The 131,017-nt window shown below is 37.9% G+C and overlaps 2 protein-coding genes across 7 annotated transcripts; both read right to left on the minus strand.

Moving 5' to 3' along the window:
* Positions 1–8,386: 8,386 nt before the first annotated feature.
* On the minus strand, positions 8,387–72,444 carry CPLANE1 (ciliogenesis and planar polarity effector 1). Of its 6 annotated transcripts, none has more exons than XM_040542231.1 (52): positions 72,099–72,444; positions 71,397–71,543; positions 69,796–69,931; positions 69,484–69,603; positions 68,398–68,621; positions 67,971–68,077; positions 67,269–67,425; positions 66,372–66,475; positions 66,028–66,210; positions 64,193–64,442; positions 62,941–63,093; positions 61,506–62,266; positions 60,094–60,275; positions 59,349–59,429; positions 58,535–58,699; positions 57,628–57,801; positions 53,789–54,017; positions 53,415–53,554; positions 50,582–50,799; positions 50,089–50,253; positions 44,690–44,828; positions 44,233–44,342; positions 42,128–42,289; positions 41,862–41,970; positions 41,193–41,499; positions 39,812–40,745; positions 38,536–38,699; positions 36,956–37,092; positions 36,348–36,415; positions 35,284–35,366; positions 33,741–33,809; positions 31,979–32,171; positions 31,118–31,405; positions 30,167–30,919; positions 29,437–29,603; positions 28,314–28,440; positions 27,305–27,359; positions 25,798–25,902; positions 25,340–25,432; positions 24,313–24,425; positions 23,906–24,104; positions 23,404–23,645; positions 21,683–21,776; positions 20,539–20,697; positions 18,657–18,690; positions 15,437–15,602; positions 13,790–13,851; positions 13,064–13,228; positions 11,381–11,493; positions 10,953–11,036; positions 9,372–9,541; positions 8,387–8,951 (listed from the first exon to the last, which is right to left on the minus strand). In XM_040542231.1, exons 2-52 carry the CDS (start codon positions 71,475–71,477, stop codon positions 8,811–8,813), a joined length of 9,435 nt encoding a protein of 3,144 aa, XP_040398165.1. In that variant the 5' UTR covers positions 71,478–71,543; positions 72,099–72,444; the 3' UTR covers positions 8,387–8,810. The 6 variants fall into 6 exon arrangements, 5 of the variants coding, with proteins under 5 accessions (XP_040398165.1, XP_040398167.1, XP_040398166.1 ...); XM_040542233.1 differs by having other exon boundaries at positions 71,751–72,112; XM_040542232.1 differs by lacking the exon at positions 72,099–72,444 and adding an exon at positions 71,672–72,092.
* A 2,366-nt stretch (positions 72,445–74,810) lies between these two features.
* NUP155 (nucleoporin 155) lies at positions 74,811–114,355 on the minus strand. Its single transcript, XM_040540402.1, has 39 exons — positions 114,329–114,355; positions 108,967–109,081; positions 105,422–105,504; positions 105,134–105,197; positions 104,665–105,048; positions 103,732–103,869; positions 103,304–103,400; positions 102,114–102,184; positions 101,429–101,521; positions 100,376–100,542; positions 100,126–100,231; positions 99,788–99,861; positions 99,385–99,476; positions 99,154–99,251; positions 98,001–98,153; positions 97,407–97,507; positions 96,073–96,243; positions 94,933–95,043; positions 93,896–93,990; positions 92,807–92,895; positions 90,551–90,613; positions 90,293–90,443; positions 89,389–89,455; positions 88,405–88,523; positions 88,108–88,211; positions 86,924–87,057; positions 84,449–84,640; positions 83,906–84,044; positions 83,095–83,230; positions 82,519–82,672; positions 82,131–82,235; positions 81,841–81,995; positions 81,254–81,383; positions 80,899–81,012; positions 80,290–80,410; positions 79,399–79,509; positions 78,008–78,144; positions 77,085–77,185; positions 74,811–75,755 (listed from the first exon to the last, which is right to left on the minus strand). Exons 3-39 carry the CDS (start codon positions 105,452–105,454, stop codon positions 75,617–75,619), a joined length of 4,509 nt encoding a protein of 1,502 aa, XP_040396336.1. The 5' UTR covers positions 105,455–105,504; positions 108,967–109,081; positions 114,329–114,355; the 3' UTR covers positions 74,811–75,616.
* Positions 114,356–131,017: the final 16,662 nt, after the last annotated feature.

Consider the following 131,017-nt stretch of genomic DNA (forward strand, 5'->3'; position numbering starts at 1 on the left):
AATCTTCCATACCTGGGAGTCAAATGCAAATGATTCAATACTAGATCAGTAAAATACATTTAGGTTTCTTTGAGTGGAACTCAAGAAAAATGTTACTATGCTTTAGAAAAATGAAAACTGCTGTAGCTTATGTCACTTAAGCATCTCTAGAATCAACCCACTTGAACCTCAACTGTTCTTTTTATGATACTTTTCTTCCATTTCTCATTTTTCTATCAGATTCTTCTTAGTATGCAAGAAATTACATGCATTCTACTTCTTAATTTTTGCTCCTCTGTATTTATTTTGCTATGTATTTTCTTAATTAATTGATACTTTCATCTTGCTGCATCTGATCTGTTTCAAAACATACTCTACGTGGCTTATGTGCGAAGTCTTTTGGTTAACAAACTGATGAATGAGAAATTCTCTCATGAACACAAGACTGTGTGCTACCAATAATCTTTGCTCTTCCCTTCTTTCTCTGCATCTCTCTCCAGCAGACACTCGGAGCTGATCTCTTACCGTAGATGCCACTTTCAAAGAACATAGTAGAATTCAGAGCTACCCCTTCCAGTCCAAGCACCAGCTGAATGCAAGGTGCCACGTGGGTATCCATCTGCTCTTCTATTCACAGATGTACAATATCTCTGTTAATTTTTCTAGTAGGACCAACAGGATGCTTGTTCTCACAGCAATGCTGTTGCTGCTGGTGGCTTTGTCAGAAGTGTTCCAGTTTTGCTCTCTTTTTGTAGCCAGAGGCAGTATAATACCTCTGCAAAGCCTTTTAGGTGTCTTTCAAAACTTAGTTTCTAGTTTTCCTGCTACGTGTCAGAAGAGAAAGAAGTGTTCCTGTTCATCTAAGCATTGTGTTATGCTCCTGCTAAGTCTGTACCTCCCTTTGTTCACGGGATACCAGAGAGAAATCCAATTACATCAGCATTTCTCAGGGAAAAAAAAAAAAGAAGAATTGCTTCAACTGGCTCTCAAGAGAATTCATTTACAATAAGGATTTTTAACGGCGAGGAGCACTCTTTGCCGCAGAGACACTACAATCTTCCTCTTGAAGAGAATTTTTCTTGCCCCTCACTCATCAGGAAGACCAGTGTAAACACCTTCCCCACATTAAGGATTTTAAGATAATCCTAAACTTCCTGTCAGGAGAACATTGCAGATGTGGCTGCATCTTGTATTTCTAAGTAAGAGTAGCCCATCTCCACCACAAAAGCATCTGCAAACATCTAAGTGTTGCTGATAGAGCTCTTGAGGCACAGAATGGTCTTCACCAAATGTCTGGAAATTGGGAATGCCAGACTTGTTAGAGTGAATACCTGTTTCCTTACACCAGGAGCCACATTTATATGTGTTAAAACACATAACGTGTTTTAAAACAACGAACCTTTTCTGTCAACGGCCTGGACAATGGAAGGAAGCCTCCTGCACCATTCAAGATTCTGACTGTAGGGACCTGCTCTACTCTGATTAGAGAATAACAGATGGTGACTTGCATCCCTCTCTGTCCACTTACCACTGGGTCATATTCTTCTTCTCTCGATGACTTTTAAAAACTCATGGTTGGGGAAGAGTTTGTCAGCTGCATTTTGCAAAAAGAGCTTCTGTTCACAGCATCACAACTCTGAATTGGTTTGCATCCAATAAAATAGAAATGACAAGTTACTACTATGAAAACAAAACAACAAAAACAAGGCTTAAGTCCTAAGATCTTTCTTAAGAAATGTGCCTCTCTTGTGCACAAGAGAGAAATTTGTGTATATTTTTTCCTCAAGTCTCAGTCACAAAAAACTTCTTTTGGTGTCCTTGCTGAAGAAAGCAAAGCACTAGGCAGTTTTCTCCCTCCGCTGGTCTTCACTCCTAGTGTCCTGGCCATTTACCATTAAGGATATAAGTTTGGGAGGCTAACAAATCTTTGAAGTCTTTCATCTACACTTTTCTCAGGTCTGGGCTATCAACCAACACATTGCTATCTGGAGAACTGCTGCGTGTGAGAGAGCTATTTCATAGGCATTGAAAGCTTTTCTTTTTATCTTCAGAGAGGGAAGGGGAATTATATCTTTGTATTCCTTAAAGAAACAAGCAACCAATATCAGAATCTATTGAAAGTTTCCCATGGTAAAAACACTTCCAAGAAAGCAAAAATAACAGAAACAACAATCCCAAACCCAAGCTGTATGAAATTCCCTTACCTTGGAAATTACATGAAAGAGAGCATGTGTCAGGCTGTACTTCTCCCATGCCTAAATGGAATCATTGATGTTTGTGTAAAGCTTGTTAGGCATGGGATACTAAATGTACTATTTCTGTGCAAGCATTTCCAGATACAGGCCCAGTTACTCCTGTTCAGGATCATTACATTTAATATTTAACCTGGGGAAAATGAGAAATGTGTGCTTTCTGCTTCCCAGGAACACTAGCAAATGAGGAAATTGCTGTTACAAGGAAACTTACTTTTATCTTGATCCTCTGCCTGTCCTTCCTCTGTTGAAAGAACATTTCCATGTTTGACGTGCAACAGAGACACATCTGTAAACAAAAGTGTGAAACAACTTCTAAATTTTAGTAGAGTTGCCTGTAGTGCTGTTGCCAAGTTTTAGGGAATAATCTGGAGGGAGGTGGGGAAGAATGTAGGGGCAGGCACTGAGCTCTGCTCTCTGGGGACAGCGACAGGACCCGAGGGAACGGCATGGAGCTGCGACAGGGGAGGGTCAGGCTGGGTGTTAGGGAAAGGTTCTGCTCCCAGAGGGTGGTCAGGCACTGGGACAGGCTCCCCAGGGCAGTGGTCACGTCACCAAGCTGCCAAAGTTCAAGTGTTTGGACAATGCTCTCAGACACATGGTTGGATTTTTGGGTGGTCCTGTGTGGAGTCAGGAGTGGGACACAATGATTCTTGTGGGTCCCTTCAAACTTGGGATATTCTGTGATTCTGTGATATTATTTATTGGAAATGCTTGTCAACTGCTCTGTTTTCCTCTAATGTATTTGACTTGGTTTTGATCTACTTTTGTTCTTTCCTACTTCCTGTCCTCAGGACATAGTTGTGCTGGTATTGTTATGGGCCCAGACAGACTCCCCAGAGAATCATTACATTTCTTGGAAAACTGCCCTGTGGAAGTCACATCTGCAGGAGAATCTGATGATCAATAAGAAAGAAAATCGCTGTTTTCTTGGCTGGCAGGAGGAGAGAGAGGCCTTTTGTGAGTCAGAATGTGCAATTATAGAACTCATGGGACGTCAGTAGCAGAGAATTATATAGGAAAACTGAGCCTAGAGGAACTCTCACAAAGGAATATCAGACTGCAAATGAAGAGGAGGACATATCTAAACAGGTAAGAGTCTGACAGAAAAAGAAAAAAAAAATGCATGGTAAATATGAGGCATTCAAAACAAAACTAGCGGAAAAGGAGCAAGCTGAATAATGAAGGAAAAAGATATTTGCCAACTGCCTTGTTATATTCCACAGTTTCAGCTTCTGGAGTTTGGGGTTTGTTGAGAATCTTAACCCTTTGCATTTGACTGTAAATATTAACTTCCATTTCAACCGTGCAAGAGAGATTTACAAAGCTTTGATCCTAAAAATTTCAGATAATAGTAAGGCAACTAAAACAAAGAACAGGTGGGATTTGTATGTATACTTACAGTTGCATTTCATCTAGAAACCTTTACAGAGACATCAGAGAAAAAATATTTTAAAATTTGTTTCTAAAACAATGCAATGATTTTAGGAGATGCTGTAAAGGGTTTTGATTTATTTGATCCATATAGCTTTTATGAACAGACAACTACTGGAGTTATTTCTTAAAGTGTATTTTAAAATTTCATTTAGAGTGTCATTGCAGGGGGAAAAAAGAGTATCTATCTGCTCTGCTCTGAAAAAGACCTACTAAAATTTTCCTCTTGGGCTGTAAGAAAAAGAAAGTCATCATACAAAAAGAGAATGTACAAGAAAACTTCTCTTGAGTCTGTGAGAGCAGCAGGGTGTCCTGGTTTCAGTTAGGACAGAGTTAATTTTCCTCCTAGTAGCTGGCAGGGTGCTATGTTTTGGATTAGAATGAGAAGAGCGCTGATAACATGCTGATGTTTTAATTGTTGTAGAGCAGTGCTTACACCAAGCCAAGGACTTTTCAGCCTCTCTCTGTCCTGCTAGCGAGCAGGCTAGGGATGCAGCAGAAGCTGGGAGGGGACAGACCCAGGACAGCTGACCCAAACTGGCCAAAGGGGTATTCCATACCATCTGACGTCATGCTGAACAATATATAGGGGTGGCTAGCCGGGGTGGAGGGGTGGCCGGCTGCTCGGGGATAGGCTGGGCATCGGTCAACGGGTGGTGAGCAATTGCATTGTGCATCACTTATTTCGTACACATTATTACTATTAATACTATTATTATTATTATTATTGTTGTTATTCTTTTCCCTGTCTTAATAAACTGTCTTTATCTCAACTCACAGGCTTCACTTTCCCGTTTCTCTCCCCCATCCCGGAGAGGGAGGGGGGAGGGTGAGCGAACGGCTGTGTGGTGTTTGACTGCCAGCCGGGCTAAACCACAACACAGGGTTAAGAGATAGATGAGTCTCCATGATCCTAGTCCTGTGCGTAGGTGTGCTTTTTCATACTGCCGTGACTTTGCAGGTTCAGCTTTGCCCAGGCACTGTTTTCCATTGTGTCTCAGAGAAAGGAGAAGTTTAGAGGTAAAGCTGCTGTTGCTAAGAGGTCTTTGAACTGTCACCCTGCACTTGTTTTAGTGATTTGGGATGCCATGTATCAGGAGTTAAAGGATTTCCTTCCCAATGTTAAAATGTTTGCATTTTTCTTTCTTTAGCACCTGAAGATGTATCCCTTGAAGAAGGTAGATGAACCATCTTACTCCTGCAAAGCCTCAGTAAGGAATGATACTTGCTTTCACTTCTATCTGAGAGTGCTGCACCACCCCAAACAGTGAAGTATGTGTTTGTGGTGGTTTTACCCTGATACACAGCTGAGCTCTACCACAGCCGCTCTCTCACTCCCCCTCCTCAAAGGGAAAGGGGGAGAAAATACAATGGAAAGGGCTCAAGGGTTGAGATAAGGACAGGAAGAGAACTCACCAATTATTGTCACAGGCAAAATGGACTCCACATAGGGAGATTAATGTAATTTATTACCTATCACTAGCAGACTAGAACAGTAAGAAACTAAAAGCAGACTTACTTAAACCACCTTCCTCCCATCCACACTCTTCCACCTCCTCCCCCCGAGCAGTGCAGGGGAACAGGGAATGGGGGCTGCGGTCAGTCCCTGAGGCTTCATCTCCCCTGCTCCCTCACGGTCACTCTGCCCCTGCTCCAGGCGGGGTCCCTCCCACGGGATGCCGTCCTTCCCGAACTGAGCCTGCGGGGGCTGCCCACAGGCAGCAGCTCTTCAAGAACTGCTCCCACACGGCTCAGTACCACGGGGTCCATCCCCCAGGAGCAAACTGCTCCAGCATGGGTCCCCCACAAGCAGCAGCTCCCCCCAGACCCCCTGCTCCTGCGTGGGCTCCTCTCCACGGGCTGCAGCTCCGGCCCGGGGCCTGCTCCTGCGGGGGCTCTCCATGGGCCGCAGCCTCCTCCAGGCCGCATCCACCTGCTCCACCGGGGGCTCCTCCACGGGCTGCAGCGTGGAGATCTGCTCCATGTGGGACCCATGGGGTGCAGGGGGACAGCCTGCTCCAGCAGGGGCCTCTCCACAGGCCGCAGGGGAACTGCTGCTGCGTGCCTGGAGCACCTCCTGCCCTCCTGCTGCACTCACCTCAGTGGCTGCAGGGCTGGTTCTCACTCCTCTCTCCCAGCTGCTGGGAATAGAATCTCCCGAGTTGGAAGGAACCCATAAGGCTCATCTAGTCCCACTCCTTGCACTGCACAGGGCCACCCAAAAGTTTAGACCATGTGACTAAGTGCACAGTCCAATCGCTTCTTAAATTCAGACAGGCTCAGTGCAGTGACTACTTCACTGGGGAGCCTGTTCCAGTGTGCGACCACCCTCTCGGTGAAGAACCTCTTCCTGATGTCCAGCCTAAACTTCCCCTGCCTCAGCTTAACACCATTCCCGCAGGTCCTATCACTTCCCGGACAATCACCTCCCTCGACCAACTAGCAATGCCGTGCTTGATGCATCCCAGGATACGGTTGGCCCTCCTGGCTGCCAGGGCACCCTGCTGGCTCGTATTCAACACGCTGTCAACCACAACCCCCAGCTCCCTCTCTGCGGGGCTGCTCTCCAGCATCTCGTCGCCCAGTCTGTACATATAGCCAGGGTTGCCCCGTCCCAGGTGCATGACCTGGCACTTGCTTTTGTTAAACTTCATGTAGCTGGTGATCGCCCAGCTCTCCAATCTGTCCAGATCTCTCTGCGAGGCCTTTCCACCCTCATCCAAGTCCACAACTCCTCCAAGTTTGGTGTCATCGGCAAATTTGCTCAAAACACCTTCTAGTCCTACATCCAAATCATTTATAAAAAACATTGAAGAGGACTGGCCCTAAAATGGAGCCTTGAGGGACCCCACTAGTGACCATCCGCCAGCCAGATGTGGGCCCATTTACCACAACCCTTTGAGCCCTGCCCGTCAGCCAATTGCTCACCCATCGTATGATGTTTTTCTTTAGCTGTATGCTGGACATTTTGTCCAGTAGGATCCTATGGGAAACTGTGTCAAAAGCTTTGCTGAAGTCCAAAAAGATCACATCAGCTGGTTTCCATTGATCGACTAGATGGGTGATCTTATCATAAAAGGAAATCAAATTTGTTGGGCAGGACCTACCCCCTCATGAACCCATGTTGGCTGGGACCAATGACTGCATTGTCCCCCAGGTGCACTTCAATAACTTCAAGGATCAAGTTTTTTCCCCTTTATTCAATCCATTCTCCCAGAGGCCCAACCAGTGTCACTGACTGGCTCAGCTCTGGCCAGCTCCGGGTCCCTTTTGGAGCTGGCTCTGATCTGACATGGGGCAGCTGCTGGGCTGTGCTCACATAGGCCACTCCCTGCAGTCCCCCTCTGCTACCATGCCCTTGCTACATCAACCCAATACAGTATTAAGGTAAATGCAAAGAGACTGTAAAGTTCCTTTGAACATTTTCAATAGCCTGCTTATAAAATGAATTCTTATGGCTTGTTTCTGCACTCTCTCCCCACTCCATTCCCCCATCTTAACGTTTTGATCTTCACTGATCTACTGTCAAACAAGTAAAGCCCTTTTAGGGGTTAGCAGGTGCACTGTCTTGGTAACCTGTATAACTCAGCTGCTAGCAAACCATTCCATTTGTTGATTATCCATTTCTGTGAGGAGAGTGATTTTTTTTATCGTTGCTTTTAATACATTTGTACATTGCAGCCTATGCACTAGCATTTAACAGATGTGGTGCTGTAACTAGCATCTGAAAAATGGCCAAGTCTGCTACAGTTTTCAAAAGCCTTCTAGGACACAATTTATGAGGGACTGTCTTGTCCCTGACTGCATTCTCTTCCTTCTCACAGGTGGCTGTGACCATACTGAGACTTTCATACTTGGCTAAAATAGGTTTTTGAAAATTTTTTTTCCACTGATAATGTACTTAATGCCACCTTGGGGAAAGACAACTTGAGACTTTGTATAAAGCCACAGTTTCATACTTTGGACTGGCTCCTTGAAAGTACTTGCCCTTTTAATTTGGAGATGGTCACTACCTGCACTGTGTCTTGCACTCTGGGCGCCCCTTGGAACAAGCTGATGCAGATTCTGGGGACTCCTAGAGTACACAGCCAATTTTGATCTCTGAGAATACAGAAACCGGCATTCTATCCTGTTATGTCTGTAATCCTGTAACAGGCTTTCATTGAAGCACATTTCTTGATGTTTGCCAAGAGGCAACTGTACTCTGAAACAGGCAATAATTATGCATTTTTTAAACAATTATAGCATTGGGTGAGGGTTAATTAACAACTGGAAGTTAGCACACTGTTAACTTCCATGAAAAAATCAAAAATTTTCACTACAGAAATAAAAACTGCTGCTGTTGTGAAAGAGTCAACACAACTACATCTCTTTGGGCTACTACAAATAGTTTATGGGCACTGAACATAGGGCAATTTTTTCTACAAATACCTGGTAACTGCTAAAGGAGCTCTAACAGTACATCCATACTATACAAGGCTATTTTTTTCTTTACCTTTCTTTACTTTTCTTTCTTTTAACTTGTCCTTTGTAGTGTCTTATAAAGATGTCTATATTACTTTATTGCTGCCTATTTATATGTCTATCATTCAAATTGTTTTAAGATTTCTCCAATCTATTATATGAGTAAGCTGGGTTTAAAATATTAGAGTAGTGCATATGGAGTCAGTGGTACACAGTAGTAACAGTGCTCTGTGTGTAAATTACTTTACAGCAGAAACTAATAAACTGACTTTTATTAAATCAGCTAATCACAATTGTTGAGTTACAAAATTCACTTCATCAATAGTAATGTTAAATATTAAAATACAAATGTAAAACAGTTGTGCAGTGTTCTAGAATAGAATAAAACTTTTTATGTGTTTGAGAGGGACAAAATATCTGACCCAGATTTTTTTTTATTAAGACCACAGGTCTGCGTTTACCAACTATATCTAGTTGTTGTTGAGTTGAAGACATTAGAAAGCAAACTACAAATTAAGGAATTGAATTTCATCCAGGCAAGACTGCAAGCAGTGAGTTTCTGTGCTGCTTAGAAGATAATCAGTAAAAGCCTTAATCCATTTTAAGTAGAACAGTGACTATTAAAAAAAAAAAAAACACCAGCAACTGTTTTGAAATTGTGCAATGGCTGAGAAATTTTGTTCATGTGTCTTCCACATCTGCTACCATAGCCTCAATTGCATTCCAGTCCAGTTTGCTGAGGATACTCTCTGTGCTTTCAGAAACATCATCGGTGTCGTTAACACCAACAGGAGAGAAACTAACAGTATGAAGTGCAGAGTCCTGTTGGAGGAAAAGAAGATGAGCTGAAACACTGTGTATCATTCCTGGACAGGTCCCCTGTGCAGCCAGTAGAAATGTTTCTGCTCTTTTCAAACATGACCTAATCAAGTTATGTACCCGATCATTCTGCAACAAACACCAGTTACACCAGTTATGATCCTGTTTACATGCTCTCCCTAGTGTCTGCAGCCTGGACAGACAACCTGCCTTACAGTTGTTATAAAGAACGTTCATTTGGAAGGCCCACGATAATTACTTGCTCGTAGAGACACAACTGTTGAATCACTGTCAGCCCCCTCTGCTTCTATCCCACCCATACACTTTGAACAGAGAACCACGTTTTAAATAGAGCAGAAGTAACAAAGGACAAGTGCTACACAGCAGGTATCACAACATTCCTAGAATAAGTAGACCTCTTACCTGAAACAAGGTGTCATGAGTATCTTGAAGTATTCTTTGGATGTCATCAGGCACAGTCCAAGGGCTTTCTATATCTCGATCAGACTCATGATCAAGACCTTCTGTCTGAACTGCTGTGGCAACATGTGGAGGCTTTTGTTTTGGTGTTCTGCTGACTCTGTACTCAGCAGCTGAGGAGAAAACAAGCCAACAATAATACTGTAACATTTCTTCCTATTTTCTTCTGCATGTCTTTAAACTTCCCCAAGAACTGAAGCTCCAAGTTCTAAGAAGTGAAATAGTGTGTGAACACACATAACAACAGTATGCCGTTTTATCTTGAACTGATGTGGTGGCTAGAACCCCTCCCGGTGGCTGCTGAACCCTCCGAGGCTCACCGTGTCTTTCCAGTGCAGAACATGAAGCTGAATAAGACTATAGCAGTAGCATTCAGATTCTGTAGTGCAATCCCTCAAAAGGGACATTGCTACCTTATTTAGCAGAGGACTAAAACTACATAAAACTCAGATTTTAAATTTAAAAAAAAATGCATCTTAGTAGATAGAGTTTTAGTGAAACCCTTAGCGGTGATGAGATGTATCAGAGAAACACAGTCAAGAAGGTGACATGAAATCAGAGACAGATCAACTTGTACTTTTTAGAATGAGCTTAAAAAGAGAATGTCTGAAAAGAGAATGATTTTCCACAGATGAGCGAACGATTTAGGAAAAATGCCTAGCTGCTTTGCCACTGCTTCTCTCCCTTTCCTGCACTGACAACAAATAAACTGACATTTGGCTAGCCTAATAGGCTTTCTATTATGCCACTATCCTAACTTCGGTGTAGGCAAGAATGACATCTACCCACAGTATTTCCTAAGTTTCAGACTTAATAAACTCTTTCCTTAATCTTTTTCTGTCTTTTCAGAAATTCTGCTTGTGTAATCAAGTCTTGAGTCATTTAAAGAACGTGATTAGGAGGAAACATTTATGTGAAGAAACTCTTCTGTGGATACAGACCTATGCAGATAGACATAAAGGAAAAAGGATCACTAAAATTTTAAAATTTTAAGTTTTTAAAGCAAGTTCAATCCAATTCTTCCATTAACATTATGTCAACAAAACCCCCAAACCAAACCTCAAATAGATAAGCTACAGAGGGACAGCAAAGAGAATTCTTAGTTTACAGAGCTCAGAAAATAAGCAGGATAGAAAGGTAAGGAAGTAGCACAATCCTGTGTACTGTACTGCTAATGCTCTGTGGATTTTACTTGGAAAAAAGAGCCGAGTCTCATGTTTTCCTAATGACTGTTTCAGGGAATCACTGAAATCCATCACATATGCTTTAGGAATCTTGAAACCGCCATCTGCCTAAAACCTTTCAGTAGATTAACAGGGGCAATTCAAATATTTCATAAACCCCAACTAAAAACTGTTTGTATGTGGCAAAAAAACAACAAAAAAAGAATTTTTATTCTTCTAAAACTAATGCTGTATCTGAGGCCTCTGTTGCGTAAATCCTATCCCAGTATACACATGTATCTTATTTCTCCACTGCATTATGTAGCTGAACAGCACTATGTCATTGCTCTTTGTAACTTACAGCGTCTGGAATTAACAGGACAGTTTGCAGCATTTCCCATTCTTCCTCTGACTGTACTTCTCTGTAAAAGTAGAGAGCCATGTCCTGGAAATACAAAGAAACATTTCTGGTATTAGATGCAATAGGTCAAATCTACCCAAAGATGCTTCAAAATTTTCATTTATGAAATTCCTTCCTGGATTACACAGTACTCTTGCTATAGCAAAATAGCTTAATTTTGGATTTAGAAAGAGATGACAAGGAAAGGTAACGCCTATCATTTGACACATCAATGAGAGCACAGCTTCAAAATACTAAGGACAAGAAACTGCCAGCACTTTGAGTATGATTTTCTACACAGGTATTAAAACTCCTCCGTCCCAAAATCCACTAGTAACTTCTAAAAAGATCTGCAGTATGTGCCTTCATTAAGGCAGCTCTGTTCTTACCCTTAAGCTGTGTTAAACCAAGAGTTGGGGTAAAATGATGATCTTTTTGGCCAAAGCTGGGTTTGGCAGCAGCTCTGCTCCTTTCTGAAAGAACATGACTCTCTGGATGCCCTCTACAGCAAGAAAAAAAAATACAACACACACAAATATGTACCGTTTATCATTCATCCACACAAACCGCAACTCAGAGAACATATTCAGACAAGGCAGAAAGGACACACAAATCACAGCCCAGTTAGCTGAGCATCAACATCACATAGTGCAGAGTCCAAAGTGCAGTGAAGACAACCAAATTAGCTTTACAAAGAACCAGTTTAGGTCTAACAAAAAACTTTAATTTATTAGAAGTTACTGCTATTCCTAAGGTGGCTTTCTGTATGACTTCCCATAGCGCTTCTGATTTTGGTAGGGCTGGTACCATTAAACCATTACACACCAGGAGGCTCTGTACAACACTGACTACATTCAGTTGAATGATCTATCCTGGAACTTTACCTATTTAAAAAGAATGCAGAAATATTTAAGTCTGGAATTTACAGGATTATCTGAACTGTACCCAGTTCCTCCTATTACTCTGGAAAACAAAGCAATAGAGGAAGAAAAAGGATACTGCAATATACACCTGTATGATGTACCAAGTCCAGAGGAGAAACACAAAGATGCTTAGAGAACTGGAGCACCTCTCCTATGTAGACAGGCTGAGGGAGTTGGGGTTATTCAGCCCAGAGAAGAGAAGGCGTCAGGGAGACCTTATAGCAGCCTTCCGGTACCTAAAAGGGGGTCTATCTACAGGAAAGCTGGGGAGGGACTCTTTGTCAGGGAGTGTACTAATAGGACAAGGGGGAATGGCTTTAAACTAAAGGGTAGATTTAGATTAGATATAAGGAAGAATCTTTACTCAGAGGGTGCTGAGGCACTGGAACAGGTTGCCCAGAGAAGCTGTCATGCCCCATCCCTGGAAGTGCTCAAGGCCATGCTGGATGGGGCTTTGGGCAACCTGGTCTGGTGGGAGGTGTCCCTGCCCATGGCAGGGGGTTGGAGCTAGATGGTCTTTAAGGTCCCTTCCAACCCAAACCATTCTGTGATTCTATGTATATGTGATGTTAAAGCCATCAAGAAGAATACATTTTCCAATTTGTAATACTCAAATACCACCATATCTTCAGAAGGTAATAAGCACCTGTGTTCAAAAGAAAGAATAGCTAAAACTCTAGACAAATTGATTTCCTAAATTAAAAAGGAAGCCAGTAAATCTAGAGTTTTCCAAACACTAATTTATTTAGTCTGTGTGTGCGCACAGTAGTATTTTTATTTCCTTCTTCCTTGTTACTGGATGCTACTGAGATCAATAGCTATGTTATTAGGTATATTCCAGGTACCTGATTGCTGCTGAGTGGAACGGGTTAGGACAGTGATTATAGCTCTGACTCTAGAGCTGGCTCATACTATGCTCCAAAAGGCATTTTTAAGGCTCCCTCCAGGATTTGCTCTGGCGCTTTAAAGAAGATTGGTACAGGAAGCCAAGACTCCTCTGATCCAGCCAAAGTGTATCTTTGATTCTGCCAGAACATAAAGTTTCTCTCATGCTAATCCCTGTAACAAGCACTACAAGTTGCGGACAAATGTGAAGTGTTGTAGAGAAGCTAAAACATTAGTATATGGTTAATGCTTAAAATTCATTACCCTCTAGCAGACATCATGTGCCTTTTTTTACACTCTTGAGGTGATCTTGTCCTGGACAATGGTCTGTGTTCACTTGCAGGTAACACCACTGTTTCAGATAACATTTCATTCATCAGAGAAAGCGCTTGTGATACTCTCATACTGTGATGTTCAGATAACAGCACTCTATGGAAAAATGGAACCACGATATTATGTATTAACTCATTACCACTCATTGTCCCCTCCCATGGCAGGGAGGTTGGAACTAGATGATCTTTAAAGTCCTTTCCAACCCAAAGCATTTTATGTTTCTATGATTTAATTGCAGCTGGCTTGTGAGGCTTGTAAGCCTACTTGATAACCAAAAAAAAGTAATATTTTTACAGTTTCAGAGAACATATACTAACCCTTTCAAGATAATTTGCAAAAAGCTAAAGCATTTATTAATAATAGTTTTGACAGAAAGTCAGTGTTGCAAAAATCATATGTGTGTGTACATATATATATATGTGCATATACATATATATAAATAAATAAATATATATATTTGGAAAGTTAAAAATACAGGCAAGGATGAAAAGTGTTCAGACTTGTCCTAAATGGTAATGCAAACATGAATTGTTTACGCTTTTTGTTGAAATGCCATTTGTACCTGAAATTTCACACAGACAAGGTAGTTAAAACTACCTCTTCTTAAGACTGTAAAATTGGTAATAAGAATTCCTAAAGTTACCTATAGAAACTTACTTGTCTTTTTCTTCCTTCATCTTCTTGAATAATTTAATATCCTTGGAAGTAAGACTACAATGCTGTGGAAGAAAGTACAACAATCATTAACTTATTTTGTATTGTCTCATTCCATTCCATCAACCTCAAAATTTAGATCTACCTGACCTGAAAGTTACTGTTTAAAACACTCTCCAAAATGAAAAACAACGTGAAAGCATATGGCCCTAACCACAGGATTCAGTTAAGATTGCCCCTATAAACTTCCAAGCTCTAAAAATACATTGAAAGCCTGCAGTCCCACATTCCATAGCTCATACCTGAATCCTAAGATGTCATCACTGTCAGGCGCAAAATTTGTCCTTGCACTCAGCTTCCTAAAAATCAGTTATTTTCTTGAAAGTACTTAATTTAAAAAATCAGGACAGGGTTGCAATTTGTTCTGTTTGCTGGAGTACAATTTAAGAAAAAATAAACAAAGCTGAGACTTTCTCCATCTAATGAATTCAAGGGAAAAGTCTGTAATGGATGCATCAAGTATATATTTATGGGTTGACTACACAGGAGAGGGAGAGAAGTACAGGTAAGCCAATGCACATTTTCTTTGTATCACTTCTTTTTATACAGGTACAAAAGAGAAGTCTGGGACAACTCTGATGAGATCTGCTATTGTTTCTAACAGTCAGTAGAAAACCATGTACTAAGGGGAAACCTTTGCATGTTATCTATTTGCTCCTCAGGAGTTAAACCTAGTATAGCTTCACCCGGAAAGAATTTACATCAAGTTTATCAGTAAAAAGTATGGGATACAATTGTTATTGCTAGGTCTCATCTTCTATAAACCTGGAGATTCCCCCTACTCAGTTGTGTCTTTTCAGGTCCTGAACGTATCTAGGTGACAAATGCTTATTTTATGACTTAATACAGATTGGGAAATTATTTCTGAACTACTTTTAACCTTTGTTTTCTTCAGTTATTGCCAGCACAGTGCAGCTCAGAAGAGATGCATCAGGCCATAAATGTGATTTTATTAATTAAAAAAAATAAAATATCTGGAAGGGAAGGAGTTCTTTTCTGAGCCTGTATTGAAAACAGTCTTTGACAAAGAAAATTCATTAAGTACTTAAGATATTCTGACATTTCTGCTGACCCTCCATAATTGCACAAACATCTGTGTGTGTTAAGGACAAAGATGGCTGACCTCAATATTTTATCACTGTCTCACTGTCGTAACAGATGTTACCTTCTGAACTCTGCTTTTTAAACTCATTGTGTTTTGTTTGTTTGTTTGTTTTTGTGGAGTGGTGGTGTATGAAACAAGACCTAAACATGTCTTTGTAACTCCTGTAGCTCCCAGTCCCTAACAAAATACATCTTTTATCAGTGAATGTTACAGCTGTCTCCATTACAGTCAGGGGTCAACAAATCCTGAAGCTTGACCTTGGGGTCAGGTCATAATTGCCACCATCATTACTGACGACAATGAGGAACACTGGTGAATTTGCTCACTGATCACTTCTAACATGCATACAGCCAGTTGCAATAAAATAAAACATATACAAAAAGCAAAATTAAAATGGGAAAAAATACTGACAGCCTTTATCTAACCTAATCTGAACAACTGTGCAATATATAACAGTTACTCTTCAAGATACCCGTTGTTCCTACCATATTCTTTCTTAAATTGAATGGATTATGCTCTTTCTGTCTTTGTTCATCAAGTTTCTTCACATATTCTCTCATTCTTTCCTTTTGCTTTCTTCTCATCCATGCTTGTATCTCTTTCTTCTCCTTTTCTGTTTTTTTAGAACGTCCAGAAGCAGAATCATGAATCCTGAAAGCACATGTAAATGAGAAATGATTTAGCATTTTCTTTAAATTGCAAACAATGACAGACACACATGACAAAAAAATACTGCAATCCATTCAAAATTCTGACTCAATTCTGAAATTTCCCAGATGGGAAACTTTTCTGTAAAATTCTACTTCATATAAATACTGGTACGCAAGAAATTTCCAAGATGTTTCCTAAAACTTTTATTCTCTTTGTTAGTTGCATTCAGGTAATAGTGCTGAAACTGTTGAGGAGATGTTGACTACATCAAGGGTAGAGAGGCCTTGCAGAGAGATCTTGACAAATTAGAGAGCTGAGCAATCCCCAACAATAAGGATGTTCAACAAGAGCAAGTGCCAGATTCTGTACCTGGGACAGGGCAACAACCCTGGATGCATGTACAGACTGTGGGACAAAAGGCTGGAGAGCAGCCCCGCAGAAAGGGATCTGGGGGTTCTCATCAACATCAAGTTGCACATGAGCCAGCAGTGTGCCCTGGCAGCCAAAAGGACGAAACATATCCAGGGGTGCATCAGGCACGGCACTGCTAGCCAGTCGAGGGAAGGGATTGTCCTGCTCTGCTCTGTGCTGGTGCGGCCTCACCTCCAGTACTGTGCAAGTTTGGGTGCCACAATATAGGAAGGACATAAAACTGTTAGAGAGCGTCCAAAGGAGGGCTACAGAAATTGTGAAGGGTCTAGAGAGCAAGACGTACAGGAAAAGCTGAGGTCCCTGGGTTTGTTCAGCCCAGAGCAGAGCAGGCTGAGGGGAGGCCTCATGGCGGCCTGCAGCTCCCCCATGAGGAGGGGGACTGTCTGGGGACAGCGACAGGACCCGAGGGAACGGCATGGAGCTGGGACAGGGGAGGGTCAGGCTGGGTGTTAGGGAAAGGTTCTGCACCCAGAGGGTGGTCGGGCACTGGGACAGGCTCCCCAGGGCAGTGGTCCCAGCACCAACTGCCAGAGTTCAAGAAATGTTTGGACATGTTGTCATCCTCAACAGCTGTAATTTTGCCTTGTAAGCAACTAATATTATAAACAGGAGTAGGAAAGAGCTGCAATTTCAATCTATATCAGGAAAGAACACAGCTGATTTTATAACTAATAGCTAGAAAGGCAGAGAAATCTCCAGCATGGAGGCAAGAATGACCAGCTCAAGTTCTGAAACTGCTCTGCCACTGTCAGGAAATTTTTGTTTTGTCTATCAGAACTGCTTTAGGAGGCTCCTGTCATTGGCTGAGCTGATTCTGATGTCTGTAGAGACCTATGCTCCGGTTTATCACTTGCAGAAGGAACAAGTGAGTAGGAAGGAAATAATTTTAAAACCAAGAATTTTAAAAAATATATAAAAACTGGCACTTTTGACAATAATGGAGAGTAAAACAGTGGTCATTAAACAGTTCTATTACGAGTCCCATTGACACCAACTCAACTCACATGCTTGCTTCCATTGTAAGAAGAGAAGAATAACTGGGGTTAAAATTATTTGACCAACAGATAATGAAAAACAGACGTTATTACCTAGAGATTTTCTTAGCTGCCATTTTTGTAAAGCCCCGCTCCACTGGAGAGATGTCACCTTCTACTACAACACCACTAACAATGTCAGTAACACCATTCAAATCAGTAATTTGCAAGGGATCTTCTAAAGAACTTAAACTTAGGCAGCAGAAAATATGTTACTGATTTGAAATAGAATATGCATGTAAGAAAAGCTAAAATCCTTCCTATTACGCTCAAAATGAGAATACTCAGGTTGTTTTACCAGAATCCTTTAGACAATTTTCTTTCTCCTACATCTCACTGTGTTAGTGCAAACAAGGAATACATTGATAATGTGTATAGATGTGCTATTTTTAAAAAGTTACCAGCTATCACCTTAGCTTCACTGCCAGCATGTGCACTTTGCCAACTTTCTCCCTAAGGTGAATGGGGCAGAATGAGTGAGACCTGACTAACATCAGCAAAGACAGGTCTGAATAAACCATCAAGAAACATGATGGATCAAGAGACAGATTGCCTGACCTCCACATGGCTAGTCCAGAGGAGGCTAAAACTGGCAACTCAGAAATCCAGGAGCATGCAGAGATGAAGCTGTGGGATGCTATCTGTTTCAGGAACCCCAACTCTCAACTTCCAAACCCAACTCTCTAAGCAAGAATCACTGTGAGTGGGAGAATGGTTTTACCTAAATTCTGCTCATTTCTATCCTCTCTTTTAATCAGTTGCTTTCAATAAAAACTATATCATACGTAGTTTACCATTACATGCTACACTAAATTCAAAAGACTCCTTTGGGTAAAATCACCATCTACTAAAATTTATTGCCTCATATGCATCCTCCAGGTTATGCAATCACTCCCTAATCTGCATTCACAACACAAAACAAGCATTTTGACTTTAAATATTTATATAATAAACTAAGGCATTCGTTCTACTGCTATGCTTGAAGAAAAATTTGATAAAGGTAGGTAGGTAACTGAGCAAAATGACCAGGAAGAAAGGGAAGCCAGCTACTGTAAAAGCTGCAAAAGCTGAATCTAGAAGATTCCTACTGCAAAGCTGAATCTAGAAGATTAAAGCAGTTAGCAACAAAAAATATGTATGTCAGCCCATTTTACCTAATGCATAAGATCAACCCAGTTTTGAAATCTTCAGTATGATGCTTCACATTTTTGATACAGTAACTCTCCAAAAACTTTCTAGTGAGAGCTTGCCTCAGTAGATGACTATTATCAGCAGTTACATGCACTCATTCAAAACCAGTATTTTGCAGATAGGAGGAATAATAAACGTGCATAGACATTAGCAGCATCTACATTAACAGCTCTGTTACTTGCAACTAGAAAGCAACTTTCAATGCTTCTGCAGATTTCGTGTTAAACAAATGTAACAGGCACTGTTGACGTCAGAACAAATGCCTCAAACTAATTAACAGAAAAGTTTTCATCCATTTTCAAATAAATGCCTAGATTTTTATGAGACAGTTCCACCTGGACAATTCCCTTATTGGTAGTAAACAAATTTTCAACAAAACCGGTGTCAAAATACATACCTATCATCACGTAGTTCTTCACTTAAAATAAAGCCTGAAACAGAAACATCCTTTGTTAATAAAAACCTTGCACTTGTACACAGGCTAATAACATATGTTAAACAGCCTGTGGGATAATATATATCAACCTGAATGTGCTGACATTAAAAATAAACTAATTACATACTTAGGCCTAATAACCTGTGTGAGAGCATGTCATCTACTACCAGATTAACAGACAGTTGTCAGAGAACATTTATTAATTTATTAACCTGATTAACAGAGGTAGTTTTGCTAGGAAGACAAGGTCACTATAGTAAGTTTTCAGCCCTGCCCCAATGAGGCTAATGAGTTCCAACTAATTGGAACTGATCTGTTCCAACTAATTGTACAACTTTTTATGGAAAATGAATGATTTCCACTTACTTTAAAAAGCCAGGGTAAGAACTGCTGGAATTCAAGAAATGTGGCTAAATAACAGCATGGATGTCTTGGAAGCAAGAACACTATCGCCTTCCTAAATTAATCTGTAATCTCTCAAAAAATTCCAATTGCAACTCAGAATCACCTAGAGTTTTCTTAGCTTGCAAGTAACAAGTTTATACTTAAAGAGGAAAACTAAAAATGTATTATTTTTTATAAAATGTGTGTGCCTGTGCACATCATTTGATATTTAATTCTGCTATATGCAGATATAGGAACCATGTTTAACTCTTTATTAAGAAAGATTGCTGCAAATATGACAGTCAAATGCATGTTTGTCTGTAAAAATATATATATAAATTTTAGAAGCTTGAAAACAAACAATACAGGCAACATAGAGATAAATATAACATCTTATACTTTTAAACATCAAGAATAGGGAGTACTGATTTTTACTCCTCCTCTAATGCTACTGTAGTCTTCAGACTTGCAAAAATCAACATACTGTCAGTTTGCAAAATGAAATGGGACCTCATAAGATAACGCTTTAGGACATAAACAGTAGTTACCATATAGTGATAAAAAAAAATCTCAGAATCACAGGATCATCTAGGTTGGAAGAGACCTCCAAGATCACCAAGTCCAACCTCTGACCTAATACTAACAAGTCCTCCACTAAACCATATCACTAAGTTCAACATCTAAACGTCTTTTAAAGACCTCCAGGGATAGTGACTCAACCACTTCCCTGGGCAGCCCATTCCAATGCCTAACAACCCTTTCCGTAAAGAATTTCTTCCTAATATCCAACCTAAACCTCCCCTGGCGCAACTTTAGCCCATTCCCCCTCGTCCTGTCACCAGGCATGTGGGAGAATAGGCCAACCCCCACCTCGCTACAGCCTCCTTTAAGGTACCTGTACAGTGCGATAAGGTCGCCCCTAAAACATTTATTTTTCTGATGTGGGCTGGGTTTAATTGAAATTTCATCTCTCTCAAACACAGGAAGATGCCAGAGGTGATAAAGACAGCTTTGGGAGGAAAGTATGGGTGTTCTTTGGCACTGTGCCTATTTAGACTCAGGATAACACTTAAGTAAATAACTACAAATCATCACAGTGAAGGGTTTCTGAAACAGACCCAAAGTTATTCATTTTCTTTCAGTAACAGGGTGAAATCAAGTGCAAGTGTAGTGTACTGGCAAACTATCTTCATAAGTGGGGGATAATGCATTGCCAGGTGACATATAAACTCATTATCAATGAACATCCATGAAGCCTATTCTAAATACTGCAATTTAGAAAGGCTGGAAAATATGCTGACCAGAATAATAAATATCCACAAGAATAAACATCCATGAACTGACATTTATGAGCTCACTGGCGTTACATAACAGCAACAAGGAAGTACGACAACAGGAAGAAAGGGATTGCTTATTTTTAAATGAAGGAAAAGGGAAAAGTAAACTTTAAAGATTATACCAGAAGATGACTTTATGCCACTGGGAAAGTTAGAAGCAGAGGCTGTAGAAGCAGAAGAGCACAATTCCAATGCAGTATAATTGGGTATAGGATGTTCAGGTCTTAAGCTCTCCTTTTCATCACCCCCATCTTCAGAAATCATGGCCCTCACATAATGTTCTGATCCAATGAAAAAAAAAAGTAATTAATACAGGCCAATGGAAAAAAAAAAACACAATACAATCACTCTTATATGTTAGTGGCATATTTATTTATGTGTCCAGCCTAAAACAATTTTAAGTTATAATTTTCAACAGCTTAATACACTTACTGAGAGATCAGTCATACCTTCCTATGAAAGTGCTCTATGAGAACTGCAATATATGTACCAGACCTGCACATATGAACAAAAAGGCTGAACTATGAGTTACTTTGTGTGAGGCTAATGGACATCTTAAATATAATCTTATGTATAAATACAGATATAGCCACAATTTAGTTCTACCACTTGGCTTTGCATTAAGTTCTTAGATAGATTAGACTGTTTTGGTATGAATGTAAAATGGACCTGAAGCATGTACCCCTAATGCATTCCTCCTTGGCACAGTATAGTAGCTATAAGTAAATATGTAACATATAGTCAATTATTATATATATATATATATAAAAATATTCAGTGAATCAATCCTAGCAGCCAGTTGAGCTGATATAGGCTTTAAACTTAATCAGAAGATGTTATAACTAAATATCCACCAGAGAGTTATGTAAAAAGTATTTGCCTTATATACATAGGGAAAACTGAACAAATTTCATATCCTTTTATATCAGCAAACAAAGCCCTCAAAAGCACGATATTTGATTTTATGATACAACAGAAATATATATTATCTTTAAAATCCTATGCTTAGGTCCTGCATTATGGTTTTGGAAAAGACCAAAGTACACAAATGCTTTCAAATGTATTTACATTGAAGCAGTATCCATAACGTTACTCAAATTCTCTACCTTTGTTGTTTTTTTTCCTCTCTCTTGTATTTTTCTTTTTTTTTTTTTTTTTTGATATTTAGGTAACACTTTTCAGAATTGCATTAAACTTCACGGTTGAAAAAATTAAGTTTAATATACAATCCAAAATTTACTCTCCTTCTGTTAACTGTACACATACCATCACCAATGATGCTAGCATCTTCAGAGAATGAAGGATAAGCATTAATGTCTGAATTGGCGGCCATTTCAAAATCTTCTATTATTTTCACTAGCTATAAATGCAACACAAAAACTAAGTAACAATATCAACTCCAAAGCATTTATGAGACTTACATAGCAGATATTCATGCAAAGTTTGCTTTAAATATATTTTTTTTCCTCAGAATCTTATAAACATCAGGACTATAGTATCTCAAGTAGATTTATTTTGTCTAAAGAGTTTGATCTTCTGGAACATTGCTTTGAGAAAAAGATATGAACTGTATTATACTTGTGAATTTTTAATCCTGTTAATCACATTCTGTTTTATAAATAGGTGAAGTTTCCTAACATATCTTATCTGAAAAACATAGAAATAAAAATATTTCCACATTCTTCCTAAGTCAGAAGTTTCCTGAAGTTGAAAAATAGAAAGTGAAAAATAAAACTGACTAACCTATGTTGAGACATTCTACTGATCATTTTTACAAAGAACAAGTGTCAAAACTTATTTATAATATGTGAGAAATTGTTATAAAAGGAATCACTAATTGCCATGTACATGAGGCAAACAGGAAAAATCGCTGCATTTTCAGGGATCAGGATTTGGCTAAACATTCAGAAAAAGTTTAAAAAACAAAATGCAATAAAATGCTGAAATAGAGAAGACAAGCAAAGATGTTTTTCACCACACACTTAAAAATCAGCTTAGATGATCCCGTGGAGGAAGGATAGAAGTGATTAAATAATCCAACTTAATGTAATAACTGTGTGTAGGTGACACAATGAGGTCCTATATTTCTGTGACTATTTGGAAGAGCAAGCAATGGAGAGTATTTGTTTGAATTACTATACAAAAAAAAAAAGATGCTGTGGAATTACAGAGTGATACTGAATTCATTCTGTATTAAGCCAGATCTGATGTGCAAATAATTTTTTTTTTTTTTACACAATACATAAAATCAGAACCTACTGGCTCATGCTTAGAACAGTTACTCCCACTTTGCTTTAAATTTGATTAAGAAGTTGAAGTAATGTGAAGAAATAATTGCCAATATTCGCCACTTAGTATACACTTAAAGTCAGCCCCATCTGAAGTTTTAGTCAAATTAAAAACTAGATGTAGAATTAATAAGCCAGAGTCTGTTGAGAAGTTTTAACATCAGACTTTTGTCATGACCTAACAAACTTGTAATACTTGAATTACGTAAGATGATCTGAACACGTTATGTCCAAAATGCATTTAATTTACATATCTATTTAGATTTATAAAGATGCAAATGCATCTTTATGCATTTATTTGCATATATTATGCATTTATGCAAATATTTGATTAAATCAATGGAAACATTTTCCAGAATTAGTCACATAATATTCTGCAGAGGCAAAACTTTGCCAAACCTTTGCCAAGGTGATCTCCAACTGAGCCCATAGTCTTGTGCTATTTCGCTTTCCCACTTATAGGGAAATTAAATATATTCAGCCTATAATATCACAATTCTGGCCAGCATTTGGATCACTGTAAGCAATCGTGTCTACCAACAAATACAGCACTAAATGGAAAAGAACAGTACTTGATTCTCACTCAATATATACTACGCAATTTTGAAATACATTATTTGAAAATTTAGATTTTGTCTTTAGTTAAATGAAATAAAAAGTAAACCATTTCAGACACAACAGTTAGCAGTCTGAACTCACCATTTTGGTATTTCTGAAATCCTCTTCCATATTTTCTGTTATATTCTGCAGCATCTGTAATTGCATATCCATTTCTTGCTGCTTTGTGGAAAAGTGTTCTTTGTTAACTACTTTAGACAGCAGCCCTGAAGAAGGAAAAGTTCTGGCATCCTCATGTACTATGTTCCAAGTTACACTGTCTCTAGAAGAAAACGGTTTATCTTCCTTTTGCACTTGGCTTGACATATCTTTGGGATGATTGTCTAGAAGGAAAAGAGTGGACGAACATCATCAAGTGAAATGCAAACATTTAAGTACTGCAAATAATTAGGCATAGCTGTGCTATACATAGTACATTATAGCAGACAGGAATCAGCACAAAAGTCAAATTTATAAATGTTTTGATGTATAAGAAAACAAGCAGGAGGTGATTTGGGAAAGGCTGAGTATTTTCTGTAGGGAGGCAAGATATTATAATAAAAATGCGTAGCTTTTTTTCTGATTTAAAAATACAATGGTTTACCTTTCTTCTGTAGCGGCTCAGGTGGAATTGCATTAGTAACAGAAGCTGCCCTGTGGTGAAGTTCTGCAGTAGATGGAATTTCAAACTTCTCAATTTGCTCTGTAGTACCTATATCTTCTGCTGACTCAGGTATCATGGGTAAATCATTAAGGATGTCACTGTCTTTAATGTCAATCACACTGATATATTCATGTTCACTCTAAATAAGAGCAAGATAATGAAGAATTATACAGCATGTGTTTTGAGCAGTACATTTTAATCATTCCCTGTGTTTACTCTTCCCACTTTGAGTTGAGACTTCCTGTTTCAGAGACAAAATTACTACAATCTTCCCCACAGTATTACACAACTGAGATAAGACAAATGGTATACTTATAATTAAACCTTGTATAAATTGGGCCACTAACCAAGTCAGGTGCATCAGGCAGAAAGGATGGTAAAGGTTTCTCCTTCACTTCACCAGGGAACCTCAGGTTTATATACATGTCTGGTGGTAGTAACTCAGGGACACTAGATGATTCTATGGGAAAAGAATAATAGTATTATATTTGCAGTAAAAGCCATGAAACTCTGGAAAACTATTTGGAAATAGGTCTGAATTCTCTAAATGACAAGATAAGCTTTGATTAGCTTTTTTCTTAAATGAAAATAAAAAACATAAATCAATAGATTTCTTTAATGTTTGCTTCTAACAAAATTGATCACTACTTATTTTTCATTTTGGTGATAAATTAGCAGAGAAATATTCAAAAGATTAAAATCAGAGTAACATGCTGCAGTATAAATTGCAATTCATTTCCAATTCTACCTTAAATGGTTAGAAAAAATCACTGTATCTTGACTTGATCCAAATAAATGACACTACTTAGCTAGAAAGACATCTAATTAGCTATTTGCAAAGTATGCTATGTAGTAAAATAATCTTCCAAATGGAACAATGCTGTTGAATTTTAAAAGAAATGAAAAATGTATATGTTTATATGCTAGCATGAGGAAAATATTTAGGTAATTAATCTTATTTAGCACAATTTATCATGGATTTATGATTTTTGTGTGGGCAAAACACAAAACAAAATACATTATTTAGCCCAAAATAAAAATTACCTTCTACTTTGTATTCTACAAACTGAACCGAAATTTGACTGGAGTAAAATTTTGCAAGATTGAGCAGCACTAAAACCAATCTAAAACCTATAAATATACCTCCTAATAAACAAATACAAAAGCATAGGTACATTGTACTAAAGAAGACACAGCCAAATGTTTCATAAACAGGATTATAATTATTTAATGTTTGGTTGAAAGAAATAGGTTAAATTAGAATCTTATCAATACCCTGCATTAAGCTAACTCCTATAAAAAACATGTTAAGATGGCAATATTTTTATAGACTTCCATAACAACAAATGAAATAGACAAAGCCTGAAGCCACACCTGGCATGGGAACAGATGTGGTTGACTCATTTTTTCGAACTTCAGAAACCTCAATTCCAGCACTGATTCCAACATCCTTATATGTTTTGAGCACTTGATAGGGAAAGAAAACAAAATGCATGAATCTAAGGAAGGACACTTATGGCATCATTTGAACTTATGTTTCTGATTTACCAGCTTATGATGAAAGGAAAGCTGGGGGGAAGAGGTAGAGAAGCTATTTCAGTCAAATGTGAAACATTGTCTAACTATATTTAGATAAAGGCAATTAAAAAAGGAGCTCTCAGAAAAAGTCACAGCAGAAGTGACTTACAGAAAGCATGTGGAGTCTCTTACACAATTGCATTAGTAACATTTTTAACTCTTTTAGCTAATATTGTTATTTATATTCCAATATCTTCTAGTTTAATACATTTTTTTGGTAACAAAATGTTAAAGCCCACACAGGTAGCACTTACCTGGATGAGTATTTGTACTTGCATCTTGAGTTTCTGCTGGCTTTTTTTTTGTAGAAGCCATGTAATGTAGATCTATTGGAGTAGTAATTGCTTCCTCCAGTTTGTCTAAAATGCAGTATAACACACAATAGCTGCCTATTAGTGCATTAATTAGAAATCTATAAAAGCAATGATTTTAGCTCAGAACTAGGGGACCCAATAGATTTTTCTTTGCACTTCTGATAGATAGTCTTAACATATCTCTACTTTATGAATGGTGTTCAGAAAAGTTTGTACTATCTGTCTTCTGTGAATATGTAACTGTTCCAAAACTTACAATGCTACACTGAATTAAAATCAAGGCTCAGTTTGGATGTGTAGTCTTTAAATATTTTAATATGCTGTGCAACAACCATTCGTTTCGTATTTCAAAAAGATGGGAATATTTATGACATGTATACCTTTATTTCTGATATTTTTAGAGCTTTGCAGGGCAGCATTTCTCTAAGGCCAAATTTCAGAGAATGGATTGCATTTTTTTCCCCTGGTCGGACTAAATATTGTGCTGAATTAATGTATTACGAAGCAAATCTTCTTTCTATAGCCATAATCTTCTTTTTGCAATCTAGAAATACTGTATACATTGAGTTTCCTTTAAATATAGGAGTGTTAAGTTTCATGTAATTAGAATATGCTGCCAAATAAAACTGGAAGAACCTTCTAAAACAAATGAAACAGATTTAGAACATTAAATCACTGTTTACAACATTCTGCTGATTAATCACATGAACAGAAATCACTGTGAGCAATAGTTACTAATATTCATACAGCATACTTTTACTCTTTCCTGCAGTCCATTGTTTATAGGCATAAATAAAACATTACCACTTATTTTCAAGAAAACTTAAAATACTTCTAGAATCTTCAGGAGAATTATTCTGAGATTACACGTAGTCAGGAAGTACAGTGATAGGACAAGGGAGAATGGTTTTGAAATAAAGAGGGTAGATTTAGATTAGACATTAGGAAGAAATTCTTCACTCAGAGGGTGCTGAGGCACTGGCACAGGCTGCCCAGAGAAGCTGTGAATGCCCCATCCCTGGAAGTGTTCGAGGCCAGGCTGGCTGTGGCTTTGGGCAACCTGGTCTGGTGGGAGGTGTCCGTGTCCATTTTGGGGTGTGTGTGTTAAACTAAATGATCTTTTATGTCCCTTCCAACCAAAGCCATTCTGTGATTCTGTACTTGGTATTAATCTTAAATTTGCCCTCTTTTCTCTCTACACCAATTCCCTAAAATTGACTAACCCAAAAGACGACTGAGTATTTATTGTGTACCTTGAAAGGATTTCCTAATTTTCTGGGGAAAGAACCCATAAATACACAATGTAGCTTGTATTTCTAAAGACTACAATGTTTGACTTATTAACATTTTAATATTGACTTAATATAGAAATTTTCTTTGAAATCTAACAAACTTCTGTTCCTTGATTTTTGTAAGCACTCAAAGCATTACAAGTATTTATACTTGCCTACTGAAATGAAAACATTATCTTGAAGCTGAGAGGTAGATTTTGCTTCTTGATCCTAATAAAAGGAGAAAAAGAATTAACCTAAAAGATAGTTCCTGTCCCAATTAAAGGTTTTTTTGATGCTGTTAATTTTCCAATATACCTCCCCTGAGTTATGATTTTAACAAAATCACTGTAGCATACTTTTCTTACCCTCTTTTTTTTTTTTTTTCTTCTGATCCGTTCCTTTTTAGTGGAATTAAAGAGTATGCAAAATTCATTACCATATATACCTTTGGGGTGATCTGCAGTAATTGTGAGGTGACAGTAATATAAATTCCTCATTCTTCCTTGAGCATATGCTATCTCTGCTGTATCATAATTAACATCTCCTAGCCCTGGGGATGCTCTCCAGTTGCTGTGCTAAACAGAGAAGTCTTAAAGAAGGAATGCTATAGATGAGAAATAAAGCTTACTGTTCTGGATACTGAAAAGGCTGCCTTTAAATCTGGTACTGGCAAGGATAACCCTCAAAGATATTAAAACATATTAAAAAAAGCTAGGTAAACAAACAGAAATGCATAAATCAAAACCCAGCTTGAGGAAGGGTTTTCTCTTCTCAGCGGCTTGGCTAAGACAGAAATGAGAATTCTGCTCCCGATCTTGACTCTTCTATTGTCATCATTTAGCCTCAAGTGAAAACAGTGGTGCCTGGGATAGCTCTCCTGGAAGTACTGCTATGATTTTTTTTTTTTTTGGAATTAGAGTTTGTGTGTATATTTAATTTTAAATGTCAAAATAACCTATTCTAAATAGGAAAGGTCATGTCCCAGGAAAAACAAAAACAACCTTGGAATACTTTTTCCATCATAAATTTGTTATTTACAGGAAATACAAATGAAAAATGTATACTGTTTCTAGGGGAGAGCCTGGAAGAAATATACATGATTGTTTTAGTTTAGTTTGCTTCGTCTTTATTTTCTGTTAATATTTGAATGGAAAAAGGCAAAGAAAAAACATTTTTCTATACCCCAGTCTCTGATTCAACAACCATCACTGTATCATTAATACTGATAATGGAGTCATCTGGATGGAAGGACACAGTTGGTTTCTTCTTTTCCTCCTCTTTCATTTGTTTTTCATCACGCCTCTTTTGTCTGCCAACATATTAATGACAAATAAAAATAAGAACCACACTGTAATAATAGGAATATCTGTAATTTTCTAAGAAATATTACTATTTAGAAATACACACTGAAATAAAGGTGGAGAAGATAAATACTACTGGTGCACAGAGTTCAAAGTATGACTTTCCCTACCAGAAATCTACCTGAAATCATTGCAAGAACTCAAAAACATTCAACAGTTAGACCAAAATCTGTTAAAAGGTGTTATAAGCTAGTCATACCAAATATTACACACTGGATGATATTAAGTACCCACATTTTGTGTATAATAATAGTAAAAAATCATTACAAAACAAAATGTCTGTAAAGAAACTAAGAAATATTCCAGCAAGAAACAAACCTCTGTTATCACTCAAACTATCTAATGAACTATTTTACTTAAAAAGTTGCAATTCTCTTTGGTATCTGATGAGTAGATTATAAGACAACTGTAGCCTTAAGAATTTCAACTGATAATATCAAAACTACTAAAATTCTAAACTGCAGCTGCGTATTGGTTGTTTTTCACCTTAGTGTGAAACATTCACCTTAGAGTCTGTTTCCAGCTACCAGAGTTAAAAGCATCATAATCAGAAGCAACCATTCTGTTCTAGATGCAATGATGCCATTAACTCTTTCAGGGAAGGCACAGATCTGTGAAATGTGTGGTACCTATTGACATTATAAAAGAAGTGAACGGTAAGTTACATGCAACTTAAACTAACTGTTTTAACTGCTTGTGAAGCCAACTAACAAAGTATAAATCAAATTTCAAAATTCATGAATAACACAGCTTGTAAAACAAAATAAAATATCCCTTCAGCTGGAATTTTCCTGGCCACTGTCTGGAGTCATAATCAGAGCCTGTATCTTAATTTTTATTAAAACAGTATAACCCTTTCCTTCTTGAAGATTATAACTAACAATAATGATACCCAATACAGACAGTCTTTCAAAATTAAGACCCACTTTAAAAGTTTGGCTTGCCTTTTTCTACTGTTCTGCACATCTCTTGGTTCAAATGGTTCAATATCAGTTTTTAGTAACTGGATAGGTTCGGTTTGGCCCTGTCCATAGAATGTACTGGTCAAAGTATGATGGTGGTGGCGTTGCTCAAATGCAATGACATCTTGAAGTGGAATGAGTTTTGGCACCTGGAAGTGTTCAGAGATAAGCAAAAATGAAACAATGATAAAGGAATCAGGGAGAAACCCAGTTATCCTGAATGAACTGAACAGGTCCTGTTTGGGGTTTCAGTTATATAAACACAACTCAATTTATGGAGTGAAAATGTGATGTTAATAGAACCAGAGGTAACATGTACATGTGTAAACTATTTCCAGAAAGTAACCTAAAAGACACAAATTTTCTCCACAGCATCTATTTCACTAATATTTTCACTGCTAATGTCTCTGGTTGAGGATGAAGGTAGGAAGTGTGCAATGAGGACAAAGACTGAAGAAGCAGATTTCAAGGAAAAGCATTTACGTTCAGATGGAATGGTGAGCATATGAGATTCTGTCAGAAGATTTTTTAAAATATCAGGTTCTCAATATCTGTAAGGCAAGGTTTTCTTCCCAAGCCTTTTAGCACTATGTTTCTGCCCGTACAAAAGAACTGCCGTAATCTGGAAACATTAATTTATTTTTGATTAATTAGAAACCATGAAACTGCGAAAGACCCGCAACTTAGAAAAATCTATTATTAAATCCAGTACCTTCTTTTTTTGAAGTAAATCGGCGTGAAGCAGTGATATTCCTGTGTGCTGGAACGTTTCTCTGCACTCAGTCTCCTTTGTTACAGGTTTAACAGGTATTAAAGCAGTTGTGATTGGCTGTCCTATAACTGGCAGAAGTCTAGGTACTGGGTCAAGCTGCAAGTGCAATAGTGGAATACCAGCCAGGTTCTGGGTGATCAGTGTATTATTGCCCACTTTTACATTACCAGAGAACTGCTGCTGACATGATACTTCTTGCTGTTCTTCATAATGATTTGTATTTAGGTGTTTGGGAGGTGGCTCATGCACAGTTTCTGCCCACCTTTTCTCTTCCTCATGTATTTGCCTTGGGATCTCAGGATCAGATCTACTCATACTTAAATGTGCTGTTGACTTGTTCTTTCTTGATGTGCATGATGACTGATGGTTCCATAAAGAATCTGATGAATTCCAGGCTTCTCGTGGTGTTCGGGGTGGTCTACCAAAAGCTGATGACATCTCTAGTGGATATAAAAATGCTGGTTTGGAATGATAACCTGATTCAAGTTTAAGCAAAGGAAATTCGTTTGAGTAATTCAGGGTTTTTGCAATAGGGATAAGCCTGGGTGTTTTCTGAACATCTGAGGAAGGAGCTAGGAGATGAACTTGTTTAACAGGGGCTGAAGAATGCAAATCTTGAGATGGTGGCATAAATCCTCTCTCTCTGCTGTGGCTTTCTAGTCGGCTTAAAGAAACATACATATCCAGATGATTCTAAAAGCAAAGAAAAAAGCATTTAAAAGTACCCCGAAATAGCAGCCATGCATTAAATATGGACAGAAATGGTATATATATATATATATGTTTTTTTGTCTACTGCAATCACTACAAAAAGATTTAGTAATTTAACAGGACAGATAACATATCAGATATACAGAACTGTCTTCATAAATGACGCACAGATGTACTTACTCTTATGTTGCCATTGTTGCTTTCATCTCTTAAACTATTCCTTGGTTGAAAATCTGAGTTCTTTTGATCAGATTTTCCTTTATCTTCTTGAGTGGGCAGTTCAGTTTTTAGAAAAGCTTTAGGAGAACATGAAGATCTTCCAGAGCCATTTCCTTTTGGCCTGTGTACAGTCTGGCTTCCTTCCAGGTGAACAGATTGATGCTGTTGTAAAATTTGTTGCAAATTTGGCAAGTTGGCACAGGATGACTGGACTATTTGCATTAAACTCATGAAGTTGATTTGCTGTAGCTGGATAGACACACACACACAAAATTAATGCTAAAAAAAAACTTTAACAGGGATCTTGGCAAAAATAACACCTTTATAACTGTTCACTATCTTGTTAATATAGGTGTCAAAATAAACAATATCCGTAAGTTTCAATGATGATTCATTCGTATGATAGTTTTTTGAACAGGACTATACCTGCCACAGAAAGGTTATGCTAAACCCAGACAAATTCCTTCACTTCTTTTCTGAAGTTTAGGTTAATATAAGTTTACATGGAATTCTTTGAATGTGCTAACAAAAATTTCTAGCACAGCCACAAAGTTATTGCAGTTTCAGAATCTTTCCTAACCTATGCAATTATGTGAACTAGAACGCACTCTGAGCTTTATTATATTACTCATTTTCTTGAGTCAAAAACAAACAAAAAAAATAAGTCTCAAATAAGTTTTCACAGTACCAACCTGGAACTGGAAATCTTTCCTTTTTTTTTTTTTTTTTTTAAAGGGAACAAATACCTTAAAACAGTAACTATTCCTATTGTTTGATAAAATTTTATACTGTGAAAACCATTTCCAGTATTCAGATGCTCACCTGAACTAACTTAAACATTTCATCTTGAAGCATCTGCCTGACAGTTTCTGATGTGTTTTGTTTCTCTTCTGTAGGGAGTTCTTTCTTGATGTCTTGCTTTTTTGCACATATGGAAGTATTGGAGACAACGCTTGATGTACTTGACATACCAGCCAGAGAAGGCTGACTATGACTTACAGAAACCTCTACATTACTAAACAACAGAACAAAAAGAACAAAACTGTTAGGAACATTCATAGTTCAGAACCTATGCTAGGTTTTCTTAAATCAATCCAGAACATTTTAAAGAAATCATTATTTTTCTAAAGCATAATTAATTTATAGTAAAGAATTTAACAATTAATACTGCCCAATCTTCATTAGAGAGCACATAAAACTTTTTTTTCCTAATGCTTCCTAATATAATGAGTGAAAAACTGTAGTAAAGACGTAAGATTTACCTGATTCTTAGTCACAGGGTTATCTGAAACATTAACTTTGCTAGAGATACATGCAGAAAATAATACTGTGACAGAAAATGGGTTTGTTAATCATAAAACCAAAAAGGTGAGAGAAAATGGAGAAGGACATTATTAACCAAAATGTGAGAGATGGCAGATCTACTTTCATTTAAATGATTAAATGTGCTTTTATCTATCTGGAATTAAAGCCAACAACAAAATTGCAGATAAGAAAACAATTAAAATAGCATGCACCAAATGATACAATATAGTTAGTTTTCCAATTACTCACAGAGATAATTAGATCTTATAGAAGGTAAAGACTTAAGTAGATTAAGTACTTAAATGAAGTAGAGAGGGTTAGGATTTACATGACATTAAAAAGAAACTGAGGGGCTTCATCTATATCATCAGAATTTAACCCACAACATAACTCTCTCTTTCTCAACTATCTCAACTGCTGTCTTTGATAGGGGTACTCTGGAGGACTTCTCACAACTGAACAGGATGGCATCCAAGAATATCAAGAAATAAAACCGAAGTGTAAAGCTCGTGTTAAGAAGTAATATTGAAAAGGTTTTGGATATGTAATAGGTGTGAAAAGGCACAGGAAATGTCTTCTTTTGGAAGACAATTGGAATGTATAACCATAGTATGAAATCCTGAAGTTGGAGAAAGCTTTTTAATTAAAAAAAAAAAGTCATGAAAAACATAAAATGGAAATGAGACTAGAGACAGAAAACAGAATACAAAGGGATGTGTACATCTGATCTTTCTGTAAGCTGAAATAATTCATACAGGACTATTCTAGAAACAAAAGCTGACTATTGATGCCTTTTCCCACTTCCAACATTCTCCATGTTTACACGCATAAGCATAAACCTAATACTTCTATTTAGCAGTTGACAAAGGACGTGCATGTTTTCATCACTTAACAGAAATATATATTTATAATACTATTGTTCATTTTTATGTAATAATATATCTATAGTAGTTTTATAGAATCACTATAATATAATAACAATAATAATAATAAAATATTCTGTCCATAACCAAAAGAAAAAGAGTATCACTTCTTGTGAAATCTGGTATCTCTGAACTGCTACTTTAGTATGTTTGATTTATGTGATATTCTGGAAAAAAATGTAAGAGTATGTGATCCTCAAGGATTATGGCATAAAACATTTCAGGAAAGGCTACTCAGTACTACAGTTTGCAGGAATAAATATTTTGTAATCAAATCTACACACGTTACTTGAGGCTGAAAATTTAATAGGCGTAGTCTATTATTTACTGTATAAAAAATTATAGGTTTTTCTTACCCAGGAACTTCTGAATCTTGTTCTAAAGAGAATGATTTAGAAATGGTGCTAGTAGCTACCTCAGTTGTGCTAAAAGAAATTTTAAAAGAAAGTATTGTAAATACTACAATAATGTGCTGCTTATTTTCATTTCATATACACACACTTTTGTATATATGCATATATATATATAAAATTATATATATATATATATATAAAAAATTATACCTGTAAGCCATGATCAGAGCTATACTGAACTGCATTGCTTCAAATACTGCATTATGCTGCAATTTGAGCTGGCAAATATTGACATTCATGCTTTGTCTCCCTAGCAATCAGAAACTGACTCAAACAAAAGCACTGAAAAAGTTCTGGCTGTTCACACAAACAGCAGGCAAAAAATAGGTTGATCTGAATTGACAAAAGAAGAGAAAATCCTATTTAAGCAATATTGTTAATATGATTACAACCTGTATTCCTAAAAAAGAAAAGCCAGCATCACAAGGAACCTTTGAGAAGCATCTTATGTGCAGTTATTTTTGAAATTGTATTCTCAGATTTTCTAAAGTTAGGCCATTTTATAGTTCTTAACAAACATTACAAACAGAGTAGTATTGATTTATATGATTTATATTTATATATAATTAAGATTTAAAAAATATTAAGACATTTAGGCACTGTGTATCAGAGACAAAGGTTTCATTATTATAAACAAATTTGGTGGATTTATAAAGAAAGATACTCAAAATAATAAAAACAGGTAGATAATTTTCCCTCATTAAATGAAAAAATCCCAAAACACCAATATTTCTCATGATTAACAAAAAAATGTTGTGCTTATAGAAGGCTTCTTCCCTTCAGAGAAATCAAACTAGGTAGTAAACAACTCAAACTGATGACGTGACAGTCAAATTTATGAACTGTTTCCATAATTTTATGTACATTATATTTTAAATGTAGATATATTTTAAAATTTACATGTAGCTTACATGAAATTTTAAAAATGCCAAAACGATGCAAATTTCCTGAGTTTTTAAGTTGTGCAAAATGTCTCCCTCCCTCTCTCAAGAGCCAATGTGCTTATCATCCACAACCATTTTTATCTCACCTTCTCCCTCCTAGATACCAATCTCTCTTTCTTCTAAATTGTGTAACAATTTAGCTGTTAAATTTCTTAGAATAAACAGCAGTGTTTAATCCAAAGCCACTGCCCCTAGTTTGGAGATGGAAAAAAAACTGAAGGCTTTTCCAGCTATTATTTCCAGCTATTCTCCAGTTATGTACTTTGTCCAGAAATAAAATACTACTCCTTCCCACAAATCATGCCTCTATTACTTGTTCATTACTAAACTAACCACTCATCCACCCAGCACTTTGTTTATGTGAAATGCCTGTGTATGTGGAATAGAACATAACTGAATGTTTTTTTCAGGTTATGACTTTGTTTCTATAAGGAACAAGAACCCATTAAGACTTGACTGAATTCGACAATTAACAAAACTACTTTAAATTTTTGAACAAAGTTAAAAGGGAAATAAAAACAAAACAAAACAAAATCTCTCACGCATTATGTTCAGCCTTTCCTTCCTTTGCTTTTTCCACCTTTTGATCGTCCTGTAGACTATCTACATCTGAAATGGAGACGTGCTGGAATATAAAAAGATGCATCTGAACATGTCAATTTTTATATTCCCCTTCTGAGTCAATGAATTCTTATTTTATTAGCCTAAGGCAAATACACTTTTGATTACTCAGCCACTACAGCTCAGAAATATGGAGATATCTTAATGATTCATGCAAATTTTTTTTTCCAAGTCAGTATTATGAGTTTTTATTTTCAAATTCACATCCACATATAGCACTGTGGAAATGAAGTCTGATAATCTTGCATCTCCTAGGTAAGAATGAAAATGGGTAAACAACCCTTATATATGCAAACTATTCATAAACTAGGAAATTGAAATCTAGCGTACTTCCAGAGACTACGCTTATGCTGTTGCAATTCACATTTCAACATAGTAGTCTTTAGCCTATTTCAAAGGCTAGAGAATTATGACTGAAGATGATGCATGAGAACAAGGCTTATTTACAGATCTAAACCAAGTTTTCAGACATCAACAAAGAAAACACACACCTTTATACATTTAATTTAAAAGCAGGCAGGCAAGCAAACAAGTCACAGAGTTTTCAGTTAGTCACCCTGTGACAGCTTCAAAGTCAGTACACATTTTTAAAGAAAAAAGTTGCTAATACATCTAGCTATTGTAAAGAAAATACACGTAAAATTCTATAAACCAGAAGACTTTTTTTTTAGTTTTGTATGTATGTGTACATGAAAAATCGTATATATTTATATATAGTGTTACACGTATATAATTATATATCTGTTTATGTAGGCATACACGCATTTAGCATTACAAGCATGTTTTAAAAAGTGCTTACAGCAGATATTGTTTTACTACTGTTTAATTACTTGTGACTTTCATTATTGATTTAGTTAAGGAAATTTTTCACTGATTCCAAATCCTTTAGGCCTATGATTTTTTAAGTATATCAAGGAATTCAGGGTATTTTGAGAAGAATATTCATATTAATTTGGTTCCTCCTATATGCAAGATGGTAACTTGCCTTTCCAGGTTTGATCCTGACAGAGCTATTGGAGCTCTTTGGAGTTTCATATGGCTCCTCAAAGAACTCTATAAAATAAATAAAATTATTCTAAATTAGAAAACTACATGACATAGAGCACTGTTTTGTCATTTCTGTCAGCTGGTTACATTACTCCACTCGAGAGACCTCTCAGCAAATTCAAAAGTTGTGCTATGACTACTGATCATATGTGTCAGAAAAAAAAAAAGAAAAAAAAAAGCTTAGTTCCAAGGTAGGAATATGATAAATTTAACCTCTGCTTCTTTTATGATTTTCAAATCATATTTTATGTATGTTGTCATGGATATTTTGGAATGAAAGTAAATGAGAGAATTAAATAATATATCCAATTTCTGCAGTAAAAATAAGTTACATAGTGCAAAACTGATCAGAAAAAGTATTGAGAAAAAAATCATATAAAATTTAGTTATAATATAGAACTGATACAATAATAATTTCAATAGAACAATGAAAATGTATTTCCATTTCTGTTTAAATAAACTGAAGGATATATAATCATACTTGGGAAAAACTCTAACTGTTTTATATGTCAGACTACAGTAAAAAGATATAGCATAAAAACAAACCTTCACTTTCTGATGTTACATGTAACTCCTCCTGAACAAATGGTTCCACTTCATTAAGATCTTCAGTCAAATAATATAGAGAATAATTCCCACAATTAATTTCCTTCTTATCAAAATGTTTTGATTTTGTAGACATTCTGGTAATTGGAATCAAAAAAGGTATTTAACAATAAAAATAAATTCAGTATTCGTCTTAGTTTAAGTATACCGTCCATCTCAGATTGCAGCCTAGGCTGTAAAATAAACGCTGTTGTCATATTATGACTTTTCATATGAACTTTCTCTGGGAATTTCACTTAAACCAAGATTAATATTACTTTTTGGAATACCTAAAATATTTTACTGACATTAACGCCACAATCTTTCAGATAGGCTTCAGAAAAATGTAAACAACACATATGACCTACCAAAAAGAAAATGGAAATTATAAACTGCATCATGACTTCAAAATCATCTGGCTAACAATACATTTATCTCCCTCACAGGAACTTCCTTTATTAAAAAATTGTCATAGGAGACACACAACAATGTCTATAAATACTAGTGACAAAGATCTTTAAATTTCTTTAGTGCAGCAGAAGATGAAGATACATGTCAGAAAGGCCTTCAGGTTATGGCATCTCCATCTTCAGAAGTATTCAAGATATTAACGAATAAAATATTTAGTGCCTTTTCCATCTATTTTCCTGACAAATGTATATATGAACACAGCTAGGTTACAGATCCCAGATCCAAGGGGTAAGAAAACCAAAACAACAACAAAAAAACAACCTCCTCCCCCTGCAAAGAAAAACAAACAACTAACATTTTGAACTATTGTCTCAGCATAAGAACGGAGGTTTGAATTTTTTGAGAAAGCCATGGTATCAATTATATGAGAAGTGTAGATCCCATTTCTACATCACTAAGTGTATAAACAATTCAATCCATATTCAAGAGCCACTTCATTTGCTATGTAGAGGTATGTCTAGTCACGGAGGTTATTTTTCTGTATCTCAGGAGTAAAGTTGCATTCATAATGTAATCTTCATTACAGAAGTCCTATAAAAAGTGAAGTCTTATAACAGCTATGTGACAATATTAAAGACAGTACTGGTAATCCTAGTAGTGTTTAAAGAGAAAACTTAAGATTTTCTGATGATTATGAAAAGTAAGAGGAACACGGAATAGAATCACCAAAATCTTTAAGATCTCATGAATATTTTGCATTACAAATTTGGTCATTTTTCTGAGAACTGACACAAACACGTGATATTATGAAGCCTAAAAATTTGGATTCTCTTTTACAAAATTGATAACATGTCACAGTATAGAAGACAACTCCTTAACGTTTCCAGTTGAACTAGTAACTTATACCCACATGGAATATATAAAATAATTAATGATAATACTCTAGGAATAACTTTTAGCAATATAATAGACTACCTGCAGCTGTTAAATGATATTCATGTAAGTTTGAGTTTATGCTCAATATTTAAAAAACATATAACATGTAATAACAGTACAACTTTTCATATTGATATGTTGATTAGCTGGGGAATTACATCCAACTAGATTTCTTAGGTTAAAAATAAAATTACCCCAAACTGGTTTCACAAAGGTCATCATAGGCTTGTACATTCTGGACATCAAGTGGAGGATTGGCCAGTACAGAAGAGCCTTCATCCACACTACTTTCCTTCTCTGTACTAGGTTCGGCTTCTGATAGAGATGCAAGTTCTTCCAGACATTGCTTAGTTGGACTCTATCGATAACAATAAAAATTCACTAGTTTTAGAAAAGAAAGATACTTGATACTTTAAACAAACAAACAAACAAAAATGTATGTGATATAGTATACTTCTGCTTAACTTCATGTTGTTTTCACTATTACATAGCTAAGAAATTCTTGATTTACAGCTACCTGTAGAACCCAAGTTTTGCCCCTTTTTGCATTAAGTAAAGCAATTGTCCTCTGAACTATCTAAAGGAATCATAAAATAACATATGTTTCATGATTCCTTTGTTACTGATGCTATGGGACAATTAAATATACACTATATAAAGATATACAATATTTGGCCTTTAGCACCAGTAATACTAACCTACTTTAAATTCTTATCACTGTAAAGCAGTATAATCATGCATAGATAGAAGCACACACAAAATTTTGGTAGTAAGATGTAAGTAAAATACAGGTGATACTTGTAAGAAAACAGAAAATAGAAACCAAACACAAAGCAAAATGTTTTTCAATGTGTGAGAAGAGCCTTCTCAAAGAAACCTCACAGCTCTCTCCCCACTTTCATGTAGCTTTAATTAAAGAAGATAAATGATCCAGTACGAAATAAAGCAACATTGTATCTAGTTCTTCTGGCAAATCAATTATGTATTAATGCACATTCTCTAACTCTATATAACAGTGCTAGCTGGAAATTCAAAATTCACTATTCACCAATCCACAGCTAGCTTCAGTCAAACTGCATCTGTACTGTCCTCTGAAGACAAATAAATCCACATTCACATTTTCTCTTAGAAACTCTATTACTTATCTTGTTTTTCTAATACTCTATCTCCAATTCTGGCTTTCTTTAAAGATAATGTCAAAAACTAGACATAGTGATTTAACTTTTAAACATTTGCTCAAATACTGTGATAACTAGATAACTGATTTTAAACAGGACTTCCAAAGAGGACTTTCATTTCCAACCGGAGTCTTCCTAAAGAATTCCCTTTCTGTAGCAAGTCCTAAAGGAAAGGCTATTGATCAGCATTCTATGTTTTACTGAAAATCAAACAATGACATAAAAGAAGTGTAAGATTTTGTTTGTGATGATTTACACATTACATTGACAGTAATTCCATTTCCTGTCTTACCTTATATGTCGTACTCCTTGCTTGTGATCCATCTCCATACAACTGTTCGACCAGCCATAAAGAAGAAAGGACGGCAGCTGCTGATGTTTTCACATGTATCATTGGGAAACTCTCCTCTGTGGAATCTTGTTTATTGGAACCACAGGGCAGCTTCTTATCAGACCATCTGATCAACCACTCAAGCAGTTTTGCAATATTGTTAAATTTACCCAACAATTCTATAGCTAGTTCTTCTCCTGGAACAGTATCAAGTACATCAGTAGTTTTGTAAATGTATTTAGAAGTTGCTGAAGTTTGTAAGCTAGAGAAAGTATGCTTAGGGATGGTCTGGCTTGCTGATGCAACAGTTACTCCTTGATTGTCACCCTGAGCTCTGTAAATTGATTTGTGTTTTAAACCAAATAATCCTTCTTTAAGCCCTTTGATTAGGTTATGCACACAAGGTTCTCTTGTCTGTGCAATGGACTGTACAATGGTTGGGTTTTTCAAAACATTTTTGTTTATATTATGGACAGAAGCTGTTCCAGGACTGCAAGATGCCAGGGTGACAGTATAGCAAGAACCTGCTCTAAACACACTTTGGCTTCTAGTTTTGACTTGTCGACGTTTTAATGTTGTATGAACATCAAAAAAGAGAGAGTTTAATTCATGCTCTCGAAGAAGTCCAGAAAAGCTAGTAAGAAATGGAATTCCAAGGTCACTATACTTTATAAGGTCTCTCTCAAGAATATAACTCAAAAAAAGCTCTAAGAAAATAACATATTCATCATCATCACGTTCAAACTCCCATGCACCAACTATAGGTAAATTACACTGATTATGTGTGCCCTTTCCATGTACTTTTTCCTTATGTTTTGTTTTCCAGTTAAGAGCTTTTGTCTTGCAGGTAGTATTTTTGCTCCCTATTTCTCCTGGTCCCTGACGTTCATTATCCCTGTTAGACAAGAAACAAACAGAATTAACATCAAAATCAATGCAAAGAAGATTTAAATGGAAAAATAAGTGAATGCAACATTACTTCCTCTTCTTCCTCTGTTGTTAAAAATGCATAGCTAACAAAAAAAATCTTATATTAATACAATTTTAAGGTGGCAAATTAATCATCAGAGGTTAAATCCATAGTTCTTACAGAGACAGTAACTCAGAAGTATCATATCTGAATCTGGTCATGGCTAATAATAATTGACATTTCAATAACAGTATTAGTTACTTAGTACCTGACATAACATTGACAGTTATAAGATTTGATACATTTGTAATTTCTCATTTGATATATTATTCAAGGTGACAATTATCATATTTGGTGAAAATACTATTTTCCCAATAAGACAACTAATTTTCTTTCTTAATGGAAAGGTTTCTGCTGCCATTTTTTTCATACCTTTGAGGTGGAGGTGTTTGAGTTCTCATTTCTTCAGTAACCAAAGCATCAGAAAGTGTATCTGCTGTTTCAGCATCACTGTGTAACTGAGGACTGCCAAGATCAGTAAGTGTGCTTCTGCTTAGACTAGTGCCTAATGAGAATTGGTCGTAACAGTGTTCCACCTCCTCATTAGCTCCCTCTTCTGTTGGCTCCCAAATATTAACTTCTATGGGGCCTATATTCCTTATTACACATCTCAAAGCCTTCATTCTAGATTTTTCCGCAGCCTGTATAACAAGAGACATCATTTCTTCACTTTCAGGACCTGCCCAAAGAAAGAAAACCAAGAAATTTTAAATGCAAACGACTCAGTTTTGACTTATTGTCTCAAATTGTGACAAGAACAACCCTTAAATCATCATTAATTATAGCCATTTAGAAATCCAGACAGCAAATATTATAGAGAAGAAAACCATCAACTTGGAAGACATGATATCCTGTTATTGGTATAAACACATCAAAAATAAAATACAGGCTTTGCCACAAAACCCTCTTAAAGTTGTCTAACTAAAAACTATAGTAACTGTTTTGCGGGAGGTGTGAAAGAAGGGATTGTCACAACTTATTAACTAAGCAGGGTAAAAAAGAATGCTCATTTAATATTTCCTGAAGAAGGATAGACATTACCTTTAACAGTACAGTGTCTGAGTCGCTGCTGGAGACCATGATATTTATCTCTTAGTGGAACCCTTATATCTTCAGGATTAGGAAATGCTTTTACAAAAATTTCTGCCACCTGCAAAATATAGTTTCTTCTTCAGTAGCTAACAGACAAGTCAGGTGTAATTTCAAACAGAAGTTACATCAGCAAAAAGTCTAACTAGTAGCATTTACAAGAAAAAAACATTCGTTATACTCTCTATTGCTTTTATTCTATTTTTAATTTCTTCTACCTTTTTGACTGGTGGCAGTTCTCCAAGTAGGCTCAAAATGACATCTTGAACTATTTCTTCAACATTCATGAACCTGCAGAAGGGAAGCATTCGGCAAGCCCATTCTGCGGCATTCAGACAATGATCAACTGTGGAGGTACCATATTCATTCTTCTTTAGATCCTAAAAAACACTTGCTATATCAACATTAATTGACACGAACAATATATTTCAGCTAGACTATTCAAACATTGCAAACTACAATGATTCCTTCCCAGCTAACATGAAATAAAAACAGCTAACAGCTTTCAGAGTGAGAAATATACAACGGTAGGAGGCAGATCACAGTTGTAATGGGGAAAGGAAAGGAAGGGGGAGGGGTATTTTGAATCTGTCAGTGGTTTCTATTTCATTTGTCACTGCTGCAAAACACATAGAAAAATCAAAAGAGCCATCCTGTTTATTTGAAGCTTGATTTTTCTAGTGAAGAGAATTTTGGACTCATTTTAAAAAGAAAGCAAACTTTGCTGAGGACAGAATCACAGAATCGTCTAGGTTGGAAGAGACCTCCAAGATCACCAAGTCCAACCTCTGACCTAACACTAACAAGTCCTCCACTAAACCATATCACTAAGCTCTACATCTAAATGTCTCTTAAAGACCTCTAGGGATGGTGACTCAACCACTTCCCTGGGCAGCCCATTCCAATGCCTAACAACCCTTTCCGTAAAGAAGTTCTTCCTAATATCCAACCTAAACCTCCCCTGGTGCAACTTTAGCCCATTCCCCCTCGTCCTGTCACCAGGCATGTGGGAGAATAGACCAACCCCCACCTCGCTACAGCCTCCTTTAAGGTACCTGTACAGTGCGATAAGGTTGCCCCTGAGCCTCCTCTTCTCCAGACCGAACAACCCCAGCTCCGTCAACCTCTCCTCGTAAGACTTGTTCTCCAGACCCCTCACCAGCTTCATTGCCCTTCTCTGGACTTGCTCGAGCACCTCGATGTCCTTCTTGTAGTGAGGGGCCCAAAACTGAACACAGTACTCGAGGTGCGGCCTCACCAGAGCCGAGTACAGGGGCACAATCACTTCCCTAGACCTGCTGGCCACACTGCTTCTTATGCAAGCCAGGATGCTGTTGGCCTTCTTGGCCACCTGAGCACACTGCTGGCTCATATTCAGCCAACTATCAACCAATACTCTCAGGTCCTTCTTTGTCAGGCAGCTTTCTAACCACTCATCTCCCAGCCTGTAGCGCTGCTTGGGGTTGTTACACCCCAGGTGCAGGACCCGGCACTTGGCCTTGTTGAACTTCATACAGTTGGCCTCAGCCCATCCATCCAGCCTATCCAGATCCTCCTGCAGAGCCTTCCTACCCTCGAGCAGATCGACACACACACCTAACTTGGTGTCGTCTGCAAACTTACTGAGGATGCACTCAATCCCCTCATCCAGATCTTCGATAAAGATACTAAAGAGAACTGGCCCTAGTACTGTGCCCTGGGGGACTCCACTAGTGACCGCCCTCCAACTGGATTTGACTCCATTCACCACAACTCTTTGGGCCTGGCTACCCAGCCAGTTTTTAACCCAACGAAGCATACGCCAGTCCAAGCCATGAGTAGCCAGTTTCTTGAGGAGAATGTTGTGGGAAACAGTATCAAAAGCCTTACAGCTTAGTTAGTAAACTAGATACAACAAAAATCTACATCTGTATTGTTATGGTATATAAGACAAATGTTATAATGCCAGCAGTTTCTTTTTCTTCTTTAACCTTTTACATAAATGAGGGTGTAACAGAGAAAACATATTAAAATTTAAATATTTTTCATTATGCTTTTGAAAACCAAGGCCCAACCTTCATCATAAAACATGCTGCATGCAAAGAAAAATAGTACATTAAATAAACATTGATCAGAATCAAAGCGCATCAGAAATACTTTTAGGAAGCTGCCGTTCACAAACAACAGCACTATTCTGTAGCATCAAGTCCTTACTGCACATTTTATCATTTTGTCCTACTATGCAAATAAGAGTCCTCAGAGAAACATGCATCAGATCTTTAGGATTCTTCTTACAGCTTTATACAATTAAAATGTCTCTTTACTATATTAGTAATATAATTACCTTATGCATGTTTGTATTTTCCCTTGCAGTTTGGTACCGCCTACAGCTTTCAGATAATTTTTCACGAACATGTAACATCCAACACAGTGCACACAGCTCTCTGAACCAACCTATGAGATAAACATGCAATGTGATGAGACTGGCTAAATAAATGAATAGCTTGAGATTTTCAGCTAGAAGAAATTAATTATTTTTTTTAACAGTAATCCAATAAAAATGTCATTTATTCTTTTCAGTTTCCAATAGTGCCCCTATAACACATATCTATAACACATTCTAGCACAGGAACTTTTGGATTAAGAGATTTGATAACTAACGTAATTAAAAGCTAGGAAAAAAAAGTGTTCCTGCATACACTGCAGTATTAATCATGCTGATTAGAGTTTCTTTACACCTGTGGATCATCTCTTGTGCTCTTTTTTCAGCTCTAAATTACTCTATATAATTGCATACAGACCTAAAATTTTACAGGAAATATCATCAAGTTGATGGTCTCTAGAAGATGCAGAGCTACAGAAAACAGTACGGAAATTGCAGTAATGAAGCAGAGTCTCTGGGAACGGATTCATTGAAGGAAGAGATCCTTTCATTCGAATCTATAGATAGCAAAAATAAGTAAATAAACAATGGTCTTAATTATTTAGATATGATTAGGAAATGTATATATGTATCAACAATTTTTCTTGTTTATCAAAATGGAAATAAAAATCAGTTAAAATTTTTTATACACCATTGCTAGATGTGCTAGCCTCTCAGTTATTAGCAGAATACTGTCAAGATCAGTAAAATTTCCTTAAGCCTGCTTTCTGTTTTCTTCAAATCAGTATTCTGAAAATTCATTTAAAAGAACATGTTCCGTATGAGCTATGGCAAATAAAACATTTTTGTTTGCATGGTAATTCATGAGTATGGTGAAATAAATACAGGAGCAACAATGTATAACTCCTGTTTCAGCTGCTACTTCTGGCCACTTTCCTGTGCATTAAGCATTAAACCTCTGTGTAATCATGCAATGAACTATAAGGTGGCAGTATTTATTCAAAAGACAATTTCCTGATCTGTTTCTCTGCCAGATGCAGGTGCAGAGGGGTTGAGGGAAGAAAGCTTCTATAGGTATGTCAGTGATAAAAGGAAGACTAGGAAAAATGTGGGTCCTCTCCAGAAGGAAATGGGAGACCTGGTTACCCAAGATATGGAGAAGGCTGAGGAATTCAGTGAATCCTTTGCCTCATTCTTCACCAGCAAGTGCTCTAGCCACACTGCCAAAGTCACAGAAGACAAAGGTGAGGACTGGGAGAATGAAAAACCACCCACTATAGAAGAAGATTGAGTTTGAGACCACCTAAGGAACCTGAAGGTACACTTGTCCATGGGACCTGATGAGATGCACGTGCAGGTCCAGAAGGAACAGGCAGATGAAGTTTCTGAGTAACTATCCATCATATCTGAGAAGTCCATTTGAGGCCATCCAGTGAAGTTCCCTCTGACGGGAAGAGGGGAAACATAGTCCCCTTTTTTAAAATGGCAAAGGAGACGACACAGGGAACTACAGGCGAGTCAGTCTCACCTCTGTGCATGGCAAGATCATGGAGCAGATCACAGAATCACAGAATCAGAGAATTGTAGGGGTTGGAAGGGACCTCGAGAGATCATCAGGTCCAACCCCCCTGCCAAAGCAGGTTCCCTAGAGCAGGCTGCCCAGGTAGGTGTCCAGACGGGCCTTGAATATCTCCAGAGAAGGAGACTCCACAACCTCCCTGGGCAGCCTGTTCCAGTGCTCCGTCACCCTCACTGTGAAGAAGTTCTTTCGCATGTTGGTGCGGAACTTCCTGTGATCCATCTTGTGGCCATTGCCCCTTGTCCTGTCCCCACAAAACACTGAAAAGAGGTTGGCCAAATCCCTCCTTCTCCCACACCTCAGGTATTTATACACATTGATGAGATCCCCTCTCACTCTTCTTTTCTCAAGGCTGAACAGACCCAGGTCTCTCAGCCTTTCCTCACAGGGAAGATGCTCCAGGCCCCGTATCATCTTTGTGACCCTCCAATGGACTCTTTCCAGGAGATCCCTGTCTTTCTTGTACCGGGGAGCCAAGAACTGGACACAGTACTCCAGGTGAGGCCTGACCACGGCAGAGTAGAGGGGGAAGATCTTGACCTGCTGGCCATGCTCCTTTTAATGCACACCAGGATCCCATTGGCCCTCTTGGCCACCAGGGCACACTGCTGGCTCATGGTCAACCTGTTGTCCACCAGAACCCCCAGGTCCTTCTCCTCAGAGTTCCTCTCCAGCAGGTCATCCCCCAGCCTGTACTGATACGTGCGGTTGTTCCTTCCCAGGTGCAGGACTCTACACTTGCTCTTGTTAAATCTCATTTGGTTTCTTCCTGCCCAGCTCTCCAGCCGGTCCAGGTCTTGCTGAATGGCAGCACAGCCTTCTGGCGTGTCAGCCACTCCTCCCAGCTTTGTATCATGAGCGTACTTGCTGAGAGCAGACACTGTTCCCTCGTCAAGGTCGTCGATGAAGACGTTGAACAGGACCGGACCCAGCACCAACCCCTGGGGAACACCACTAGTCACAGGTCTCCAGCTGGACTCTGCGCTGCCGATCACCACCCTCTGAGCTCGGCCAGTCAGCCAGTTCTCAACCCACCTTACCATCCACTCCTCTATCCCACACTTTCGCAGCTTTGCTATCAGGATGTCGTGTGAGACAGTATCAAAAGCCTTGCTAAAATCAAGGTAGATGACATCCACTACTCTGCCCTCATCTACGCAGCTGGTGATGCCATCATAGAAGGCAACGAGGTTGGTCGAGCACGACGTCCCCTTGGTGAATCCATGCTGACTACTCCTCATAACCTTCTTCTCTTCCAATTGCTTGGAGATGGCATCCAGAACAAGCTGTTCCAACACCTTTCCAGGGACAGTGGTGAGACTGACTGGCCTGTAGTTTCCCAGATCCTCTTTCTTGTCCTTCTTGAAATCTGGAGTGACATTGGCTATCCTCCAGTCTTCAGGCACCTCTCCTGTTCTCCAGGACCTTTCAAAGATGATAGAGAGCAGTTCGGCGATCACCTCTGCCAACTCCCTTAGCACACGTGGATGCATCCCGTCGGGGCCCATGGATTTGTGTGCATTGATCCCACGCAGATGCTCCCGAACCACTCCCTCGTCAAACAGGGGGGAACTCTCCATTTCCCAGACCCTTTCTCCTCCCTTCAGGGTCCAGGAGTCCTGGGGGGGACTCCTTGAAGCAAAGACTGAAGCAAAGAAAGCATTCAGCATCTCTGCCTTCTCGGCGTCCCCCGTTACCAGGACACCCCCCTGGGACCCCAAGGGACCCACATTATCCCTAGTCTTCCTTTTACCGTTTACACACTTAAAAAGACCCTTCTTATTATCCTTTATCTCTTTTGCAAGCCTCATCTCTAGGTGGGCTTTAGCCTTCCTCATCGCGTCCCTGCAGGCCGTGACAACACTTCTATACTCCTCCCAAAAGGACAGGCCCTTTTTCCACATTTCATAGACTTTCCTCTTCCTTTTGATCCTGTCAATAAGCTCCTTGCTCATCCATGCAGGTCTCCTGACCCCCTTCCCTGATTTCCTACTCTTAGGAATGTACCAATCGGGGTTGCTTCCTGGGTTCCAACTACTGTCCAGACCCTCAACCTTTTCCTTTTCCTGCCCGGGAGCCTCGAATCTATTACCCAGGGACACCGTGGGAGTTGGTGGCACTGTGGGTTTCGGGGACAGACGCCTCTTTCTGCTTCAAGCTGAGACGAGGGTCCAGCCCCTTTCCTCTTGCAGGTGGGCAGCTGGGCCAGCTACTACCCCACGTAGGGACTTAGGAGGAGGCTGCTGGGCATCAGCAGGGGCAGGTTGACACCTCCTATCCGTCTCCCTCAGAGACTCCCAGGAGCCCCTCAGGCTGCCGATTTCTTGCTGCAGCCCAGCCACCTGCTCTAGGAGTTCCTTGAGCAGGGCACATCTGCACCTATGACAGCCCTCTCTTCCCTCAGGACCCAGGGGGGCCTCCAGATTCCAGAGCTCCCCGCAGTCTCCAGTCTGGACTGCCACTTCACCCCTCAGGGGATCCACCTGAGTGCCCACATGAGCCCAGAGAGGCTGTATCTCCTCAGTTTGGGTTGCCGCATCGGACCGGCCGCTGCGACAGGTGCCCATCATGGTGAATTCTAGGTTCTAAGAGGCAGAATTCCCTGAGGAGAGGAGAGGAGACTCGAGGAGAGGAGAGGAGAGGAGACTCGAGGAGAGGAGAGGAGACTCGAGGAGAGGAGAGGAGACTCGAGGAGAGGAGACTCGAGGAGACTCGAGGAGACTCGAGGAGAGGAGACTCGAGGAGACTCGAGGAGAGGAGACTCGAGGAGACTCGAGGAGAGGAGACTCGAGGAGACTCGAGGAGAGGAGACTCGAGGAGACTCGAGGAGAGGAGACTCGAGGAGACTCGAGGAGAGGAGACTCGAGGAGACTCGAGGAGAGGAGACTCGAGGAGAGGAGACTCGAGGAGAGGAGACTCGAGGAGAGGAGACTCGAGGAGAGGAGACTCGAGGAGAGGAGACTCGAGGAGAGGAGAGGAGAGGAGAGGAGAGGAGAGGAGAGGAGAGGAGAGGAGAGGAGAGGAGAGGAGAGGAGAGGAGAGGAGAGGAGAGGAGAGGAGAGGAGAGGAGAGGAGAGGAGAGGAGAGGAGAGGAGAGGAGAGGAGAGGAGAGGAGAGGAGAGGAGAGGAGAGGAGAGGAGAGGAGAGGAGAGGAGAGGAGAGGAGAGGAGAGGAGAGGATCCTCCTCACGCTCCTCCCTGCCCTGCCTGAACTGCCCCACGTGAACTGCCTGCGCTAACTGCCAAGCCGGTCCTGTTTGCTTTTATAGCACCAGGACTGCTTTTACAGTGCCAGGGGACTGGCTGCTATCACCCCTGGCTCCTCCCTCAGCACGTCAACAGCTCCTGCCTGCTCGGGGTGGGGGGGCCGGGGCCGCGGCTCTGACCCGCGTTATTGGGGGGCGATTTAGGGGTTGACTCCATCCGTCTCCCTGCCCTCACTGCAACTGATCCACGCGAGGTCCTCGTTAAAATGGATCCTCCATGGATCCTCCTGGAAACTCTGCTAAGGCACATGGAAAATAGGGAGGTGGCTGGTGACAGCCAACAGGGCTTCAGTGAGGACAGACTGTGCCTGACAAATTTAGTGGCCTTCTACAAAGGGGTTACAGCACTGGTGGATAGGGGAAGAGCAACTGACACCATCTACCTGGACTTGTGCAAAGCATTTCACAACTGTGCCTGGATGACTGCACTCAAAGGGCTGCAGTCAACGGCTCAATATCCAAGTGGAGACTAATGATGAGTGGTGTTCCTCAGGGGTCAATACTGGGACATCTTTGTCAATATATTATGAGTTTGGTTCTGTGCAAACAAAATATTGAACAAGATCTTATAAGCCCTGTGTCCTAAGACCAACACTTTATCTGAAGGGAGCATTGTGTTCTCTGGTACGTATTCAACCCTAGCGTGATCTGGAATTTGCTTTCATTTAGCAGCTGCAATTTCCAATTAAAATTAGCTTGTTTCTTTCCAATAGAGAAAAAAAGTGCTTGTTCTTTTTCAAGTAGGTACAGAAAGGAGCCAACTCTATGAAGTTGATACCTTAGAAGTTTACATTCTAGTTTTCTGAAACAATTAAACACAAGAGTGTAAAATTATGAGAAGATATGTTAAAAACTTGAGTCAGCAAAGTCCAGATGAGACTGAATGCTCCCACAATGCAATTTCAAGCCTGTCAGTAATATTTACTACTGATAATTAAGTTACAGAGGAAAACCCTACAAGTTAAATGCTTACTTTTTGCATAATTTTTCTTGCCCATTTCAGTTGTGAAATATACCACTGTGCTGCAGGGCAGGAACAACGAGCAGCTTGGAAGAGCAAGATAATTCGCTGAAGAACTCCTGATACATTCTCACGACTTTCTCTCTCAGTTTTTAAAATAATGTCATTGCAGTCTTCCTGAAAAATAAAAAAATCCAAGCCAAGAACAAACAAATTAGAAAGAACATATATCAGAAAGGAAAATAAGGAAACATCCTTTCTGTTCCTAAGAGAATATCCCCTCTTTCTCTTTAAAGCACAGCTTCTTTATGGAAAAAAACAGAGAGTCTTTCTTATCACCATGTAGATACTCAAAGGAATGAATGGACATGGAAAAACATTAGAATGACAAGCTGAAAGGAATCAAAATACAGATCATGATTATTTTATAAATACATTAATACTATTATTATTTTATAAATACATCCAAACAAGGACCAAAAAAACTTCTATTGGGCACACTTACTTCACTGAGAGAAGCTGGCTGAGGACAGTATAATGGTGGTGCTGGAAGATAAAGCCCATCTGGAACTAAACCATATAATTTTCTGCTAAGATCCCTGGCAGAATCCATCAAAAGCTTAAACATCTCTGAGAGAATATCAGCATCTGCCATAACAGCAGCTTTCAGTAGGTCCTGTACTGAACTACAAAGAACATTCACATCTTCCTCTTCAATGGGATCTATAAAATATTAAACACAGAAATCAGTAAATTAATTGACTCAACACACGGCCTTCATTCTGAAATCAAGTAGCTCTGTTCTCAGGATTCTCATTCACCTGTTACAATGCATACATCTCAACTACTTGCATAAGATAAGATTTTCTGCATTTGAAAATAGGACTCCATTGCTAATTCTAGTTTTTCCACATTAAGGGGGAAGCTACTGCCTTTCTAGAGATCAGAAATTTTCAGCCATGCATTTGCTTGGGATAAACTTCTGGCAAATCATTCTCATCAAGCAGGCATAAATTGCCCATCTTATTAAAAATGACCATAACAATTCTCTTATCTGCGAGCATAACATTCAAGGACAAGGAAATACATTTGTTTGCTGTATTTTACATATTACTCCATTTTCTTCACATCTTGTAAAAGTAGCAGGAACTTCAACATACATCATTAACTGGTCCCTGAAATTTGCATAATACTATACTGCTCTACTTCCATTTCTATTCCTCCTGCTTGTCCTGAAATATATGCTGCCAAATCTCTCTGCCACCTATCATGCTTATGGATCACTATATACATGTGTATGTGTCTTTAAGACAAAATTCTTGGAAATAAGTATAAAAGAAGAATCTGCACAGTGTTTAGGATAGTGCTCACGTAAAGATTAATTAACATCCATCTGCTGACAGGAATCTGAAATGTGGTTTCCAAAAATACAAATATAAAAAGAGTAAAGAATAGAGACTGCTCCAGTAAACTTTCTATAAAACTTAACACAAACAGGTTGATCTAGCTAAATGGAAGAATTTTAGCAGTAAAGCATTAAGTTAGGTCATGTGATAAAAAGCTCATGTGCATTTGTACAAAGGAGCAGAGAGACAACAGTAGGTGAGGGAACCTGAATAATACTGAGATCAGTCTACTCAAAGGACCATCACAGGAATAAAAAAAATACTAAAAATTAATAAAAAGCTACACACTCTGGGAAATGGAAAAATCATCTGTGCTCTTCCTGTGATTGTCCCAGGAGAACCATCAGCACCGGTGTTCAGGTGTGAAACCCATCAAGATGAGTAAATGGGAGTAACTCTCTTAAGTACCCTTTGGACAGAGAGGGGTCACTGTCAAGAGGGATATGCCACACTGCAGGATGTAGGGGAAGAACGTCTTGGGACTTCACAGGGCTCATTATAGGACCTTTATAAAAGGAAATGAAGGCATGGCATGGAGTTATGCCAGCCTCACCCCTGTTGGACCCTGTCAACGCATAAATATTTTCCTGTGTGAAGGGTACTATTCTGTGTGTCAGTGTACAGGAGTTCAAGTGTCAGCAAATGGGGTAGGACTGCAGGTCAAACAGCCTGTATCTGTGATGCCAGTACCTCCAGGGATGGAAGTATGTCAAAACATGTGCTAGCAGCCACAGGACCACGGCACAGCTGGCAGATACTAGAGGGACCAGCGAAGTCCTGGCCAACTGCTGGAGAGAGCATTGGGTCTGTGTGTCAACTGGGAGAGTTGGTTGACTGTGTCAGTAAGGGCAAGAAAAGGTTATTTGGATACTGGAGGAACCAAGGAAGTCCTGACCAACTGCTACAGAGGCTGTATGTGTGCCAGCGCACGTGTGTGTCTCTACTGGTAATACCAAAGGAGGAGATGCCTACTGTAGGGATCATACAAACAATGGTTTGGGTTGGAAAGGACCTTAAAGGTCATCTAATTCCCAACCCCCTCCATAGGCAGGAACACCTCACACCAGCTCACACCTCACACCAGCTAGCTCTGGATGGACTCTAAGTCCAAGGCTGGCTACAAGGGTACACATAGACCGCTTGCGGGTGGACAGCAATATCTGTGAATGAGTGGGTCTGTACCAGAAACCAGAATGAAGATGGGGTTTTGGGGACTCATCTATGCAGACTCCAGCAAGAGAGGGAAGCAGGATGAGGTTGGTGGCGCTGTTCACGAGTGCTAAGCATGGCTGTAGGTGGTTATGAGTGTGGCAAACCACAGACAAGTGTTGTAAATGTGTGTTTGTGTATGTGTCTCATAGACACAAACCCTCATCCTTGCTAGCTGTTGGACCTGATGGACCGATGGGAGCCTCACCAATGTCACGTGATATGCTTTATTCCCCCTCCTCCCTTGACATACAGGAATGGTAAACATAAAACATCATTTTGATCTAAGTATGATGATACTTTCCACACTATTAATATATTTGCACTTGCTTCATGGTAGTTAGTTTTAATAAGGTGTTAGTTTTCTTTGAACCTGAAATTAAGCTAAGATATAGTCAAATAAGGTATTGGCTAGCATATATGAAGAAGGATCTTATATATGGCCTTACAAAGATAGCAAAGGATGGCATATAAAAAAAAGTTGTGTGTGCAAGCCATGAATGAAACTGTCATGTCTTCCTCAAACTCGAGTCAAGAGATGATAGGGTCCATTTTTAGAACGATAAAAAATGAAACTCCCATAGAATTAAAATATTTGTATGCCTTAAAAGTAACATACACAGTGAAGATGAGGTAATTTTTTCTTTTTAAGACAGCATATAACAGAATATGTAGTGAAGTAACACAAAAAAAAAACCCACACTTATTCATAATTTTATGTACCTGTAAACTGCTTGTATTTAACATCTCCTTCAGTTGATGTTTCAGAAGTTACTGGTTGTCCTAACAAAGACTGTAACTTTTCCTTAAAAGTCTGCACTGGTGATATGCTTAATGGCAGATGATGCTCGGTGTTTTTCAGTCTGAAAGTATACCAAGCAACTGTTCATTAACAATAAAAATTGTATATAATCTAATGAAACTCTGTTAAATGAATATCTAACAAAAAGTAGCTAATTGTAACATGTTAGATCTTACAACTGCAAGGAATCTGAGAATACATATTTTAACAACATATCCTTTGTCTCAAAAATTAAGTCCATGCAAATACTGTTCAGTAACAAAACATACTGTATTAATTTCAAGCTCAGATTTACCTTGAGAATTCATTAGAATTCTGACAATACAGATGGTAGGCAACACCAATTGAAACAGACAGTTTCCAGTTGCCCAGTCTGTGTGTCAACCACACAGCCTCTGGAATGAGTCCACCAACAAAGAACAAGTCAAGAGCATATTCAGCTGTCCATACAGATGAAAGGTTCTGGTCCCTGACAGCTCTGGCAACCAGACAGTGTTGCAGTGGAATAATACGGGGGGATATATCTGAGACACAAAAATAGATGTAAAGTTTAAATAGATCTGCATGCTGTAAAATCAATAATATCGAATTCATATGTTCACATTGGTTTTGGATTCATATTTCATTGTACAATTACTATTTACTCTATTAAAGACATATTTCAGGGTTCATTTGCAGCAGATGGATGCAGCTTCTGCTGTGATGTACTACTGAGGTCAGAACAAGCTATTTTCCTGCTTAGCAATGTTGGGTATGAAACCATATGCAAAATTAGTGTGTTATTCTAACTTAAAGATTTAATCACATTGATGGTACATTTGTGAGCATGCTACATGTGTGTCTAATCTTCCAGAGGGCACACCTGAGCTAGATGGAAATTCTGAGAGTTTTCCTACCGTACCCATATTGTGCATAGAATTATAAAGGTTGGAAAAGACCTTCAAGATCATCTGGTCCAACCATCACCTTACTACCAATATCACCCAATAAACCATGTCCCTAAACACCACATCCAACCTTTCCCTAAACACCCCCAGGGATGGTGATTCCACCACTTCCCTGGGCAACCCGTTCCAATGCCTGAATGTTCCTTCTGAGAAGAAATGTCTCCTAATTTCCAACCTGAACCTCCTCTAGCGCTACTCGAGGCCATTTCTTCATGTCCTATCACTGTCATGTCAGTTACCTGTGAGAAGAAGCTGACCCCCAGCTCCCCACAACTTCCTTTCAGGTAGTTGTAGAGAGCAATAAGGTCTCCCCTGAGCCTCCCCTTCTTCTGACTAAACAACCCCAGTTCCCTCAGCCGCTCCTCACAGGACTTGTGTTCCAGGCCCTTCACCAGCTTTGTAGCCCTTCTCTGGACACGCTCCAGGGCCTCAATGTCCTACTCACCACAGCTTTTACTGCAGAGGTTAAAAAAATACAATTCATTTTTAGGAAAAAACAGCAAATTATTTTAAGAGAGTTTACTGAGAAAAAAAAATGAAAACAAGTTTAGAACCATTTTGTTTCCTGAGGATTAAACTTGTTTTCCAAGGCTTTATTTACTGGTTTGCTCGGTAAGATGCCAATCAACATTAACTCTAAGGACTAAGTTGCTTCTACCACCGGTTTACTGTTGAGGCAGTAACATTATCTAGGTAAATAATAATGGGAAGAGTGGCTGACACTCCAGAGGACTGCGCTGCCATTCAGAGGGACCTTGACAGCCTGGAGAGATGGGCTGAGAGGAACGCATGAAGTTCAACACAGGCAAGTGTGGGGTACAGGGCACCAGTATAGGCTGGGGGCTGACCTGCTGGAGAGCAGCTCTGCAGAGAGAGACCTGGGAGCCCTGGTGGACAGCAGGCTGACCATGAGCCAGCAATGTGCCCATGTGGCCAAGAAGGCCAACGGTATCCGGGGCTGTATTCGGAAGAGTGTTGCCAGCAGGTCAAGGGAGGTGATCCTCCCCCTCTGCTCAGCCCTGGTGAGGCCATATCTGGAGTACTGTGTCCAGTTCTGGGCTCCCCAGTACAAGAGGGACATGGAGCTCCTGGATTGAGTCCAGAGGAGGGCTATGAAGATGATGAGAGGACTGGAGCACCTGTCGTATGAGGACAGGCTGAGAGAGCTGGGCCTGTTTAGCCTGGAAAAGAGAAGACTGAGGGGAGACCTCATCAATGTGTATAAATATCTGAGGGGAGGGTGTTGAGAGGATGGAACCAGTCCCTTTCCAGTTGTGCCCAGCAACAGGACAAGCGGCAACAGGCACAAAATGAAGCAAAGGAAGTTTTGGCTGAATATGAGAGGGCACTTCTTTACTGTGAGGGTGACAGAGCACTGGAACAGGTTGCCCAGAGAGGTTGTGAAGTCTCCTTCTCTGGAGATACTCAAAACCCGCCTGGATGCCATCCTGTGCAATGTGCTCTAGGTGATCCTGCTCGGCAGGGGGGTTGGACTGGATGGTCTTCAGAGGCCCTTCCAACCTCAGCCATTCTGTGACTCTGTGAAGAGTAAGAGCAGACTCAGAACTTATCTACTTCTATAAATACGTGAAAGAAGGGGGCAAAGAACAGTCACTGGTGCCCAGTGATAGGACAAGAGACAAATGGTAAAAACTGGAACACAAAAGGTTCCATGTGAATATCAGGAAACACCTTTTAACTGCAACTGTGACAGAGCACTGGCACAGGTTGCCCAGGGCAGTACTTGGCTCTGGTGAGGCCGCACCTCGAGTACTGTGTTCAGTTTTGGGCCCCTCACTACAAGAAGGACATTGAGGTGCTCGAGCAAGTCCAGAGAAGGGCAACAAAGCTGGTGAGGGGTCTGGAGAACAAGTCTTACGAGGAGCAGCTGAGGGAGCTGGGATTGTTCAGCCTGGAGAAGAGGAGGCTCAGGGGCAACCTTATCGCACTCTACGGGTACCTTAAAGGAGGCTGTAGAGAGGCGGGGGTTGGTCTATTCTCCCACATGCCTGGTGACAGGACAAGGGGGAACGGGCTAAAGTTGTGCCAGGGGAGGTTTAGGTTGGATATTAGGAAGAACTTCTTTACTGAAAGGGTTGTTAGGCATTGGAATGGGCTGCCCAGGGAAGTGGTTGAGTCACCATCCCTGGAGGTCTTTAAAAGACGTTTAGATGTAGAGCTTAGTGATATGGTTTAGTGGAGGACTTGTTAGTGTTAGGTCAGAGGTTGGACTTGGTGATCTTGGAGGTCTCTTCCAACCTAGACGATTCTGTGATCTCTCCCTCCTTGGAGATCTTCAAAAGCCATCTGGATATGGTCCTGAGCAAACAGTTCTAGGTGGACCAGCTTGAGGAGGGGGGTTGGACAGGCTGACCTTCAGATATCTTCCAACCTCAAACATTCTGTGATCCTATGAAAAATTTCCTAATAACCCAAGTCTTTAAACAGAATCTTTTGCAGTAAAAAAATAAGCCACTGACTTTGATGAATAGTCATTCTCAGAAAAATACTGAAAGCAGGACTTAAACTAACAACTACTACTAGGGTTCAGTGACATACTTGCTTGGCATTACAACTTGTCCTGGTGTCTGAAGCATTCTGACTTCCAAGAGATTGCTGAATAAGCAAAAAACGTGGTTTTTTTTTTTTTGGTGGCTTTTTAGTTCGAGCCACACCATACCACAGATCCAATTTGAGTATTTTAAGTGCTGCTCTTCTCCCGTTTTTGTGAGTATCAAAGTCAGTCAGAGCCACAGGTCTAGGCAAAAGTAGTATTAAGAACCATGAAATTCTAATGTTGCTTAATTTGGGTGAGAAAAAAACAACTCATCCCATCATCCTTTTGCCTAATCTAGTATCACACTTTGATAATTAGCTTCAAAGCATAGAAAAAAAAGATATAAAAAGCCAAACAACCAAAAACCTATGGTTTACATAAATCAGTTGCCCACAAACTATTAACTTTAAATAGCAAATTATCAATAATCAAGAAATGAAAAATTAATCTCACACAGAGACACACACTTTCCTTGACAAAAAAATATCTGGAAAAATAATTTTATCTTTACAATTAATAATGTTGAAACCATCAATCACCAAGTTGAAACACAATAGACAACACTGACATAAACATGAAAAAATGATAAGAGTTAAACACAGAAAATTAAACTGCTTTTAAGAAAAATACCTGTTTCGATGTGGAGTGGATGTAGGATGTCAACGTTGTGGGGTGGAAAGATATAGAGCAGCTGATTTGTGAAATAAGCAGCCATGAATCGTGCCATGGATCGAATCACAGCCATAGCAGTTTCAGTATGAACACTGGTTATCATCCACAGTTCATGCTGAGAATACCTGGTGTCTAAAAAAAACAGATGTCAAATTAGAACATTTGAGGAAAATTATTTTAAATTTGAACACTAAAATTGCTTAATCGACTTATAAGTTATATATTTTTTACTACTAAAAATATGATATTAAATTTATTTACAATTTTTTAGGACATAGCTAAATCTTCTTCACTAATTACACATTATATTAGAAGACTTTTATATTAGGGTTCTAATGATGAGAAATGGACCTCTAATATCTAAATTTAGACCAGAACTGAGTCAAAAAACTGTTTACATTTGGAAATTTAGATGCCGTTATGACTTTGGAGAAAAAGAACACAACTTTTCAAAAAAAAATCCCCTGTCAACTGTTCCCCAATCTTAAATCAACTACTTCACCATACTGTATCATAAAAGTACAGAATCAATATCACATCATTTCCCTGTTACCTTTCTTATCCAAAGACTTTCCTTAAGCAGATTTGAATCTAGAGATATTTAAACAGGACAAGTTCTCACTATCAATTATACAGTGAAAGCTGCCTGAATGCTTACTCCAACACATACAGATGAAAGGGCATCTGAGAATCAGAAAAAGACCTCTAAGGTCACTTAAAACAGAAATCAGTCTGACATCAGCTTCAGTCCAGTGTAAAGAGAAAAGCATGATGTCAAGTGTGTGTGTGATGGCATATAAATCAGATACTAGGTTACTCAAACAGTATCAACATACACATTCAGTTTTATGCAATACAAACATACCAGAAAATTTTTCCATCTCCTTCGCTGAGACCTGTGATCGCCTCAGAATCTCTTGTACTAGATGATCACAGAGTCCCTGAGCCTCACACAAGTTATAGTGATACAGATGGCAGAACAGTATAGCAAGGTAGTATCTAGTCTGAAGAAAACATGCTCTTTTTCCTCCTGCATTAAAAGAGAAGGAAAGTCATTAGACAAGGAAAAAATAAACACAGAAAACAGAGAGAGCAAATCTGAAAGTACAAGTTCCTCCTACTCCAGAAAGATATCTACGCAAATACCTACTCTGAGAAGCTGAGTAGAAGAAACCAGGAGCAGCTGTTTTAGGAGATACAATCCTCTGTGAACCTCTAAGTTACCAGTGGGTTAACTGTAATCCATAATGGTTTCACTTAAAGAGATATGGCAGTTTTCAAAATACTATAGTGTGTAACTTAAGACAGACAAACAGGACAGCTCAAGGTAGTCTAGCCTTTACAGAAGAGATGCCTGAAGTACAAAGAAATTGCTTTGAGATCCATTAGTCTTCCAGTATCCTGAGTTCTTTCTGCACAACGTATCCTTCCTGTACCAAGTACTTTACAGTCACAAGAGAACTCTGATATCAATGTAGAAATGTATAGGCTTTTCTCAAGGAACCATCAAACATAAGTTTTGGCTGGTGTCTATTCAATCTCCAGCTTAATTTCAAACATGCATCCTTCATCTTTTTTGCCTTCTTTTTTGACAAGGCAACAGAGAATCACAAATAACTACACAAAGTAATCACACACACTCTCCCCTTCCCCCGTCAAGAAAATATTTTATCCCTTACCCTTTGCCTTGATTTCACAAAGAGATCTTTTCCACACATCCACAGATTCTCTGTATGAGCCTAAAAGGAACTTCTCCTCACCTTTAAAAAAAAAATCACATATCAATACACTAAAAGCTCTACATAGTTACAGTTCTACATGTGTAAACACACACTTACTGCAGTATGATTTACAAAAAAAAATATATACACACACACACACACACACAGTGGAAGATAGAGCACCAGACACAAGTGCGTAGGAAATTAAGCTACAGCCATATACTTTTTGCAAAATAAATGTTAGATTAAGTCCATTATGCTACATTAATGATGCTTAGTTGAGGCTGACTGCATTTATGTACACGATGTGTTCATGCCCACAGTGTTCACACAGACTGAGCACGATTTCTAAATAGAAATCCAGTCAAGATAAGCATTGTGATGCCAATCTACCTCAGAAGAAATAAAACAGCGCAGGATTCAGATCTTTCTTTCATATTCTCTAGCTCATGATTCAAAGCAAAACTAACAGTTTTTTTTATTTAGCTCATCAAGCTGTATAGGATAATACAAGTATAGTATGTACAAGGGTAGACACGAAGTATTTAGAAGAGTTCTAACCAAATTTTAAGAGAAGCCCAACGCTAACTTATTTTTTAATTTGGTGGACAGTTACTGACTCTCATTAAGCTGGACCTAATTTTCTAGTGTTCAGTTAACTGTGCAACTATCTAACAGTTGTAGTTCTTTACAAAGTACTAACCAGCTACAGAATTAATCTTCAAATGTCGTTCTAAGGCCACTCCTGAAGACTGGAGAGTTGCTTGTATATGACTTAAGAGTAATGAGACAACAGACTCTTCTGCATTCTTGTATGCTTTGCTGTTCAGCTGCATCTGATACCAAACCACTTTCTTATACAATAGTCGCCATAGTACCATCAACCTGTAGTTCAATAAGTAAAATATGAAAAGAAGACAAAGCAGTTCAATTTTTTTTTGTTTTGCATTATGAATTTAAAAACATAATTATGTTTTATGTTAACAACTATTTTCCTCACTGCAACAATGGGAAAAATAAACACATTTTGCCCTGGGTTTTGGTTTTTGATCAATAAACATTGCTATGTTTATGAAAATTCAGAAGAATTAGGATCCTTCAAGTACCCAAACACCACCTTCAAAGTGAATCCCTGGCTATCCAAACAATAGGGAAATGAAATAACCCAGATGAATTTCAAAACAGATTATCAGTGACTCTGTAAAGCAGATTGATGAAATATATACGATGTAAGTAAGCATAACAGAAAAATGAAGTCGGGGAAAGCTGACTGCAGAGAATGAACCTAGGGCTAACAAGTCCCTGCAGCCTAGCACAGTACTATTAAGTGTACCAGCTCAGATAGGTAATAAACTTGCCAATAACAACCAAATACGCACTGCCACAGTCCTGAGAAAGCTTACACAAAACCGTAATACACCTGCATCTTGTTCTCTAGCACTTCTGCTTCCAATACTAATATGTGCATAGCCAGTCATATTAGTAAATGCACCACTCAATACCTGGAGCACCACTAACCCAGAATGTGGATCATCATGTAAGAGACAATTGCCTATCAAATTTACAATGAACCTAACATTGTATTTTCAGCTTATTGAAGAAATATATTCCACTGTAGTAAGAGGAAAGTTTCTTTCAAGCCTATGTGTACAACTTCAAAGAAGAAATGCTGATAGTTCAATGTTTCCACATACTGCAGTTTTGCTTCTTGCTCCAGGCCACCATATATATTTAATCACACGCAAAGTTTGCTGACTAAACCCATGTTATAGATATACTGAATATGAGCCACCTTTTGGCTCCATGGAATTCAGAACTTCTGCTTGGAAGGGGAGGGAATGGACATAATGCAGTAAAAACAACATAAATTGTAAAATTTGGTGCAAGCTGTTACCCCACCATTTATCTCTGAACCAACTGAAAGTTACTAGTTAAGTTAGTGTAACTGAACTATATTAAACTACAGGTTTGAGCCTCCATCTGCATGCTTTAATAGATTACCATGCTTCTGCATGGAGTGAGCTATAAAAGAAACAAAAGGATGTTGCAATTACTGTATATTTGAAAAATAAAATAGCTGTTACCACACTTTTTCCAGGCAAAGCTAATTCATACCTTTTTTCTGTTTTTTCATCATAGTTTACTGCTTGAGGAAGCTCTCTAAGCAGAGATTTCAGTGAGCTGAATTTCTGAGTCGCACTGTCATCAAGAAGTAGGAAAATAGGTACAACAAGTGAGTCAAGCTCCACAACACTATGAACACCAGGAGATGCAAAAAAATTCTCATACTGTGGTATGCATATGCTACTTAGAGTGTTAGAAACCATCTTCAAAAGACAGAAGCATGCAAAAAGGTTTTTGGAGAACAACAGATCTTGTTGCTGAATGAGCATCAGCTTTAAAGTTTGCAATGTCAGCTTTGCCACATGCCCAGTAAGACTGGCTCTTGAATGCCAGTGCAAGACAGTTAAGTACTGTTGAAAATATTTTAAAACACACTGAATCCAGTGAGTATTCTTCACGGACTTGCATAAAAGTGCATCCTGATTTAGCAGAGAACACTTCACAAACTGAAGAATGTTGAAAAAATGGGTAATGCAGCTTACTGTATAACTCAGGAAAGTATCCTTCTCTTGCATATTTTTTGAAACACCTATCTGCCAAGCAGCAAGGAGATTTTTCTGTATGGAATGCAGTTCCACTGATAAGTTATCTTTCTCTTCAGCATTGTCTTTTGCATGAATAGTATCAAACATTGATGCAAATTCTAAGTGGCCTTGATCAGCTTTACCAATAAATGAGGGGATTCTTTGGCTAACGTAGCTGGAAGAGCTATTATGAAAATGTTTTTCATCATCTGATTCTTCTTCATAATCCTAAACCAGGAAAGAAAAAAAAAAGACAACAGTTTAATTCAAGCCTATTGCCAGAGCTCGGTCTGCAACCCACCATTTAATGAGTTTCACAAATGGAACTTTTATTCTTAAGTAACTCACTTAATTGCTAATATGTTTACTTCATTAGCAGTTTCACCTAGAGCTCAAATTAAATACAGTTATTTGGAATAGTTGTGCAGATAGAAATTGTATTACCTAACAAAAAAAATCACTTACGCTATAGGGACTGCAAGAGTGTCTAAATCAAAAAATAAACACCCGTCCTTTATTAAGTGAAGAGTTTGAGGAGGAGTATTTGCCAGATATTTGTAAAATACAAAAGCCACTCAACAAAAGCTCCAAAACTACAAAGAACAAACAAAAAAAACGAAGGCGTGAAATGGAATTGGGAGACTGTTCTGTGATCAAAGTTACTGTGCTGTTCTTCCAAAAGAGATATACAGATCTTTTGAATCCTCTAAAATTGAGGATAAATAACTTACATTATTAGGATAATAATATTTTCTATTAATATACCTTATAGTGTGATACTTTTTTTTTTAATATAGTGAAGCTATACACCTTTTAATATAGTGAAGCAATACCTTTTAATTTAGAATATCTTAAAAGTAAATAAATTGTATAATTATAAGTGGAAAAATGCTATTAAGTACCAGTAAGTCCATGGTTTTCTCACTCATTTCCATTGTGTCCTCTTCCAGAAATTTTGGAATGTTGGGATTGATGGAGTTATGATTTTGAGTGTGTTTTAAAAGGCTAGCTTTTAACGACAACAGTGATCGCATATGCAGATGTCTCCCTTTAGACTAAAAGAAACAATAACAACACAAATCATTATTAGTGTCTAGCAAAATCAAACCAGATACTTGGTAAATAAAACAAGGAAATTGGTCTCTTATATAAAAAGCTTCAGCTTTAAAGTCCCAGACAGAAAGGAAGAACAGGTTAGCAAGTATACATTCACACAGAAACAAACTATCATTTGGCCATGCTTTGGAACTCTGAATTTGCTCAGTATTTAACAACTCTATTTCTTCATGCTGAACGAACCTGCTTTCTTGATCCCTCAAATGATCCCACAAGTTTGCTAGTATTTAGGCCCTTCTTGCATTCTTAACAGCAACACAGCTTACAATATTGCCTCAAATTCCTGCCCACTCTCCTGGTTTATACGTAAATACCAGAATATCCCATTTCTCAAAAAAAAAAAAAAAAAAAAAAAAAAAAGACAAACCGATAGCCATTTGAAGACAAGTGGTATTCCAATGGCAAACACAAAAATTCTCAATACCTATTTTCTTAAGGAGCTAGGTGGTTGGTAACACTTGCAAAACCTTTTCCTTCAAAGGTTTCCATTTTCCCAGACGTAGCTCTATTGAGAAGTGATAGAAAAATAAACCCATAAACTTTTAACAAGCCTTAGCCAACAACATCAGTTAAGGGCCTAATACAAATACAGACAGCACCATTGGGACTGCTGCTGACTGCTCTAGAACAACACCTACCTAGAGAGACAGTGGTTTTACAGAATAATTTCTGCATCATTCTGAAAAGATGAGTTGGTCAGAGCGGCACAATACCAGTCAATGCTCTGAAGCAACTCTATAGAGAAATCCACCCTATTCTATCACAGATTCAGAACGAATATACAGTAACAGTTAAGGCTATGTCCATGTCCTTTACTACATTTTACTGAAATGCTACCCAGACTTCACAGGAATAAGGTTTCAAATAAAACTATATATTCAGCATTTTTCAGTTCAACGCCATTCTCAAAACTGCTTCCTAGTTCAAAAGGGTTTACATTAATTTCACAATAAATTGAGGTGCTCTGTTTGAAAAGGTGCATTTTTATATGTATGAAGTTTTATTTTACTTAAAGCACACAAATATCCATAACCCTACCTTAGAGTTCACTAAATTCTTTCGGACATTTTCCAGCCGTTGGGTTGAGTCAAGCAAAAGGGATCTTAAAAATCCTACTGGTGAAAGATTGTTAGGAAGTCTTAGCACTGTTATCATGTATCCATCAGAGACAATGAGGTAGGGTAATCTTGAGTGTGAAGCAACAGAGAATCTCTGTCTCATAAGGTCACTTTCAGAGGCTGAAGAACCAAGAGTCTGACTATAGTCTTGACACAATGAGTGGTGCTGTCTGAAAGACATACCAAAAAATAAGATGCAAATATCACATATGGTAATCATGAATAGAATAGAGAAGAAATAACTTAAGAACATTTTATACCACTTCCACTACCATCCCAATGGCCCCATTCAGAGTTTTAAGGAAGTGTCTAAATTTTCTCAAGATAAGCAAACTTTGCGTAACGCTGTTTGTGCTTGCAAAATGCCACTGTTTTTCTGCAGTTGTAATTTTGTGAATTTTAGAAAAATAAAACAGCTTTCAATATTTCCATATTATGTTGTTAATAAATATTATACATTTTCCCCACTTTGAATTTAAATCTCTATATCACACTCTCTTACTTAGGTCTTGCAGTCTATGACAAGCATTTGAACATGAAATCCTATTCAACTTCTAATAGTCACATACAAAACCGAAAAAATCCCTCAAGATCTGAATTTTAATATTTCTGAATCAGCTCAGACATTCAACACAAATATTTTAAATCAACAAATAAGTCTTCTTTAACAAAAGAGGTCTTACAAAAGTCTTCTCTTACAAAAAATGAATCCTTACGGAGTTCTGGAAAACTGTTCTGTATGTCCTGTAACGCTAAACCCAAAATACTTTGAAATACTGGGTAAAATTACTGTTCTTCTTCTGTATCTTAGTAGTCCAAACTTGAGTAGATTATTTGAAAACAAAGTAGCTGCAGATATTCAATAAATAACCCTAACTGATACATTTTAATACATTTTACTATGATTTCTCAACCAGACAGCTTAAGAAGGTATAACGCACTACATTTACACGCTATCCAGCTTTAGTCACCCAGTAGTAATAGTAGGATATATATATATATATATATATGTGTAGTAGTAGTATATGTAGTAGTATATGTGTAGTAGTTACATATATATATTGAATATACACATATTGAATGTGTGTTACATATATATATACACACACGCATGTATATGTATATATACATGTAACACACATTCAATATCGTAATGTTTAGATTCTGGTTTGTTTCTTCTAAGTATTCAGAGTGTATTACTTTTTGTAACTTTCAATTTACACTACAAAAGCATTAACAGAGATCCTTTTATTCCCTGATACACCCAGCAGTAAAATTTCAAAATTTACAGCAGGCGTATTCCAAAAATTGAACATCTGACTAGTTTTTGTCCACACAGATATGTTATTGACAAGATCTGAAATAGAAACATGATAAAGTTCTATAAGTAAAATTAAACAGTGAATAAAGAAATATGACTGGATTAAAACAATTGTATAATTTTAATATTTGTGTAAATTTAGTTTCTTCCTACATCGTAAAAACATGCTATTTTTAATTACTAAATCCAAACACTAAAAAAACAAGTCAAACAATGTATACTTATGCTATCACAATACCAATTTTCATTATAACAAACCCATTACAAGAAATACAACTATGAATGAGAAACATTGAAAAGACACATGAAAATCAAAAGACTGAACTTGAAAGATGAAGCTTAAATTTGTAAAAAAAAAAAAAAAAAAAAAGTATGTTTGAAAATTAGATATAATCATAAGACAAGGATGTATAAACATTTTCAAACCCTTTTACCTGTATGTTATTAGTGGATGAAACGGAATAAATTCTGCTGGTCCAAATTCTACAGAGCAGCCAGAAGTAATCAAGGTCAGCAATTCACCCGTACAAGTCAATAAAATCAAAGACCCACGTTTTAACATGCAAGCCAAGAAAAGGCTATCAGCAGTCCAACTCATATCACTGACCCAGTAGGATCTATATTGGGAAGGAAAGATATTTTCTGTCAAAGCTCTGTATCATACATTAGGTTAACTTTATTTAAACAAAAAACACAAACAAAACCACCCCCCACAAAATAACAATAACAATGAACAACAAAAACAAAAAACACAACAGCAGAAACATCAATTACTGACCTAATAAACTTGGATGGGACGGTGCTACTCCTGCTACTACAACCTTTAAGGCTACCCGAAACAGTTACAAAATTCAGGGTGTTTAAAAACAAAATCTGAGTTGCCTAGAATGAAAAAAAGCACATGTAAATAAACTGTCAATGTTTGTATCAAAACGTCAATATTGTAAAAGTAATTTCTACTAGCGTGTTATGCATTATATTTGATGTCCTGGAAACATTACTCCATATGAAAGTGACTTGCACTTCGACATTTTTTACTAGTTAGGAGTATTTATTAGTTTCTATGCCCATTTCTATATTCAAAAAATAGTTAAGGATTATTACATACCAAACATATATTTAGATATTCCTTTTAATATTTTATCTAAAACCCTTAAAGTAAAATTATTCTTCTCCAGTAATGTTGGTGAATAACTGGAGCTTTGAAGGACAGCATCAAAACATCCTCGTACACTAAGTAAACTGGTCAATTTCCCTGTTACCACTAACACTAAAAACTACGTTAGGATTTGGCCTCTGATTTGTTAGGAGTAACATTATAAAGTGAGGTCATAACCTCCTGTACATTTTAGGCTGAAGCCTGAGTGAGAATCATCCATAATCTTTACAGACACGATGCAGTAACTTACTTTAATTTCTTTATTATTGCATTTCTTGGAGATTAGAGATAAGAGAAGAGATGACATGGGTTTCTCAACTGAACAACAGCATTCAAAAACTTGTGGCAGAATTTCTTAGCTATGGATATCAATATGAATATAATCACGTGTAGCAATATGGACTTGCTCCTACATACGCTGAAAATGAGTTCTAAAACGTGTTATTAAATCCTTGTTAACAGACTTCATGCAAACTGAACTACTAACTGCAGTGACATACTGTCTGTCATTCATACCTTTGGATCATTTTGGTTAACAGCTACTGCAAGTAACAGTCCATCTCTTGCAAATGCAGATAGCAAAGCTCCTCTTGACTTTACAGATACACACTGAGGAATCAAATTAACAAGAGAACAAGTCTGCTGTACCCAGTGGATCTGGTATGGCAAAGAACTGAATACCAAAAAAGACCACAAAAAAAGAGAGATAATTCAGTTATGCTGAATGGAATGACTTATATATCATACAAGAAACCATGCAAGACAAAGACACATGAAACATACAATAAAAAAGCCTACTAGTTTTCTTCAGAAACCTTACAAATTAGAAGTATTTATATGAATTTAAAATTTATGTCCCAGTGACGAGAATGATTTTTATGGGACAAAAATTTTGACTATATGTACAGAACATGAAAATAAATAGAGAGATGCATGCCACAGAATTAAGACACTCGCATTCTAGCCAGGAACAGCCTCCTCAGACAGTATAATGTCATCCAACACAGGATTATTCAGAGTTTGAAAATGGAAATCAACTGTTGTAAATAAAAGAGTAAGAATATTCAAAACATGACAGAAAACACAAGAGATTACATAAGCTAATTTTACCTCAATATAAATACATGTTCACATGCAGCTTTGAAACCCCTTTGTAAAGTATTTTATAGTAAAACCTTCCTCTTAAGCTAATGCAACTTCAAATAACTTTGAACATACCTAACATATTTAAAGCTATATTCATGCCATCGCAGAATCAAAAATGTGAGTACCAAACACTCTTCAGAGTAAAACACAAACGAGCACAAACAGCAATCACCCAGTATCTGTGGGGAAAAAAAAAAGACAAAACAAAGTCATAATCCTGGTTGTACATGATTACTCATATATTTAGCTCAGTAGTTATCCAAATAATAACATAATGTTGTCATTCAGAAATTTGAGGAATTTCAGGCAGGCAAGAATAAATAGGGCTAGATGAACTTTGATCTGATTCAGTATGGCTGTTCTTATGTTGCCATTAAATCTCTTACAAACTGAATGATTAAGCTTACAAACAACAAAGAGGCAGACATTGCTTACTGTAGCTTCTGTGGCTCAAATATATTTAGGAAATTACATGATTAGTTCAGGTCCCATTTTTTACCTCATTTTGCATGAAAGCAGCATGCACTCCAATTTCTTTTTCTTCAGTAGAAGGTAACATCACTGATTCATCAGGCAAAATTTGTGTCCAACGTCCAGAACTTTTATACAAGGGTTCATTTTCATGTTCTGTGCTCTCCCACAGAAAGACACATGCTGTAGGAGTAGTTAACAGCGCCTTTCTGCCATCTCCGGACACATACAAATACAATCTCATCAAACACTCTAGAAAAAACAACAATGTGCCAGAATAATTTTTGCTCTTCTGCTGGATTTAGATTAAAAAAATAAAAAGAACGGGAAAATTATTTTAATCTCTTTCACAACAAATCCAAGCTGCCACCTTAAGTGTCTTTCATTTCCAGCTTCATCACTAATAGTAGATCTTTGGCAGCAGTAATGTCAAATGGGATGACCATTTGTATGGATTTTATGAATCATCCTTCCCATAGGACTCATCCATTAGAGGTGCTTCCTGAGATGGTCTTTCCTGAAATCCATCTTTTCATGAGAACTATGAATACATGCACAAGTACTCTACTTATCTACTACCTTCAACTCCTAAATGCACTATTGATGTTCCCCAAAATGATGGATTGCTTGTACAATACTTTACTTTGTAACATGGTATCAGTTAAAATATCCAATAAATGACACTTACAGTGATATACAACTTAAATAGTACTAGATTTGTAAATTATGACTTCGCAGTATTTTCTCCAGTTAGCATGTCATAAAACCCCACCTAGAAAATAAACTTAAAATGATGCATATACTGTTTAACTCAAATGTATGTCTTCTCTAAAATACTTATAACCTAAGGAATGATTTTCTACAGTTGGTAACTAACCATTATAAATAAAATACATATTGCATTTTAAAATGGATTACAGTTTTCAGATTTCTAAATGAAAAAAATGTTTCATTTACGTAATAAAAAGGACATTTTTCAAAGCTTCGCTAACAAATTATACAAATGCAAACCAACATAAGAATATAGCTTTTATTTGTGCGATAACACCCAATAAAAAAAAGAAAAACATTTTGCCTCTATATCATTTTCAAAAGACAAACTGGAAACATTTACCTTGTGCTGCTGCAACAACCTTCCTAGACTCTTCAATTGCTGGAATGATTTTCAAGCAGTCCTGATCTTTATTCCAAAGAAATAGCTCTCCTGTTGTAAGTATTCCTGCCAACCAAGCACCTGTGTTCATTAGGGGAGAAATGTTTGGAAGCATTTAATGTGAAGTACTTAAAATTACTTCCCTTGCTTTTTAGCCACAGTTCTAAAGTTGAAAGTGAACTGAAAAATATTTTAGGTATTGTATCTTTTCAAACTGTTACAACTATAAATAAAATAGCATGAGTTTATAATACATAAGATACTATACTTAACCATTTCCTGATGTTGTTAAGACAGCTACATTTTTTAACAGTGACTGCAGCCGAGGGATTTTTTTCTTTGTCTTCCCTGATGGCAAGTTAATTTCATTTATATGTTTATCATCTAGAAGAAAAACAGCCTCTTTTTCCTGACAAAATAAAAAAAAAAGAGCATTTCATGTTTTTAGTGATTTTTTAAAAATGACATTTTCTATGTAAGCCTGCAAAGTAATTCAGACAGACATTAAAAACTCTTAGAGAAAAATACTGATGGGAAAGAAAGAAAATATGTTACAGGGCAGGGACACCTCCCACCAGACCAGGTTGCCCAAAGCCCCATCCAGCCTGGCCTTGAGCACTGCCAGGGATGGGGCATCCACAGCTTCTCCGGGCAGCCTGTACCAGGGCTTCACCACACTCACAGGAAACAATTTCTTCCTAGTGTCTAATCTAAATCTACCCTCTTTTAGTTTAAAGCCATTCCCTCTTGTCCTGTCACTCCACTCCCTGACAGACTCCCTCCCCAGCTTTCCTGCAGGCCCCCTTTAGGTACTGGAAGGCCGCTGTAAGGTCTCCCCGGAGCCTTCTCTTCTCCAGGCTGAACAACCCCAATACCATCAGCCTGTCTATACAGGAGAGGTGCTCCAGCCCTCTGACCATCCTCACAGCCCTCCTCTGGACTCACTCTAAAAGCCCCACATCTTTCTCATGCCGGGGGCCACAGAGCTGAATGCAGGACTCCCAGTGGGGTCTCATGAGAGCAGAGCAGAGGGGGACAACCACCTCCCTCACCCTGCTGCCATGCGGCTTCTGATGCAGATCAGGACATGGCTGGATTTCTGGGCAGCAAGCACATACTAACCGCTCACGCTGAGCAACTATCCTCCCCAAGTCCTCCTAAGAGCTGCTTGCAATTCCTTCTCCACCCAGCCTGCATTTGTGCTTGTATAATTGCTTTACAGTACAACATCATATCTAGGATCACCCTACGCTGATGATGCATTTGGTTTCACAGATTTTAAACTATTAAATCAGACTTATAGTCATTACTAAGAAGTTCTTCAAAGTATCTCAACTGTACCACATGCCAACAAATGCAAGAGTAGATACTTGTTACCTCATGTTGTAATGTCTAATTCAGTCAGATTTTTGCCACTATTTCAGTAGAAAGAATGGCCCTTAAACAGTTACATAATTAAACTCAAATTATATATTATATATTATAAGAGAAGAAAAAAAATAGTCTCCTTTTATCAAGGCTGAAGAAAGCACATCTTTCAACAAACGCAGGAGGGGATTGTTCACAGTTTTCAATAATGTACTGTAAAAAGAGTTATGAAAAACTAAAACCATCAAAACAACAAACTTCGTACAGGGCACATGTTTTGAAAAACTGACTCTTTATTGTTTATTTGAGCTGTCTTGAATTGCTCCAGCATCAAGCCAACAAGATTGAAATGAATGACTTTTTTTTCCGAGAACTGTTAAGCATGGTATTTTCAAATCAACTCCCATTTACCCTCCTCCCTGTAGACAGAAATGCAAAGTGTTCCATAATCAAAATATATCTATTCTTTGTAGAATTTTATTTTAATAAGTGTTCTTTACACTTACCTGTCCAATCCAGGAGATGCGAGTCCATGGTTTTCTTTGTTTGATAGATGTAGAGATGAGAACATCTAGCTTAATTTCCATTCTTGTAAAACCAGTAGGTAACCATAATTAAAAATATAAGTGTGTAATAATGGCCTTTTCACACACCTAGGGAGAATTTGAAAGAAAAGGAAAAAAGTTTTCATTATTTGTGGGTGGGTAAAGGATAAGGAATGAGAACACAAACTCCTGACTGTAGCAGCTTCCAGCTAAACACAAACAGAGCCGATCCTTCCCTGCATCTCCACAGTAACTGCTGTTTTCCCTCACACACACGCTACAGTTCACTAGCTATTCACTGCTATTTTCACTCACATGGTTCACTGGCTATCCACAGGTTACATACTCCAGAAGGAATCGAGAGAAAGAAGCCACAAGACAAAACACCTCACTGAAAGCACTAACAAGAAGACCAATAGCGAGGAAAACCATGAAGTTTTCCTTTCTGTGCAAGACACCAGAACCACCACGGAGCCGCCCCAGACCCGTGGGGGCGGCACACTGCAGACCCCATCAACCAGGTGACCCCTGGAGGACCCGGGGCGGCGCACTGAAGCTGTCCCTAGCCCTCAGGACGCAGACAAAATGCAGCGCCCACCGCCGCGTGCAGAGCCGCGTCCCCCCACCCTCAACCGCCCCCAGCCCCGGGCCAGCCGTGCTCACCCGCCGCCAACGGCCGAGGCGGTGCCGGGACAGCGCAGGGCGCAAGCGCGGGGCTGAGCCCGAGCCCGCCCAGCGGGCAGCACCGCCCAGGCAGCCGACATGGCGGAGGGCCGGTCGTGTCTTCCGTTGACTGGGGCAGTCGGTGGCTCCATGGCGTAGAAATGTCCGTCGGCTCCAGAAAGCTCGCCGCGGCTACCTGACAAACGCCTCAGCCCCAGGGGGGAGAGCCCGGAGTCGTGTTGCACATATGGTGATGGCTTGAGGCGGCAGTAAGGTGGCACTTTGCCAAGCCAACGCTCCTGATCAAGTATGGGAATTTAGGTGAAACACAACATAAAGAGTTAGAACCCCTGTACTTTGTGTTTTGTCACCTTGGGGAAATGTATTTGCGGCCTTAAAACGGCCGCTTGCTCAGCCTGGCTCTTGTGCCTTAAAACACTTCAGAACAAGTCCCTTTCCACCATCCCTTAACCACCACATCTTCATCAAGAATCACAGAATAGGTGAGGTTGGAAGGGGCTCTGGAGATGATCCAGTCCAACCCCCCTGCAGAGCAGGATCACCCAGAGCACGTTGCACAGGATGGCACCCAGGTGGGTTTTTCAGTATCTCCAGAGAAGGAGACTCCACGACCTCTCTGGGCAACCTGTTCCAGTGCTCTGTCACCCTCACAATAAATAAAAAGTTTTCTCATGTTCAGCCAGAACCTCCTGTGCTTCAGTTTGTGCCTGTTGCCCCTCATCCTCTCACTGGGCACCAGCAGACTCTGGCCCCGTCCCCTTGACACCCTGTGTTAGTGTTAAAAACTGTTAAGTTTGGTCTAGTATGAAACAGGCATTGTTGTAAGACCAGCAAGGCGAATCTCTGACCTTGCAATAATACATATTGCTTGCTCAGCGATACGGCACCAGGCCACAAGTCACCTGGCATGAGACAATGCCGCCATCCACACAGCACGCGCTGGCCATACAGCTTTGCTTGATCACAGCAGTCTATCAAGGACTGCCAAGTGCTCTGCTGAGGCTGGGGCCGCTAATTGTGTGCTGCCCCGGGCTCGGGAGCATGTAGGGGCAAAACCTATAACAGAGCAAGTTGCTCTGCGTCGGTGGGGCAGGAACATCAACCAAGGTCAATGTTGCCTCGGCGGGGACACCCGCAAGACGTTGACACCTACCACACTGACGGGATGCTGATCATGACCAGGCTAAGTATCACTGGGGACAGCACCATGCTTGTCGTCACCCTTGTCATCACTCTGGGGTCGGTATGTATATAAATAGCTCATAATAAAGCTTGCTTGTTATATACAGATAGAGCTCTTGTCTGATCCTTGCTGGGCTGAACCAGCTTCAGCCCCTGGAATCTAACTAGAACACACCCTACCTTTGGGTATTTACACGCATTGATGAGAACTCCCCTCAGTCTTTTCTCCAAGCTAAAGAGACTCAGTTCTCTCAACCTCTCCTCATATAAGGGATGGTCCAGTCCTCTAATCATCTTAGCAGCCCTTCACTGGACTTTGGAAGGTCCATGTCCCTCTTGTACTGGGGAGCCCAGAAATGGACACAATACCTCGGATGTGGCCTCACAAGGGCTGAGTAGAGTGGGAAAATTACCTCCCTCAACCTGCTGGCAACACTCTCCCAAATGTAGCCCAAGATACCATTGGCCTTCTTGGCCACAAGGGCACATTGCTGACTCATGGTTAACTTGTTGTCCACCAGCACCCCCACTGCTTCTCAGAGCTGCTTTCCAGCAGCTTTTGGTAAACTCCCAGCCTGCACTGGTGCTTGGGGTTATTCCTCCCTTGGCATGGGATCCTGGACTTGCCTTTGTTGAACTTCATGAGGTTGTTGAATGTCAATTTTATGGGATATGACCAGAACCACAATTACTAGACCAGGGTAAGGATACAAGATTTGCTTGGTGTGAAACATAGCTACCTATAAAAAATATTTTCTAACATTTATATCATCTGTTTTATATGGAAAGATGCCTCTTTTTCCCAGGACAGAATGTAGTTCCTCTATTTGAATACTTCACTAGTGAATTTCAACACTGACAGAAAAGCCAATTTTAAGATTTCAGCTTTATTTTGATCTAACAAGAGGTAAAAAACCAGAATTACTCTAACTTACATAGTATGTTCCTGCGTGCAATCTCTGACAGAAAACCACCAGAACATACCTGGCAGGTGACAGGGAAAGAAATTTAACAACTGCACTTTAAACAAAACTTTAGGGCATAATGATCAGATCGGGTAGTACAGGTCATAAGTAGTTAACTTGCATGAAAATAAATGCCTTAATCCATAATCTTTTTTTTTTTTTTGAACACTTCTTGTAAGTGTATCAACTACTCATTTTCCTGGAAAAATTACATTAACCTACTGTGTATGCATGTACAAATATATTTGCTTCTTTTCCCCTTGAAAAATCTCTCCAAACTCCTTGACGACTTACTTTCATGAAAAAATTAGAGGAAGACTAAAGTCCAGCATAAACTACTATTTTCTTGTGTATGGCATACACAGTTTATGTCACTGGACATTTATATACAGTGCATGGCAGTAAAACAGAGACAAAACATACGTGTATTTATAGGATGAGATTTTAAACATTGGGAAGCATGTAGGCAGGATAAGGCACAACTGCTGCTCATTTTATTAACATACAGAATGTGGGGCTTGTGTGCAAGTATAGAAAGTAGAAGTCACTTCTTGACTTCTTTATTTGACTGTAACAGATACAACAAATTCATTAAAAATTCATTTTTAATTAATTTTAGTTCATCTAATTCAATTTTAATTCATTTTAATTCAACAAATTCATTAAAATGGAATAGGGAGAATAATTTGAGGGGCTTTTAATACTGTTCTTTCACTTTCAGTATATATTAGGTTGCTAATTGCTGCAGTTTCATTCCAAACATACTACTTATAGGTCATAGTGAAAGTGATAGTTATGAAACAATTCTCATTGTTATTGAAAGTTGCCAATACAACACAGCTAGAGTTATGGTTGCATCACTAATCCCTGATATGACCATGTTTATAGTATGACTCCTACAACATGTGCTTTTATCATCATCTTGCCTTCCACAAAACAGTCTTGTTTCGATACTTGTGAAACAGATAATAAAGTAGATTCTAACACTTATTTTTCTCCATTCCTTTATGTTAAGAAAAAGGAAAATATTTACCAAATATTTTTAATTCTGAAGGGAAAGACCATACAATGTCCTTTATTTCAACAGTATAAAAAAGAGCATTCTATCATTAAAAAAACTGGTAGTAGCAAAAGAAACTCAATTTGTCACATTTACATCCTACAATTTGTAGATACCTTTAGATGAGCAGGAATACAGACCACACAATCGATAATTGCAGCAGGAGATGCAACTTTCTTAAAATTTAATTCCATTTGTTCTTCCAGAGATTCAGTGCAGACATCTGAACTTTTATTTTATAGTTCATTTTATCTGAGCTAACGATTTTTTTTTTTTATTACATTAGTTAATCAGTGAAGCCGCTCTAATTTAGCCTGTAGTGATTTAAAATTCCCAATGGTAGTCTGCACTGTTAGCGTCGGGCTCATAGACTGAAGTTCAACCAGGTAGCAACTAACAGCATCCAAGCAAACATTTGTGAATCGTCGCCTTTAAAGAAAACAGAATAAAACATTGAGTAACAGCAAGGTCCTTTATATGTTTCTATATATTAGAATTTATCTGAAATATAAAGTGAGCAAGCCTCAGGTTTCAATGCAATAATGTATCTGCAACATATGTCAGCTACTTTAAAGTATTTTTTTCTAATAAATAGGTAAATATTTTTTAAATCTAATGCTTGTGAGTGAGGTGTAATAGGAAAATAAACGAATCATTACAATTTACCTGATATTACGTATGATAAAACATGATACAGTTAATAACAAAGTGAATTATTTACTTGACAAATATTCAAATACTTAGATATAAATACAAACGAATGTATATATTATTAATTTATACAGTAACTTTAATATCAAACATTAATAGCAAATCACTATTTTTAATCCCTACGTTAATTTATTTTGATTTTAATACATAGTATCCACATAAATTAATGTTAATTTAGATACTAAAATTAGACAATATTCACTTAAGGTTCTAATAAGCTATAATACTTAAATTGGCTTACCATAAAACCAAAAAAGGAAGAGAGGTAAACCATGTATTTGAAGAGAGGATATTTGCATGTATATTTTCCAACATAATTACAGCAATTTATGGTTAGAAGAGACATGAAGACATTGCCTAGTTCTGCTCCTTGTTTCTGAGACAGTATAGTTCTGACTGAAGTTTTCACAGTCTATTCATAAAAATTACCAACACTAGAGATTCCATAATATACTGGCAACTTTTTCAAGTATATAACAATTCTTTTAGCTACAGTTTTTTACTAATATCAAATCTAAATTATTTCTTGTTCTGGATTAAGCTGAGTTTTAGTCTTAGAAAGTGATTAATCACCGAACTTTTAAGAAGAATTTGTGAAGATTTATATACATATTTATCTTCTCTTTTCTACAATTCAGAAACCTTTGTGCTTCTAGCCTTTCTTCATGAAAGATTTCACTGTCTCATTCACAAAACAAAGACTTGATTCTCACTTTTCCCCACTTTTTCCAGATTCCCTCAAATTCGTCTATACTACTTCCTAAATATATTCTTGAAAAAATTACAAAATAATCCTGCATTTTTCTCCCAGATTTTCAGTGAAGAAAACTCTTTGTTGAGGCAGTTTATGGGGAGAACCCTACAAGTTTCTACTAGTTAGTTTAAAATTAGGAGTCTCAGTAATCACTACCTGGAAACAAACACTAAATTCTTTACCCCTTCCCACCCCCCTCAAAAAAAAACATTGAGAATAGCTCAAGTGCACTGCTTTAGGATATTTTGTACATTCTATTGTATACTTCCTTAGGATGTAGCTGCCCCACTTACCTCTGAAGTACTCTGCTTGGATCTTGTACATATCCTGACAATAACACGTGAATACACTCTAAAAGGTGTAAAGGCTTTTTCATCCTATTCCAATATGGGTCCTAAAAAATAAATTCCAAAATATTAAGATACATATTAATGGAAAATAAAAAAAAAAAGGGTGGTGGTGGTGGTAGAATCAACGGACATATATAAATTGCCAGCTTTGGTAGCTGTAACAACAATGTAAAAGAAGTAGGAATTCTATCTTATATATATTCAATCCATATTTTGAGTAATATTACGAGGTTTGAGTAGTAAAGCGTAAATGAGATTAACTCAGTTTTCCTTTACCTAAGTCTGTAAAGTAACAGATTTTAGGAAGTTCTGCATTCCTTACACTGTGAGGGATCTGGATAAAATGAACCAAGTTGATGTTCTTTGTTTTAATTCAAAAAACCTGTTCTACAACCCCAGAGCTACAAATATTATTTATGCTGATTGCATAACCAAAAGTTAACTATTATTTATGCCTGTTGCATTGATTATATTGATGACAGTAATATAGCAAATGTGAATCAAGAATAGGAAAGAAATAAAATTAACGTATTCAAAATTTGATGTTCCTTCTGCAATATAACAATTCTAATCCTACTTAATACAAAATCAGCTTTAGGTGAAGTAAGAGGGTTAACAAGATCTAAACATTTTTCCTCACACTTTAGAATTCAAGTGAATAAAATCAACAGAAAAAAAACAGCACTAAAACTCTTTGAATAAAAAAAAGCTATAAAGTTGATACTTAGATATATCACAACTTTACATTTCTTTATATTTCCTGCCAAAAATTCTGATAGTAGTTGAAAAAATTCCCACCCACCCACCCTTTTTTTTTTTTTTTTTTTTTTTCCCCTTTTTGTTCCGTGTGTGGCTATTTTCCTTACCCGTGCTTTGAACAACTGGTCATATACTTCAAGCAGCCTCGGCAATGGCACTCCAATTTCTTGCATGGTATATGTTACAAAACCTACATCCCAGTTCAAAGCACAGACCTGTTGCTCTAGAAACTGCACTAAAAAATCTGGAGGAAAAATAAAATGGGATGTTTAGATTCCAACTTGTTAATGGCAGTTTAGCAAAGAAGGTCATTTGAAAGTGATTTATTAGCTCTAAGTTTGATTTTGTCTTCCACACCTTTGTTGGCACTTTTCACTTGTGAAGCAGATGCAACAGTTTCTCCCAGGTTGCACAGGGGAAAGGATATGCTAAATGTAACTATCTCCGAAGATGGTATTAAGCTATCAGCAACACATGAGAGGGATTATTCATACACCTTATTACAGTTCTACTATGGAACTGCTCTGTTAAGAAAATTACACTACCTTTTGTTTCAGCACAAAACATAGTATCATTTCATTTGCTAGACTAACTAGCTTTACCTGCAACACTACAGCATCTTTATCATGGTTAAGTGTCAGTAACAATATTTTAGTATTATTACAGTACCAATGTTATTTTAGAAAACATTTTCCAGATTTTTACATAATACCACGTTGTCAGAATGTTTGAGCATCTCCAAAACAGAAAGAAGGTCCAAAAGGATACAGAGGTCTACTGAATTCTGTTTTTGAATGTGCCCCTGCAGGCAGCAGTGGATGCTTCAATAGACAACAGATAAATGTGTTTGCCTATAATCTTATTACACACAAAATTGTATTTTTACTTTGTACTTCAATACAAACTTAACTACTTTGTGATTTGCACAGCTATCCAAAAGCAACTGTTGCTGCCTTCTAGGCTTCATTTACTTTCCATTCAAGATGGATCTGTATATTCTGGCTAAATCCCTAGGTAAATTCTAGGAATTGCATCTGTAAAAGCCATAATGATTTTGTAAACCCACAATTATAATACATTTACAAGATTTGAGGCAATTATGAATTCTATTTCTGCTTCTATTTCTGCTTCTGCTTTCCTCTCCTAAGTTCCTTGTCAAAGTCAGTGAGCAAGTTACAAGAACAATGCTTTTGTTACTAATTCCTTGGACAAAAAGGAAAAGCACCTCCCAGGTACCACCAGATCAACTCCATTACTACTGGTGGTTGAAGTAATACGTTGGTCCAGTTATACTGAAAATTTTCACAAGAAACTACAGCAATTATGTAGTATCACAAGCATTGGAGGAGATAAAATTATCAATTTTCTTTCCTTTTATAATATTTTTAGAGAGACAGACATTTCTTAGGTTAGAACCTTTTTAAAGATGCTGGAAAGAAATGCGAGACGCATTCAAGTAATGCATGTATTTATTCACTATGCAGGCTAAACCACTTGCCTAAAGGAAAGTAACGAGGTGTGCCAGCATATATTTTTCCAAGCAATACCATCTTTAGACTAAGTGCTTGCATTCTGTCAGCAGGGCTCAGAGACACACTATCACTCAACTCTGAAAGAGAAAAGAAATCATTTCAAAAAGAATTTCAGAAAAAAAGTTCCAAATTTACACACAACTACACTGAGATACTTAAATTTACTACTAACACCTTGAAAATCGTATGCTATATATGTCAGCACAAAGTCAACAGATCAAAGTGAAAAATTCAGCCCTTTCTGGTAAGCATGCACATATATTCACAGATTTTTGCTTCCCTGAACTTCCATGCAAGTAAGTCTACTAAAAAGAAAAACATACAAAAAAACGCAGTAAAATACTATCACCAAAAACTAACCAAAACCCAAACTACAACTAAATGTTTTCTCTCAAATCACTGCCAATGTTGTTTGCACACTGGCAATCTTGAGCACAAAACAGAAGAAAAAAACCAGGAGGAGAGTGAATTACAAACTCATGATAAAGGTTGAGACAGATTATCACAACTGAGTGGCTAGACTTGTTGAGACGTGCCCAGTACTCTGCTTCTCTATAAATGGAAGAAAATCCTTAAGCTTCTGCTGCTGTCAGTGGTATAAGAGCACTGAACTCCCTTAAGACTCTTTAGTCATTGTCAGGGTAGACTTTCTCCTTTAGGCAAACAAACCAAAGGTACAAACTTTAATGAACTGCTCATCAATTACATCTATCAAATATGTTACGGAATATTGCAGAGGAGACGCACCACACCTGAACAGCGTTACCAGTAGCAACACATAATCAGTCTTAAAAGCTTTAATTATACTGTTTTCCTATACTTCTGGTTTGAACCAATCTTAGTCCATTTAAACCTACCTTTCTCAATGATTTCTTGCCAGAGAGTTTGCACCAAGATAGGATCAGAATGACCTGCACAGTGTATAATTGCAAGCTTACACTCTGAGAGCTTGAAAGGGTCAGCAAATTCTCCATATAGCTGAAAGAAAAATGACCAGGTTTGGCATTTCAAATAGAATGAAGAATAAATTTTAAAAATCAATTTTTCTTTACTTTACAGGGTAGATATCAGACTATAAATGGTGCACCACAAGTAGCTGTTGTCAAATACTACATGAAAATGATTATTTAATATATCGAGTTTAACTTCTTAAATATAGTTCCCATTTTTTATATGAAGCCGTAATTAATGCTGATGATTTGCTAACGTGACACTCCAATAAATAAAGAAATCTAAGAAGCTTAAGAAAGAAGATCAACACATGGAAGAAATCAAAGTACTGAAGACTGAAGGAATATCAAAGCACAGAAAAAGACAGTCTAGGCTGACATAAACACTCTGAGACCAGGAATGCTAAACAGTCTATCAGTTTTCATACTCAACGTAAGATCATTCTTTGCACTGCATGCCCCCTTAATCCCCTAATGTAATGAATTGACATTTAATACAGAGAAATTTGTAACCACCTTGGTTATATCCATCAGCTCAGCATCAAGCTGGGAGACGGCATCTTGCACTGAAGAATGATGGGAATATTGCCGTTGTAATGTTTCTTGTATTTGAAGCTGAATCCTCGCAACCTTGGGTAAAAACAATTTCAAGCTTGGATTAATTTAATCAAATCTTAGGAATACACTCAGTATTAACATTACCTTATTTAAATGTAGATGCATTACTGCCTTACATCCCAGAGTATCAACCGCATAACTTAAAAATACTGAAAATTTTCTACAGATTTGGTAATAAAAATGCCATGTGCAATGTGTGGACCAAGTGCAGTAATACAGACACAATGTATCTTAAATAAGTAGTTTTTCTTACTTCCATTTTTTCTTCAAGTTCATGTAGGAATTCACCATCTGCGGCTATAGAAGATACGGTAGTGGAACTTTTGGCACTCAAAATAGCACGTGCGATGTATTCAAGACGCTGCTGTAGAGAAATTTCTGTGCTGCAAAACAAATATTTACTGTGCAAAATAGGTATCAAGTATAATTATATAAGAGTTAGTCATACTCTAACTAGACCCTGGAAGTTAGCTAGTGTCTTCTGGATTTTACTAAGTCATGCAAAACATTACACCCAAACCATGTAACCCCTTTTTTGTGCATGCACAGTTACAGTGCACTTCTCAATCAGCTGCTCTACAGTTACACAAATGCATTATAAAGTTCTGCATCAGAAATAACCACTTCATACACTACACTTACAACAGCAATTACATTGCAAGCTAATGCATAATACATAAAATACACATTTCATTTTTTTCAAGAATGCCCCAGATTGAAAACTAACATATTCCATTCATTCACTTTTTTTTTTTTTTTTCAGCAAATGCCTTGGGCATTGGCCTTTTCTTAAAATATCTATACATCAAGATTTTTGTTTAAGTCACATATAATCCATACCTATGTAGGTCAGCCAATTTAGCCAAGACTCGGGCTGCGTTACTGAAATTTCTGTTCTTTTCAAAGTATCTCCACAGTAAATCCATATAACGGACTTTGTTTTGGTCAATCTTGGTCATCCGCACAAGGTAGGGTTCCAAAAAGGGGGCAGTCACCTGCAAAGGTCATAAAAACAGCAATTATATGCTTGCTCTCTCCTCTCTTTTAAAGCATCAGCATTATTACAATTAACTCTTCTAGTCCAGTGGAACCCTCCAAAAAATTATTTCCTTGAATACAGATGAGCTCACCTGTAATAGTTTGTCAGCCAAATCAACTTGTATCAACCAGTTGTAAAGCGCAATACTAAAGAGTTCATCCGTTGAACGTTGAGCTAGCTTTAGCATTTGTTCAAACTAAGGGGAAAGAAAGACCAAAACTGTTATTCCAGAAGAGGTTACATTACATCAAGTACTGAATATGTACATGTCAATCTTTAGTTATTTAGTTTCCTGTGGTATGTCATCATTTTTTTTTAAGACTCCACAAAGAAGCCAATTCATGACAAACCTTAACTTTTATCTGTTATGCTAATCTATTCCAAATGTCCTTTTTTATTTATTATTTTTTTAAAATTTCTACACCACTTCTAATCACACTTTTCTGAGTGTAGTCACTATTTTTTTTCAGTTTTCTTACATGGTGTCCTGCTTCTTCATTGCTTAGCATGTTGGGGTCAGATGACAGCACTGGAGGACCTGGCTTTTTGGGTACACTGGGAGACTGGGGAGCAGCTTTGCTTTGATTCACTAACTCCTGGAGGGTGTCAGTGATACACTTGTAGCTGTTAAGTCTGTAAATAGAGCAAAACAAAAAAGCCTAACAATTTTCATTGTAACTATCTATGAAGTTCTACTTCTTTTTTATTTTATACCTTAGTAGGCATAATTACTAAAATTAAAAAAGGTCAGGTAGTATTATCAGCTAGTTCATGCAATCTAGTTTATTCACAGTTATCTTTCTAACAAATAATTCTGTAATGTTCAGATCACAATATTTTCTGTGTATTTCAGTTTACCCTCTGTTCCAAATTAAGTTGGTGCCATATTAATTATATTCTAGGAAAGTACGTTGGGCAAAACCCTCTACATTGTGTCTGTTATTCTAAAATGCTTGCTTGTCATTACCCTCAACACCTTCCCCAAAAGGCTACTTTTCCAGTCACTTGAAATCAAGTACCCCATATAAAGCTAACAACATATCATGAAAACTTGCCTCTCTTGAAAAGCTTGGAGTCCAACAACATCCTCTTCTGGTTCTCCATTTTTATAGAAATGAAGGCCAAGACCTTGGGGATCTTTCTTCTCAGCAGCAGTAAGAGACAGTTCTACTACTCCCTCATAGAAACGCACTATAAATAAATAAAAATTAAAAACAAACAAACAAACCCCACAAATAACATCGTTCAATATTGTATTAAATTTACGACAAATTTTAAGTGACAACAAACACTACTCATTTTATCAAGCAAGAAAAAATAAACCCTACTCACTCTGGTCTGTATCTTATAAAGTTTTATGCCTATTCCTTTGGGATTATATCTAAGTTTGAAATTACATATTTGTACAACAAAGGCTGAAATCTTGATTGTTAAGACAGTTTTATCTACATTTAAATTATGTACTAGATTCTGCTACACAAGATAGGCTTCAGAACCATCTTTCAAAGAGCTCATATTGTATACTCACCCCGCAAAACACTATCATTTACCCTCTGCTTACATTCAGTCCAACAACTTTGCTAGAAACATTTTACTACATGCATGGAACAAATTGAAAGTGGAACAGAGGAAGTGGATAGGAATACTTTTATATAGAAGTGTTTATTTTTGTTTGCTGGTGAAATCTAGAAAGGCTTTAAACAAGAACAGGTTGATATGTTTGTTGTAAGAGTTATTAAGAAACTGTTTATGGTAAAACATCACTGTAAGATCAGTTAGAAGTCAGAAAACCAAACAAAACAAAAGAATGTCATGAAATGATATAACAAACTGCTTAGCAGAAAAAGATCAGTGATTGCCTCTTACCTTGCCTATATTGCGCACAAACATTAGCAAGGTCTACTTGATTGCTAATCTTTTGGTACTCTTTCAGTGACTCTCTTAGCATCTTCTCTTTTTCCAGTTTGTTTTGAGCCTGTCGAGATCGCTGAAGCAGTTCATTTGCCTACAGATAAACGGTGGGAAAATGAAAATTATTCACATCGAGTGAGTTAACAGGTTATGATGCCAAGCTTCACAGCTGAAACAATAGAAACATTGTCTCAAAAAAAAAACAAAAAAACAAAAAACCTCCTTTTGTCAGCTGATAATAGCCATAATGCCTCAACCCACATTCAAGACCTTGTACTTAGACATGTTGAACTTCATAAGGTTTGCAGGGGCTCATTTCTCAAGACTATCAAGGTCCCTCCGGATGGCACACTTTCCCTTCAGCATATTGACCACACCACTTAGCTTCGTGTTGTCAGCAAACATGCTGAGGGTGCACTTGATCCCATGGTGCATTTACATTCTAATACACTCTCTAATGCTGTGTTTTGGTGCTATAAAATCTGGAAGTGAACTTACCTTGGAACAGACAGCATCATCAGTGCTATAGAGAAGAGGACAGATATCTTGCAAATGGGCACTGATACCATCCACAGCAGCATTATCTCTGATATAACAGTTTATAAGAGAAGCAATGAGTGCTCCAGTCAACTCTCTGTCTCTAATTACCAAGTCTTTGAAAGCAGTAATCTTTAGATGTTCTTGAAGTTCCTGAAGACAGACAGAATTTCATTAGCTCAAAGATTTTACTGAAAGTAAAAATCATAGAATCATTCAGGTTGGAAAAGATCTCTAAGATCATCTAGTCCAACCTTTAGCCTAGTACTGACAAGTCCACCACTAAATCAAGCTACTAAGTTCTACATATACACATTTCCTGATGACCGCCAGGGATGGTGACTCAACCACTTCCTAGGCAGCCTATTCCAATGCCCCACAACTCTTTTAGTAAAGAAATTTCTCTTAATATCCAACCTTAATCTCCCCTGGCACCACTTGTGGCCATTTCCCCTCATCTTTTCACTTGGTGCTTGAGAGAAGAGCCTGAGCCCCACCTCACTACAACCTCCTTTAAGGTAATTGTAAAGTACAGTAAGGTCTCTCCTGAGCTTTCTTTTCTCAAAGCTAAAAAGCCCCAGCTCACTCAGCCACTCCTCATAAAATTTGTTCTTACGCTTTCTCTTCACCAGCTTTGTTGCCCTTCTTTGGGCACAATGTTTTGGACGCAAAATGTTACAGCAAAGTTATCTGCTTCCAGAAAATAAACACATGCAAAGCTCCAAGGACTAAAGTATAGACAGCACAGAAATACATCTTATTTAGCAAAATGGGAAGTATTAGAGAGGAAAGCACTATCAGTGAAAAGTACTAGATTCTCGAATGCCAAAGGACAGTGAGAACTCTATACATCTTCCTGTTACCTACACTGTGTGTCACTTCTCTGTGAGAAGGGAATAAGCAGTTTTTCCTGTACTTCACAGGGCACTGTCAGAATGCACATGCTATAAAATGAGTACATCATGGTTTTTAATAACGGGAACCATCTGAGTACGGTCATAGACGAAAACAACAACAGATGTAGAATGAGAAGGAAGTTTTAAAAAAGTTTGTAATGTTTTTTAGAAGTTTATAAAGTTTGTAATGCTTTATAAAAAACATCTTTCTGCTTTTTTTATATTAAGTTACATAGAAAGTTGTTCATCTTTCTAAAATTATTAGGAACATTTGCTCATATAGAGCTAGCTGCCAGTAGTGTCTATTGATGACCACTGGATTAAAATAAAAAACTATTACAAAAACTCTAAAACTATTATAGGGAGAGAAAAAGGTTTTACTTGTTAAACAATTAGTTAACTCCTTGTTCATCACAAGAGAAAAGCTGCCCGTGAGAAATCATGTTAACTCCCAAGATGACAATGTGAAAAGCTTCAACATTTGGGCATTTATAAAATTTAAAAATTGTTCTTTTTTAGTGATAAAGAATACAACTTTTAAAATAATAAATTCTTCTGTGAAGTGCTAGAACAGAATGCCGAATTTTCATATAATTAACAGATGCAAATCCAAGATTAGCAGAGGGTACAGAGTAGTAGCACCCATAGTTCTGCAAGTTTCCTTCCTTACAAACAAGGAGAGACTGAAAGAACTTGTTTAGCCTGGAGAAGAGAAGGCTTGGGATGGGAGGAGGGGGAATCTTAGTAATATTTGTAAATAATTGGTAGAAGGGTGTAAATAAGACAGAGCCAGATTTTTCTCAGTGGTACCCGGTAACAAGACAACATAAAATGGACAGAAGTTAAAACACAGGAAATAGCTCCTTGATATATTATTCTTCTTATTGTTATTATTATTGTTATTTTACTGTAAGGGTGTCTGAACACTGGAACAGGCTGTCAGGAGAGGTTGTGGAATTTCTGTCCTTGGAGATGTCTAGTCAAGACCTGACTAGACATGGGCAACGTGCTTTAGAGTTGACTCTACTTTGAGCAGCAGGAGGCAGACTAGATGATCTCCAGGTGATCCTTCCAATGTCAGCTGTTCTGTGATACATTCTAGACCTCTGCACTCTTAAGTGCAGGGTCTGAAGTCTCTACAACACTATTGTTTTCCACCATAAAAAACCCTCTAATAACAGTAAAGCAAACAGTTTCCTCTAGGCTAGGCAACATTAGTCTACTCCTTTCAGTACACATCTTGCAGAATGTGCTCAAAGTTTCAGCATACCAATTTTTAAAACACACTTAATAAAGTAAAATTAAATCTACTGTTAGTGACACATCCAGTTAGCTAAAATTGGGTGATGAGATCAATACTATTGGAAGTCTCTTAAAAATAAACACTTGCAACCTGAATAAAAATCTATATGCAGTTTAAAATTCATAATCTGCCCCACAATAAGTTAAAGTAATACCCCTTTGGGAGTATTTACATAGCAAAAAGAAATTCAGGCTTATTAAATATGTAAGAATTAAAGTCAGATAATTCAGATCATACCTTCTGAAGCTCACCCACAACAACATTAAATTGGTGCTCACACAGCAATTTCCATAAAGCTAGTGCCTGACAGGTTTTGCGAACGAGCTGCTGGATGCCTTGAAGTGAAGTTTTCTCAGTTAACTGTGCCTCAGCTGAAAAAGCAAGAGAATGTCAACAAATAACTATGTTTTACATGTTTTGAATTAGTATGTCAATTTTTGAGGTTTTACAAAAACAGTCTCCTAAATTTCCAATTTTTCTTCTCCTCCATTCTTGATTAATGCTTTTTAGCTTTTTGGAGGAAAGTGCCTTGTTAACATTTCCCCCAAACAAATACCATCTGTTAACATTTACTGCAAACTAGGAGGAGTCTTTTCTGAAAAGTATGGCTTCATGTGACTGCAATGGATTTTCATAATCAGTATCAAGTTTTACCTTGATTATTCATAAATATTTATTATATATGTATTATAATGAATATAAAATAAATAAAAACAAAACCATACATATTCTATTCTTGTTGATTACCTGCATTTGCTTTTAAAAAGAACTATTATAATTACATCTTTGGTTAACACCATACACTGTCTTTAAAGCTCAGGTCTGAATGAAATGACTACACTGAAAATTAGCAAGATGTATTATATTCACTGAAAGAATATAATGGGCATACTTACATGGGTTGAACATAATTGCAACAATTTATGTCTTTACTTTTCATTGAATTATAGAATGGTTTGGTTTGGAAGGGACCTTTAAGAAGAACTCCTAGCTCCAACCCCCCTGCCATGGGCAGGGACACCTCCCACCAGACCAGGCTGCCCAGAGCCCCATCAGCCTGGCCTTGAACACTTCCAAGGACGAGGCATCCACAGCTTCTGTGGGCAGCCTATGCCTGTGCTTCACTTCCTTCAAAGGAAAGAATTTCTTCCTAATGTCTAATCTAAATCTGCCCTCTTTTAGTTTAAAGCCATTCTCCCTTGCCCTATCACCCCACTCCCTGACAAAGAGTCCTTCCCCAGCTTTCCTGTAGGCCCCCTTTAGGTACTGGAAGGCTGCAATGAGGTCCCTCCAGAGCCTTCTCTTCTCCAGGCTGAACAACCCCAACTCCTTCAGCCTGTCTTCACAGGAAGGGTTCTACAGCCCTTCAACATCCAGATGCACAATTCCCTTATGCTTCTAATTTAAAAGTAATTGCATACCATGATATTTCCTCTGGAGTTCTTGTTGCACTTGCTGAGAGCTTCCACCATCAGGCCTCATGAAACCCAGGAGCCTCTGTTGGAGATTAGCTGGTGTGCTGAAACTGCAATTCCAAAATAGAGAGATGGTAATTTGATGACAAATACTGAATATTTTAAAGATGAAATCCAACACATTGTTTTTAGCATCTGAATAGTTGAAGCTGAAGACCATATAGACTTCAACTCAACCTGTGCATGGATTAATTTTCAAGAGCTGGACATTAAATACAACTAGCATAACACACAGAATAATACCTTGGGTTTCCAAGAGCTCCTACTGTAGCAAACTGAGAATTTCTATCCAGAAATTCTTGTAAACCTTTGAGTTCTTGTAGTACACATTCCAGCACATGGGATGGAACACTGCTTTCTACCTGCAAGAGACAGCAATTTTCATTACAGAAGGCTTAGACATTCCAAAACATTTCTCCAGAAGTCTACAATTTTAAGCTTAATCCACTAAAAACCCAAATGCAAAGAGGGTGCAACAAATAAGCTGCACAATAGTAATGCTATCACTATAACACCATATCAGTTATACCACACTTCTTAGGGAGGGGGTGGAAAGTGTGAAAAGGAAGTAGTCCTCCTAAGACATACAATATTAGACACTACTTTCTTTGACTCTGACAGACAAATCAGCTGTGTTTTACCATTTCCAACTCTGAATCACAATGACTGAGCATCACTAAGACAAACTGTAACTGCCAGGGTGTTCCTGAGTCTCCCAGTTGCCTTGTAACTGGAGGAGGAAGGTTTATGTAGCAGTTACTTTTGCATTGCTGAAATTACTCAGTTCAGGATTATATTAACATTCAAAGTCAGAAAACATTTTGTTGTTTTGACCATGAACAAAAAGTGAAATGCAAAGGTATTAGTGAGGAAGATGCTGGAAAACTGTCTTATGTACTTATATAACTGCAATGTTTATTCTAATACACCAAATCATTTAATTTTTAGGCTTTGTCTGGATGGGGTATGCAGAAATAAAGGAAGTGAAATCACTAAACACAGAAGAAACTGGCCATTGACAACTGATAACAGATAACATTCAAAATAGTAACTTAAAAAGATTTTAACTTACAACTAATTCATAGTTAAGCACTTAAATATAATAAAAAACACATTACAATGAGAATTATTTTTTTCCTGATAAGTTTTTAATTGGGAATACGTGTATAAAGGGCTTCAGAGATATTCTGAAAGAAACTTTTAAAAATACAACAAACTTTTACATACTGCAACAACTTCTCGATTGCCACTTTTGAAAACTCGCTCCACCACTATACTGCCATCCCAAATATTTCTGCAATATAAACCAGAATTGTGTTAAAAGCCACAAGTATCACAAGTTTGCACATTTTCTACATGGAATTTCTTAAAGAAATAGGAATGTTTTTGATTCAAGGTCTAACAAAGATCTGGATGAAAATTAAACATTCAAAAAAATAAAAAAAATCAGCAACCCACGATGGCGTTGTATGTTTCTGCATAGCACATGTACAGACAATTAAAAAAATTCAAACTTTAAATCTTAAATCTAATGAGGGTTGATGCTCTCAAAAAATTTATAGATGGGTCAATGTTATTCTCTGGAAATATAATGTAGGCAAACAAGTGCCAAAAAACAAATACCAAATGTCATAACAAATCTTTCCCACCCAGCAAAGGGGGAAAACCAACATAAGAAGAGCTCTGTTCTTGGTTGGAGAGTTTAGAAACACATGACCCAACATCCACATAACAGAATCTTCTTTAGTCTGGCTTTGTCATTCTGATTTTTACACTGTTTTTAAAGCTTCCCAACAGAAAAGACTTCAAGCTAGGATTTTGATCCTGCAAGTCCTGCATTTCTGCAGGACTCATAGGACTAAAAAATAAAACAGAAGTTCTCAGAGTTGTGCATATTGCAAGGTCAACGTCTAAGCAACTTTCCTGTCCTCACCATTCACTGAATGTAGAACTATTAATAGAGCTGTAAAGAGAATCTGCTATATCAACAGGTGCTTAGAAATCTCAAAATAAATGTACTTTATTAGTCTTATCTTTACATGCTATTACGAGAGAATCCATCACCTACAAGTGTTACAGGACAGAAAAATTATGAAATGAGTTGTGTGACAGTTTTACATGAACACCTCACCCTATAATCCGAGCAAAGTATATGCAGATGCCATTGTGTCTTCCAGAAAATACTATCTCCGGACCCATCATACCGCTAATAGATGTACCAGGGTGAGACATGGAATTCCCGGAAGGAAACATGGGGGTTGACATACCAGGAGACTGTAAAGCTAGGATAAAGGTAGGCAAATATTACTCCATTTATTTTGGATGAAAATAAAGAAGAAGCCTACTTGAAAAAAATCCTCCATTCCTCCAGCAGAGAAAGAGTAGTTACCTTGCCCATGTGTTGTCAAAAAGCTAGGATTAGGATATGGAGTATCAACAGTCAGCTGGGAAACTAAAAAGGAAAAGAAGAAAAAGTTTTTTTTTTTTTTTTTTTTTTAATACAATCCACAGAAACCCTATGCAAAAGCAGCAAAGTTGTCAAACCATGTACTTTAAAGTTAGAAAACACAGCCTTTACAGATTCAAACAGCTTTTAATTACAGGTAAATAAAAAATTGCATTAATTTCTGTTGGACACAACACTCTAAGTTAACCAAACAGATATGATTCTTTCAACAACAGTTATTAAGCATTTTTGCTTTCGGCATTCATGTATTATTTGTTTCACACCATCAGTTCTCTGCACTGATTATCCACATGCATTTTCTTGTTCCTCGTCTTCTGACTGCTCCTGTTCCTGATACAGGCACCTACTCTCAAAGCATTCGCTTTGAGTCATTTAGATCATTTCAAAGAATACCAGTTTTAACTTTGAAACACTAAACTGGAAGAAGCTATTATTACTTTTACTTATGTGTTGCTGCTGGACATACACTACAGCAACACTGCTTGGGACACTCAGTTTGACATGTCCTGAGTCTGTTTTTCCCCAAGTGAACATGGGCTCATATTCAGCTGAGGATTTTCAACTCTTCTGCAAATTAATACTTGACTTAAAACTACGAAGTATGATGAGCACATGTGGTCGCCTACAAAAATGTCCATGTGCCAGCAGCATGTAAGATGGTACAGCATGGAAAGGGCAACAAAACTCTCACCCTGAAAAACTGGTTTGTACCAAAGAATCAGTCCTTCTTGCCTTATTCATTACAGTTCTCTCAACTTTGCAACATACTACAGTGCAAAAGATAAAGTCTTTCACTGAGCAATCCAAGTTCTGAAAGCACATTCTCCTGTGTGCCAAAGCAAAGCATAATCTTGCAAGAAAAGTAGCATGCAAATGTCTGACTAGACTTTCAACAGGGAGAACACATGGGGCCTGGACTTGTAACACTAACATTATCTTAATGCAGTTTCACATGCAAAGTTTCAAGGTGTTTTCAAAATATTCTGTCAGCACTGTTCTGACCCACCGCATGGGTTATCCACAATATCAGAATCTAAATTTCACATGACAGTTCTCTACCCTGTGAACAAATAGAGTGAGCAGTGGCAGAAGAATGGTGCCGTCTTCCACATGGACCTGTCACTGAAGCAAAATAAAAAAACACTTTGACACTACATTTCGAAAGGGTATATATGAGTGCCAATTATTAAAAAAAAACAAACAAACAAAACCAAACAAACATTTAGACTTGGGAAAAATACATTTACTTCCCATAAGAGTAAATTTCAGTGATTACAGAGCTTTCTAGCATTTCCCCCACACCCTTCTTTCGCTCTCATTCTGCTCCTAGCACCTGTCCTCTCTGTACCTGCTGTCTTCTTTAAGTCCTATTTAATTTTACATTCTTATGCCTTGCCTCTCCTCCTGCCCACACTGCAATTATTCCACACTATCAAAGCTTGGAAAGTGATGTAATTGATGTGCTATAGATAGCCACTGTTCTTAGCATGTCAATCACAGTTAAGAATTCTGAAAGAGAATCAACTAAAACTTTATCTAAAACATTTTAGTGTGCACATTTCTCCAATATGTTCGAATTTGGATGTAGGTCAGAATCAGTACTAAAATTGATTTTTTTTGCATTCCAGGCAATCAAGTTTTTTCCCAAATCTGGTATGTAAAATTCAGTGCCATGAGTCAGATAAGCTTAAAGGATCTTGGAAATTAACTAAGTAATCACTGATAAAATTAATAAATAAATTCACTAGTTTCATCAGAGTTCCAAATATATCATTAATTGCTTCTAAAAAAACACAACTCCTATGATCTGGAATTCAATGAGTTAACATGTCAGCAGGCAGCTTCCTTAAGCAATTGTAGAAGACTGGACAAAATCTAAGTGGATACAGATAATATGGAAGGGACTCCAATACATATGATGTTCAAGGAAGACTAGGTACTATTCTTATTTTTATGTGGCACTGATGACCTGAGCAGAAACCAAGTGCTGAAGCTTGAGCTTTTACAGGGAAGAAAATCACACAAATGACTAATTTGTTATGACACTGTAAGGTACTCTGATACAGCCACATAATAAGCAAGTAATCTTGAACACAGGAACTTGTAAGAAGACAAAATGCAACATATTTAAAGGAAAAAACAAAACTTGTCCAAAACCATGAAATGGTTGCTACTCACCAGCAGAAATGGGAGAACCTAAAATAGGTCCAACGTTGCTTGGAGGAGGCAGAGCTGATGGAAATCTCATTTGTGCCTCTCCACCATACCTAAAGTTTATATGCAAAGAAAAAGATTCCTCATACTTCATACATACTCCATTTGGTTTTCGTATCTTGGAAAATTAACTGCAATTTTGGGATTCTTTTTAAATGAAGAACAAAATATCAGCACAACTTTTCAGAAATATCTGTGACTGAAAGAAATACAGCTACACAAGTCATACATATCATTAGAACTCACAAAGAACAAAAATACCTAGCTGCTAGTGGGAGAACATTTACCACAAGACAATCAGCTCTATAACCTCCAATCTTCAACTAGACTGATAAAACAGTTCAAGAAGTTACAGGAAATAACCTAGACATAAGAATTCATAAGTTTACTACATAGTAAGTGCCAGGATGCATAAGAAACACTATATTACAAATAATTTACCTTATGTTCTATTTCAAAGTTACAAACTACTTTCTCTTTCTCAGTACAGTATAATCATGCTACCACCTATTTGATCTGCTAAGATTGTCTATTGATTCTGCAGCCATCAAGTAAATTACCTTTCAGGTTATCTGGTAAAATGAACATTAGTTCTCATGTTGTATTTAATCTTAAGCATGTTGTCTTTTATCTCCAATTCAAATGACGGCTTGGGGATTCTAAATTTGTCTGTTCTTTTTCCAACTGAATTGGTGTGATTAACTTTATTACTTCTCTCTACACACTCTGCTTCAACGAACCAGGATACTCTGAAGTATAGGTAAGTGAACTTCAAGCAGATTAAACTACATTTTGAATAACTTCTGCACATGAAATACATGACATGAAAGCATCCAGGAGGGGAACTATCCAGAAGTGCCAACGACAGAAAGCTTCCTTTGCTGGCAAGACCTAAATAGTGCAAAAGTGTATTCCACCAAGTTTAACAGTCTATGCTCATTTTAAAACAATGCTTACTCAGTGTGCAGGTTAAAGAGACTATATGATTCTTTAGTGGCTGTAGTGATCCCGAGCATACTGTTCAGAACAACATACACCCCAGTTGAAACTTACCTGAAGAATGCTCGCGTAGCCCAGGCAGATACTTCTCTATCACATGCAGCATTAGAACAGGCCAAGATAAGGCAAGTGGCACAGGCCTGATCCTCCTAGAGCATATTATGCTGTCAGTGTGGCAGCTTATATCAAGTTGATAAGAAATATGAAGATGTTCTACTGATCAATAACTAAACAGGAAATACTATTTGCATCATTTTTATCTAGAAGGCAAGGAAATCAGCTCTTTCCCATTATAGAAAGGAAGTGAATTAAATTGAGACATCTCACTGTAGCAGGATAAATTTCTGTTATACACAGCTTTTGCAAGCTCAGTATGGTTACTGGTAGGAAACAATCTCCATGTCTATCACCTAATTATGCGTAAGAGTTATGAAATTTCTACAGACACATAAATTAAGATTGTTTGAAGAAAAAGATCTATACAAGTAATAACGGATGGCATATCCTAATGGACTGTTAAAATATCACTTAGTATGTCTTACATCAAAGCACAAGACAATAGATTACAGTGAACATTCACTACAGGTACTACCAATACTAGTCAAATTAAATTCATAATTCACTATAGCTTCCTTCCTGCTTGTTTGCTATTTATCCTAAGCAAAAAGTAGACCAATCCTAGACAGTTGTACTGGCCTTCAAAATGTAAAAACCTCTAATAGTGGTACGGATTCAATTTTTTTTTTTTTTTTTTTTTTTTTTTACAGAAAACTATCTCCCCTGGTCTTAGCTCGACTCCTTTCTTAAACTGAGAACTGTGTTATACTCCTGCATACAAGAATTTCAGGAAAAGTGATCTACACTTCAATTTTTAGATATCATAAAACAAGGAATTATATCTCAGTATACAATCTTGTTTTATGCAGACAATACAGAAGGAAAAGCTAATACTTGAAACAATAAATGAAAAGTTAACTAGAATTTCGTAGTAACAACAAAAAAGACACGTGATACAGAATGCAATTAGATTTCCAGTAATGCCAGTTAAGTATTATAAATCTTGTATTTCTTAACAAGTCAAAAATTCTTACCTGATGCAACTTGAAAAATCTTTCAATCTCTTCCCCATCTCCACCTATATTGCTAACAAGAAGATGCCGCAGCTGGTCAACAGGTCTGAGTTTATGAAACATAAAGCTCCCCTAAAAATTACCCGGAATAATACAAAGTTAGAATAAAGTCACTTTACTGGTCATACCAACACCTTTCCCAACAATCTTTAACTTTACTACTCTCCAAGTTTTTCCTCAATTACACTATTGGATCAAAGTGTAACAAACGGTAGCTAAAGGCTAGTTCCCATTCAAATGCTGAAAATTCTCTAGCAAGAAGGCAAAAAAAAAATACAAAAAAAAAAAATACTGCAATGGCTATATACCCTCCAAAAACAGAGTTAGTTTTGCTCTTCTTAACCTAGTATGAAGCATACAACACAAACATAAAGTCTTTCATTCTCTTTATATGCTTGCTCTATGTATCTCATAAATCTTCAGAATTGCCTGGAAAAAAATTAGGACCAAAAGCGTGGTAAGACTATTTTGCCTGCATCCACACTAATGGGAGAGGGTCTGACTAGCTACCATTAAATAAATGCAAGTTGAGTCTAAAGGTTGCAAAACATTAATGATTTATTAAACATCTTTTAAAATTCCTTATTTGTTAAGAAAGTAAGTACCCTAAAATATTACGAAATGTAATAAGAAACTGGAAGCTTTATTTTTAAAAAACAAACAAGAACAATTAAAAAAAACTTTTCTGGACTTCTATAACAACGAAAAATTCTTTGCTCAAATTTCAGTTGCTAACCATATTTACTCAAACCATACTTTCTGGTCAGCCCATTTCTGTTTCAATTTTATACAACCATGAATTTGAACAAGGTTAAAAGAATGTTTCACCTGATCTGTATCTACCAGGGTTCTGTCTCCTCAGGCCAACAGAAGTGATTAATGCACTGTACAAGAGAAGCTGTCTCAATAGCTTTGAGTCAATTTATAATATGTACTGACAGTTTCAGCAATATTCCTCTTTTCCTTTTATGTTCAGAATAAAATCATAAAAATTCAATCAAAAAATCAATAAACTATGAATAAACATTTACAGATTTGCATCAGTCTTTCACCTTTATACTTATTCTTTTGACTTCCTATATTAAGAGGAGCAATACTCACCTGGGCTGAAAGCAGAACAAACTTCTTAGGTGGCAGCATGTGTTGCTGCACAACAACGGGGGAATCAGTTATTGGAACAATATCTTTATTGAGAGGTGTCACAATCTTCTGAACTTTAAATTCATCAATAGCAGAAAGAGCCCAGGAATGCCCATCAACACGGGTGGTCATCTGAACAACAGATAAACAACATCCAAAGTTTGGTAACAGACACGGATTTTGTACATTGTGGAGATATTTTACTATTTACAATTTAAAATTACACAGGCAAGAAACTATTATTGACACAAGAAATCTCAGAGGAAATGAGCAAGTTCTTGCATCATCTAGCAGACTATCAGCAAATTTGCAGCTATATATTGCTTCTTTTGTGGGATAGGGAAAGTGTTTTTTTAAGGGCAAAACAACTCGTACAGTGCTTTTAGTGAAGCCACCATATAAACAGAGACAATCTGCTAAACATATCAGAATCAAATACCAAAGTTATTATGAATTTTATTTATTTTTTAAGGAAACCAAACATACTGCTACTGATCATAAGGGTTTGGGAGATTTTCACGTTGGTAGATTTTCACAATGGTAGAGATTCTACCATTGCCACATACTCTTCCTGGACATGTTAAAAAGCGGCAAAAGAGCCTAGTCTTGCTTCAGTGCTGAAATACATGCAATGTTCTCTCTGATGTGATGCATAAGGCAACTAAACCAAGCCCCTCTCACAAATTACTGTAACAACTAGGGAAAAAAAAAGGAAAAAAAGGAGTGAAATAATGAAGAGATTGATCAGAAATTGATCGTGCCTGAAAATTAATCAATATGTGACATATCTGTTTAAGTAAAGAATTCCAGTATCCAATTCCAGTATCTCTACCATCTGTATTTTAGACAAACTTCCTTGCCGAATTTTATACTTGTCAATGAATACCACTTTGCACTGGGGATCGTGCCTTGTACATAATTGTATGTAGCATGCAGCATGCCACAGACAACAATATGACACAAGTAAGACTTTTTCCAATGTTAATTCTAAGTCGTCTTAGAGGTCAAAGCAATTGGTTTTCATACATAGCCTGCATGAAGCTATACAGTATGGATGAACTGGAAATTCCTACTAAGATACCAGTTTCCATTTACTGTCCAACATGCCTGCTAAACTTTTTTTTTTTTTAATTTAAAGCTTATTGATTAGTAGCTTTGTAAGTGTTTCTAAACTTCTCATGTAAGTTTTTCATCAACCTACTAATTTCTTGCAGATAGTATTATTCCAGTATCTGTTCTACAGAAGAAAAAAAATCTAAAATCCATCAAAATTACATGAAAGTTTACTTTAGTACCTGTGTTTCCATCATTGGCTTTTGAAAAGGGAAAGAGTCATGATTGATACACCACAGGATGTCATTATCCTCATTTTCCGAGGCTGCCATCAGCAGGACCCCTAGCAAGAACATGGATATTAAGGTTGTGTTAGGTGCGACTAATCACGTATCACACCTACCAATACATACCAAAATATACCACTCTATTTCATTAATTCCTTATTTACCAAAAATCAATCTTTAAGTCCAAACCACAAAATTTGAACAGCAGATATCTCTTGGTTTTCTGTATCATACGGTTATTAGTAGGCCACTATCAACAACAGCATTTTAACTTTAACTCTGAAAGATACAAACAGAAATGAGCCTAAAGTACATAGAAAACGCCTCATAAAAATGAGATGTTTAAAGAGAACCTATATTGAAAACCATCTGGAAACTACTTCAAACATAAAATCAATATACTTGACTGAAAGGGTCAGCAACACTGCTGTGTGTCCTCCCATTCCTTCAAATTACCTGATATAAAATAGTGTGATAGTAGCTGTCACACACAAAAAATAATAAAAAAAATCACCCTACTGTTCTTCTGAGCTGTGTTCCACTGCTTACCTTTGCTATAAAGAGCTCTGTGAACCTTTGAGGGCTTCTCCACATTAGAAGATGCTGAAAATCCAGGTGGCAAACGGACATGAACCAATGTTAACATAGAGGGACGAGCTGTTGGGTGCTTAAACTGTGAAGTACTAAAATACAGTCGGACACCTAAACGTAAGGGAAAAGAAAGTCAATTACATGCAATCTTACATAACTATGACTAAAGCGTTGTTGCTACTGCTAATAGACAGCAAGCTAGTTTCAGACTCATAAGAAATTCTTCACAGACACTACTACACTTCTTGCTAAGATACAAGAAGATAAAGGTTATTAATCTAGCTCTGTCACTACTTTCCTGAATATTTCTGTCACACCACTTTCTGCTGGTTTTCTTATAAACTATGGATAATAATTTGTGTGACCAGATTATACTTGCATCAAATGTCAAAACAATTTGGTTATGTAAAACAACAACATACCAGAATGAAATAAATGTTTCCAAAATTTGTGTTATGTTGTTGTAGTTTAACCTGGCAGGCAGCTAAGCATCACACAACCATTTGCTCACTTTCCCCCTCCCAGCAGGATGGGGAAGACAATCAGGAAAAAAATTAATAAAAAAGGTAAAACTTATGGATTGAGATAAAGACAGTTTAATAGGATACAAAATGAAGAGAAAATGATAATTGTGATGATAAAGGAATACAGAAAACACATGACGCATAATGCAATTGCTCACCACCCACTGCCAAAACCTGGGCAGTGGGTCCCCCGCCCCAGCCAAACCCCTCCCCCCACAGCTTTATTGTTCACCATGACGCTATATGGTATGGAATATCCCTTTGGCCAGTTGGGACCAGCTGTCCTGGTTCTGTCCCTTCTCAGCTTCTTATGCTCCCCCAGCCTCTTCACTGGCAGGGCAGTAAGTGAAGCTGAAGAGTCCATGACTTGGTGTAAGCACTGCTCAGCTACACCTAAAACTGTCATTATCAGTGTTATTCTCATCCAAAATACAAAACACAGCACCATACCAGCCACTAGGAAGAAAATTAACTAACCCAGCTGAAACCAGAACATACGTAAAAAGGAAAATGTCTGTTAATTTTGTTAAGCTGTGCAGATGTCATTTATCTGTTAAAAAGGGGGGTAAATCACATTTCTTTCTTACCTGCATGTGTGATTGCCAGCAGCTGACAGTCTATGGATTCAGAATTTTCAATCACTGCTATTTGAACAATAGGTTTAAATACAGAACGATCTATTGTTCTAGAAAACAAAACAAAAAATACTTGTACTCTCAATGCAAAGAAACAAGCAAAACCACTTCCTTCAGAAAATATATCACGACATTATTGACCTTAAATAAAATCTTTTTACTTTATACCTATCATACATTTACCTGGCAATGCTCCCAGCAGCAGAAACTATAGCATTTTGTGAAAGAGAAGTAATCCTGGTCATTCCTTGACCATCTTGACCCAAATCGTAAACCTGCAATTTAATAATACAGCTTAGAGATTTAAAACTGCATTACTTCATACAGCCTCATCTATCATGCAGCAACTCAAACACTACTTTCACACCATCATCATGTTTCTATATGGCTGAAGGGAAGATCAAAAGGCTACTGTTTCCTCAGAAGAAGTTATTTTAGGTCTTGCGTAAACACTTTGTGAAAGAAAGATGAAGTGTAATAATATCCTGATACAACTACAGAGAGTTTCTAGGTACCCAGGAAGACATAAAATATCTGTATACACATTAGTAACATTGCAAAAAGTCATTAAGAATAAGCAACATACTTGCAGTACTCCTTTTTCTGAACGGGTGTATAAGATATTTCGTGAGTTGTCAATGGCAATTTGAACTACAGGATCTTGGGAGGGGGAAAAGAAAAAGGATAAGTAGCAAATTAACAATGGAATCAGTGAAAACAAGTTTAAGTCAGAATATCACTAAAATAAATAACTGCAAGTCAACAAAAACTGCAAGAGCCCCAGAGAACTCTTAGGGGAAATGATATAAAAGAGCAAACAATTTCATACAACTATTAGTAAACTAAAAGAAAATTGAGCAAAAAAGTGTAATTATTTCAAGTTTACATTAAATTATTGGGTAAGTCTTTAGCATCGGTACTTACCATCCTCTGAGAATGTGAACTGTAGCAACGAAGGAATAAGGAAAGACAGCGTGCTCTTTGAATGATTAATTTTCCTACATCGCTGGCTAAACCATCCGGCCTCAGCCTACAATTTAAAACAGACGCATTGTTGAAAAAAGGCAAAACAAAAACCAAGCCAAACTATTAGTTAAAACAAAAATAAAATCATTAACAGTACAATTATGAAAACAAGTAAAAATCTAAATGCCTGTGTGTAACCCATAATTACCTGGTAAGCTACTTCATACAAGCAGCCATCCTTTCCAGCCAAAAAGATACGTCCATTATCAGTGGATGTTATTGCCAAAATGTAAGTATTGTCAGTAGGGAGTGAATAGAGAGGGTCCGGTAGCAGCTGCATTCCTCCAGACATACTGTCATTGAGTGACCCAGTACCTTAAATTAACAAATAAATAAAACTTTTCAGTTTTTAAGCTCTAGAAATGTTACAGATTTATAAACATTATTGGCTTGTGATTAGAAGCATTTCAGAAAACACGAAAAATTACAGGAGATTTTATAGGTACTAAAAAAGATCTGTAAAAGCTATTCTTGTAAGTGAACTGCAGAGTAATCAATCTTCTGTTTTTTAAAGAAATAAAGCAAATACACTCTATAGATCTCAAAGTACAGAAGTACAATATTTTTGTAATATTTTTTGTACATTTGTCACATTTTCTGTGAGTTGTGTTCTTCTCTAAATCCCAATAATTCTGAAACTAATTTCTGCATTTCTCTTTCACAGCATGATAATATAAAAAGAGAACAAAATGAGAGGATTGTAATCCTCTCTCTTTTTTTTCTTAAACAATTCTATATTGTTTCCTCTTACTATATATGGAATGAAAAACTTGGTATCAGGTTCTTGTTTTCTGGGATTAGAATATAAATGCCAATCAGGTTAACAAACTGCTTTCATCATCTGTTATCTAGATTCATATCCATCTCTTCCTTCCCTCTTGAACATGTGGTTTAATTAACAGGAATATCTGTTTTGAAAAGTTCTTTTCATGTTAAACAAGTGAATAATATTACTCAACCCTTCTATGGGAGTCCTGGATACAGCAGGTGCACACCCTAAGAAAAGGGAACTATTTTACCACGTTTCTAACATGATTTAAAAATCAGCAAGCACATGTTCTTGTTTTTCTTTCTTTCCTTCTTTTTAATAGCTATTAATGAAATAGCCATTGTGTATTTATATAGTTGTTAATTCACAACTGAGAATACTACCCTAATATGTTCTTTAATTTACCTAAATGGAAGAGAAAAAGAGAACTACCTGCTTGTATATTAGAGCAACTGAGCCCTAAAATCACAATATCCACAGGAGTTGCCAGAACAAGTAAGTGTCGTACATGAGGCTGGAATATACCTAAAGTGCAAAAGAAAATTAGATTTTAGTTTGCAGTCAACTCTCAGACTCACAATGACTGTATCCACTGTATTCATGAGGTTGATATAGCGAATGGTTAGAGGAAACAGTCATATTTAAGACCTAAGAACCTGTGAAACTCTAGAATTACAAAACAGTATCAGTCAGCAGTTCAGTTTCCAGTTCATGAAATAGAAGAATTTAAAAATGACATTTTATTCTTTTCTTTTTCTTCTATTTCTTTTACATTCAATCTTACTACCATTGCAACTTTGACTTTGATGTTATCTAAGCAGTAGCTATCAAAAGAACTGCATGTGCTAGAAATCAGGATCTCAAGGAAGTTGTCACTCAAATGGGACAACTTATAAGCAGTACAAATGTTAGAGTATGATGTATGAGCTTGCAAAAAACGCAAGCTCAGAGTAAATGATTGTTAAGCTAAACACTATCTTTAGCTTGTAATTTAATTTTGTGAGGTTTCTAAAAAACAAGCCAAACCATTTATCTTGCATATATAGATGTAAAACACAGATATTAAAAAAACATATACAGAAAATTCATTAGCAGTCTAGTCATGGTCACTCCTTACCTCCCTTTGGTTTTACGAGACCCACAGCAAGGATAGTTTCACTGAGGCCATCAAAATAAGCTAGATCTCCCCTGTCAAAGAACAAGGAAAAAACCTGCATAAGATTTGTTACATACTATCACATACTCACAAAATAAAACAAAGTCAGATAGTGTATATTTAAAAATTATTAACAGTTACTGTAATATTGTGAATATGTACTAGAACATGCTGAAGCCATCTACACCTTTTGATATGGGTGAAAACAGGTCCAGCTGAATGGTATGACAGAGCCATAGCTGAGTTTCAAACCTGAAACCAAACTGTAGTATTTTATATTTTTGGATTTTGTTAGTTCATGCATTCTACTCTGAATTACACAAAGCATCACCTACAACACCAATTAACACCTAAAGGGAGGAACATACATGAAAAAACATCTAATGCAAAAATAAAAAAATTCTACCTTCTCCATAGTACCTTACCTTTAATGCTATTATGTGTGGCATTATCTGGTGAATATATCTAATTAATGTATTTTAAACTTTATGACACAATGTAAATGTATGGAGAGGAGCACTCTTAACTTTAATCTTAAGAAATCCAACAAATTATATAAAACAATTCCTACGAAAATTCTTACAAAAATATAATTCTTAAAAAAGAAGGATTAGACAAATAAGGAAACAAACCTGGAAATTATAAACTGCCATTTGAAAAGATGTTGAAATTATTTTCAGTTTTATGCATCCTTTAGACAGGAAAGCTTCAATCACAATACTTTAAAAATAGAGTATATAGCCAAGGTACCAAGGTCATATTATTTATCATTGTGGAAATGACTGGCTGCCGTACATGTACCACTGTACTTACCAAATCTACTTAGGTTAGTTAGGCAATTAGTGTATAACTACTCCTTTGGGGCATAATGAAAACCCTAGCCATAATACAGCAACAACTTCAGGACATCAGCTATGTCAAACCCTAAGCAAATACAATTTCTCTTCTTTCATCTCTAGATAATTTGGGAGCACTATTACTAACTCTTAAAACTCCGTAAACACTTATTAGTTAAAAGCTTTAGTAAAACCTAAAATGAATCAAGATAACTTCATCTGAATAGCACTCCTCTGTGCTACAAGTAAACAATTTCTGACTACTATAATTACTTAATTCCAATATAATACCATCAGGAATGCGTTTGTACATACCCATCTTCATAGTTCCACATAAAAATGTCACTGTCAATGGTTAGCCACGCTCTGCTGATTTCTGGAAATACTCCCATCATACAATTGCATTGCATATCTGAAGCATTGCTGATGTAAGGACTAAATGCATTTTGACCAACAAAGGCAAAATCTCCTTTCAACGTTTTAAAAAAATTATTGCTTTACATACAGAAGCACACAAACTATATAGCATAAACATTTGAAGTTCCTCATACAGGAACCAATTCCACCAGCACCTCTATACAAACTGACCTTATTGGACCCTTAAAAAGGGAACATAAACAATACCAAGGTTCATTTCTAGGAGTCTGACAGAACTAGTGGAGAAAAATGATTATGAGAGAGCAGAAGTTTGTTTCTATTATTATTACGTACACAACCTAACACATTATTTTTCATTAGGATACGTCCAAACTGCTCCACTAGCTCTGGGGGAAGTGGGACTCTGCGGACTGAGCTGATCTCTGGAAGATTAGGTATTGACAGCAGACCTGGACCTTGCAAAGGATAATCCATATCTGTCATACCAGAAACAGTAGGGCTACCTGCAATTAAGAACAGCACACACACACACAAAAATTAGACTTCCTATAAAGAATTAGATGCTTAAGGAAAAAAATAAATCTATTTTTCTATCTTTTCATGATTTTTTCTCTACTCTGTGAAAACAGATTTGCAAACAAACTCTTAGAATAAGTCATCTCACCCCCAGCCTACTCTTTACCCCATTTTCTCCATGGTACTCTGTAGCCTTTTTTCCATTGTACGGCCAGGCATTAAATACGTAAGGTGAAGAAGCCAGGAGCACGCTTACTTAGAAAACCTGATTTGCATTCCCAGTATCAATCTAAAATTCCCATGTTCCCACTTTACTTTATGGGATGCCACTGCAGAATGACACAGGGAGCTACAGTTTGGCCACGGTTGGGATGGTACCGTAACAGAAAACACACGCTGTTATCCGAAGGCATGTGCTGGCAGCACACCGACCAGGCCGCCCGGAGCTCCAACACTCCTCTTCACAGCCCCCCGGCCGGACAGCTGGCACCACAGCTCGGGCTGCTCGCAGCCCCAGGGAGGACAAAAGGCGTGTTTGGGTAGCACTACCCCAACTACACGTGGCGCAGCGCTCCCGAGAAATGGAAGCATTTCGGGGCAGGATTTCGCAGCTTTCCGTGCTGCCCGCGGCTCTGAGGGCGGCGCTGGGCGCCTTGTGACCCCGCAGCGTGGAGCGGGAAACCGGCGTGGCCGAGGGGCCAGCCCCGGGCCCGCTCCCCCCGGCCACCGAACCGCTCCCCTGACACCCCCCCGCGGCCCCTCGGGCCCCGCCGGCCGCTCACCGGGCGCCGGCACGGCCAGCAGCTCGGACAGGTCCGGGTAGCAGCGGTCGTCCTGGATCTGCCGGTCGATGATGCGGCCCGCGGCCTCCAGCGCCTCGTGCACGGCGGGCGCGGCGGGGCTCATGGCAGCGGGCATGGCGGGGCCGGGCCGCGCCGCGCCGGGCCGGGACCGGGACCAGTACCGGGACCAGTACGGGACCAGTACCGAGAGCTGCCCGCCCGCCTCTCCGCGCCAAATCCCGGCGGTCCCCGCGCTGCTGACGCCGTTCCGCCGGGCGGGGACAGCGGGGGCGTAGCGGCAGGAGGAGGTGGCCCGGCCTCGCGGCTTCCTCCCCGCGCTGTTGTGGTTCCGGGCCGGCCGCGGCATGGAGCCGCCGGAGGGCGGTGAGCACCGGGACGAGACCGGGCAGCGCCGGCCCCGCGCCCCTCTGCTGACCCCTTTTATCTTCCCCCCTCTTTCTCTTTGCAGACGCCGAGATGCTGGCTGGGGCCGACCCGGAGCTGGCGGCCACCATGGGCTTCTCCGGTTTCGGTAAGTCCCGGGGGGCTTCTGGGGACGGCTGGGGGTCCCGCGGCGGTGTCCCTGGGGTGGGCTGGGAGCTACGAGGGGATGGCGACCCTGGGGTGCTCCCCCCCCCCAAGCCCTGGGATCCCCCGGCCCTGGGATCCCCCCCTGCAGCTCCCGCACTGCCTGTCACCAGGGCGAGCCTTAGTCAGTCTCCTTTTTAATCGCTTTTCGATTTTTTTTTTTTTTAGGGAAGAAAGCTCGCACTTTTGATCTCGAAGCCATGTTTGAGCAGACAAGAAGGACTGCCGTGGAAAGGAGCAGGAAGGTCTTGGGTAAGGAATGTGGGTGCTGTCAGTTAGTGCTTCTTAAAATGTGTTTTGTTTTTTTGTGTGTTGGGGTGATGGGTGAGGTGTCTCCCACTGGCTATTTAGAAAGCCAATAAATGTGGTTTTGCTGAAGAAAGATAGTCCTAAATCACTCGAGGGTGGATAAGTAGGTAAGTTACTAATTTACATACATTACAGCATGCAAGAGGCCTGCCTGCACAAGGTTCCTGTTGTGTGGCATGGGACTTGGACACAGCAAAAAGCTGGATTCACATAAAAAACTTTTTTATTTGAAATTTTGGAAGTTCCATTCCAAAATTCAAAGGGAACTGGACACAGAGAGCTTTAATCCAGAGAGCATGGAATAAAAAATGAAATATGTCCTATGACATACATCAGGTTATATAGCAGCCTACAAGTTTTTCTGTCTTCTGTTGTGCTGGGAGCGGGTGGGTTTTCAAGGCAGTGGCTTGAGAGTAAATAATGATGGAAATTGCGTGTTTTGCTGTCTGTATCCAAGCAAAAACCATTCCAAAGATGGTCCTTAGGGAGACACTTGTGTTTGTGGTGTTTTTTTAACCTTGCTGGGCAGCTGAGCTCCACCACATCTCTCTCATTCCCTCCCTTAGAAGAAGAGAGGAAAATGAAAGAATGCTGGAAAGAAAAAAAAAAAAAAAAACAAACCTCACAGGTTGAGATAAGGATAATTTAATTAAAGGGAAAAGGAAGATGGAAAAAAAAGAAAAAAAAGCAAAGGCTGCACAGAAGCCCAGAGAGAGAAAAGAAATTGTTCTCTACTTCCCATCAATGAGCGATGTTTGGCCATGCCCCAGGAAGCACAGCCTCAATACGCGTAGTGTTTGTGTGGGAGGGCAGACGTTTTTATAATGAGAGTCCCTCCTCTCCTTCCCCTTTCCCACCTTTTATTGCTGAGCGTGACATCATATGGTATGGAATATCCCTTTGGTCCGTTTAGGTTAGCTGCCCTGGCGACGTCCCCTCTGCATCTCTTGCCCACCCCAAGCCTGCTGGCTCTGGGGGGCTTGGAGGGAGTCCTGATGCTGTGCCAGCATTGCTCAACAGCAGACACTGGTGTGATACCAGTGCTGTTCTAGCTACACGTGCAGAGTACAGAACTGTATGGGCTGCTGCAGGGAAAGTTAACTCCATCCCTGTCAGACCTGGCACAACCCAGTGTAGTGTTTTAGAACTCCCTTTGCCAACACAAATGCCTATGTTTTCTCCTTCCACTTGGACAGCATGTCCAAAAAAAAATTTTTTTTTTTTTTTTTTTACTGATACCATTGTGGTTGAGCAATTGATAGCATTGTGGTGAGCTTTTGTCCTAACTTAGGCTTAATTTGCTCTCTGAACTGTTGCAGTTTGTGAAAACTGTAAACTTGAAGCCTCTTATTAAGGGAACACAATTCTCTATGAAAGAGTAAGATCAATGCAATGTTGTTTGGTTTTATTTTTTTGATTCTATGCAGAATCATGTGAATAGACCACCTTGGAGGCTTGTTGACTTTATGGATGTTAAAACACCATGAAATTCAAATATATGAGATTTCCAAAACTTGATTTGGACCCTTTTTTGAACTGACTAAATTTAAGCATAATAAGATTTTTTCTGTGTTGAAAAAATTTTCAGATTCAATATTCTTTCATGTCAAGCTATCATCTCTTCTTGGAGATCACCTATTTTCACCGTGTTTTAGATTAGGAGGAAAATTCAATAAGCCCAGTGTTTTTGAATTAAGACATCTTGAAGTGCATGTGGAAGGCTTGCCTCCTTCCTACCATCCAGACAAGTTTCTAGGGTCTTGCACATAAAGGAAACACAGCGTATTATTCATGAAAAAATTAGTCATTTTACCAAAAATGACAAAGCTTTGTATGTAATTCATCTCTCTCTCTCTTTTTTTTTTTTTGTAATGTGAGCATTTTCAAATTTCTTAAAATACACTGTTAACTGTAGTAATAATTATAGGAATATGTAATAATTATAGGAGTTATTAAGACCCGGGGAGCTACAGGCCAGTCAGTCTCACCTCTGTGCCTGGCAAGATCGTGGATCAGATCCTCCTGGAAACTGCTAAGGTGCATGGAAAATGAGAAGGTGACTGGTGACAGCCAACATGGCTTTGCTAAGGGTAGATTGTGCCTGACAAACCTGGTGGCCCTATATGATGGGGTTACAGCATTGGTGGATAGAAGAAGAAGAACTGACATCATCTGCCTGGACTTGTGCAAAGCATTTGACCCTGTACCACACGATATCATTGTCTCTAAATTGGAGAGACATGGATTTGATGGATGGACCATTTGGTGCGTAAGGAACTGGCTGGATGGTCGCACTCAAAGAGTTGTGGTCAACAGCTCAGCGTCCATGTGGAGATCAGGAACGAGTGGTGTTCCACAGGAGTCAATACTGGAACTGGCATTGTTTAATGTCTTTGTTGGTGACATGGACATTGGGATTGAGTGCATCCTCAGCAAGTTGCCAATGACACCAAGCTGTGTAGTGCAGTGAACACGCTGGAGGGAAGGGATGCCATCCAGAGGGACCTGGGCAGGCTTGAGACATGGGCCCATGTGAACCATGTCCTGCACCTGAGCTGGGGCAATCCCAAGCACAAAGACAGGCTGGCCAGAGAATGGATTGAAAGCAGCTCTGAGGAGAAGGACCTGGGGGTGTTGATTGATGAGAAGCTTAACATGAGCCAGCAATGTGTGCATGCAGCCCAGAAAGCCAACCGTGTCCTAGGCTGCATCAAAAGTAGCGTGGCCAGCAGGTCGAGGGAGATGATTCTTTCCATCCACTCTGCTCTTGTGAGACCCCACCTGGAGTCCTGAACCTAGCTATGGGACCTCCAACATAAGCTCATGGACCTGTTGAGTGAGCCCAGAAGAGGGCCACAAAGAAGATCAAAGGGCTGGAGCACCTTTTTTGTGAAGACAGGCTGAGGGAGTTGGGGTTGTTCATCCTGGAGAAGAGAAGGCTCCTGGGAGACCTCATTGCAGCCTTTCCATTCTTAAAGGGGGCCTACAGGAAAGCAGGAGAGGGACTCTTTGTCAGGGAGTGGAGTGATAGGACAAGGAGTAATGGCTTTAAACTACAAGAGAGTAGATATAGATTAGATATTAGGAAAAAAATGTTTCCTCTGGGGGTGGTGAGGCACTGGAATGGGTTGCCCACAGAAGCAGTGGATGCCCCATTGCTGGAGGATTTCAAGGCCAGGTTGGATGGGGCCCTGGGCAACCTGATCTAGCAGGTGACATCCCTTCCCCTGGCTGGGGGGTGGTGGAATTAAATGATATTTAAGGTCCCTTCCAACCCAAACTTTTCTGTCATTTTGTATAGATCTGAAAATGAAGAGAGTTGTTTTACTGTCCTCAGCAGGCATCTAATTGTATCTTTTAAAAAAAATCTTGATTATTTGTCACTTTTGTATTCTCCATACTCAGAGGCTCGAGAAAGAGAAAAGGAAGAACAGGCTGAAAAAGAACTTAGAAGTCGACACACTGATTCATCAGCTTCAGCCTCAAGTGCAACAGGAGTTGGGTCCACATTAAAACCAAGGTACTTAGTTATGGTGGGAGGTGTCATTTAGCAACTTTTTTATCTGAAAGGGCTTTTTTTGGTTGGGGTGTTATTTTTTTTCTCTTTTTTTTGTGGGGTGAGGGTGGAGGGTGGGTGGGGGAATGATAATTGCTTAACTTGTGTGAACATGCCTATGCTATCTGAAGTGTTAGAGTGGAAATGCTGTTATTTATCTGTACTTTCTTGGATGTGTCAGTATTTGTAAATATTGCAATTGTGTATATTTAATAGTTAATTTTAATAGTTCTTTAATACATAATCCTGTTTGGCATGCTTTTTTTTTTTTTTTTAAACAGCAATGTTATCTGTATATTTTTTGAAAATATATGGTCAAATATAGAGCATACAGGTGGTGACTTTATTAGCAACTATAATTCCCACCCGTAAATAGGATATACTTGTTCAAGCCTGCAGAAGAATAGCAAAGTTAGGTAGAGAGACTAAGTGTGCACACTGTATGGAGTAGTGGTATGGCTGAATAAATATTCTGATTTGATTTCAGTCTGAAATTTACTCCACAACTTTTCAAAGTCTGCATGTCATTGACAAATAGCAGATGTTACTGCTTTGACTATTTGGATTCTTCAGTGCTGCAAAATCAAAAGTTGCAACATGTAACAGAGGCCACATCACTCCTTTGTGTGACAGGGTTTGTTGACATCAGTATACTGTAAATTTGTAGGGTTTTCTGTCTACAGAAGTCTTACAAGCCGTAAGCTACTCTGGTATACTCTTATGTGTCTCCTAGGCTGATTGTATGTGGTAGGTTTTTACAGACAAGCCTGTAGCATTGCAGACCGAACAAATTTCTGTTCTAAAATTTCTTCTTTGCCTGTTGATTTATGGAAAGCTCAAATGGGCTGTGGACTCGCACTGAAATAACTGGTCAAACAACATACTTCCCTATGGATCTGTGTTATGTCTTACGGAGGAAGTAAAAGTAGGTGCTGCCATTCACTTTTGATGCTCTTCCTAGTGAAACAATAGAGACTGACAAGAATTAGATGCAATGGGATTGTGTGCTTTGTATATACAGGTGACTTCAATATAAGGATTCAATTAAAACAAATAGTAGGCAGATGATATAGAATGTTTTCTGTCATTTCACTAAAGGATTTCAGAGAAGAGTACTCTAGGCTCTTTGGATAAAAGAAAGTAATAATTACCTATCAGCATTATGAGTTACAAAGGAGGCTCTGGTAACTCACTAAGATCCTGTTTATAATAAGTGTTTTTTTTATTTTGGTTTGTTTGTTTGTTTGTTTTTTAACTGAGGACTGGCATGAAAAGCTCACAGAACTGGAAGCTGAACATGTTAACTTGCAGTATTATATTTCCTTGTAAATTATGGCACTCAGTTTAGAACTTAGTGCTTAAAACAGAAAGCTAGTGAAGGAGACACACCATTGTGCCTCAGCCTAAATTCAGTGGGATAATCCTTCAAGTGACTGTTGAAATCTGAATCATAGGATTCAAGGGTATTATTTTTTTTATGATGTAGATTTTAGTTACTATAAATTGAATTTACAGCTTATTCTTTTCTCTGAAAATGGCAACACTACTATTTTTCTTTAAATTCCAAGTACATTCATCTATCTTAGTAGCTCTCTTACTAATTTTGCAATTGTTGACAAAGGGTTGTTTAATACAAAAAGGTGATTCTAGTGATTCTTTTTGCTTTTTGAATTAATTTGCTACAGAGAAATGTTTGCAATAGTTACAGTATTTACACACATATGCATAAGAACAATAGTATTTACACTTTGTCAAAGAAAAGCATAGAGTCAGAATGGTTTTAGTTGGAAAGGACCTTAAAGATCACCTGGTCTCAGCCCCCCTGCCATGGGCAGGGACACCTTCCACCAGACCAGGTTGCTCAAAGCCTCATCCAACCTGTCCTTGAGCACTTCCAGGGATGGAGCATCCACAATATCCACAATTAGCACCTGCTAGTATATAAAAAATAAAAAGTCTAAGAAATTACAGTAGATGATGTGAGGAGAGAGAACGCATGGGGGGGGCGGGGTAATGCCCACATACACAGCTCTCGGAATGTTTTTCGTTATTTTCACTCTGTGTGCCATGTGTACTCTAATCCAGCTTTCTGTTTTCCTCTTAACAGCATGTTTTACTTATTGAGGAAGTAATGAGGGAAAGCAAAAAACAGTTCCTTATATGCCTCTGATTTGTGGGAAAGGGGTTCCTTTAGCAGCATCTGGTAGAGGAAGACTGTATAGCTGAAAGTTTAAACAAGTGCCATGATATGTCTGCTCTCTTGTTTTGTCATTTCTGCTGGCACTCCTTGTCACTGTCTGATGAATGTTACTCAGCTAGATGGGCTTTTGGCCTGGCTATGTTGGGCTGTTCTTGTGTTCGACTGCCTTTCCTGTTGGAACAGAGTAAACTAGCAGCTGTAGCTGGAATCCTTGGTTGTCTCTGCCGAGCTTGGAGTGTGGTGAAAAACAGCACTGAATTTCTGATCATTTAATATGAAGAATAATTGCATAGCCTTTCAAAATGCTGAAGTGTTTGAATGCATTGATTCTACCTAGTAAATAAGGAAACTATAGGGTTAGGCAATTAGGGAGGAAGCTGGGTATTGTTCTTGAGTGTCTATAGAAAGATCTAAAAGTCTGGGACTCTGGGATTGGAAGGGCCTCCTTCAGTCATTGTGTTATGTACACTCTTACTCGCAGCTACATGGTATGTTTTGTTCCATTCCAAACTAATTTTTTTGGCTTTTAGGGAAAAGATACGTGGTTTGTTAGTCTGGGAACGTGTCAGTTTTTCAGATCAATTCTGACACACACAGGGTGGTAAGGCTTCGCAGAGAGATCTGGACAAATCAGAGACCTGGGCAATCACCAATAGTATGAAGTTTAACAAGAGCCAGTGCTGGATTCTGTATCTGGGAAGGGGGCAACCCTGGCTGTACATACTGGGGGGCAAGAGGGTGGAGATCAGCCCCACGGAAAGGGATCTGGGGCTTCTGGTCAGCAGCAAGTTGAAGATGAGCCAGCAGTGTGCCCTGGCATCCAGGAGGGCCAACTGCACCCTGGGGTGCATCAGGCACGGCACTGCTAGCTGGCCAAGGGAAGGGATTGTCCTGCTCTGCTCTGTGCTGGTGCGGCCTCACCTCCAGTACTGTGTGCAGGTTTGGGTGCCACAATATATAGGACATAAAACTGTTAGAGAGCGTCCAAAGGAGGGCTACAAAGATGGTGAAGGGTCTAGAGGGCAAGATGTGTGAAGCATCTGAGGTCCCTGGGTTTGTTCAGCCCAGAGCAGAGCAGGCTGAGGGGAGGCCTCATGGCGGCCTGCAGCTCCCTCACGAGGGGAGCGGAGGGGCAGGCGCTGAGCTCTGCTCTCTGGGGACAGCGACAGGACCCGAGGGAACGGCATGGAGCTGGGACAGGGGAGGGTCAGGCTGGGTGTTAGGGAAAGGTTCTGCATCCAGAGGGTGGTCGGGCACTGGGACCGGCTCCCCAGGGCAGTGGTCACAGCACTGCGCTGCCGGAGTGCAAGAAGCGTTTGGACAGCACTCTCAGACATAGGGTCTGATTTTTCTGGGTGATCCTTATGGGACCCAGCAGTTGGACTTGATGATCCTTTTTGGGTCCCTTCCAACTTTGATATTCTATGATTCAGTCTTATAAAATAGTTAATTTTGGTGATTCAGAACTTGAAGAGTTTTGAAGGACCCAAACGTGTTCCTCAGATACTGGAAAAGCTTTCTTACGGTAAAAGGACATTGATTGTCCCATTGCTATAGAGTGAAAGAAGCTCATTTTATTTGAGTTAGATTTATTGTACAGTCATATACTGACCTAGGTCTTTAAATGTCTCTCATCACTATGCAAAACAAAGTTTGTATGTAGATGTAATATCTTTTATTAGGCTAGTAAATATAGTTGGAAAAATTAGACAAGCTTTCAGGCATGCAAGCCCTTCTCATCACTGTGACATCTGAGGACCAAATTCACGTTGGTTTTAGTTTGTTTTGATTTCTTCCTAAAATAGAATTCCATTTGCTTATCCAAGACAAATATTTGCTGTATAACCTATTACCTGCTTAGTGTACAGCTGTTTTAGGGAGGTTGTGTGTTCTGTCACAATCACACAGTTCAGAACCTCTTTTCTTAGTTCTTTATTATGTTCTTGAGCTTGTTTGTTATCGTTATAGTTTTAAAATGATAACCTAGACTTTAAGAAAAAGAAAAAAGGAAACACCTCTGTAGTTTCTTTTTCTTTCCATTATTAAAGTATCTTTTGCAGTCAGCTCAATTTTAAATTCACATACTTGCTCTTAAAATGTAAGTTCCCAAAGCATGTCTTGCAACTTGAGTTTATCTGACTGGATCAGAAAAGAAAAGTTGACTTCCATTGCAAAGTATCACTTGAGTGATACACTGTAGCCTAGGAAAAAGGTAAAAAATTGTGCTTGCCCCTTTTAGACCTTGTACCAGTTAAAATACCTCCTACTTGATAACTACCAGCAGAGGGAGCCCATTTATTTCGAATGAACTGAATGAACGTGGAATAAATAGTTCTACTTTCTTTCCAGAAATTTTCCGATGCCAAAACCAATGTGTTTAAAACAATTGATTTAGACATCAGTGAAATGATAATTTAAACACAACTTTTAGAATCTAGACATGTAACAGGTTACTGTACATCAAATATTTGGCTGACAGTACTTGATTCCCTGTACTTCTTTACCAGCATTAAAAAGCAAGTGCCATGCTTTGTGTTCTCGCTCTGGTGGTGAGCCTGGATCGTTACTCTTTTGAGTTACACCATGCTGAGGGAGGTGCAGAGTGTTTGGGTATGCTGCAACCTGTAGCGGCGGCTTGGAGATGCTGTGTATCAGTATGTACTGTTGGCTTCTAAGTATTTTAGATATAAGCATATCTAAGTATTTTAAACTCATATTAGTGATGTGGCACTGTTACTTTTACATTCCACCTAACTTTTTCTTTTTGTATTCTGCCTTTTTTTTTTAAATTATCCGATGCTATGTTATTCCTTTTTTGTTTAAAGCTTTTTTTATGCTTTCAAGATGCTGGTGGGCCTACATTATGTTAATAAAAATGAGTTTACGTTTTGCTCCTAATTTCAGTGTTTGCAAATTTATGTCAGTGCTGAACATCTCTGACCTGAAATTCATGTGGAAGCGCCAATTTCTTAAAATACGGATATATTTTTTTTTTTTAATTTTACATGCAGAGACACAGATAGCAATGAAAGTGAAGACAGCTCAGATGAAGAGTTAACTGGTCCTTCCGTGCAATCCCAGACTTCTGTTCAAGGTCCAGTTGGTGGTGGTGATGATGACGATGACGAAGAATTCATTGGGCCACCGCTTCCACCTGGGTTCAAGGATAGTGATGATGATGATACAGAAGAGGAAGATAATGTAAGTATTTTGTTTCTCTTTAATGTTTTAACACTTTGAGTAAACTCTAATTTGTTAGTATGCTTTTTCCTTTATGATTGAATTTTCAGGTGAAGCATGGCTGTTATTCAAAATAAAGTTTTTCTTTTTTTTCCTAATGATTATTCAACAAACACAATTATTTTCATTGAAAAATACTCATGTTTTTAAGACATATGAGTCTCAACCGAAATTCATCATCAGTTAGCATATTTCATTTACTCCTTTTCTTGTCTTTTTTCCATGGTATAAAAGAACTATACAAATAAATATTTTATATAAATAGTTTAGTTTTCTTGTTTCCTAGTGCACGTGTAGAATTTTTGTCAGGAAAGAAGAGGTAGAGGTAGAGTTGAGTCTAGCGAAAATCATTATGCCAAAATTGCTCTGAGAAAATGTACAGATGTAGATGAGGGGTGTTTTTTCTGTGTGTTTGTGTGTTTGCTTTTAAATAAATGCCAGGCTGGTTTGTTCTAGCAAATATAGGCTCTTTTCTTGTATGTTAAAAGTAATGAGAAAACCAGAAACAGCCTAACTTGGATTTCGTAGATACTGAGTTGATAAATGCCTTTCTGCTTAGCTAGAAGTTTAATAGTTTGATCTTCTTTCTCCAGACCTTCATGGATTGATTGTATCATAGTAGTGGATGTTGTATGATGGTTTCTGTGCTTTTTTTGTAGCAGCGATGATATAAGTCCTGGAAAAACAGTTTTGCTAATGCTATTCTGAACCATTTGGTAGTGGACAAAACTGATATGTTCTATTACACAAATACAAGTCTAATCCCCAGAAAAACAGTTCTCAGATGTCTCAGCAATTTCTTGCCAGTTCATCTTCAGTTCTGGCCTGGTGTTCATCTTTTTGCTTTTCATGTAAATTCTTACCTTGAATCACGTCAAATATAATATTAAAGTTTAGAATGCTGACTGAAAAAGAATGAGAAAAGAACAAGAGAAACTTCTTAATCAGTAACTTACCCGATTGCTAGAGGGAGCCTAACCTTGTATGATAATTCTTTGCAATGTTTAATGTTCCCCCATCCCCCTCCCCCCTCCCCGCACTGGGATCTGAGTGGTGGGAAATTCTGATGCTTGAGGATTTTTATTGCTTTGTCTGATCTGCTTACTGATTTTCTTAATTATCAAACTGTACATTGTGGGGCCATATCCCCTGTGATCTCATCTGTACCCTATGCATGACTCATTTTGTCTTAGGAACCAGCTGTTGATAGATCCCAAGCTATCTTTGAGAATGTTGTAAGTCATAAGTGCCTTAAGTTAACTTATGACTTGTATCTGTATCAGGAATCCCATTTACTTCAAGCTGTAATGGCACTGCGGAGTCAGCCAATATTCCTGAGAACATCATAGATCAGCAGGTTTTGGTTGCTGTGGGTCATGTCATAATGAAGTCACTACTTCTTTTCTGTCAGATTTCATCTTTTCTTCCACCTCAGATCTGCTTGTTTAAACGTTTTTACCTAATAGTAAGATCTGAAAATACAGTACTTTATCCAGAAATTTTATCAAACATGCATTTCTAATAGATAATCAGAATAACAGTTACTGTCTTGAAAAGTACTTAAATGTATTGATGTTGAAGGAAGTGTTTCCTCTTTTTCAGTTTGGGCGTGAAATAATTTTCAGCCTATTTCAGGGTCCAGCATGTTAGTGTGGATTGTGTAAATCCTATGTATTGTCCTTTTTTCAAATTGGCATGCATCTGGGTTCACTACAAAGAAGAACAATGTCTGAAAGTATCTATTCATATCTGGTAACTTCGTGCATGCATATACTAGGAAGTGGTAAATCTCAAAAAAGTATGCTTGTTCTGCACAGGTGTTCTGTTTGTTCTTTGGGGCCTCATCAGAATGCCCTTCTACATCACAGGTCTCCCTAGCTGTCCCTATTTCTCTTCCTAGAGAAAATAATCTTTTGCTTTGCTGTCAGCACTTTTGAAGCTTGTAACTGCATATAACACTGAGTAATTGAAGCCACACATAGAGAAGCAACCAGGCTTGGGAACAGGGGCCTGCAGGTATCTTTAATCTTTGGCAGAGTAAAAGTTCTCCAAGATGCTCAAAGGAATTCAGTGTATATGACACTAAAATAAAACAGTGTCAGTGTAAACTTGAAATCACGGTAAATCCTCTTGATTAAACGCAAAGTTTAACCGCTTGTCTGCTAATATTTCACAGAAATATTACAAAAAACTTTGCATCAGAAATCTCTTATGGCTATTCATCCTTACCTTTTCTACACACTTTATTATTAATTGCTTTGTTTCAGTGTTCACTTGTTTACATCCATTTTATTTTTTTAAACAACAAATGAGATTTGAAAGCACCAGAACTATAAACGGTCCTTAAACGAAAAAAGTTATATTTCAGTGGAATGCTGGGATTTACAGTCTTCTTGTCAGGGCCTTAAGGAATTAAATTGATTTCTTAGCTTAATGTATCTAAATTGTTCTTCCTAATAATCAAAAACATTTTGTATGTGTTGCAAAATCACGGAGAATTTTGCTTAAAAACAAGTCACACTCATCAGATTAGCTACAGTAATTGTGCTTAGTTTTTATATACCTAGATTTTTCTTTTAACTCATGCCAGAACTTAATGGGTTTTCTTTTGAAAGTGAGAATTGATGCAAATAAAGATTTCCCTCTGGTACCATAACCTGTTATGGAGACATCACTTTATGCAGTTGGCAAAAAGCATCATTTGTTTAGCCTGCAGTAATTCAATTCTGAAATTTTAATTAAAAAGATATATATTTATACTTCATTTAAGTGTGTTGGCAGTGGTCTTTCCCACACATAGTGAATTAGCAGAATTATTTCGTTGTGTTGAAGATAAATTTAACCATATTGGTCAAGTAAGCTATGATGTAAATACACTAAATATTCAAGATTTGTTTTATTGCATCATCAGTGAAAGGTTGGCATCCTCTGACACCTCTTTTGTTGAGTAATTTTTGTCATGTGATTTTGTTAAATTCACATGAATCAAAAGTCTTATATATATACACTACTGTTCCAGTTTGTGGTATAATTATCTCTTCCGTATCAGTGGAGAGTGCTATATGAATTCCTAAATGCAGTCACGTTCAAACCTCAAATTAGTGCCAAGTGGTAGCAGACTCCTTCATTCATTCATATTTCTGGAATGAATGAGGTCCTGTGGGAAAAAGTAACTAAATGATAAGTACTCACATTTAGGTAGTATTGCAGTGTTTGTTTAATAATTGAGAAATTACGGGAAGCTTCATAAAAATCTTTTAAGTGTTAAAAACAAATATATTTTTGGCAATAGGTATGTTTGACAGAACAGGGTGAGACTTTCAGTAGTAGAGGTAGCTTATGAAGTTAAGAGCAAGTTATCGGCAACGAAACAGAAAATACCTGTTTCTTTTTAATCTGTGTGTTAGTGTGCTGTGTACCTGTTGTCTGTTGTCCTCCAGCAAAGAAGGCTGTACCTTAGTAAGGCTTTGCACTTTGAAATCTCTAAAATACAATACACTATACATGTAAATCGTTTTAGAGAAAACAGCTGCATCGTTGCTGTAACTTGGTATCTGACATGTGCCGATAAGATATGTGCTGTTTTGTTGTTGTTTTTTACATAATTGCTTGCATAAATTTCAGATTTATGGATTCTGAGCACTGAGTATAATTTATTTTCATTATCTCTCCAAAGGGCAGTTGGTGTCTTGTCTAGTGAAATACTTGCTTTAGATCTGTAAATTTTGCAGGCATGCAAAGGTGAAAACAATGTGCAGAAACAGATTTTACTTCAGCCTATCTTTCTCAGTGTTTCTCAATTTTCACTTTGTTTGTTGACTGTAGTAATTTCTAGTAACATTATGGTATTAGTTTATATATAAATATATCTATACGATACATATATTTTAATATATAAGTATAAAATATATATAAAAATATTTGAGTAACGCTACGACTGTCTTGATAAAGTGCAGTAACTGGAAACCAGAGTTAAAAGACCCCAATGAAAAGTTTCAGACAGAAAAGTAACTTGCAGACTTGTGTGATTTAAGCTCGTCTGATCTTAAGACAATAGTTACAAAACAGTCTAGAATAGATTTGGTTGAGAATAAGCAGAGCGGCAGAAATATGAGACTTGTGGGTTTTAAGTCTAAACAGTTAATTTATAACTGGGAAGACTTTGTGTCAGCATGGATGCCAGAGGCCTTTGGGGTCTAGAGCCTCTCCTTACTTCTGCTCATGAACTCAGTTATTTTCTTTCCTCTGAAGGGAATAAGGAAACAGCTGTGCTGTCCTGATTTCCTGTTGATCGATTGGTGATCACAGTATGATCCTGTGAGTCTCCCAAAAAGCAGGTGTTGATGTTACGAGGACTCTGTGATTCCTTTTTTCTTGATTGTACTTCAGTCTGTGGTTGGTATGCATGGGGGCAGAATTGGGAGAGGAGAGATGGAAAGCTCCATTGAATAATTTTGTTTCGTTTCCAGATGGATTGTTAGACAGTCTCTCTTTTGTTACTGTATTTTTTTATAACTTCAAAACACAAGCATCCATATTTTTGACCCTGAAAGAAACAATTTTTTCTTTATAAGTTATATGAATTGGAGTTCTGTACTCTAGAGTCTTGTAAACTTTGTGCAACAGATAAAAATGCATCAAAATAGTGGCTTCGCCCTGGTAGCTTGCTGTTGTCTCTCAAGCTTGACTTTAGATGTGTTTTTTATTATAGGAGATTGGTTTTTTCTGCCATTTTTTGATCGTTTTTGCTTTCTTGTATGAAACTGTCAATGGAGACATTTGTCAAAACTGTCTGCTATGAGAAAAACATCTTTTGATTCTAGGATTGTCTCAGGACTGCACAACTCACACTGATTACTTGATGATTACTTGTTAGAATACTAACTAGTAATCATCAGGTAGGAGGAGTGACTGGTGTTTATCTTTGTTGGGAATTTTTCATACCTTATTGGAGCTTTTTTGGGAAAATTAATAATAACAATAAACTGCTGAACATTTTGCCTTGTAATGTTTTGAATCAGCACAGTTTATAAATACTGTGAATTTTTGTAATTTACATTTACATGTGATGCGAACTGAATTTGAGTTACGTTTTATTCTAAATTTATGTAAGCTCATTTTATGTACTCAAGTATTCATGTTAGCTGTTATAAAGCATCTTTCTGTGCTTGATTAAATTCTGTGTTAATACTGATTAAGTGTTAATACTTAATACTATTAACAAGAAAATATTTAGATTAAAGGACTTATCCATTTGTCATAATTCACCTTCATTTGTGCAAATAGTGATGATTCTTAATATGGCACAATATGCTTCTAAGGACTTAGGCAAACATTTTACAGTGCTTGTTTTGTAGTACTGTAAGAGACGCTGTTTTATAGAGCATGTAGCTACTCTTGGTGTCAAGTCCCTTTGGTATTTTCCTCTTGTTACAATTTTCCTTCTAATATAGAAGACTTGCATTAATTTGAGAAGTGAGGAAGATGAGGAGTATTTGAAGTGTGATCAGTGCTTTACTGTAGTATTTTTTTTTCCCCTTAGAGAATTAAAAGCCCAGTTGGATTGTCAGTGCTTGTTGTAAGCTGAAGGGATAAGGAGGAAGCAGTGTGCGCTGTAGTCTTGAAGCTTTTCATCTTTGGCTTCTATCTCCCAAACTGTGTGTCCTGGAAAACTTGAAGAAGGTCTTCGTGTTTCAAAAGAGGGATATTTTAGAAGAGAGAATGACTTATTTCTTGGAGGGCAAATTCATAACAAGGGCAGTATTTTATGTGGTAAATTTTGAGGTTGGGAGATGTACTAGTCTTTGACAGCTTCTTTTTGCCTGGGTGTGACGCACTGGAAGCATATTTAGTGTTTATGTGATCAAAAAAAAGTCTGGATGGAGGCAGACAAAAGACTAGCCAAAACAGTCACATCTGGATTTTTGGGTGGACAGTTTTAAATCTAGAACATAGTGCATTTTTCAAGGTAATGGATGACACCTATTAAAATACATCAGTAAGAGTGTGTGTATTTATGAATATTCTCCTCTACATGTGATTAATGTGCTGAGATCTTTAACAGAACTTAATGGAGCACTAACAACTTGTGGCACTTTTTTCTTCATTGAAGCAACAGGTATAGGGATAGTGGTTGAAAGAATTTGTTGGATCTGTAAGGTTTTATTTTCTGTATGGGACTTGGTTACAGTTGATTCCTCTTTGGAATTAAGAACTATTTCTCCCTGCAGTAACAAAAGGATACTGATCATGCTGTAATTATGTCCCTGAAAGAAGTGCAGCCTTGGACCTCTTCAAGGCTGTATTCTGATTTGGGCACATTTCCAAAATGATAGCATAACACTATTCCAAGTTTTAGAATTGTTTTGAGACACTTTTAAATTTTTGCAGAGGTTTGACAGGACATACCAGTAATACTCATTTATTCAGAATGGAAGAAAGCCATTTCCTGCTGATTTAGATGGAGAATTTAAGTAGGCTGTAATTACTCCAATTACAATTTGGCTGTGGTACCACACTAAAAATCACGGTCTTGTAAAAATAAATAAATGTTGTGGGAATTTGTAGTCATCTTATGGAGTTTTTACATGTAGTCTGAGGATTGTCTGTCCTAATAAGTATTTAATATTATTTACCCAATCATCTTTTTTCTTGTGTAAAGAAGACAAAGAGAAGTAAGCTGAACAAAGCAGTTTCTGTGTGTGCAATAGAGACAGAAAAGTGCAGTTCTGAACATGAGAGGCATTCTTCTTGACCAACTTCTAGTCATTGATACGTTGATGAAAAATAGGTAGTAATTACCATTGCTTTCCATATCATTTTGTGTTACCTTCCTATATGGTTGGGAGGAAAATACTGTTGTCATAGCTATGCATAATATATTCTTAGGTCTTGACAGCATTTCTACTATAAAAATCAGGAAAATGTATTTTCTGTACGTTATACATGGAACAAGTAATGGAATTTTTGTTAAGGATCATCGCTGTGGTTGCTGGTATTGCAAAGAATGAGACCATCTCAGGTGAGTTAAAAAAGTTTTGCAAAGTTTACAAAATGAAAGCAAAATCAACCCCCAAAATTGAGTATGATGAAACTCAGTGTATATATTTGAGAGAATCAATCAGAAGCTGGAAGAGAAGGAAAATGTATAGTAAAAAACTGGGACCAAGAGGAAGCTAACATAGTAATTCCCTTAGGGAATGTCTGTCTTTCACAGAAAGGCATGGGTATTTGCTTTTCCCCTCTTTAACTCACTGCCTTACAGTAAATGATTACAAGTTGTACTCAGAGAAAACTAATGTACTTAACAAAATCTCTATTTGTCAGTTCTTTAGAGCATAGCAAGGCCAAGACTTTTCTGCTGTATGCTGTGCACACCTTTTTGCCAGCATGATACTGGTTTTAGTAATTTGCCTGAATATGGGAAGTTCTAGGCTGTCTCCTACAGACAGATAGATACTTAGTCCTATGAGTGCTTTTGTACATATTTTATGATGCAATTAACAGGCATACATTAGTTGACTTTCAAATACTTTAAAATTAGACTGAGGTCGCTTTAGTATTGTTAAAGAAAATGTTATGCATAACATAATAAGACCTTTAAGCTTTGCTAAAAAAGAAAGTAGTAACAATAATTAAGTCCTGTCTTTACTCTTTGGCTGACCTGAAGGGTCTCTGAGAAAGTACCAGACCTGGTGAAGCCTATAGAAAACTCCTTTGGGAGCTGCTGGTACCACTGCTATATTTGAAATGTGAACTGCTAAGGAAGATGCCAAGTATTCCTTCATGTCTGGGCCAGATGCACTGTGGCTGCAGTGCTCCTGCGCTGAGAACATGGGGTCCTTGTGCTGGCATCTCTGAGACCCTTGGTTTCTTTATAGTCACAAGATTTTGTGGAGGCTAAAGTCCTGTAGTATCCTTCTAGGCAGAGCAAAAATGTTTTCTGCCTGCATTGTTTGAGGCACGGGTAAATTTGAGGCTGTACAATACTGTGATCTGCTTCTTAGGAGAAGAAAAAGAATTCTAAGACTTTCCGAACACATATTCTGCATGCTGTCTACATTCTATCTCAGTCTCAAGGCTGAACTTTCCATATAGTATTGTTTAACAAGAATATGTAGTTGTAAATGTTATGAAATTCCATTCATGCAATGGCATGTGAATGTATGATCCTCAGTATCACTTTCTTTACTATAAGTAGAACTTAGAATATTTGGGGATGAAAGGACTAAAATTAATTTATTCTTTGAGAGCCTAAAAGACTTGCATAGTCAAAGCAAAGTGGGGACTACATTCTTGCATGGTGCTTTTATTGGCAATTGCAAAAAAAAATCCAGTGTACTTCTACAAAGAAGTACAGATAGCATATTATATTTATCAGTGTTAAAATAAATAAAATACTTCTAAATTTGGAAAGGGAGTTAACAGTAATATTCTCTGCTGATAGTATCACACTGTGAAATACATAAATGTATCTTTGTATCTGTCATGTGAATGTTATCTTTTTGAACAAGCTGTTTATGTTCTAAACAGAATAATGAGAAATACAGATACAGAGAACACTTTCTTGAATGAGTAGAAAATACAGTGGATTCTAACAAGTATTGGAAATATTTATGATGGGGATGATAAAATAATTTAGAAGGGCTATATTTGAAGGAAGGGTGTAAGTGACATGTAGTTAGGTTTCCTTTCCAAAACAAGTCTTCACAGGATTTTCGATTAAATGATTTATGTTAAACTGCTGGAACTACAGACTGCTCCAGTCGTATCCTTGGAGAGCAATTTTGTTGACTTTTGGAATGTCTGCTGCTTGTTTAAAAGATGGCTTTCGATTTTTATGAACATGAGACTACCACATGTATTGTTTTACAACTGCTGCAATGGCATCTCGTATTTGCAGCTGGGCACTTAGCAGTATACAGGGACTATACATACCTGATGCTAACACTGTCCAGATCACAAAACAATTGTACTGAACTTCCTTCTTTTAGTCCTGCTTATCTTTTTTGTGTTTTAATATCTAATACAATTGTTTTCAAATTATTAGGATCTTGAATAATATTTTGCTGAGTTACCTTGTCTACTGTTTATAAATGTTTATTCAAATTGCATCATTGTAATTGAGGATTGATAAATGTTCATAGAACTAAAAGTTATGGGGAATATTTTTTTTTCTGATTTCCTGTCATAAATCAAAATACTTACTTTCTCCAAAGGAACAGAAGGATCATAAAAAATCGTTCATATGATTTTTTTTATTAGCCATCCCCTTTCATGGTCCAGTCCTGAGGCTTCTGAAATGTGTTTAAAGCTTTTAGCAGAATTCCAGAGAGTGCACTTGTTGCTTTTTTAAAAACTGTTTATTATTTTACTCTACTAGAAGTATTTTATTTTTCTACAGAAACAACAGATGTGAAACACTGATAATTTTCAATTTTAAAATAATGTGAAATGTCCTAAAGACTACCTACTTAATGAGGAATAAGCTAGAAGAATAAAACTGGAGAAGCTGCCTTTATGATCTTACATCTGTTCATATAAGGACCTAACGTAAGTCAGGTGACCTAGACATTGCATTTGGTTTTGAATCAATACATTACTTTGTAATGAAAAAGTTACTTTCTTGTCATAAACATAAAGTGCAAGAGTAGTGAAAAGGTGATAAATTATGAAACTTTTCCTTTCCAATATTAAAAAAAAAAAAAAGTTTCTGAGGGATCTCTATGCAATCGGGATAGAGAACTTTCCATTCAGTTTTCTAAAATGTGCCAAAATAGAAATAGCTAATAAAGAGCCATCTCATGAAGCTGTCATGGGAGGGTTCATTACTTAAGGTTGGAGAATTAGATCATCTTCTGTGTAAATAATTTTGGTGACTTCACTCAACACATACATGTACCTCCAGTTTTACAAGTGGGACTGAGGACACATCTTCAGTGGGACTATCAGCATTGTGCATTCACTTCTACACTCTTGATGAGATGGAAGAAGAGACAAAATAGAGTTTGCTAATAAGAGAAAGAAAGTGATTTGTGACTTCCAGGTTTAATTCACTTACCAGTGTTAAGTAAATAAAAATATATGACATTTTGTATCAAAGTGTTTTCTCACACAAATACGAGTTGGTGGAACTAAGCAGTCTTGCGTGTGTCTGTGTGAGAGCAATGACTTACTCCTACAATAACCCACCCTGTGTTCTGGACCTTCTAGGGACAGCACTGCTTTCTGCGCAGGTTGGCTGCGAAGGACCGCACTGCAGGGCACAGGCAGGTTGTTCACTCTCTGCTGTTCTTTCTGCACTGTTGTTTATATCTGAGTTACCTAATTGATACACAAGTTTGAATTCATCTGCATTGATGAGATGAAGTCAATATTTGCCTTCAAAAACTTGCCCATTTGATACACCTGTAACCCACATAGTGCCAGCTATCAATGTACTTTTTTTTTTCTTCCCCAAAATGTCTCTAGGGGGCAGCGAAACCATCTTAGATGTGCACCAGCCTTTCAAGAACTTCTTTGTCTTGCATGGTTTCTGCAGTCATCTTTAAGAACTAGCTTGGAAACAGTTTTCAGAGTAAACAATATTATGTAAAGGTTTTGATTGGGATTATCTAGATGCATAGAATTAATTTCATTAAGTGCGTCTTCATTTTCAGGTAGTGAAACACAAGGTCAGGAGTAAGGGCAGTATTCATTCGCACTGGCTGTTTTACGGTACACAGGTGCCACTGATCATCTTTCATATGAGTGTGAATTCATGAAATAAATCCTGGAAGAGCTACAGAAATTAGGAATAGAACTTAGTTTTTTATGTGTGACCAAAACTTTTGTTGTGGAAAAAAAAAGTTTTGTAGAATTAAAATACTCAATTAAATCATCAAAAGCATATCTGGAATGAAAGTCAAACCCAGAGTTTTCACTAATGTGTGAGTTGTTTGCATGGACATGCTGGAAGACAGGGCATTGCTGTCGTGTGGTTTTTGTGTGTGTGTATGAGGAAAAAATCTGTCCCGTGGCCAAAACATAGTCAGTCTCTGTGACACCAAGTATGTTGAACCATAGTGTGCCTTGTGTAAAGTGGATTGGTCCCACAGACCTTATGTTGTCCAGTGCTCTATTAGAAAACAGAGGGATGGGGGCCAAAATGGGACATCTTTCTCCAGATTTAGCCAGATTACTGAGATATACTGACCATGTGTTTGTAAGAATGTTTACTTGTTGGTTCTTGTGAAAACAGTGATGGTGATAAATCTCCAGAGTTTCAGAGCAAACAAAATCTCATGGCAGGACAAATGTAAGCACAATAAAAAGGGGTTTGTAAGTAGTACACATCCGCTGCTGTGTCCTGCAACTATGTATTGTCTCATTAGTGAAAGTTAATTGGAGGGATTTGGTGCCTCCTTGACCTCTCAGTGTACAACTGTGCTAGTTTATGCCTGTTTTGAAGTACCAAAAATAAAAGTCGTGAAACATTTCAGATTGCTCAGAACAAGGAGAGATTGTCTGCTCATTTTGCTGTTAGTCCATGTATTCAAATGACAACTAACAAAAACTAGTGACATGTTTTCTGCATGTTATTGAGCTTTCATCTCTGGGCCTGCATGGAAGCCTGCCTTTGTGTTTACTTTAGGTTGGAAAAATGTCTTTCTTGCAAATATTGCTATTATGCTACGCATGTGTAGGCACAAAGCTAATTTGGTTAAAATGCTGGGTTCATGGCACTGAAAGGGCTAGAGTGAAAGATCAGATTTCATTTAAGAAATAATCCATAAGTGTAATCACTGATACAGACAGATCAATTTTAAAGGCAAATCATGTTAACATTTCAAGTTGAATTTGCAATTGTTTGGAAAAGGTGAACTCTCATTCTTCATATCAGGAATATTCTAAGTAGAAGGGGAAAATAGTAATTAAGTTTTTAAACTTTTGAAGTGTATCTGGCAACAATTAAGGCACTTGCATTTTAGTGCAGGTTTCAGACTAGAATCTTTCAGAGTTTTGGTTAAGATACTATATAATGTAGTTCTATATATATAAAGAATTTGCTAGACTTCACTTAAAATGTAAATTGGGGTGAGAATAATCATATCTGAGGAGGGACTCTTTGTCAGCGGGTAGAGTGATAGAACAAGGATTTATGGCTTAAAAGTAAAAGGGGGGAGATTCAGATTAGATATTAAGAAGAAATTCTTTACTCAGAAGGTGGTGAGGCCCTGGCACAGGCTGCCCAGAGAAGCTGTGGCTACCCCATCCCTGGAGGTGCTCAAGGCCAGGCTGGATGGGGCCTTGGGCAACCTGATCTAGTAGGAAGTGTCCCTGCCCATGGCAGGGGAGGTTGGAACTGGGTGATCTTTAACGTCCCTTCCAACCCAAACCATTCTGTGATTCTGTGATGGCTCATAGAATTGTTAGCTTATTTTTCAAGTCAGTAATCTTCCAAGTTTCATGCATCATCTGGATTTACTGAGATTTATCTGCTATTTTCTGACAAACCTGTTACACAGTTGTCTTGTAACATGCTGTTCTCTGCAAAGAAGGCAAACCTGCATATCAGGCTATAACCACATCTGCAGGGATCAGCTGGCTTTCAGTGCTACTGGTTTCGTAATCTTTTTCAGTGCAAATACTTGGTGTATGTCTCTTGCAGAGCAAGTGCCATGCTTCTGTTGTCTTGCATGTAAAAATAAACATATTTCCAGTGACGTTCCATCTTTAAGGAGATTAACTGCATTGCTACCTTTTGAGTACCAAAAAACCAAATATCAGGAATGGAAATTCAAAAGAAACAATAACTAACTTAATCATACTCCATGTATACAAATTGCGCATACCTATTTTACAAGACCACTGTGACACAGAGTACTGAATCATTTATAAAGACAACCCCCTCTTGTTCTACAGTTTATAGTCTTGGTCTTTGCAAGCATTCTGTGCTTTAAGACAACCTAAGAGTTAAAAAAATAAAATAAAGACTGTTTGTAACTCCATTGATTTCTTCTGTGGAAAAAAATAAAATTCTGCAGAAGATGTAAACTCCCATGTGCTAGATGCTTTTTCTTTCTCTTGTTTATTCTTTACATTTAGTTTTTCAAAGTTCTTTTTTTTTTCCTGCCTTGTTTGGATTGCATAAATGGGCACATGGAATATTGGGCAACAGAGAAATGCGCAGTAATTTTGTGACTGAATTCAGTGGATAGAAGTATGTGTGACATCTGGAATGACATCCTAGAAATAATGGTGCCAGAGTAATCCTCACAGATTATCTCTGTAGAAAATATTAATAAAAATCTGACATGGACCTCTCTTCTGCCAAGGATATAGTAACTTGTTTTAATGACAGTCTTTGTTTTGACTTGGAATGTATTGCTTATCTTTTCTAAGAGTCTTTCCCTTTAAGGATTAACTGCTGCCTTATATAACAATTTCTTTGATAAGGACAGCCAGTTGTAGTTGTTCTCTGATTTCTGTGGTGGTAGTGGTGGTGGATACCCCCACCAGTGCCTGCATCCCCATGGCAAACTGTACTCTGTAGTAGTTGATATGTCTTAGTAGGGTGCTTAGTAGGGCTAAGGCATCCTGTTTCTCCTCTGTGTTTTCTTCCTGCTGGTATTTCCCTCTCTGGTGACTCCATGTGAGATTTTTCTCCTTTCTGAAAGAGAATCACTTAAAGTGTTTTTTTATTTTCTTTTAATCTGTGTTTGTATGTGTATATATGTATATATATATATATATATATATATGTATACACACACACACACATTATATGTATATTATCCTATATATATGTGTTTTTATTGTGGTAGTGCAAACCCATAAGTAGTTGCATAATAAAGGGAGGTTCTACATTTAACAGATACAATTTCAAAGGCAGATTCTTTCAATTATTTCTAAATTAAGGTTATAAATAACACCAGACTTAGTACAATTGCTGTCCATAAAATATTTTTCTTAGGGAAGGCAATTATGATACACTGAATATACAGTGGATTTATGAGAAGGTTCAAAGTTAGTTTTCTGTGATTCCCTTAAGTCTTGTAGTCCAAACAAGAATCTGCAATCAGTATTTGAATGCATAATGAGCAGTAGTCAATTAAGTCATTGCATTTTCAGCAGAGTATTAACTCCCCAGAGTAAGATGAATGTCACTAAATCTATATTAGTTATAACTATGCTTTAAAAATGCTATTTTAAATGAGCATGTCTGAATCACATGATAGTTCTGAAAACTAGTTCTATCCTGTCAAAAAATAATAGTTGTCAGCTGTTGTTTAATTCTGTGTAGTTTAATGTAATTTTGCATTACTTTGCCTCTTGGGAGTAATCTCATGGTGTAGGATCTAATGGAAGCTGCAACCCTGTCTAATACATAATGGACTTTGTAACCAAATCTGATGGGTAGCAGAATGTGTTAGAAATTACCCGACTTCTATGGCTGATGAGGAGAAAATTTTGTGTCTAGCTTCATCTTGAAGTACTGTGTACAGTCATATTTAAGATAGCAGACCTTTTATAGTAAACTTCATCACAGATCATACACAGCAGTTAGATGATATAGAGATTAATTAGGCAAATAAGAACCAGTAATATGAGAAAGCACTTTAATGACTGTAGAGGAGGTTAGTGGCGTAAGGACAGAATGTGGATCCTCTGCTTACTGTAGGAGAGAGGTGTCAGAAGAATTTGTGTTACTCTGAGAAGTATTGAGAGGAAAAAATACTGAAAACATGGGATGGTGAAGATTCATTTTCCTTCTGTTAGTTATATATGTATTAAACTTCTGTGCTTGTGAGTATAGTAAAGAAGATTATTTTTTCTAGTGTTTCTTAACACTTTCTGGTGTCTCACCTTTCTGGACTAGCGTAGTTCATAATATAAATTGCCTTTGGAAACTTCTTTGGAGCAATATAAGCCCAATTTATACTTGAGCAAGAAAATATCTTCAGGCTATGTTTTCTCCAGGACTTGCATAACCATGTATAGCATTGGCTGATATTCAGAACTAAATTGAGCAAGAGAACTTCCTGATAAGTAGTTTTGATTCAAAGGTGTTTGCGCATAATGCAGTTTCTGCAGACTTAAAAAAAAAAAAAAAAAAAAAAAAAAAAAATCAAGAATGATTGAGGCACAGAGACACTAAAAGAAAGATAACTAAGGTTTCTTGGTTAGGAAATACGTCTTGCAGGCCAGGAACTGATGTTAGAATCTGAACATTTACATATATAGTACATTTGTATTTGAAATTAGCTGAATAAAATAATACTTATTTTATCTTTAATCTGTGACCAGTTGTCTCATCAAAGAACGCAGCCCAGTTTTAGATTTCATTGCTTTTTTGAAAGCACTGCATGGCAACTCCTGGCAATACACTGCCTGAGCTCTTGTCTGTGCCATTGTTCTTGCTGAAAAGTTTTGGAGGAGAAGCTCTGGGAGCTCTGAAGCACACTGACAATAATCTCTCAGCTTGGCACTTTTAAAATGAAAAGGGCTTACTGTGTAAGCACTAGGCTTAACATACCATATCTTGTTTTGATTTCAATTTCTAAGGAGGTCATCTCAGGACTTTCATCCATTGGGGTAAATAGGTTGGTTTGCCTGCAGTTGACAATACTGCTTATGAGTTATCTGAATTCTTTAAGCGAAAGTTTGTAAACAGGCCTATCACTTGAACAGTAATTACTGTCTTAGAGCAAATATCTAAGCTTATGAAAAATTCCAGTGTCTTAGCCAGAACTCCCCCACTGCCTTTATTGTGCAAACTTCTGACAGTGCAATGTGTATCTGTCTTGTGCCTATCTGTATTAATAGATACTCCTAAGCTCTTGATACCCACAACCAACTGCAAAAATCTATTTATATGCACTTGCTCACTCTTGCTAGCTGGTTCTCTCACCTATATGCCACAGTGCTGGAATTGTTCAGTGCAGAGTGACTGTGAGGATTTGAGAATGTGTGAATAGCTGATGGTGCATTTTAATAGATTAAATGTATGTTTATAGTATTATAATGATTATAATAGTACAAGTTTGTGCCAAATGGATGATTGTGTTTTAAGAGCACGATTCTTTTGCATTCTCTGTTTTCATATTTTTGTAATGCACTGAAATTCAAAAGACAAGTTGTTTCACAGGTAGGAACAGGTTGCCAACAGCATCAGAATTTTCTCATTTTAATATATTTCCCTACGGAATAGTTTGACTTCCGCTTGAAATAACTGGTTTACGAGAGAAACTTCAGCTAGTAAGGTGTCAGGGTAGGAGTGTCTCCCTATCTGTAGAGGTTTATTAGGATCTCGTGAGAGGAACCTCACAAGAGGATGCCATCATTCTCTACTCTGAGGTCCGTTTTTGGTATCTTAGACTGGATATAACCAGTGGTAGCCAGATGAAGTCTGATCAGCCAGATCCATAGTACCTGAAGGTGAACCTGAAGGTTGTCCAGGCAAAGTAAGGTAATCTTAA

This window comes from Cygnus olor, chromosome Z (assembly GCF_009769625.2).
Source record: "Cygnus olor isolate bCygOlo1 chromosome Z, bCygOlo1.pri.v2, whole genome shotgun sequence".
NCBI classification, from domain to species: domain Eukaryota; kingdom Metazoa; phylum Chordata; class Aves; order Anseriformes; family Anatidae; genus Cygnus; species Cygnus olor.

Excerpts from the sequence above, each read along its gene's own strand:
- CPLANE1 (XM_040542231.1), bottom strand. The coding sequence starts at position 71,477 with ATGGAAATTAAGCTAGATGTTCTCATCTCTACATCTATCAAACAAAGA. Across the intron at positions 53,555-53,788 it reads AATTCTAATGAATTCTCAAG|ACTGAAAAACACCGAGCATC; the intron begins GTAAATCTGAGC and ends GTATACTTTCAG. Across the intron at positions 38,700-39,811 it reads CAAGGAGTACGACATATAAG|AGTCCAACTAAGCAATGTCT; the intron begins GTAAGACAGGAA and ends TGTTATCGATAG.
- NUP155 (XM_040540402.1), bottom strand. The coding sequence starts at position 105,454 with ATGGCTTCGAGATCAAAAGTGCGAGCTTTCTTC. Across the intron at positions 95,044-96,072 it reads TTGTTCTGCTTTCAGCCCAG|GGGAGCTTTATGTTTCATAA; the intron begins GTGAGTATTGCT and ends GGTAATTTTTAG. Across the intron at positions 84,641-86,923 it reads TTGTGGGTGAGCTTCAGAAG|GAACTTCAAGAACATCTAAA; the intron begins GTATGATCTGAA and ends GTCTGTCTTCAG.